General features: G+C 38.2%; 14 protein-coding genes and 1 long non-coding RNA gene across 20 annotated transcripts; 7 read left to right on the top strand and 8 right to left on the bottom strand.

Moving 5' to 3' along the window:
• LOC18779275 (GDSL esterase/lipase At5g55050) lies at positions 8,311 to 16,202 on the bottom strand. The gene is made up of 5 exons (XM_007211739.2): positions 15,879 to 16,202; positions 9,918 to 10,054; positions 9,611 to 9,841; positions 9,296 to 9,545; positions 8,311 to 8,725 (listed from the first exon to the last, which is right to left on the bottom strand). Exons 1-5 carry the CDS (start codon positions 16,141 to 16,143, stop codon positions 8,505 to 8,507), a joined length of 1,104 nt encoding a protein of 367 aa, XP_007211801.2. The 5' UTR covers positions 16,144 to 16,202; the 3' UTR covers positions 8,311 to 8,504.
• On the bottom strand, positions 20,261 to 22,827 carry LOC18779258 (5'-adenylylsulfate reductase 3, chloroplastic). The gene is made up of 4 exons (XM_007211357.2): positions 22,693 to 22,827; positions 22,002 to 22,281; positions 20,981 to 21,794; positions 20,261 to 20,865 (listed from the first exon to the last, which is right to left on the bottom strand). Exons 1-4 carry the CDS (start codon positions 22,763 to 22,765, stop codon positions 20,635 to 20,637), a joined length of 1,398 nt encoding a protein of 465 aa, XP_007211419.1. The 5' UTR covers positions 22,766 to 22,827; the 3' UTR covers positions 20,261 to 20,634.
• On the top strand, positions 26,650 to 31,004 carry LOC18780721 (lactoylglutathione lyase). Its single transcript, XM_020561188.1, has 9 exons — positions 26,650 to 26,731; positions 27,304 to 27,382; positions 27,516 to 27,643; positions 29,132 to 29,196; positions 29,300 to 29,515; positions 29,611 to 29,661; positions 30,234 to 30,344; positions 30,445 to 30,597; positions 30,755 to 31,004. The coding sequence occupies exons 2-9, from the start codon at positions 27,339 to 27,341 to the stop codon at positions 30,800 to 30,802; spliced, it is 816 nt and encodes a 271-aa protein (XP_020416777.1). The 5' UTR covers positions 26,650 to 26,731; positions 27,304 to 27,338; the 3' UTR covers positions 30,803 to 31,004.
• Positions 30,804 to 34,205, bottom strand: LOC18780417 (probable tetraacyldisaccharide 4'-kinase, mitochondrial). 2 transcript variants are annotated; one of them, XM_007213928.2, is made up of 8 exons: positions 33,895 to 34,205; positions 33,400 to 33,523; positions 33,056 to 33,292; positions 32,475 to 32,624; positions 32,132 to 32,341; positions 31,767 to 31,826; positions 31,292 to 31,372; positions 30,804 to 31,097 (listed from the first exon to the last, which is right to left on the bottom strand). In XM_007213928.2, the coding sequence occupies exons 1-8, from the start codon at positions 34,065 to 34,067 to the stop codon at positions 30,930 to 30,932; spliced, it is 1,203 nt and encodes a 400-aa protein (XP_007213990.1). In that variant the 5' UTR covers positions 34,068 to 34,205; the 3' UTR covers positions 30,804 to 30,929. The 2 variants fall into 2 exon arrangements, with proteins under 2 accessions (XP_007213990.1, XP_020416776.1); XM_020561187.1 differs by lacking the exon at positions 33,400 to 33,523 and having other exon boundaries at positions 33,895 to 33,976.
• On the top strand, positions 42,044 to 47,630 carry LOC18779531. The gene is made up of 9 exons (XM_020561784.1): positions 42,044 to 42,619; positions 43,062 to 43,107; positions 43,216 to 43,294; positions 43,387 to 43,432; positions 43,542 to 43,640; positions 44,601 to 44,669; positions 44,759 to 45,092; positions 45,366 to 45,511; positions 45,601 to 47,630. The coding sequence occupies exons 1-9, from the start codon at positions 42,182 to 42,184 to the stop codon at positions 47,029 to 47,031; spliced, it is 2,688 nt and encodes an 895-aa protein (XP_020417373.1). The 5' UTR covers positions 42,044 to 42,181; the 3' UTR covers positions 47,032 to 47,630.
• Positions 53,643 to 58,251, top strand: LOC18779726 (transcription factor MYB28). The gene is made up of 3 exons (XM_020562300.1): positions 53,643 to 54,002; positions 54,144 to 55,385; positions 58,018 to 58,251. Exons 1-3 carry the CDS (start codon positions 53,643 to 53,645, stop codon positions 58,249 to 58,251), a joined length of 1,836 nt encoding a protein of 611 aa, XP_020417889.1.
• Positions 74,635 to 77,893, top strand: LOC18780105 (transcription factor MYB28). Its single transcript, XM_020561442.1, has 3 exons — positions 74,635 to 75,187; positions 75,457 to 76,408; positions 77,440 to 77,893. Exons 1-3 carry the CDS (start codon positions 74,810 to 74,812, stop codon positions 77,700 to 77,702), a joined length of 1,593 nt encoding a protein of 530 aa, XP_020417031.1. The 5' UTR covers positions 74,635 to 74,809; the 3' UTR covers positions 77,703 to 77,893.
• LOC18780712 lies at positions 78,084 to 81,113 on the top strand. Its single transcript, XR_002271332.1, has 3 exons — positions 78,084 to 78,462; positions 78,610 to 78,702; positions 80,109 to 81,113. It is a non-coding gene; the product is annotated as an uncharacterized LOC18780712 (long non-coding RNA).
• LOC18778878 (autophagy-related protein 8C) lies at positions 80,912 to 83,408 on the bottom strand. Of its 3 annotated transcripts, none has more exons than XM_020562656.1 (6): positions 83,271 to 83,408; positions 83,081 to 83,160; positions 82,552 to 82,607; positions 82,125 to 82,177; positions 81,297 to 81,415; positions 80,912 to 81,200 (listed from the first exon to the last, which is right to left on the bottom strand). In XM_020562656.1, the coding sequence occupies exons 2-6, from the start codon at positions 83,115 to 83,117 to the stop codon at positions 81,112 to 81,114; spliced, it is 354 nt and encodes a 117-aa protein (XP_020418245.1). In that variant the 5' UTR covers positions 83,118 to 83,160; positions 83,271 to 83,408; the 3' UTR covers positions 80,912 to 81,111. The 3 variants fall into 3 exon arrangements, with proteins under 3 accessions (XP_020418245.1, XP_020418246.1, XP_020418244.1); XM_020562657.1 differs by having other exon boundaries at positions 83,081 to 83,144; XM_020562655.1 differs by having other exon boundaries at positions 83,081 to 83,150; positions 83,271 to 83,407.
• On the bottom strand, positions 84,847 to 86,356 carry LOC18778744 (CASP-like protein 2D1). Its single transcript, XM_007212052.2, has 3 exons — positions 85,997 to 86,356; positions 85,785 to 85,896; positions 84,847 to 85,415 (listed from the first exon to the last, which is right to left on the bottom strand). Exons 1-3 carry the CDS (start codon positions 86,188 to 86,190, stop codon positions 85,152 to 85,154), a joined length of 570 nt encoding a protein of 189 aa, XP_007212114.1. The 5' UTR covers positions 86,191 to 86,356; the 3' UTR covers positions 84,847 to 85,151.
• Positions 87,618 to 93,197, bottom strand: LOC18781258 (probable beta-1,3-galactosyltransferase 2). 2 transcript variants are annotated; one of them, XM_020562825.1, is made up of 11 exons: positions 92,650 to 93,197; positions 91,667 to 91,760; positions 91,522 to 91,583; positions 91,234 to 91,445; positions 91,073 to 91,136; positions 90,406 to 90,478; positions 90,143 to 90,263; positions 89,596 to 89,683; positions 89,388 to 89,513; positions 89,196 to 89,305; positions 87,618 to 88,169 (listed from the first exon to the last, which is right to left on the bottom strand). In XM_020562825.1, exons 1-11 carry the CDS (start codon positions 92,760 to 92,762, stop codon positions 88,021 to 88,023), a joined length of 1,212 nt encoding a protein of 403 aa, XP_020418414.1. In that variant the 5' UTR covers positions 92,763 to 93,197; the 3' UTR covers positions 87,618 to 88,020. The 2 variants fall into 2 exon arrangements, with proteins under 2 accessions (XP_020418414.1, XP_020418412.1); XM_020562823.1 differs by having other exon boundaries at positions 91,522 to 91,586; positions 92,650 to 93,196.
• On the top strand, positions 99,776 to 101,161 carry LOC18781155 (heterodimeric geranylgeranyl pyrophosphate synthase small subunit, chloroplastic). Its single transcript, XM_007214466.2, has one exon. It carries the CDS (start codon positions 100,184 to 100,186, stop codon positions 101,072 to 101,074), a length of 891 nt encoding a protein of 296 aa, XP_007214528.1. The 5' UTR covers positions 99,776 to 100,183; the 3' UTR covers positions 101,075 to 101,161.
• LOC18781129 lies at positions 104,731 to 106,315 on the bottom strand. 2 transcript variants are annotated; one of them, XM_020563268.1, is made up of 3 exons: positions 105,784 to 106,312; positions 105,588 to 105,645; positions 104,731 to 105,394 (listed from the first exon to the last, which is right to left on the bottom strand). In XM_020563268.1, exon 3 carries the CDS (start codon positions 105,378 to 105,380, stop codon positions 104,775 to 104,777), a length of 606 nt encoding a protein of 201 aa, XP_020418857.1. In that variant the 5' UTR covers positions 105,381 to 105,394; positions 105,588 to 105,645; positions 105,784 to 106,312; the 3' UTR covers positions 104,731 to 104,774. The 2 variants fall into 2 exon arrangements, with proteins under 2 accessions (XP_020418857.1, XP_007214425.2); XM_007214363.2 differs by having other exon boundaries at positions 105,588 to 106,315.
• On the bottom strand, positions 107,888 to 109,580 carry LOC18778891 (ATP synthase gamma chain, chloroplastic). Its single transcript, XM_007214337.2, has one exon. The coding sequence runs from the start codon at positions 109,214 to 109,216 to the stop codon at positions 108,095 to 108,097; it is 1,122 nt and encodes a 373-aa protein (XP_007214399.1). The 5' UTR covers positions 109,217 to 109,580; the 3' UTR covers positions 107,888 to 108,094.
• Positions 110,672 to 116,620, top strand: LOC18778704 (mimitin, mitochondrial). Its single transcript, XM_007212065.2, has 9 exons — positions 110,672 to 111,115; positions 113,390 to 113,446; positions 113,671 to 113,723; positions 114,007 to 114,058; positions 114,927 to 114,992; positions 115,076 to 115,135; positions 115,499 to 115,541; positions 115,844 to 115,888; positions 116,134 to 116,620. The coding sequence occupies exons 1-9, from the start codon at positions 111,004 to 111,006 to the stop codon at positions 116,195 to 116,197; spliced, it is 552 nt and encodes a 183-aa protein (XP_007212127.1). The 5' UTR covers positions 110,672 to 111,003; the 3' UTR covers positions 116,198 to 116,620.

Genomic DNA, 120,374 nt, shown 5'->3' with positions numbered 1-120,374 from the left:
TTATTGAAAATCATAAAAACAAAATCCTAAGGAGACTAACCCTGGATTGTAAGGCATCATGAAAATCTGTTCACCGTCTGTCTTCTGAAGTCGAGCTGCTACGAGTCGTGATCTTTCAGTTATTGTGCCAGAGTTGGCACTAACTGTAGCAGGGTCGATAAAGCCAACCATACTGCACATATTGGCTTTTTTCAAAACATCGTGTAAGTACCTAAACAAATAAAATAATATAAACAAGTCAGCACACAAAACACGACGGTTATGTATAAAAAAACGACGTATTATAATATTTCACACGACGTACTGAAATAGATGAGGACGTTATAATATATTTATCACGACGGTTGTTAGTTAAGACGACGTGGTTAGTTAGTTAAGACGACGCAATATATAAACCAACGAGTTATTATTTTAGAAGTACAAACCTCATATATACAGCCAATACAGTAGCTCCAATTTCTTCCATGCCTGCAAATTGTGTAATATCTTCAGGCAGGAGGAAGGTATCGCGCTCACCACCAAACACCTCCTTATCAATTGTAAATTGGACTGTCTTATCCTCAGGCAGGAGTGTCGTTTCCACAAAACGACAAAGGGTTTTTAAAGAAGATGGCGCCTCCATTTTTGAATAAGCACCAACTTCAATAACCTGTTTAAAGAAATAAAAAAAATGACGTGGTAATTCAATAAAGACGACGGTTTAAGTAATAAAACGTCGTCTTAAAAGTATTTAAACGACGGTGAAAAAACTGTCGTGGTAATTCAATAAAGACGACGGTTTTATGAATAAAGCGTCGTCTGAAACCATTTAAACGACGGTGCAAAAACCGTCGTTTAAATATTTTATTACATCTTAAAAAAATTCCGCCGTCTAAGTTTTAAACAAACGACGGATTAAATAAAAATATCGACGTCTGAAATTTTGAAAAACAAATAAAAAAGGCAAAGTTATGTGAACATACCTTGTCGTCATGCTTTTCTTCATCTTCTTTCTCCTTTTCTTCTTCCTTCTCTTCATCTCTTTTTTCTTCTTCCTTCTCTTCATCTGGCTGATGTTTCCCCATTTTGGCAGTATCATCCTCCAAATGTAGGGATCTCACATCACCTCCAGAGCAGCTAGCTTTGTCAAACATTGGATTTTTGGGGCTTTGGCTAATTCTTGGTTTAAGCATGCTTGGATCAAAATTGGGAATTAATTGGGAAAGCTGACTCAGGAAATGCTCCCTCTCAGCCTCTACCAATTGTTTTGTCCTAGCCTCCATCCTTAAGGCCTCTTCCCTTGCCTTAGCCTCCATCTTTTTAGTCTCTTCTTGAAGGAGAACTCTTAAACTCTCCTTCAAACGGTCGTCAAAGCTCACCCTCTGTGGTTTGGGCAAATTGAAATATTGCCTTGGGGAAACACCAGCACCAACTCCCCTCAGTCTGCCTGGATGCTCGGGGCCCAAAGCCATGGTCAGCACATCATTGCTGCCATCTACTCTGACTTTGCCTTCCGAGACTTGTTTCTGCAATTCATCCTAAAAAAAGATAAACAAAAAAACACACGACGGTTATTTATGTACAAACGACGTATTATATAATTTCACACGACGCAATAACGTATAAACCGACGTTATTATAACTTATCACGACGGTAGTTATACCGACGTGGTTATTTATTTAAAACGACTAAATGAATAAACAACCGACGTCTTATGCTATAATTAAAGATAACAGAGTAGTGATTCCTATTTAGACCGTTAACGACGTTTTTAAAAAATTTTCGACGTGGTAATATCCTTCACACGACGCGAAAATGAACCACCGACGTCTTATGCTGTAATTACAGAAAACATAGTAGTGATTCCTATTTAGACCTTTAACGACGTTTTTAAAAACTTTTCGACGTGGTAATATCATTCACACGACGAAAAATATAACATACGACGTAATAAGAATAATTCACAGTTTAATAAAAATTTAAAACAGAGTGATAGTAGGCTTACAATTAATTTTGCTTTCTCTGCCACCTTTGGATCAGGGATGTTACCATGTTTGTCCTGTCTAGCTCTCTTCCATAAGGTAGATCGATCAATTTCTACCCCAGGCATGGTTTCCTCCAATTGATCCTCCAATCCAGCATATCCTTTTCGAGACAATCGATGATTGTACTCGAGTTTCTCCCTAATCTGTGCATGTTGAGAATGCACAGACTCAAAATCTTTGGATAGCCTTGAAGCTACAAAGGCATCCCATTGTGCTTTCTCTATGAATTTATATGTTTCAGGGGGTTGGCTTAATTTCTCCCTGTCATTGGTGTATGGAAGGATATAATGCCTCGTTAGTGTAGACTTGAAATCCTTCCATTTCTTGGAAGCAGAAGCTAAAACAGAGGTCTTGCCCCCTTGGCCTACGACAAAAGCCATGTCAACTGCTTCCCAAATCTGCTCCTTTATATCCTTGGGGATTTGGGACCATTTCTTGTCCACAAGTGGGATCCTGGAGCGTGCCAACACACCAATATACGACTGCATCTCAATATGTGCTTGGCCAACACCTTTCCCCCTTTTATTGTACTCAACAATTGGCCTCAGTTTCTGAAGCTTTCTCTTCACAACACGAGGCATTGTGCTCATACCTCGACCAGTCTTTGAATCATCTGAGATTGTTGTCTGGCTGGTTTGTTCTGTCTCAGCAGATGATGAAGCAAACTTCATCTTCTTCGAAGACTTCATCTCCTTCGAAGACTTATCTTGAGGAGCTACCATTCCAAGCTTCTTGGAGCCAGAATCCTTAGTTTGTTGTTGAGAAACCATTTTAACAGACAAAACTGCAAGTGAAAATATTTCAGGAAAACATTAAGAACACAAACGACGGTATTAAAAAAATACGACGTATGATATGATTTTAGACGACGCAATGAAATAATCTCAGACGTAATAAATGTTTAAAACCATTATTTATATAACGTCGTGGTATATATGTTCACACGACGTCAATAGTAATACACCGTCGTGGTAAACTATTATTTATATTTTATCGTCTATATTAGATACCAACCCTAGTTTCTTTTTCTTTATATTTTATCAAATAAGGGAAAAACAAAAACCATTGTTCAGCGAAATCAAACCTGCAATTAAACAAGCATATAAAAAAAGACTATTATTTTAAAAACAACTTTGTCAATTTTCAGACGACGCTAGAACAACTGACGAACCGTCGTGGTCTACCGTCGTCTTATTTAGTTGATGTAGTTGTCTTCAAAGTTGGAAACTTTCTCTCTTTGTCTGTATATTTTATCAAACTTGGAAAGAAGTAAAATGATTTTGGCCAGAAAAAAGGTAAAAAGATTTTTCAAACAAAAAACGTATGAGCATGCAAAACAGTAACCAAAATAGTGAAAATGAAAGCTTACCTTTTGCGTGCAATGAAAGCAAGAGGAAGATGATCGATGTTTAAGTTCAGAGACGACGAAGAAGACGAGAGGAAGACGATGAGAAACTCTGACAATGCTCTGACAAGGAAAAAAGACGAAAAGGTTTCTCTGGGAGATTGAAATTTTTAATCGGGTTTGGAAACAGTGCATGTGTAAGTCGAAAAGTTGCTTACATATAAAACCATTTCAAAAAAATAATACGGCGGTTACATTTAACTACGTCGTTTTTAACTAAAACGACGCAATATTTTTCATTCGACGTGGAATCATTTCATTTAACGTCGTTAGGTTTAATATAACCGACGTGGATTTTAATTTTTAAATTATGAATAGAATTTTTTTTCCCGTGACCTTTCAGTTTATTTTTCAATTACAGTGCGTTATAAATAGAGTTTTTTTTCCGGAGGAAATTTAAAACGAAGGAAATTAATATTCTGCAATATGTAAAGTTTCTTTTTTGGATGACAGATTTAAATAAAATAAGAATATAAAAACAACAAATGTGTAAGTCAAGTAGACGAAAAGTTGCTTACATATAAAACCATTTCAAAAAAATAATATGGCGGTTACATATAACTACGACGTATAAATTACAAAATACGACGGTACATTTAACTTCGGACGTGGTAAATAAATACGACAGTAGTTTGTAGGTACCGTCGTAGTAAACTCAAAAATTAAAGTACATAAGTAATAACTCGCGTCATGGTATATTATTTAACACGTCGTTTTTATTAATTTACCGACGTGGATTTCTGTAATATACGTCGATCATACCGACGTTGATTTTACAATTTAAACGGCGGTTTGTTTGTAAGGACCGCCGTTGGTTTTAAAAATTTATTCTATAAATTTGTCGCTTTCATTCATTTTCGGTTTACATTTAAGGTTCCAAGTTCTTCCTCTCTCAGTCTCTCATGTCTCAAAGATAATAATTTGGATGTTTTCTCAAAGAGAAATTGAGCTTACTCGCTTCAAATATATGTCCACAAGAAGAAGCTTGTCAACTAGCCTTCTCACTTCCTTGATCAAGCCTGATAGGACACTTAGTGCTTCTGAATACTCCTTGCTTTCCATCAAAAGAGATGCAAGCCTGGCCTCCACTCGCTGTCGAAGGAAAGTTCGCTTCTCAGGGAAATCTGAAGATCAGATGTGCCTGATCCTCTGCTTGATTTTCTTGCCTAAGAAGATCCGTCGGATTTATTGTGATAGCCTCTTCCTTTATCCGTAGAGCTTCAGAAGAAGAAGATGGGTTTCAAGAATGCGATAAAGAATAGAAATGGCTTCAGATGGCCTCTAAAGCATGAGCAATTGAATCAGTAGTTTCTGGGAGATATGATGAAGACATTGTCAATGCTTTGAACTACACAAGTCCTGCAGAAAGATATGTTAAAGAAAATGAAACAACGGCGGTTTTCTGTTCTACCGTCGTCTTTTCTCGTCGTCTATATTAAGTTACGATGGCGGTAGATTTATAATTACCGACGTAGATTATTTTGTTAAACGTCGTTAAGTGTACTACAACCGACGTGGATTTTAATTTTAAATTATAAATGGAGTTTTTTTTCCCGTATTCTTTCAGTTTTAGTTTTCAATTCCAAAGCGTGATAAATAGATTTTTCTTTCCCGAGGAAATTTAAAATGAGGGAAATTAATGTTCTAGAATTTGTAAACTAACACGACGCAATATTTGCAAATCTGTGTCATCTGTTAAGATTATGATGTGGAACAGAGTTCCATCTGGTAAGATTTCGTAACCCTTGGGATCTCAGACAAAACTGATTATGTCGGCGGTGTTCTATATAAACCGTCGTGGTTATTTCAATTCTTGTCATTAAGTAGATCTACCGACGTAGGATAAGAAAATCAAAGAAAAAAATTGTTAACAAAAATTCTTATTAAGACGACCGTTAAAATTAAAGGTACGACGTATAAAATGAATAAATACGACGATAAATTTTATTGTACGATTTAAAGATAACGTAGTAGAACTATACGAGAATGACGTCGATATATTTATATTTTCCGTCGTTGTAAATTAATTTAATACGGCGATATTTTGTATTTTAAAGCCGTGGATTTGTTTGTAATTATACGGCGTCTTATACGAAAACCTCGTCGTGTTATTTTATGAGTAAAAACGGCAGTTTTTATTGAAATCGTCGTCTTTACTTTCTACGTCGGTCGATTCATAACTTCTGCCGTTCTTTGTTGGCATTGATTTTACACTGAGGAAATCTGTTTCAAATAGACGTCGGTTGTTTAATTATGTACGTCGTTGTTTTTGAACAGCCATTTGAAACTCCATTTTTTAGTTGTCTAAGGTTGTATTACACGACGGTGTTTTTAGAACCGTCGTCTTTTTATAAACCACGACGGTTTTCACTTAGACCGTCGTTGTTTTCTGGTCGTCTTTTTCACTTTTTGTAGTAGTGGGTTGACTATGAATAAAAGCTCATTTTGGCCTGAAAGAGTGCTACAATAAGTTGCTTATTTTCTGCAGTTATTTTTTAGACAGTCAAAAGTGAGTTCATTGGCACCAGAATATGCTCACATGCTTGAAAGCATGTCGCATGCACTGTTGTTGTAAGCTAATTGAATTGACTTTAATGGAAGCAAAAGATGTCCATCTAAATCACATTTTGTACTCCACTACAAGTCTAAATTTGAAAACTTGAATCAACACACCTGTAGCCAAACTAAATATATCGGATTGAAGTCATTGTGTTTGTGCAAATATCCACACGGAGAATATTCGCGAATTAATTCCTCGTCGTTTGATCTTTTTTATCTCTCTTCCTCGATTCCTGTGAAATAAATGAGAGTAAATAGACCACACTTGGGGGGGTGTAGGCCAAAAGCCCTCTGATGCCTAAGTTAGTTCAGTTGGATCTTTGAGAAAAGATATTACAATAGCTAAAATAGATGGAGTTTTCTCTCACGAGGAGAGCGGGGTGACCGGAGCCGTGTGTGGTGGCGCTTAGCCGTGTAAGGAGAGAGAGAGAGAGAGAGAGAGAGAGAGAGAGAGAGAGAGAGAGAGAGAGAGAGGGATTCGGCTATGGTTTTTGTAATTGAGTTCCGAATTACCTTGAATGTTTTGTGTGGCTATGTATTTTAGCCTCCTTGTGTGCTAGGGTTTTGGGATAATAATCCTGTTTTGGTTATGATTATTCTTCCCCAAAAAGATGATAGGAATTACTCCAAGAGATTTGGTGGAGATTGGTTCCTTGATTTAGGGAGATATTCCTATCTTAAATCAAAGATAACTTACCTAATTTAATAGAATTTAATTAGAATAATTAGTTTGACCTAAAGAATATTCCTTTTCCACGTGTCGTCTCCTTATTGACCGATGAAATATATATTCCCACATGTATTGTAAAGGACCATATAGAATATGATCCACAAAGATGCAATGAGCTGCCTCAGTAGGATGAGTTCTATCTCAGAAGAGATGGTCGCTTCTGTTGGAGAAATAAGTTGCAAATGGCAGGCAAGAAGCATCCTCATTAAGCTTCCTAAGGCCACATCAAGCAGCTTTAACCTCATCAAATCCTGAATTATAATATTATTGATTGCAATAGAGTAATTTCTTTTTTGAAAAAAGAAGTAATTGTTAAAGGAAAAGGAAAGTAAATAATTTCTTAGATTTGAAGTGAGTTAATATCAAGGTAGAAGAATTTGTGGTTACACTTCAGCAAATTCACTCAATAACAAAGCAGCGGCTTGAGGATGCGAATGCGATATACAAGCAAGTGGCTGATGTGAAGCACCGACATGTCGAATTTGAGGTAGGTGACTTTGTTTGGGCTATCTTGACTAAAGATCGTTTTCTGACTGGGGAATACAACAAGTTGGCTGCAAGAAAGATTGGTCCAGTGAAGATTGTGGCTAAGATTAATCCAAATGCTTAACGCTTCAAGCTTCTTAGTCATATATGTGCTGCCGATGTGTTCAATGTCAAACATCTCTTTCCTTACTATGGTGATAGTTCTAACGAGGAAGATTTGAATTCAGGGACGAATTCTTCTCAACTCGGGGAGGATGATGCAGCACACATCGCTCATAATTTTATGTTTCAGTTTGATAGGCGTAAGATGCGTAATTAACGTTCTAGGAAATATGTTTTAGGCAAATATTTTTGTTTTCCTATTTCAATTAGACTTCGGAGTTTGGTTTAGGAAGTAAGTTTGTTTTCCTATTTCAGCAAGGGCTTGGAGTTTGGTTTGTTTTCCCCAAGTATAAAAGCTATCTTATAGCTAATTGGAAGAGAGTTTTTTATCTTGAATATTAAACTTAGAGAATTCTCTCTATTTTCCTATCAACTTGGTAGTTCACTAGAATCAACAAGGAATAGAACCCCTTTGTTCTTGGTTATCTAGAGAATCAACAAGAATTGAAGATTTATTATTTTCTTTTGTAATTTTCATTATTCTTGCTATCACGCGTTGCGTCAGAAACAATATCAAAACAAGTATAGAATTTAACTTTCACCAGCTATGATCAATTGTTGGTCTAATTTGAGTTAAACGACCCTTTTAATCAAGTCGGCATTCTCTCATCTACCTTTTTTTTTATTTTTTTTAAGAACACCAGAGAGGATCCAAACTTGCATGGTACCTCTTCCAACATTAAGAAAAAAAGAAGTTAGAATATCTAAATTTGTTGATGACGACGTTCAACCAGTAAGAGGTAGGTCACATCATCGAGACGAATTACGGAGTCCTTTCAACTATGATGTTCGTAAAAGCCACAATGGCTCCTATCTATAGATATTCTAGACTCAACTCGTACTAAGTTTAGCACTCAAGTTGAGAACTTAGTATATCAACTGCATATAAGAACAATGGAAGTCTTTAACATAAGTCCTGATCCATTTGAAACTTCTAGCTAGATGGTGAAATGCATATATGTTTCTTTAAGTTCTGACTGCTATTTAGTTGATAAAGTAACTACATCCATCCATCCATCCCTTAACCAAATAAATAACGAGAGAGATCGACACATATTTGTAATATACATACGTACAACGAGTGATACGAAATAATTACTTCGCATGTATAATCATGCTTAATACATGTCAATGAGATTAAACGGCAACTAGCTTTTGCACGTTTATTGGGAAGGTGTATTGTAAAGGACCATAAAGAATACGATCCACAAAGATGCGATGAGCTGCCTCAGTAGGATGAGTTCTATCCCAGAAAAGATGGTCGCTTCTGTTGGAGCAATAAGTTGCAAATGGCAGGCAAGGAGCATCCGCATTAAGCTTCCCGAGGCCACAGCAAGCAGCTTTAACCTCAGCAAATCCTGAATTATAATATTAGTGATTGCATTAAGATAATTTCTTTTTGAAAAGAGAAGTAATTGTTAAAGGAAAAGGAAACTAAAGAAAGGGAGATTCTATGTGGAAAGCATAAAGAACTTGCAAAATCCAAAAAAGAAAAAAAGATGAGAAAAACCCACTTAGCAATATACATTACTATAGACAGCGCAATTCTACTAGGTGCATTTTCAAAAGTTCCAATCAAGTTGCATCAATATGTCCAAAAGAAAAAATGTACATTACTAAATTGATTCCAAGAAAGTTGAGAAGATAGACAAACTTATGCAAGTGCATGACACGTGACAATATCTTACTAGTTAGAAATAAATTAAGTTCTGAATTGACCTAAACAAATTTATGATACCTGAAATTGGGATCCAAAAACTTTGGGATTGTTTTGGATTTCGTAGCATTACTATTACTCATATTTTATACGAAATTGTCAAAGTTTCAATTTGAATCATTAATCTTATGATGAATTCTTATTTGACTATATAAAGGAAAGAAAAGAAAAAGATACTACATGTCTAGCAAGAAGTTGTGCATGGTATTACCATAAGCTGCTGGTTTCTGTATGAAGTTGTGCATGACGCTGTAGCCATCAAAGTAGGAGTAGTTTATGCCTTTGAGCTCTGATTTCAAATTCTTCAACATTGACACAAGAACTCCATTGTACTTAGCAGCCATTTGATTCACATCTGCATTGCATTCTTGATTTGTTTGCTCATTCCTTTCATATGGGGTGCATCCCACAAGCGCAACCCCAACAATCACAAATTTTCGACCCCCATAATCATATAAGCGCTGCCGAAACATAATTAATTTTCAGAAATATGATTATAAAAATTATTAATACTTTGATTTGTTACCTTCACTTGCTGTTTTAGTGCGGCAGCCATGGAGTTGACATACTGCTGGGGTGAGGTCCTGTTATTAATGGAGGAGCCAAAGTAAGTGTAGATGTCATTGCTTCCAATGACAATGGGGAAGAGAGATTTTGACAGATGAGTTTGTGCTTTTGAGGCTCCTAGCTTTTGCACAAGCTCTTTCTGCACTGCCAAATAGTAGTCTACTTGTTCTCCAAAAGATATTGACTGGGGCTGAGACAAAGAAATAACCAGAGAAAAAATCAACATTAATGTAGCTAGTGGTGTGGATATGAAGGTTTTCACTTACATGTTGTTGATTTGTGTCCTTGAAGATTTTGGCAGCTCCAGAGGCAAAGTTAACACCGTTTAGGAAAAGGGTAAGATTGTTGGATTTAGATGCCATGGAGAGATATGGTGGTATGGTTGGTAAGCCCATTTTCTCAGCTGCCAAAAACTCAAAAAGAAAAAGAAAAAGAAAAAATGAGTTATATTATGATAATCATGTTGGTGTATAGGTGTAGCTGCTGTGATGGAATTAGAATATGAAGGTTCTATTCTTGTTAGGAAGGCTGCCTTGGATCATAGTCCAAGTGTACAGCTGAGAATGTAATAGCATTTTGCCACCTGTCATTATCTTATAGGGTAATGATTGAATGGCTAGATTTAGTGATGTAATAGGGAATATCTCCTCCCTAACGGTTTTTGTCAGTGTCATGATATATACATGTTTTGGTGCTGGGCTGATACAGCTAGCATTCTTCTCCAAGCTCTCTCTCTCACACACACAGAAATCTGACCTCTCTTTACTCAAAAGCTCTCTGCATTTTCATTGAGATTTATTACATGTTTTGATTGAATCTATAGCATGATAATGTTCTGAATATGCTAACATGGCCTCAGAGCCAGGTTTGATCTTGTAATACTGGGCGTTTTTCTGTGCTAAGCTATTGAAGCTGCAGCTGAGCTTGAGTTCTGCAGATCTAAGTCTAACATGGCTGGATCAAGTGGTGGTGAGTTGAGAGCACCAATTTTCAATGGTGAGAACTACGATTTCTGGAGCATTAGGATGAAGACCATCTTCAAATCTCATGGACTGTGGGATTTTGTGATCAAAGGACTTGATGGTATGGATCTGAAAAAGTCAGATGAATCTGGTGATCAGAAAAAGGAGACAGAAGAATCAAGTGGGAAAGGCATGGTTGCTGAGGTACTCATGAAGGATGCCAAGGCCCTTGGATTGATTCAAGGAGCAGTTTCAGAGGAGATATTCCCACGAATATCTCATGAAGAGACATCAAAAGGTGCCTGGAGTATTCTGCAGCAAGAATTCCATGGAGATAAGCAGGTAAGGAGTGTTAAATTGCAAGGCCTTAGAAGGGAATTTGAATATACAAGAATGAAGGATGATGAATCCTTAACTGTCTATGTTACTAAACTATTTGATTTAATTAATCAAATGAGAAGTTATGGGGAGGAATTGCCTAGGGAGAGAATTGTTCAAAAACTGCTTATTAGTCTGCCATCTACCTATGACTCTATCTGTTCAGTCATTGAACATTCTAGAGATCTAAATGAGATTGAGGTGCAGGAGGTTGTAGCCTCACTAAAGAGCTTTGAGTTGCGTTTAGATAGGCATTCTGAAAACAGAACAGAGAAGGCATTTGCTAGCCTTAGTGTAGATGCCAAACAGACCAAGACTGGAGAACAGAACAGCAAACAGAATAAAAATTGGAAATCCAAAGGCAAGAAGTGGGATAACAAGGCAAGTGAAGGCACTAAAACTCCCTGCAAGCACTGTGGTAAGCTACATTTTGGTGAATGTCGATTCAAGGGCAAGCCAAAGTGTTATAACTGTGATAAGCTTGGCCACATTGCAAAAGACTGCTACAGCAAGAAAACACCACAGCAGGTCAACTATGCTACTCAAGTGGAAGCTGCACCAACAATGTTCTATGCTAGCAATGCAAGTGGTGCTGGTGTAACAAGGGATGAAGAGATCTGGTATTTGGACAGTGGGTGTAGTAATCACATGACAGGAAAAGAGGATTTGTTGGTGGATATTGACAGAAAGGTGACTGCCAAGGTTGAAATGGGAACTGGACAGCTTGTAGAGGTAACTGGAAAAGGCACTATTGTGGTTGAAACCAAAGCAGGCAAGAGACATATCAAAGAAATAATGCTTGTACCTGGACTGAAAGAGAACTTACTCAGTGTAGGACAGATGATAGAACATGGCTATTATTTGGTATTTGGTGATCACAAGGTGGAAATCTACAATGACAGCTCTCATACAAATCTGGTGGCAAAGGTTCAGATGAAAGGAAACAGAAGCTTTCCTTTGAAGTTGCAGGCTGAAATGCACTTTGCTTATAGAGCAGGTGTAGACCATTCCACTGACCTCTGGCATAGAAGATTTGGACATCTCAATATGAGTAGTCTGAAACTATTGAAAGAGCAAGATATGGTAGTAGGGCTGCCAGAAATTAAAGAAGTTAAAGAGGTGTGTGAGGGTTGTGTTCTAGGCAAGCATAGTAGAGAAGCATTTCCAAGAGAAGCTATCTCTAGAGCATCAACTCCACTAGAACTTTTTCACAGTGACATCTGTGGTCCTATGCAGACAGTTACCAAAGCTGGAAATAGGTTCTTTCTCACTTTCATAGACGATTGCACAAGGATATGTTGGGTCTATTTCTTAAGGCACAAGTCAGAAGCTCTATGTGTGTTTAAGAAGTTCAAAGCCACTGTGGAATTGCAAAGTGGTTACAAACTTAAACAATTGAGAAGTGACAGAGGAGGAGAGTACACTTCAGTGGAGTTTGAGAGGTTCTGTGACAATGCAGGCATTGAAAGGTAGCTCACAACCCCATACACACCACAGCAAAATGGTGTGGCAGAGAGGAAGAATAGAACTATAGTAGAAATGGCCAAGTGTTTGCTGTTGGAAAAGAAAATTCCTTTTGATTTCTGGGTAGAGGCAGTCAACATATCTGTGTACATTTTGAATAGATGTCCAACTAAAGCCTTGAGCAAAAAGACACCATTTGAGGCTTATGGTGGGAGGAAACCAGGAGTTAAGCATCTAAAGGTATTTAGTTCATTGTGTTATGCTCATGTACTAAAACAGCAAAGACAGAAGCTAGATTTGGCAAGCAAGAGGTGTATTTTTCTGGGGTATGGCAGCTGTGAAAAGGGATACAGGCTGTACAATATTGAAACTGAAAAGGTTATCATTTCAAGAGATGTGATATTTAGTGAGAATGAGTGTTGGGATTGGAATACAAAGAAGGAGACTAGTGTGAATATTCAGCTCACTGAAATCAGAGAAGAAGAACAAGGAGCAGAAGGGAGTTCTTATGAATTTGAAGAACAATTGGAAGTGAATGAGATGCCTAGCTTAAACACTGAAACCAGTGACCAAGAAAGGGAAGCAGGATCACAGGATGTTGATCATACTCCTCTCAAGTACAAGAGCATTGCAGAAATTTATGAAAAATGCAACATGTGCATTATAGAACCAGAAAGTTTTGAAGAGGCAGCAAAGGATGACTCTTGGAAGAAAGCAATGGAAGCTGAAATCACCATGATTGAGAAGAACAATACATGGGAGCTTGTGAATAGACCATTTGATAAACCAATCATTGGAGTCAAATGGATCTATAAGACTAAACTGAACCTAGATGGATCTGTGCAGAAGAATAAGGCTCGGCTGGTGGCAAAGGGATATTCTCAAAAGCCTGGAATTGACTTCAATGAGACCTTTGCACCAGTGGCTCGACTTGATACTGTGAGAACCTTGGTGGCTGTTGCTGCACAGAGAAACTGGAATCTGTTTCAACTAGATGTAAAGTCTGCATTTCTTAATGGAGTGCTAAATGAAGAAGTTTATGTAGATCAACCATCTGGTTTTGTGATGCAAGGAAGTGAAGATAAAGTGTATAAGCTGAAAAAGGCTTTATATGGTTTGAAACAAGCTCCAAGAGCTTGGTATGATGAGATAAATTCCTATTTCATCAAGACTGGTTTTTATAGAAGTCCAAGTGAAGCTACTTTGTACACAAAGATGTCTACAAGTGGTATTCTCATTGTGTCTCTATATGTAGATGATATTATCTACACAGGAAGCTCAAAAGAAATGATGGCTGCATTCAAGGATGATATGATGAGACAATATGAGATGACTGACCTAGGACTGCTTCATCATTTCCTTGGTCTTGGGGTCCTACAAACTGATTCTTGCATCTTCCTTCACCAGAAGAAGTATGCAAAGACTTTACTTGACAAATTTGGACTTAAGGATTGCAAGTCTGTTGCAACACCTTTGGCAGTGAATGAAAAGTTGTCAAAAGTGGATGGAAGTGAACTAGCAGATGAGACATTGTATAGGCAAATGGTGGGGAGCTTGCTCTATCTGACTGCAACCAGACCAGATATCATGTTTGCAGCAAGCCTCTTGGCTAGATTCATGCATAATCCAACTAAGAAGCACATGGGAACAGCAAAGAGAGTGCTGAGATATGTTCAAGGCACCATAAACTATGGAATTGCCTATGATAAGGGAAAAGGAGCAGTGTTAATAGGCTATTGTGATAGTGATTGGAGTGGAAGTGAAGATGACATGAGGAGCACATCAGGCTATGCTTTCAACTTGGGGTCAGGTGCATTTTCTTGGGCTTCAATCAAGCAAAGTAGTGTTGCTCTGTCAACAGCAGAGGCTGAGTACATGAGTGCAGCAGAAGCTACTGCACAAGCTATGTGGCTGAGGTTTGTGTTATCTGATTTTGGAGAGGAACAGGTAGAACCAACTCAGTTGTTGTGTGACAACACTTCAGCTATTGCTACATCAAAGAATCCTGTTCATCATCACAAAACCAAACACATCAACCGCAGGTTTCACTTCATAAGAGATGCTCTACAAAATGGTGAGATTGATTTGCTATATTGCAAAACAGAAGTGCAGCTTGCTGACATTTTCACCAAGCCATTAGCAAGAGACAGATTTGAGTATTTGAGGAAGGCTCTAGGTGTTATTTCAGCACAACACCTAGAAGGGAGTGTTGGTGTATAGGTGTAGCTGCTGTGATGGAATTAGAATATGAAGGTTCTATTCTTGTTAGGAAGGCTGCCTTGGATCATAGTCCAAGTGTACAGCAGAGAATGTAATAGCATTTTGCCACCTGTCATTATCTTATAGGGTAATGATTGAATGGCTAGATTTAGTGATGTAATAGGGAATATCTCCTCCCTAACGGTTTTTGTCAGTGTCATGATATATACATGTTTTGGTGCTGGGCTGATACAGCTAGCATTCTTCTCCAAGCTCTCTCTCTCACACACACAGAAATCTGACCTCTCTTTACTCAAAAGCTCTCTGCATTTTCATTGAGATTTATTACATGTTTTGATTGAATCTATAGCATGATAATGTTCTGAATATGCTAACAAATCAAGCATACTTAATAATTTATTACTAACTAGATTATCATAATTTATAAGCCAAATCCTGCAAATGTTTAATATCTTGTTATGACTCATAACAAGGTTTTATAGAACTAATTAGGATGCTAATTAGTTCTGCACCAACTTCTGTACCTTAATTAGCAATCAATTACTAATTGTTTTTACTGCACCTAAGCAGGCAGAGAGTGCACAGAAGCATTTATTTATGACCCAACTGCCAATTTGAAGGGCCTCCTGGACTTTTGGATGCCATTTTATTAGTCAGTGATCTGGTCTTAAAGTGTCCACTCAATCAGGAACAGGAGGAGGAACTGTGATTAAAATTTGATTGGGATATTGGGCCCCAGTATTCATTGGATCTGATGGTTAACTAAGTAGTTGGACCACATTATGTTTGTGGCACTTGATTCTTCTATTGAAAAGAAAAAAAAAGACAAAAAAGAAGAAGAAAAAGGTTAAATTGAACTTCCTATGGTCTCAAATTGCCAGAGGTTAAAACTTGGGGTATGTCTTTGTAACCCAACTCACAACAACATCAATAATTAAGGAAGATATGTAGAACTATGTAGCATGCTCTCTGAATCTAAGTCATTCATCAAATGAAACATATATGATGCAAATTTATAGTATGATAACACATAACCATTAGGTATAAAAAGGGTTGGTTAAGTTGGAATATTTGGGATTTGGCAAGGTAAAAAGGCAATAAAAACTTATATTTTCCTACTACAAACTTACCAAAATTTACTTAGGGCAGATAGACCTAGTCAAATGTCACAAGTCACAAGTCACAACAAAGATGGTTTCTTACCAAGAAGATCTGCAGCATTCTTGCCGTTACAAAATCTCCCAGTTGGTGTTTTGGTAGGAAAGTCGATCCCATTGTGAGGAAAATTTGCTTTGGCAAATGAAAACTGGAGGTAGTTGTTGTTGCCCACATCTACTAAGGAGTCTCCAAAAACATACATGGCTGGAACCACCCGAGCCTCTGCAACTCTCAGTGTGAAGCCTCTGAATGTGGAGAAAAAGAAGAAGGAGAACAAACGCAGAAGAAGAAACAGGAAATTGCTAGCCATTGTAGCCACAACTTGAAGGAGCTATCTGCTCCCACTCCCATGTAGTTTACAGACTTAAATGTGTGAGGCGATGAGGAGTTTGGTTTACACAATTAAAGACCACAAGTTAGTGAGGTGTAAATGTTTGTGTACGGAAAGTCATTGTTATTGATGATAGACTTGTCATTTGGGGTCCACTCTCAGATAATATAGGCACTCCATCATACTAGCTTGCATATGAAGTTTGTCGGGATTTTGTAGTCTCTTTCAATTAGAGTCTAAACAACTCATCAAATGGCATCCCATATTTCCATTTGTGATGTTATTGCTTTGATTTAGAGTTTGCTTTTGCATTGTTTGAGCAGTTGCTAACTCGAAATCAAATTCTGAAAGATTTCGTTGAAATGTTGAATCCACCAGTATCACCTCATCATATGCGATAGAGCCTTTCGGGCCAAGACCCGAGCATAGATTCTTAGCTAGGGAGGCAAGTTTGCCAGGGACAACAATGCCAAAGCTCATGGGGGTGTATTTGTATTTGGCGGAGTAGGTGAACGTACTCGTGAAGTAAACTATATTGTGTTTTAAAACTAAAGCTCTCATGAGTTTATTAGGTTAAAACCATTTTTAAGTTGTTTTTTTAATAATAATAAAAAATACAAGTGATTTAGTATAAACTACAAGGAAAAAGGGGTTTCTCACATCCACAATACCGACGTCCCATGATAATTCAAACATGAGACCACTACTAAGTATCTACTAGACAATTGTAATTTAATTCCTATGGTATTAGTATTCTTGATGGTACCTTCTTTATTGGTAAAGCATTTGATTTATGATAAGCTATTTAATGGGTATTCGATCTCAACTTTCTCCTATATGGAGATTGAAGGAGATTATATAAGCTACTTATCCAAATGATTGAGAGGAAAAACAGTATTCCTTGGAAGATGATTTCTATCATACATACGAGATATTTGACATTTTCTTTTTCAATTATCTTGTTACACTTTATATTATATTTATCGAGAAGCTAATATGATATCAGATAATTTAGTACATAACTTATGACCATTCTTGTATTTGGTTTTGTAATCCTTCCCTTTTTGTTTTTGAAGTTTATAGTTAAAAATAGGATCTACAGTGGAACGTCATTTTAATTGTACTTTGTTATTTTAAAAAATGCATTTACTTTTTTCTTCTCTTTGGAGGCAAGAGAGTGTATTCTTTTTGTTAGGAAAAGTAGCATTTCAGTGATAGAGATTTGTGATATGACACTTTGTTATAGCACTTCAATCAGGCCTCGACATGATCCGATCTCAGATAATGATAGATGTATTAGCAATCAACACTTAATTACTTCCATTATCAATCCCAACTGCATAATTGGAGCTAACCATAATTATCCAAACTAAACGGACAATGCATTGCCATCTGGACGGTGGCAGGTTAGGGCAACCCAAAGCACATTTGTTTGACTATTATTTTCAGCAGGACATATTTGACTGAAAACTCCCAGAAAAAATATCCACAAATAATTTTTGATTTTGTAATTAAACCTGAAGCAGGTTCTTCACATTGATTGGAAATGTGTATTGTGAAGAACCATGAACCATGTAATCCACAATGATGCCATGAACTTCCTCTGAAGGATGTACTCTATCCCAGAAGATGTGGTAGTAACTTCTGTTCTCACAATAGGTTGAAATTGGCACACAAGGAGCATCTGCGTACGTTCAGACGCCCAAGCCCACAACAAGCTTCTTTAACCTCATTAAATACTGAAAATATATATATATATATATGTATATATATATAGTAAACTTTGTTTAATCATATCATTGAACTATAACTAAGTAGAAGAAGAAGAAGAAAAATTAATGGTACTTTCTTGGGATTATGTTAAAGGGAAAAGACTTGGAAAATGAAACCAAAAAAAAAAAAAAAGATTTTTTGAACTACTTAATTAAGGATAGTATGCACTTGTCTATAAAGGTAAGGAAATATACTAGAGAGAGATCAAATTTACGTATTATATTGTGTACTACCTCCTCTCTAATACATATCGGTTCTATCTTTATTAAAGAGGTGGTGCAATAATGTGATCTTCCTAATAGTTTTTGTAAACTTTCGTATAAAATGAGCCTCTAAAGTAAAATAATTCTAAATTATGCAAATTTGCGAACCAAACCGAAGCCTTTTGATGTATAGCACTAGAGCTCATTTGGTTGGCTTGGAAATCGGGTTTGGTTTTTGACATAATTCTTTGATTTCTAAACCATATAGCATATTTGGTCTGCAAATTTGCAAAACTTTGGTTTTGTTTTGTTTTGGTAATCAATCGTGAGAGAAAAATAAAAAGGAGAGAATACCATTAAACTAAAAGTTAGTTATATGTATCGTAGTTAATGATTTCTAAGAATTCTAAGAAGGGGTTAAAGATTATTATGGTGTACCATAATTGGCCGGTTTCGAAACGAGGCTCTGCATGACACTGTGGCCCTCAAACTTCAAAGTAGGAGTATTGTATGTCTTTGAACTCTGATTTGATATTCTTGAGCACTGATCCAAGAGCTGCGTTAATACTTAGCCAACAAGTGATTCATTTCTATATTGCATTCTTCATGTTTGTCATCTACCCTCACAAATGGGATGCATCCAATTGGCCCAACCCCAACAACACCAACTTACGAGCATTATAACTGTACAAACGCTGTAACAATTTTCATAGAAAATAAAGAACATAAGACTAATTTATATGAAGTTTAACGAGGCTAATGTAAACTTGTAACTAAGCAACAATCCAAATTGGCTTTATTTTGGCAAACAGAGTCTAGTCCAGTAGAAAAAAGTCATAACTTGCAGACTAATAGTTTTAGGTTCGAACCCTCATGGGCATGTAGTAGTGATTCGAACTAATATATGCCTTGTACTAAAAAAGAAAAGGCTTTGTTTTTTATTAATTGGATTCTACTACAAATTTAATTTGTTACCTTGATTTGTCCTTGTAGTGTCTTGGCCATCAAGTTGGCATACTCCGTTGAGGGGATTTTATGAGTTTTATTAAGAGCAAAGTAATTAAAGAGGTCATTGCTTCCAATCACAAAGGCGAAGATGGATTTTGAGAGGAGCTTATGGACTGCAGATGAGGATCCTAGCTTTTTCTTCAGTTCTTGATGCACTTCTGCGAAGTTGTCTACTTGATTTGTCAAACGAAAGGGGTCGATCTTTTAATATTTTCTTATTCTCTCCCATGATTTTTATTTTTGATTTATTTATTAATTACCAAAAACAGATTTTGATTAATCGAACATTTATTCATTACCAAAAAAAAAAGATTTGTTTAATAGGAAAAGGTAAAAAGTGAACATACTTATTAATGGGAGAATAAGACAAGTTGAATATTAGCGAGAGAATAGAAAATTGTTATTGACATTCCAAGATAGTCATCATGCATTCCTCCTTAACAAAAATATAAAAGTGCATAAAGAGTGGAAGATAACTATTTTAAGATGGTTATGAGCATTTATCCTTGCGCCTGAAGTCTAGGTTCGATTCTCCTCCTCCCACACCCATGTTTAAAAACTTAAATAAATAAATAAAAAGGCTCAAGAAGTGGAAGATAACTATTTTAAAGTGTTAATAACAATTCCAACAAGAAAAAAGAATTTATAATATATAATATAAAGCATTGTCACTATCCGATCGCCAAAATAATATTTCAAAATATGTATAGACAGTTGTAAATTATGAATTCTTTCAAGTTTTGATACTTTTTTATTTGATATGTATATCAGATGGAAGGTATTTCATAAGGAAATACGCCTTTGAAGTCGCTGAGGAACACTTGAACTGTAAAGCATCAACAATTACTTATTTATTTGTTTATTTGTTTAGTTCTTCGGTTTGAGAAAAGTATTAACACTATTGCGATGATTTGTTTACCACCCAAAAAAAAAAAAAAGAGTGGTAGTTAAAAGTGATAAGAGCAGTCTTATTGAGGATGCTTTCAAAGTTATGTGATTTCACTTTGAAGACTTCCAGAAATTTTGCCACTAGCTTTCACAAACTAATAAGTTACTTCTTTCTCTAGGTATAAACAAAGTAAGTTATGTACGACATAAACACGCACGATAAGTTAGCGGGTCAAATTTGAGTTCAGGATAATTTCATAAAACGCGGCAAATTGCCATTTCTACCCATCTCCCCTACAACTTACAAAGGCTTTTGATAAAGTACATTGGCCGCAACTTCATTGAACAGATTGATGTATGGGTAGAAGGTCTACTTCTAATGAAAACGACCATCGTTTTTATTCAGCAAACCATGCAGCAGAGATCGACGTGATGATTGATCTCACACCATATTAACATTACAGGGTTATATTACACAGACACCATAAACACCATAACCTCAAGATAACTGCCTAACTCTGCCTAAGACTTAACACCAACAGTTCCTTGCACTGGTGCTTTCCGGTAATAGGGTATCAGGTGCGGATGCATCAAGTTCTCAGCGGAGGGCATTCACAAAGGCCAATAATGTCGCAACATCCCTCTTCTCTGATGGATACTTGATGGGATTTGATGCGTGCTTAGGGTAAAACAATATTGTTGGAAAGCTCCCTAACTGCAGCTCTTGTTGTGCATATGCTTTATGTTTCCCATCAGCCCTGAACTTACCCACCTTCACTCCTGTCCCTGCTAGAGTCTCTGCTAACTCAATATATGATCCTTCCATTGCCTGCAAATATTTCCGGGGAAAAAGAAAAATTCAAGTGAGACACAGTTGAAAACTCAGCATATTTTGTGCAATCCACACACTATATATGCATGGCAATATCACAAGTAGTATTTACCTGGCAGAATCGGCACCAGGGTGCATAAAGCACAACAAGCCAAGGTTCACTTCGGTTTTCCAATCTAGTCAGGTTCTCTATCCCAGTCCTGCTCAAGGAAACCAAGTTCTTGCTGTTAAAGATATCTGGGACATTTGCACTCCCATTTGTTGCTGAAATCTCATTTCCATTGCCATTGAGGTGTAGCGCCTCATCTTTCTTTATGTTTCCTTTATGGAGGCCGCACTCCTTTGCCTCAGCATCCTCCCACCACCATCTTCCTTCCCTTTCATGCTGCCCTGGTAGAACTGGCCTCGTGCATGGCTCACATCCAATTGAAATGTAACCTTGTGAGTGCAAAGGATTGACAGGAACATTCATGACTTGGAGGAAGTTCCATATGTCAGGGCCTTCTACGTTGGCAACAGGATTCCATTTTACCAAGCTGCCAATTCCACCATCGATTCCTTCAAACGATGGGTCCACCTGGACAATCGGAATCTCAGCCCTTGTGCCAGGAGACTGATCTTTTCTCTGCCCAGTGATCCAGGCACGGAGACCTTTAAGGGCCCGCCTTAAAGGCCTAACCTTCCTTACTCTGCAGCACTCCTGGTGGCCGTCTTCATAGAATGAGAATAATCCTTTGCTTCGCACCAGTCCTTGAACTTCAACAGCATCAGGGAACATGTATTCAATGTGAATACCATAGTGCTTCTCAACAGTTTCAAAAAACTGGTACGTCTCTGGATTTAACCTCCCAGTATCCAGGCTAAATACCCTGAAGGGCCGACCAGTTAGTTTGGCATACTCGATCAAGGCGATGTCCTCAGCTCCACTGCACAAATGAACATTAACTAAATTTAAGTTTTGCTCTTCATTTCTTAGTTACAAACATTTGAAGAGGAAGGATTTGAAACATGGATCTCCTAGGAGAATGTGGCTACCAACTAGACTATGTCTTAGCCACGTGTGCTGATGTTCCATATAAACTCTTTAGACCGGAATAAGAAAACAAATTAGTACTATAAAATGGTGATTATACCTGAAGGCAATTGCAATATCATTTCCAAATTTGACAAGAGCCTTCTCCATAATTTCAAGAGGGGAAGCGTTTTCCATCTCTTTGGCCAAATTTTCATAATCTTCTGCTACGTTGTTCTTGTCAACCTCTGCAGCAGCCTTTGCAGCAAGTGGAACAACTGATTTGCCCCTGTGCGTTTCTGCAGAAATGGGTTTTAGCAACGATGGTATCTGGCAAGAGGGCCCGGCTGTCGATGTGAAGGAGAATTGATCCGATTGACTCACAGAAGATGTCCATGGAGCTAATGGGATTCAAACAATAAGCAAAGAACACATGAGATCCCATTCAATGAAACAAATTAAAGAACAGAGAATGAAAATACCCAAAATCTTAATTCAAATTTTAATTCCAAGTATCTAAGAAACGAATTACTAGCGTTTTTGTTACATCATCGTCATGGGCTGCAGGAAATGGGTCATATATCAAAATCAAAATTTTAACATAAATAATCATCATTTCGTATCACATTTTATATTTACACCCAAGAAATACTACGGTTATTTATTAATAAACACCAACTAAATTAACTTAATTCCACTCAACAATAAATACATGAATTCCTTATCAAATAAATAAATAAATACATTAATAATAAAAAATTCGACAAGAAAAATTGCGAAATTGAGAACAGGGTGAGAGGGTTAGAGTGTACCTTTGGGCTCGTGCGAAGAGAACGAAGCGCGAAGCAGAGAAGAGGGAGAAGGAGACGAAGCTGTGAAAGCCATAAGAGAGAGAAGGAGAGAGAGAGAGAGAGAGAGAGAGAGAGAGAGAGGCTGTGGAGAGCGATGGCGTGGAGAGCAGAAAGAAAATCAATAAAATGGGTTCTGTCGACGAACGTTGGTTCATTGAATCTGGACGCTATTTCGTTCAACACCTCTCTACTTTGTTATTCCACGTGGCTTGTTTATTGGATGGTGTTGTTCGAGTCATCAAAGTGGGATCCTCAAATTATGGTGCCACTTCAAGATGTCAAAAGGTAAAGGGGGTTGTGTTAAAAGTGAGGGGTAATTAAGAGGGCCCTGCAAGGAATACAGAGAGAGATTATCAAAAGGGAAAGGGGGTTGCGAGCAATACAGAGAGAGAGAGACAGAGAGAGAGAAATGGTGAATAGTGGATGTTACGTCTGTTTGGTGTGGGGTGGCTTTGGGATGGTGCAAGTGGCGCCATCACACAGGGCTCTCGATTCTTAAGGTTTCTTGAAAAAAAAAAATTCTTTATATTATATACAGTCATGATCTCTTGGACTACAGAGGTCCAAGAGATTTGTGGTCACTCACCGTTGGATGTAAATTCAACGGTTCACTCACTCTTGCACTCCTTTTAAGAAACTTTTTTGAACCATTGGATTAATATCCAACAGTGAGTGACCACAATCTCTTGGACTCCTGTGGGAGATCGGGACTGATATTATATATATATATATATATTAATATTATATGAATCGTATATATAGTATAGTGTCTAGATATTTGCACAACAGTGTGTTCAAGGGAGTTGATTGGAGCGCTTTTTAAAAACAGGTAACGTGGAAGCTTAACCACACCAAAGGAGGAGTATATATATCCCCCAAATGTTCTTAAAAATAAAATAAAAAAGGTTTTCTTCTCCAAAAAAAGTACTTTCTTCATTCAAAACTAAACTACAAAAACTTCATGGCTTTTTCTTTCTCTTAAACTCTGATTTTCTAGTAAGTACTCATTATTGTTCATCAATTTCTCTTTGGTTCTTTTTTCAATCCTTTGACACTTTATATTATTCTTTCAATTTTAGGAATTTGAACACCAAAAAGAGAAAACCCTAATTCCTGAATTCATAAAGACCACTCAAAATCAAATAGTCAGATTCAAATCTCAATTCAAATTCAGGTATGTATCTAAATTTCAATCTATTATACTCTACAAAGCGGTGGAAGATATTGAAAGATAATGTTAAACACTTAACTCTGAAATCATTGTCAGTTACACGTTGGGAAAGTCGTATTGAAAGTGTAAGAGCAATAAGATTCCAAGCTGCAGATTTAAGAGAAGCTTTACTTCAGCTAGCAGAAAGTGACAGTGACTCCAAAATAACAAGTGAAGCTAATTCTTTGGCAACATATGAACTTGGAAATTTGAGTTCTTATTGGGGATCGTTATTTGGTGTGATATATTAGGTGCTGTCAATGTAGTTAGCAAAAACTTACAATCTGAAGACATGCTTATTGATGTTTCTATTGATAAAGTGAAAGGGTTGATTACTTTTTTTGAAAAGTATAGAGAAAATGGGTTTACAAAAGCTCTGTGTACTGCTAAAGAAATTGCTACTGACATGGGAATTGACCCGGTGTTTCCTGAGAAGCGAAAATTTTGTAGAAAAAAACATTTTGATGAGAATACTTGTGAGTCATCCCAATCAGTTCCTAAATCAGCTGAAGAAAAGTTTAGAATTGATTATTTCTTGTATTTAGTGGATTAAGCTATTGGTTCTTTACGAAGAAGGTTTCAACAATATCAAGAGTATGAGAATATTTTTGGGTTTTTGTTTACTTCAGAGAAGTTAAATTCATTGGATGATTGCGATTTGAAGAATAGTTGCAGTCATCTGGAAAGCATTTTGAAAAATGACAAGTTTTCTGATCTCGATGGGGAGGATTTATTTGTTGAGTTGAAAGTTTTACGGGAGCTTTTACCATAAGAAAATACCACAGCTACTGCAATATTAAATTTCTTGAAAAAATTAAATTGTTTTCCAAATGCATTCATTGCATATAGAATCCTATTGACTATTCCTGTTACTGTTGCATCTGCGGAAAGAAGTTTTTCAAAATTAAAATTGTTAAAATCATACTTGCGATCAACTATGTCGCAAGAAAGATTAAACGGACTAGCTTTGATTTCAATTGAAAAGTGAACTTCTTGAAAAACTTGATTATGAACATTTGATTGATGATTTCTCTTCTAAAAATTCAAGAAGGTCAATTTTCGGACATTAGTATTGTACTGGCTGTGTTTTTTTTCTTTTGGGGTAAAAGCCTCTCGTAATAGTTTTAATTCTTCAAATTAAACAGCAAATACAATGTGAATGATTTTTGGATAATCAAGTATGTTTTTGTTGTTGCTTTTGTGTTTAATGCAATATAATATAATTTGTTAATGACATTTGTGTGCAACTACTCTTTAATTTGTGATTGCCAATTTTTTTTCCCTATTAAACACAGTTTGCTTATTGGAGGCAACAAGGGACTTTATAGGGGCACAAGGAGCTTATTTTTGTACCAAACATTTAACTTTATCAAATGAAAACATTTAAATTTTTATGAATTTGATTTCTGATTGTCATTACATATTTATTGATGGTGAATTTTAGTTATAAAAAAATTGTTTATGACATTAAGTTATAGCAAAATTTTATAGTATTTTTGAATTAGATTATGTGAGGCCCCAATTTAAGTTTCGCACAGGGCCCTCAAAATCTCAGAGACGACCCTGTGTTGGGGTTGGTAGGGGCGGCGGGTTGCATCTCTAGTTTTTTAATTTTTAGATTATGTGATTTTTTAATCTTTTTTTTTTTTAAGTTTTAAATTAAAGTTTTTATTATTATTTTTTTTTTTTAAGTTTGATGATGTGTCTTGTTTTAAACGATTAGATTATTAGGATGGTCAAGATTTTTCGAAATGCAGGTAAATGCATAAACTTTAAATGTAGAGGCTCGGGATCCTCTTTGCTACACATACGAAATAAAAAACTTATGTGAGTTTTTCATATAAAAATATGTAATTCAATAACCTCAAAACCATTTTTGTTTTTGGTGAACTAGAGGAGGGGGGGTTGAACCCCAAACCCCCAAACAAACAAAACAACCTAACCAAAGTTGTTGTATTGAATAGCTCACAATCGAGAGAAAATTCAACCACAGATTTATCGATGTCCTTTTTAAATTACGTTATTGAATAGAAGCAAAGAATCCCAATCTTTGATAATTTTGTCATCATACATTTGTTTTCAAATGAGTCCATTCAACAATGTAAAATATTACAACGCGTTTTGGCCTTATTTTCCTTTTGTTCCAAATCAAAGTAGTTGTATTGAATAGCTCGCAATCAAGGAAAAATTGAAACACAAATGAATTATCCATGGTTCCTATATTGTTATTGGAATGGCTCTCGTTACAATATATGTCATTTATACTCTTTATTCTTATTGATTTAATAAAATTCTATCGCCTTATTATAAATAAATAAAAAGTTGTGTTCCTGATCTTTTTTTTCAATCCTTTCTTGTGTACGGAAAATAATTGATATTTTGTCTGATACCTAAATTTTTTATATATAACGCTATATACACATGCAAATACAAATTAACTAATTTTTGTTGAGTAGAGGTATAAATACAGTTGCGCCTTCAAAATTTCAGAATCAGCCCTAGTTAAAGTCGACAATACGGCCAGGAATATGCATCATCATGCATGACTCAAATTAAACGGTCTCCACAAAACTTTTCAAAGAAAAGTCGGAAAGACCTTTCAACAAAAAGAAAAAGGACAGATGTTATAAATAAATAAATAAATAAATAAATAAAGGACAGAGAGACCAAAGAGATATAAAATTTATAAATAGGTGACAAACACATATGTCCAAGTAACATATACAAAATTGTAATCATACAATTATATTCCAAGCTTTCCTCAGCATCGCCAAATAAAAGAAATCTTTGGTAAGCTCTCGTGTTTTCAATTTTGCCAAGTGTTGTTACATAGCAACTTAATTATGAAGACTCATCCATCTTCTAATTAGAATTGTTAATCATGTGGACTTAATTACTTTTGTTACATAGCAACAACAAGAAAATGTTTGCATTCATAAAAATGCGGTTTTTTTTTTTATCTTTGAGAAGTGTACGAAAAACGAAATTTTTTTTCAAAAATACGTCAATATGCGTATAATATTCGAATGAACCAACTAGGAGTTGTGGTATTATATTTTCAGCTCTATAGTGCACTTACTAGATGAATGAATGACTAATTATTTTTCATAGTAAATTTAGGTTTTACCCATAAAAAAACTTTCACTTTTGGAAAAAGCCAAAGCTTTTTGAAAAAAGACAGAATAACCTCTCAACTTTCAAACCAAAGACATGCAAATGTAAAGGATTTCTTAGGAAATCAAAAAATAAATAAGGGCAATTTTGTCCATTTTTGCTTGTTTTAAAAATTTTCTCTCTCCTTTGGGCTTTTCCAAAGTCTCCCTATAATTGCTAATCACATATATGAATGTTATGTTAATCAGATTGGATCCAAGTATGGAAGCTCGCACAGCACTTCATGCGTGTCAATATCAAAGTTGATGATCTTGATTACACCATTAAGTATGCCTTGAACCTAGCTATATATGTGATTTGGCTAAATCTAATCGCATGCAAATTTTATTTTAGGCCTTATCTTATTGTTTAATTTATGTATATTAATACAACATTTTATTTGTTCTTATAATATTGACAGGTTTTACACAGAATTTTTGGGGATGAAAGTGTTGAGTAGAAAACATTTCCCGGAAGAAAAATACTCAAATGCAGTTATTGGGTTTGGACCTCAAGAGACTCATTTTGTGATAGGCCTCACATCCCACCGTATGTTATAATTTTTTCACTCCAAAACTTAATTATCTTAATGAAATCCTAAAAGTTAACCTTAAGAAACCCTAAAACTCTGCTTGTAAATCTTCTTTGGGCTTGTTTGCTATACCATATTAGACTATAGATATGAGTAAATAGCTCATGTTAGTTGTTTGATGTCAACTTGTGCTATTTAATTACCTGACTATTTTAAACAGTTTGGGTTTTTAATACTCTCCTTATCTGACTAACTAAGAGCATCTCCAATCGATGTGTTAAATTGCCACATGGACATGAAATGGCAAAAATTGAAGGTTAAAGTTGCTCCAACCGAGTAGTCAAATCCTAGATGAATTTAAAGGCTGGAAGAGATATGTCAAAAATAACATATCAAAATGCTTGATGTCAAATATTATTTTAATATTTTTTTTTAGTCATGGACCTTACAATCATTTACTTTCTTTTAAAACTTTATGCATCATATGGCCCCATTTTCTTTTAAAAATATAATAAAATAATATGATATTTGGCATTTTGGATTGAGATAAATTTTTTCAAAAGTGTCAAATTGTCACATAAGCCATCAAATTCAAATTTAACATTTTGCATTTATGCTCTAATACAACCCACACACCCCGGTTTAGATAATAGACACTTAATTATAAGGCTAGGAAAAAAAAACACAGGTTCAATATCAAACACTATATTTTCATTCTTCTTCTCCCTAGGTTATTATTCTCTTCATTCTTCTCCAACTATCTCTCTCTCTCTCTCTCTCTCTCTCTCTCTCTCTCTCTCTCTCTCTCTCTCTCTCTCTCTATTTTTTTGTTTGAATTTCTAACACCCAAGTTTGCAACTCTGCTTAGTGTTGAAACTCTTTCTTGCCCATTTATGTTGTTTCGATTCAACGCTCAGCCAAACAAGTTTGGTTCTCAATCCTATTTTATTTTTTTAAATTGGTGGGTCAGTATAATTGGCTCTCGATTCAAAGCTCAGCCAGATTCTTGATTTTTTATATATTAATTTTTTGGTCAAAATCCCATATTCCAATTTTAACTTGAGGGGTTTTGCATCAATGATATGATGGGCCGGCGAAGAAGACAATGAAGGAAGCAGATAGAGGGAAGAGATAATCGGGAGAGAGGTTTCTTGTTATAGTATTAAGCAGCCGTTGGATGTATTTAATGGCTAAAATGATTTGGCAAAAACAAATGAAAAACAATTTTGTCATATGAATCTTATCAAAAAAATTCGCGTCATTTGAATTTCAATTTCCACTTAAATTATCAAAGAATTAAAAATAAATAAATAGTCTAATCTGATGTTATCCAACAGAGCACCAAACACAGTACAACTTAGTCTGACTATTTATCTGGAACAACACCAAAATCCTTATAATATTATGGATAAATAATCAGTACTCTTCAAAACAGATTAATATTATCCGACAAAAATTAATCAATGACGTACCAAACAAACCCTTCTTGTTATCTTAATCCACAGACAATGAAGCGGACAAGTTAGAGGTTGGAACAACCTTCAATCATTTTGGAATCGCAACCCAAGATGTGAGTATCACTCTATTTATAATTTTGTGCCCCTGACATTTTTAAACTTTTAGAAATAGTGACCGTTAATTGGGTAACACTTTTGTTCTTGGTTTATCTTTAGATTTATAATATAGTTGAAAAAATTCGAGCCAAGGGAGGAGTGATCACTCGCGAACCAGGGCCAATCGCAACTGGCGGGACTAGCATATTCGCCTTCGTGAAGGATCCCAACGGCTACACTTTCGAGCTCCTCCGGAGGCCACCAACTCCAGAACCACTTTGCCAAATATGCCTTAATGTGTTTGATATGGATCGCTCTATTGAGTTCTACAGTAAGGTATGCCTACTTTCTTAATAGAAATATTAGCTTTTATTCATAACAGATTATAATAACTTTTCTTAATTAATCTCATATTTGATCTACCCATGCAGTCCTTGGGCATGAACCTACTACTACCAAAGTTTAACGCTACTGAAGAGCAGGTAAGCTTTTTTATTATTATTATTTTTTATTTTTAATATACAGTATAAGAATAGGGGATTCAAACTTAATTCATTTTCCAACAAAGTAAGGAGAAACGTCAAAATATTGTATGTAATGTCCAACCTTAACCCTTTATTTGGATGAAGGAATTGAAAATTACATAGAATTCTAAAATGACAGAAATTAGATTTCCATCATTTTAATTTCTGGCAATTAAAGATTTCAGTGTTTGGATTTATGTATGTCGAATTTTGTAAATGATAGAATATAGTAAATGACATTATAGAAATTGTGAAATGACTCTTATTTTTGTAGAAATTAAACTCGGGAATTTGATGCCTCAATTTCCATGATTTTTTCAGCGTGTCATTTAATAAATTCCGCCCTTAAGTTGCCAAACAAAGAAATTGTCAATTTCTCCTCTTAAATTCCCAACTTTTAGCCAAATTCCGAGTTATTTTCCCTCATCCAAACGGAACGTGATAGTTATTAAAAAATACACCTGTTCCTAATTAACCTGAAACAAATCTTATATTTAATCACTTTTTTTTTTCTGCTTCATGTGGTGTAGTATACTCTAGCTATGTTGGGTTATGGATCCAATTTTACTGAGACAACTATTATCGAGTTGAAATACAATTATAACGTGACCCGGTATACCAGAGGAAACGGATATGCACAGGTGAGCAAAAATAAAATAAAAATTCTCTATCTTTTTGTTTGTGCCTTGTTCATTGATTTATATTTTCTAATCTTTTTAAATAAATAAATTGTATTTCAAGGTTGCTATTGGCACTAATGACGTGTACAAGAGCGCAGCAGCTTTTGAACTGGTTACCAAGGAATTTGGAGGGAAAATAATTCGTCCACCGGGTCCAATCCCAAAAATCAAAACCAAAATCACTGCATTCCTTGACACAGATGGCTTTCAAACGGTAAAACCTCCTTTGATTGCATAGTTCATATAGATATACAGAAATTTTCTTATGCGGACGTCCGGACGTTATTATCGTGCAGATGCCATGTATGGTCCGGACGTCATATTTATTTTTAACACAAGCTTACAGAACCATTCTATGTTAACCTCTGTAGGTGTTGGTGGACAATCAAGACTATCTTAAAGAATTGAAGAAACAGTAACTTACAACTATAAGATCGGATTAAATTTAACCAATTATGTTTCATGGCATGCTTATTAGGTTATCCTTTCTACAGATGTATTTTTTTAATAAATGTTTGTCAGTTTTGCCATGTAACTGAGCAAACCTTAATTTCTGTCTGTACCTTGTAATTCATCTTTCAAATCTCCTTTCAATAACTTTTTGAAGCCATATTCAGTGCATTCTCTGTGAGGTATGATCTTCAATTCCGAACAGAGTGCCAAAACTTCATAAGGATCCAAGTGCTTAAAAATCTCTGGGTCTCGATCATAATCCTGACAGCATGAAATTTATATCAAAGAAAGAAATAATGAAATGAGGAAGTCGGGACGCTCTACATCAATTCAATTCATAGGGCAGGCATCCCTCCCACAGATCTGGCCAGCGTCCCAATAACCTAAACTAACCAAGAAAACTATTTAAGAAAATGTCTTAAGAAAGAAAAGAAAAGGACTGATTTGCTACTCACCTTTTCTGTGACTATAACAACTGGCTTGTGCCCAAACGTGTCCTCCAGCTCTCTTAGTCTCCTCCTGATCATCTCAGTATCCTACATTTGCCACAAAATCACAAAGCTTGAGATATTACCATCTAAATCAACATTTAGCTAACCCAGGGGTTATATTCCGTTTTAATGTAGCTTTGCACGCCATATACTTGTGTTTGATCAGCAGATTGAAATTAGCTTAAATTGACGAGATTATACTAATGGCAGAGAAAAACAAGTTTTAGATCTTTTTTCTCATTTGGGGAAGGGAAAGGGTCGTGAATGTAAAGGGATAAGGGCTCTACCACGTAAGCTAGAAGCCCCACATATATTTTACATTTTACTTATGCAGTAAGCATATTAAAATATAAAGGTGTCTGCCCCATCATTTGGTTCAAAAAAAGACATTGCACATGACAAGAATCTCATGTCAAAGAAGCGGAAGATTAAGCAGTACCTTGGCCTGAAATATGTGATGATCGCTGAATTCAAGGCGATCAACATAGAATGCTCCTATCTGCAGCAAGTTCTATTCAATTTAGAGATGGAAGCACAGATAGGAGAAACAAGCTAAGTAGTAAAGAAACATGTGGTGCCCACAGAATTTGTCGCGGGACCAGAAAATGACATGTATAAAGTTTCTTAGCATCTCCAAGAAGCAAATTTGAAAATTAATTACACAGCAGATACACACAAATATGTTTACGTATGTATCTGCTTTGCATATATTTGAAAATTAATTGCACAACAGATGCGCACACACAAATATATTTATATATGTATCTGCTTTCAACAAAGGAGAGGTGGCCAACAGTATAATACCTTCTCAACTCCCTTCACAAATGCATTTGATGAACCAATGGCAGAAACACATAATACAATGCTGTTAGACAAATCCCTCAGAGGTTTTCTGGAGTTGACATTTCCCACGTCAAAGAAATAACAGGGATCCATTTTAGTGAAGAAAATAGGAAGAGATTTATTAACTTGTTGTAGCATCAAGTCAATATCTTTGAGATTTTGTTCTGAAACCTGTGAGATTCACAAGCATAAACTTTTGTGTCAATTACAGACTTCCACTGGCTAACATACACAAGGGCTGAGGCAAAATCTTTAACCCACTTTTTTAACCAAAATAAAAAAAAGTAAAGATCAGTTTATATACCAAATCTGCATGATGGAGTACAACAACATCTGCCCGTCTAAGCGCATTCAAAGGCTCCCTTAACGGTCCACGTGGGATTAAGTGACAGTTGCCCCATAGTGTTAATCCGTTAACCATTACAATCTCTAGATCACGCTGCAAGCTCCAGTGCTGTCTTCCACATATTTATAAAATAAAGTAAAAGAATAGCACCTCAATGAGCATGAACGAGTGGGATCACAGATCCTCTAGGTCACCAATTGATGGAGTGGCAGACTAGCACCCAAAACACATATACAAAATTAAGAAAAAGGGAAAAAGATTGGCAGACAACAAGAAGCTCTACATTTTAAAACATCTCAACAACATGTTAAATTTTGATTCAGGCCAATTTGCCATGTCCCCTAAACTACTCTACTAATAACCACAAAATCACTCTTTCCTTTGCTATCCCACATTAAGGATATAGAACATTGTCTAAGTTACACTCAAAGATCACATACCACTACTTGGTAAAGACTTAAATGATAGAAAGTGCATCCTAAGTCCCCAAAATGGAGGAAAAAGAGGAAAGAAATACAGGATAAAGTATACAATTATACCTGCATTCCATCGTCAAGAATTACAGCACCAATTTTTTCTGAACTAAGATGACCCCCCACTTTCGGTTCAATGCACAGTCCATCAGAGCGTTTACTCGTAGAGCTAGGATCAACATAACCATATCTTTCAAAAAATCGAGCAGCAACAGCTGCCCGTTTTGCACCCACACCAATCTTTACAGGCCTTCCAAGTAAATGCCTATGAAGCATTCTGGCTTCATCCCCACCAGCATAACCCTGGCAACGGAAATATCACTTGAAATTTCATGGACACTTCAAATCAAACATGAAGATCGATAAACATTAAACAATATACAAAAGAAAATTAAATAAAGTAAAAGTACCCTAGTAAGAATGAGAGGTGAAATTCCTGAATCAGCTAAAAAGCGAGCAATGAACTCCGCCATCGGAGTTTTCCCATTGCCTCCCCATGTCAAATTCCCAACACTGATCACTGGCACCGGCAACCTTCCAATTCAATAATTTCTTCTTAATTAAAGCTAAAATAAGAAAATAACTATACAGAATCATTTCAAGCAAGAGCTCTGCATCGATTCCATCTAAATTGGCATGATTTGGGCTTGAACCAGTTGAGCTAAAACTTCTAAACAATACCTACAGACAACGCTTTACGTACCGTTTGGTTTCTCGGAAAATGTGAGAAATGCACTACAATTCAAGAGGTCGCGTTAAAATTGATAAAGCACAACTGAATTCGACTCATAGCCTCTAGCGGCAACGGTCTCAATTCAGCCAAGGTCCAAAATTGTTTTGTTTTATTTTCCGAGCAGCCAAACAGAAGAGAAAGAATGAAGTGGAGATCGGAGGAGAGATATTACCGGTGCTTTCTGAAGAGGCCGGAATGGTAGAGAGAGCGGCGGAGAAAGAGAGCGAGCTTGTAGAGAGAGGAGGCGAAGCAGAGGACAGGGATCAGAGAGAGTTGAAGATGAGTGAGCTTAGCGTGGTTCTGAGCGTAGGCGATCTCGCTCACTGCTTTTCTCAGTTTCTCCATTGAAGACGGCGAAAGAGCCAAGGAGAAGAGGAAAACCCCGGAAAAGAGAGGGAAGAGCGAGGGTTTCGGTTCCAGTTTAATTTGCTGTTTACTTTGTTGTAGGCTCGTGTCGTGCAACTCAACGACAGTTTTTATTTTATTTTTTATAAATAAAATAAAATAAAAATCTTTCTAGTAAAAAATTACAAAAACTTTTCTCAAACTTTTACTCTAGTTCTCAAAATTTAAATTTGAGTAACATGAAAAAAATCTTAGCCGCGCCGCCTTATGGGGTTTGGCAGCCTCCTTCCTTACCTCTTTTCTCCTCTTTTTTTTCTCTTTTTTTTAAGATTGTTAATTTATTTTGTGATGTGGAAGTAGTCGTCATGAAGTGATGTTGTCTCCATGATATAGTCACTGTATTTTGGCCCACATACACAAGGACTTGGCTCCGTTCTACATAGTTTGGAGCTCTAAAGAAGGAAAGATGTCTGGTTGCGTTGGGTTCGGATTTAGCCAATGCGGGACTATGGGTTTAGTCGATATGACGCTATGATTTTCTACAAGATGACCGGAAGACGTGGAGTGGTGGTCATGTTTCTTAGTTTTGTTTTAAACTAATAATTTTCAGAAACTCTTTTGGAGTTTGTGCGATTTGTTTTCTATTTATGATTTTTTTTTTTTTTAAATGTTGGCTTTCGATACGTATTTGCCGTTTCTGTCATTACGCTACAGATTTGTATTGTAAGTCTAAGTACATGTGCTTCTGGTTGCTGAATCGGGGATTTAGTCATTGTTTGGGTTGTGCGTGATTCTCTCCAGATCAATTCAACATATTGATGTGTTTGGTCACAGAAGAAGATTTATCTATATTCGGCACGTAGTTGCTTTGTTCATCAATAAAATACTATCACTTATTTTCAACCAAAAAAAAAAAGTAATATCATCCTTAAATTTAGAACTAGTCAAAATACACGCGTGAAAAATTATCAAACTTTTCTTTTCTCATTTTGACTTTAATATTGGTGATTTCACCTCATTAAAGTACATCCAATTAACAAAAAAAAAATATTTTTGCTGACCACTCTTAATTGACGGTGATAAAAAATATTCTTAAACAAAAATAGATATTTACGAAGAAAAAAAAGCAACACAAAAAAGTAATACTTTTATTGTTCTTTTTATGTGGTAGAGAAGATATTTACAAAGAAAAAAAAAAGAACACACCAGCTCCTAGTCAAAAATTGGACCTGCTGAAAATATTAAAGAACTTGAAATGCTAGGATCCTCTAAGAAAGCGTCTTGAATTAGATCAAAGGCTATCAAACCACAAACTATCATTGACACAAATGATGTATGATGATCACCTTACATTTAAGACAATAAATTGGCCGTCATAAAAATTTGCCAAAACATAGAACTTTAAAGCTAATTAAACAAAACTTGAGCATATATTGGCCGTCATGTGTTGTCCAGATATGTTATTAATTGCATCCACGATATGACAGCATTGAGAAGTCACTTTCAACAACAATTATATTAGGACCGCTCAAGTGCTCGATCGGTAAATTAACCACTCGTTTGGATTCATTCTAATATGTCATATCATGATCTAAACTGTTTATTTTTTAGGTAATCATTCAATGAACATTCGCTACCCAAAAAAAATTAGCCAAATCAAACATTGTTAGTAAATGTCTATTTATTTAATAACATTTAGATGACCATATGTTGTCAATCTTGGATAATTTTTCGCATTGTTAGTCTTTGAATGAATACCTAACAAATGAATAGTTCAAATCATGAGATGACATTGTGGAATGAGTTCAAAAGAGTGGTTAGCTTAGCCTAGTATAATAGTAGTTTATTGCTTCAGAAATTCTGGGATTGCATTCGTAATTCAGCTAAAAAAGTCAATAGTCACAAGTGCCATTACAATAACAAAACGATCAGACATCAAAATTGAGACAATCTAGGGCTCATCCACTAACAATCACGTAGGATAAGAGAAATTCTAGCATAGGCATCCCAACTAAGAGTGCACACTCAGAACAACCAAAAATAGATTAAGCTTGAAAAAACCAAGCTATAATAATACAAATAAAACTCTCACAGAAGATAGGTGGAAAACTCTCACAAATGAGAGGTGAAAAACTCTCACAAAATGAGAGGTGAAAACTACACAGAAAACCCAAAGAGTCTCTGCGACTTATTCCAAACATAAAGAAACCGCAAAAAGTATGGTGGTAGAGATCCGATACCGAAATGCAGGTAAAGATCTAACACTGAGACACATTCGCCTATGATGAGAAAAGGAAAATCATAACAAAATGAAGACAAATAGGGGAAACATTTTGTCTTTGAAAATTGGGGAAGAAAGGGGAAGGGAGGAAGAGAGGAGGGGAGAGAGGAGGAAGATTAGTGGATTCATCCCCTTCAAAGTAAAAATGGCTATAGAGTGTTTTTTTGGGAGAGAGGGGGCTAAGATTTTTAGTGTCACTTTTTTATAAGGCTTTACTGGTGATTTGCCCCTGAACTTGTATCTAGCTTTCTATTTACTCCATATCATTTTTTTTATTTATAAAAAATTAAGAATATGAACTTCTTTTTTTCGCCAATTTCCCTCATGCTGTTTAAATTCTCAACATTTTATCCAATTTGCCGTTAAATATGAAAGCAAATTGGTTGTTTTCATGTTAAAATAAAATAAAAATAATTTCACATTTGAAATAATAATTATAACAATAAAGTAAAATATCTCTCTCTCCAAGCTCTTCTTCCCCAAACCCCAACCTCCCTTGTCCTCTTCATAAATCACACCACCACCCATTCTCTCTCCCTTGACTTCACTCTATGCCCTCACTGCACCCAAAGATCGAACACATCCCATACAACAATACCAAAACCACCACCATATATTTGAACTAAAAAAAAGCCAGATGCACATATTTGAACACACACAAAAAAAAAAACATATCTATTTGGACAAAAACCGCACCAGGTGCGGGCAAGTTGTGGTGAGGTGGGTAACTTCGTGGATGTCGGGGCTGAGCTTGGGGTTTGGGGGAAGAGAGAGAGAGAGAGAGTGAGTGATGGTTGTGAGGTGGTGGCTGTGGGAGGGTGGGCTGCTAAGAGGGGAGGGCGTGATGGGTAAAGGAGTGGTTATGGGTCTGAGGGTGCATTGCGAAAGGGGAGGCAGTGACAGTGGGGAAGGGGGATGGGTTACGAAAGGAGCGCAAGGGGATAAGTTTTTTTTTTTTTTTTTTTTTCTCTTTTTCTTTAATTTTTTTTTTAATAAAATAAATATATTTTAATAATTTAACAAAAAATTAGATGAAATGTTGATGATTTAGAAGACAATGGGTAAATTGGCAAAAAAAAAGAAGTTCATATCTTTAATTTTCTTTATTAAAAAAAAAGGAATAAATTAAAAATTAAGTACAAATTTAAAGGACAAATCATCAATTAACCTTTTTTTTATATAAATATATTCTTATCGTGTGGGAAAAATAAGCTAAAATAGCAAGTTTGTGAACTTTCTTAAGTACTTGGGCCAATTAAAACACTTTCAAATTTCTCCCCTAGTACTATTGAAAAAGAATAAAATTTCTCCCCCAGCTTCCCTATTGAAGTCCATGAATGATCTTCAATTTGTGGGGCCCACTTAGGAAAATTTAGCTTCATGATTTCATATTATGTGGGACCGTATTACATGTGTCCGATCATGGCGGATTCATATAATAATAATAATATGGATATAAAATCATCTACAACCGTTGATCAAATCAAGTGGAAAAAGTAAAAATTGAAAAAGGTAAACTTAGTGAAATGACAAACGAATCCATGAATCCATTAGAGCATTTCCAGCAGGGCTGGAAACACTCGGGCTGGGGGGGGTTTGGGCAAAAAATCGATTCCAGCAGCAAAAGTCCAGCCCGGGCGAGCGTGGGCCCCAGCAAAACGGGCAGGCCCGAAGGCGAAATCGGCCCGAAGTCGCGCCCGAAGTCCAGGACAAAATAGCTGACGCCAGCATGGCGTCAGCCCTGAAATTTCGAATTTTTTTTTACCGTTGGCGCGTGCATTGCACGCGCCAACGTTAAAAAAAATTTCACATCAGCGCTACAGTGCCGCCAACGGCTCCTTGACACGTGGCGGCCTCTGGTCGCTCCGATTGGAATTTTTTCTTCAATCCAACGGCAGCCAATTTTTCTGCCAAAAAAAATTGAAAAAAAATCGAATTTTTTTAAAAAAAATACACAAAAATTACAGAATTTTTTGTGTATAAATACCAACCAATACTCTTCACTTTTAACACCAAATCCTCATATATTTTCTTCTCCTTCTACTATTGTTAACTTTCTCCTCAAAATTTATTCACTTTCTATTCAATATTTTTTCACTTTCAAGTTGTAATTTTTTTCTAGCATATTATGGGTTCTTCTAATGAAAATGGAGGGGCATGGAGCATGATGGAAGATATCTGAAATTTGAATTCCGAAATGTATCTGAAATTTGACATTTTGAATTTATCTGAAATTTGAATTTTGAAATGTATCTGAAATTTGAAATTTATCTAAAATTTGAAACCGAAAATCTTATCCGATATGAATAGTATTGACACGTAGGAACCCAAAAATCTTATCCGAAAATATTATCCAAATTAATTGTTTAAGTAAACAAAATTGTGAAAAAAACAAAAAAATGAATAGTAATTGCCATGGCAAGCCCCAACTACTGGAAACACATTTTACTGGAGGGGGCTAGGGCAGCCACTATTCACGTGAATAGTGCCTGCCCTAGGGCTAATCTTGCCATGGCAAGAGTCAACTGGTGGAAGTGCTCTTACAAGCGGGAAAAGAAAACTTGTAGTGGCAATGCACATTAGGTTACGGCAAATCTCTTTCAATCACAACGAGGACTAAAAATTTGCTCTACTTGCTTAAAAGTGCGTGCTGCCACTCTACACACTTTGTTCATGGTGCTTCATATTGGTTGGAGGAGTAGTTCTTGTCAAATTTTGACATTGTATTCCTTCCAATTTGAAATTGTGCCATTGCTTATAGTTTAGCAGCTTAAACCTTTCCACTAATACGAACTAACATTTGGTATGGTAATATTTGTCTTTATTCTACTTAATTGGAAGAGGTCTCAAGTTCGGCTTACATGGATAGTTAAGATCATATATATTTGTGATGAGTCTGATACTTAGTTAGTTGCGGTTAGCGAGAATAATATATTATATTTTGGTGATGAGTCTGATACCTCGTTAGTTGTGTCTTTATTGGATTGGTGTTAGCCTTGTTGCGAGTGTAGAGATCCGTTATAAAAGTATTTTGTAAATATTCTTTTTTTTTAATAGAAAAAGAAAAATCTTTCACCAATAAGCCTTATGATTTTTATCATGAGTAGTTACTGTTATGTCAATTACATTATTTTCGTGTAAAAACTTTCAATTCGATCCAAGTCATCACCATTCTTTTTTGCAGCATAAGAAGACTGTGATGACATTACTCGACTTGACATAATAAAGATGAAAATGATGTGTTTGAAATACTACAATGGCTACTCGTGGTAAAAAGTCTAGCCTTTATCGTATTGTAGAACTCCCTAAAATCCTTTGCAATTATATGAAACATTTTTAACAAGTTTGAACTTTATTATCATATAATAGATTAAAGGGTACACAACATAAGAAAAAGGATAGGGTTGATGAGCTTGTGGATCAAGAAATCTTAAAATTTACATCTTCCATTGGAGTTACTCTAAAATTGGGAAAAGTTTTTAAAGGGAACTTGCTCGTCCGTTTCTAACATAAATACTTTTGTAGGATTTTTCGGGAGTGTGCCTTAGGATTTGCCATCACATTTGAGTACACTCAAAAATTAGAAATAATGCACCCCAAAAAAAAAAAAAAGTTACTAAGGGAAACTTTAGTAAAATCCTATCATTCGGTCATGTTTCACTTTGCCTTATGAATATTCAATTTGATTTTGAGCCCCGTTAGGGTGCGAACAAACATACAATTCTGTCACAATTATGTACCAAAGATTTTTGGTAAACTCAAAGTCACAAGGTTAGGGTGCGAACAATATAGCTATGTATATATGAAAATGCTGACGAGGTGACCAATAAAATGCTACATTGACAAGGAAAATTAATAAAGACTCGAAATTCTCCCTTCAAAAAAAAAAAAAGACTTGAAATTTTGAAAATTAAGTTATGAGAGAAAGTTAAGAGGAAATTTTTTTTTTCTTTTAATAATAAAAAATAAACTTCATTAGATTAACTTATTTACTAACCCAAAAGAAAAAGGTGAGGAGAAAGGAAGGGCAATGACGCTTCTTTCTCCACCCTCTTCTTTGGAGTTTTTTTTTTAGACTCACAAAAGGAGAGAGCGTCTAGAAGTTAAGAGGAATTGAATTCAGATATACAACAAATTCAAAGACTCTACTTTGCATCATTTGGGTAGCTTGAGCAAGGTAGCATTTTCCTTGCTACAAAAGATGTGGAAATTTTTATTGTAGGGGACTACGGTCAATGGTAAAAGCGTGTTAAAACAAGTCCCAACTTAAATGGACAAATTAACCCCCAAATTGATGGCATAATTGACAAACTAACGTATAATTCTGGGAACTGCTAAAATTAATTTCCAATCGTGGAAGATTTTGGGTGCAAACTTTATTTTTATTGGAACCACATTCCACTTGTACAACAATTGTAATTATTGTCTACTATATGAAACTAAGTCTCTTATTATTTAACTAGCACTTTATTACAAGGGTACCACTTTTTCCATATAACCTCCATGCAACCAAAAACGACGTGTGATGTTGTGAGAAAGCTTTTAATGGAATAAGCAGTAAATGATGCTTTAAAAGTGAAATTAGGTAGTGGTATCATCACTTCATCAACTCACACTAATAAATCCAAATTTTAAGAGCACACAGTTCATTTTAGCAACATCTGATTATGTTTTCTAGACTTATAATATTGTTTTTATTAACTATTCATTTTTTTTGATAAATACTACAAGAGGTCCCCACATTCGAAGGTTGAAATTAATTTCTGTTCGGGATTCGATTAGTCTATAAATCACAAAGTACTCCCAATTGAATTCGAACCCTGTTGGAGGTAGCAGTTTGCCAACCGAACCAATGTGATTACCTATCCATTTTTCCAATCAACAAAAAAGAATATACATTTTTTCTCATAATGATTTATTTTTTAAGTAAATTTAGGTTTTAACCACACAAAAACTTTCACTTTTGAAAAAAGTTAAAGTTTTTAAAAAAAAGACAAAAACCTCTCAACTTTCAAACCAAAGACATGCAAATGTAAAGGATTTCTTAAAAAATTCAAAAATAAATAAGAGCAATTTTATTATTTTTAACTTTTTTTAAAAAATTTCTCTCTCCTTTAACATTTTCCAAACCCTCCATCTTATTTGTTTTGTAATTATATATTTCGACATTTTATTTGGGGAAGAAAATTTCGCGGGGCGTGGAAGGACGCGCCAAAGACCGTTCCTATCCGACAAGAAAAGGCATAGGTGGCAATTGACAAAAAGCATCGCGGGCAGCACGCAAGCCCCATCCGGGAAGCGGGCAGCACTAAACGCCGTCTTCCTCAAGCCTTTTTTTAAAAAATTTCTCTCTCCTTTAACATTTTCCAAACCCTCCATCTTATTTGTTTTGTAATTATATATTTCGACATTTTATTTGGGGAAGAAAATTTCGCGGGGCGTGGAAGGACGCGCCAAAGACCGTTCCTATCCGACAAGAAAAGGCATAGGTGGCAATTGACAAAAAGCATCGCGGGCAGCACGCAAGCCCCATCCGGGAAGCGGGCAGCACTAAACGCCGTCTTCCTCAAGCACTGACGCCGTTTTTGGCCAAGCACAGCCAAAATTTTTAAAAAAATCAATGATTTATTGACCTACTCGCACCCGCACCGGAGGCTCGGAGGCAGGCTCGGACCTCACAATTAGGGCCCCCCTTTCGAAAAAGGCCAAGCCACGGGCATCGAAAATAATGGAGCCAAACCAAAAGATAGAGAGAGAAACAGAGCGTGGTTTTAGAGAGAGAAAGTAGAGTAAGAGAGAGTGAGGGTTTTAGAGAGAGAAAAAGGCAGGGCGGATGGGTCAGATCGTGAGGAGGAAGAAGAAGGGGAGGCCATCCAAGGCAGATCTGGCTCGCCGGTCTGGCGAGTTGCCGGCGAAGTCGGTGAAGAAAGACACGGACGTGCGGAGGAGCCTCCGGCGCCGAAATGTGAAGTACAACATCGACTACGACGACTACTTGGACGAGGAATACGAGGACGAGGAGGAAGAAGAGGAGGAGAGGAGGAGAGAGAAGAAGGTGAAGCTGGTGGTCAAGCTCGACGAGGGCAGAAATGGCTCGGCGCGTGACTCCCACGCGCATGAGACTGGCGAAGAAGAGGAGGAAGAAGAGGAAGAGGAGGAGGAGGAGGATGGTGAGAGTGAGAGGAAGCCGTTGAAGAAGCGCCGGATTAACGGTGGCGATGATTCCGATAAAGATGATGATGAAAATGATGATGATGACGATGATTGTGAGGTATGTATGTGTAAGCTAGCATAACATTAATGTACGGATCTGATGCAGAAGAAGAAGCGGGTTTTTGAAGTGGGAGACATAGAAGTGTAGTGAGAGTGCAGCTCAGAATAGTTTTCTCATTGGTCCAGTTTTCTAAATTACTCTCTCTCTAGCTTCTCTCTCACTCCTCACACTCTCTCACACTCTCTGTTTGAGTGTTGTGATATTAACAGTTGGAGTCAACTGTCAAAAACCAACACAGGATTCTGATCACGCTCTCCCCACCTCTCTCTCTCTCTCTCTCTCTCTCTCTCTCTCTCTCTCTAGATACAATTGTCTGCTGCCTTACCTGTCTCTGTCTCTGTCTCATTAAAACGCAGTCTTTCTTGCCTTTTACATTTTATTTGCCTTGGTACTTTTTATTAGTTTTGTGGGTTTTCATGGGGCCTATGGATTTTGACAGGAACGGGGTCGAAAAGCTGACTCTAAGCGCCAAGGTCTCCTTCCAGGTTTGTTTTTGTGTGAGTTGGATATGTGGGTCTTGGTTGCTTTGTGTTGTGAACTTGAGATGTGTGAAGATGGTAGGGGTTGTTGAATTTTTCTTGTCTTTGATTCAGAAACACCGTCTGATCCTCAGCCTGGGATTCCATTGCCTGATAAGAAAACATTGGAGTTGATCCTTGACAAGCTACAAAAGTATGGGGTCTCATTTATTTTCCCTCTGTTTCATGTTGCTAATTTCAAAGCTAAAAGCTTCGTTTTCTGATGTTCACATCTCATTGTGGCAGGAAAGACACTTATGGCGTGTATGCAGAACCAGTTGATCCTGAGGAGGTGCGTGAATTTTTCCATGGAATATGGCTTTACGTTTGCTCAAAACTCTCCATCTCTTTCTGGGGTTAAGAGTTTGATTTAGAGGTTGATATGATGTTTGATATTGTAGCTTCCCGACTATCATGATGTCATCAAGCATCCCATGGACTTTGCCACGGTGAGAAAGCAGTTGGAAAACGGATCATATTCTACATTGGAACAATTTGAGGTGGGTGCTCATATGTTACCAAATACTACCCATGTACTCTTACTAATATCGAGGGGCTTAGATATGTCTTGTTGTAAAAGCACTGCAAAACTTCCCTCTGATGTTTTACAGTGTTATATGATCTTCTTAAGTTATGGGTGGGGGGCTTGAGGGAGCAGACTAACTTATTCTTTGTTCTTTCTCCTTTTTTGGATTTTTGATTCTGTGAACACTTTTTTATGTTTCATCTTGTTGTTCGTTAATTAGTTTGGGGAATTTTGATGCTAAGTGAAAGAGGGAAGAGGCTCTTTATGTTTTGAGTGTGATAGTCTTTGGAATTTCATTCACACTAATATTTATAATACTATGCATATGCAAGAGAATCAGAGTTGGATTGTTAATTTTCAAGCTCTGAAGTTTTCAGTTTATTCGAGATTAAGTTATGATCTGTATATATGGTCAGTTACCATAGCTCTCCTAGACAAAATAAGGGTGCAGGATGTGGATTCTCTGCAAATTGTTAGTGATAAAACTTCAGAAGTTACTGGGGTATGTGAGGTCAGACTAGAGTTGATTGGTAAAGAATTTGGCTATGAGTTCTCTCTCGCTCCCTGCCCGTGCCTCTCCTCCTATTTTCTTTTCATTCTTTTGCTAGATGGTTACTTTTATCATCAAAACATATTGAAACTGAGACCTTTAATGTATATTTATTGAAAGACGTTTATCTATCATTCTAGAGTCCAAGCAGCTTGATATTCTACCAGGGGCTGAGGGAATGTATGTTAAATCTTTGAAGATATTCTGGCTATTAGCTTAATTAAAAGGGGGTGAAGGAGAGAAAAGTGCATAAGTTCACCTTCAAATTGGCTGTTCTCTCTTGTTGTTTAATAATCTTCTTACTCTAATTCCTTCCCTTGAAATTATGTTAAAAGAGGAAAGAAGTGTCTTCTTATCTTGGTAATCTGGTCCTCTTGGTTGCAGGGTGATGTCTTTTTAATATGTTCAAACGCAATGCAATACAATTCATCCGATACAATATACTATAAACAGGTATTTAGCTTTTGCCATCTTATTGTTCAAATTTCTTCTTTTCCCATCTTGTTTGTTTCTTACCATTGTATTTTTGATATTTGTGAAAGGCATGTTCTATACAAGAGCTGGCAAGGAAAAAATTTGAGAGGTTAAGGATTGACTATGAACGCTCAGAAAAGGAGCTCAAATTAGTTCAGAAAACAAATTCCAATTCCTTGGTCAAGAAACAGACAAAGAAGCCTCAGTGCCGAACACTACAGGAACCTGTTGGCTCTGATTTCTCCTCAGGTGCAACTCTTGCGACTGCTGGAGATGTCCAGAACAGTTCCCGTCCAACACAAGGCAGTGTTTGTGAGAGACCTAGCAACATTGATGGACCAGTAGAGGGTAATTCCTCCTTGAATGAAGCTAATATGGAGAAGGCAGAGGATATGTCATCAGGTGCACTGAAGTGTTTGTTTTCCTTTTTCATCATGTAGATCTACAATGATAGAAGAAAAAAAGAACATGTGGATCTCAATATTCTTGTTACTGTAGTGGATTAGATTAGCAAAGTTGGTTTCGTTTTCCTCTCCTAATATTTTTCTGTTGGAGGTAATAGTTGATAAACACACATTAGTTAGCTCAGAAAGATCTGAAGTAGCTTGTTCGTCATAATGTTTTATCATAGGAGAGGATTCTCCTCTAATTTCTTGTTTGTTGCACTTTTTCTAGGCAAGGGTCACCTATCTAAAGTTGGGAGGAAGCCATCTGTGGTTGATGAGAACCGTCGTGCAACGTATAACATATCTACTCAGCCAGTGATCAGATCAGAATCAATATTTACTACTTTTGACGGTGAAATCAAGCAGTTTGTTGCAGTATGTAACAAAGAATCTGTTTTTCTTTTCCCCCAGTAGTTGGCTTTTGTATTACTAGTTTTTGAATGATATTATCAATTTCGAATCAGGTTGGGCTTCATGCAGAATATTCATATGCTAGGAGCCTTGCTCGTTTTTCTGGAAGTCTTGGACCTGTTGCTTGGAAAGTTGCGTCAAAGAGGATTGAACAGGCACTACCTGATGGGTGTAAATTTGGCCGTGGTTGGGTTGGAGAATATGAGCCGCTTCCAACCCCAGTACTTATGATCGAAAATTGTACCCAAAATCAATCTGTTTCGGCTTCAAAGTTTTATTCACACCCGAACTTGAGAAAGGATGACAGAACTCTTAGGACTTCAGTTTCTGCTAAGGTGCACCCTGTTACTGGGCCTGTTACAGAAGAGAGACAGCACTCTGTTAGTGTGCCTACTTCAGGAGGGAGACCATCTTTCTTTGGTTCTCCTAGGGGGCATTACACAGAAGGGAAACCGTCTGTGATTGGTCCTGTTGGAGCGAAACCTGGTACTGCAGTTAATGCTGTTCATCCACAGAAGAATCCGCAATCCCGGTTTATAGGGCCTGAGAACAAGGTTCAAAGGGAAGTCGAGTTGAACTCTGCACCTTCAGTCAACCAAAATAATGCCAATCTTGTTGCAGAAAAGCAATTATCAAGAAATTTGGAGACGACATCTTCCAGGTCCAGAGATACTGTATCAAGGAACATGAATCTTTCACAACCTGTACCTTTTAAGATGCCGGATTCTAATGGTATTGTTACCCGAGGGTTGCCTAATGGGAAAGCTGCAAGTGCTTCTCTGGACAATAGGATGATTAGTCCATCTGATAGTGCTCCTAGTCAAAGTGAAAGAACATCGGCTTTCTTTCCTCATGGACAGGAGCAGGGTCTTAGTGACCCAGTGCAGTTGATGAAAAAATTGGCCGAAAAGACTCACAAACAACAGAAATCATCAAATCAATCATCAGTTGATACTCAACCCGTTGTACCATCAGTTCCATCAGTAAGAAGAGATGATTCAAACAATGCTGCAGCAGCTGCTGCCCGGGCTTGGATGTCTATAGGGGCTGGAGCATTTAAACAACCCACCGAGAATCTCACTAAAACGAAAAGTCAGATATCTGCAGATTCCTTATACAACCCAGCCCGGGAGTTTCAATCACAACTTTCGCGAGTTCGGGGGGAGTTTCCCTTGCAATTTCAGACTCAGAACAATTTTTCATTTCCAACCTTTTTACCACAACCTGTCCGTATCGGGAATGAGCCACAGTTCCAAAGCAGACCTACGGTTGTTCCTCAGTTGGCGGCAGCTGACTTGTCTAGATTTCAGGTGCAGTCACCTTGGCAGGGTCTCAGTCCGCATGCCCAGCCAAGACCAAGACAGAAACAGGAAAGTCTTCCTCCAGACTTGAATATTGGTTTTCAGTCCCCAGGGTCTCCGGTGAAACAGTCCTCAGGTCTTCTGGTTGACTCTCAGCAGCCAGACCTGGCTTTGCAACTCTGAGTTTGGATGGGGTATTCAGCGGAATTAAACAAATAGTGTACAGAGCTCAGATGCTGCTGGCTTCTGTCTCCGGAATTCACCTTTATCTCCTGTGCTATAGTTGCATCAAGTGTGAGAATGTCTTCAATCTTGTTATGACAGAATGATTTTGGCGGCGGTAGTTATCCATTTTTGACTTGGACTGGGAATTGCCCAAATGAAAATGAAGGATTATCTTTGGTCAGATCAGCTTGCTCGACTAGTTATGATCCGCTCAGAGCTTAAGATACGATCACTTTAACAGAACTCCAAGTTCTGGATGTCCCAGATAAGTATTAGTGACTTGCAGTAGCACTTTTTGTGTCATATTGTCGAGCTAAATCCGGCAGAAGGATGATTCATTTGATGATTACATCAAATTCCTTTGGAGTTCTTAAAATGATATAAATGCATCACTCTAGTTGAGGCCTTGTACATTGTTACAGGTTGAAGAGAATTAGTTGTCTAGATTTTACTCATATTTTATGTAATTGCCTAAAAATTCCACTTTATACTGCTCGACTGTTATAATGTACATGTGGACTAGTCTCTCAAATTGAATGTTCCTACCATTTGCCTTTCCTCTATCTTAGAATGCTCTTAATTTATCTGCTGTTGAGTTTCTCTTACCCGAGATAAAAGTGTGGCTTTGGATTAAGCTGGGCTTAACCTGTTATGAACATTGTTTCTCAAAAAGAAGTTTACTTTTACTGGTAGTAATAGAGGTCTTTTGAACCTTTTGATGGACAATGCAAAATGTATGACAGTGTGACTATGCAAATGTAGACGCAGCTTGATCCCCAGCGAGGGATTCGTTTGGCAATGGCAGCTGTTTCTGAATTTGAGAGTGTTCAGAGATTGATGGTTACCCCTACATTGGAGCCATTGAGAAGCTTAAATGTGGCAAACGTTTGGTGCCCCCTTAGGATTGAAAAAGATCCAAAGGAGGAGGTTAGAGACAAAGTTGCTAGCATTCCTCTTGTGAAGATCAACACTCATGCTGCTTGGAAAAAAGAAAGTAGCATGGCTGCTACTATTGGTGTCGTAATCCGTAACTTGGAAGGGATTTTTTTAATGTGCTGTGCTGACCGAGTTACTTGTAGTTCTGCTTTGATAGCTGAAGGTAGGGCTGCCTTGAGAGGCTTAAAGATGGCGATACAAAATGGTTTTAAGAAGGTTGTAATTGAATCTGATTCTAAAGGCTTGGTAGATGGAGTTGGAGGTAAACAGGGGACGATTTTCCCTCTGTTGATGGAGATCAGAAAGCTCTCGTCGAGATTCGAGTCTCTTGAATGGAGATGGGTCCCCCGTTCGTGAAATGGAGCTGCCACTGTGTGGCTGGGCTGGGTAGTAGAGCTGTGGCGCTGGAAAGCTGGGTCAATCGGCCACCAGTCTCTTGTTCATGTTTTGGTCGCGGATAGATTGTCTTTCCCACCCTCGATATAGGTTTGGTGTTTGGGTGTTTAGCTTGTTTCCACCGACTCTAGTCTAGTCTGTGATAGGAACCCCAATTTTGCTTGTAATCTGTTTTCTTTGAGTCCTTTTTGGGACTTGCTTTGTACGTCCTTTTTCCCTCTTTATGGTTATTGGTTCATTGGTTCTTTATAATTTAGGGTAACTTCAATTTACCATCCGATAGTTTACCGAATTTCAGAATTTATTATAGGCTTACTTATTGTAGTCTCCTTTGAAATTACGGTCAAATTTTATATTGTCTCCCAAAACTTAAATGACCCGTTTATTCTGTTTGACCGTTGTTTGGTGACCCACTTTGCCTCCTGTCGTTAACTCCATCTAAAACTCTGTTAAAATTGATAATGTGGCAGAAGTATTTTTGTAGTTTCATACACATAAATCATTATCACTAATTGAAGAGTGACATGAAAAGTGGAGCCCACCTCCACACACATAAAAATATAATTAGATGTTCTAATTATTAAAACTAATTAAAATAAAAAACATAAAATAAAATTAGATCCCAGCCGCCCAACCGCCATCCCCACGCCCTTCGTCTCCTGCAAATACCTTGGATGAAAGAAACTCATCCCGCCCCTATCTCAGCCTCCCAAGCTCTCATCCCCATCTCAACCTCAACACCCAATTTCAAATCTGGGTTATTTGAAACCCAGCCCCCTTTCCCCAGCTCTCTCTCTCTCTCTCTCTCTCTCTCTCGCACAGATTAGCAGCTTCAACCATCCCCCATCATCATTACCCGCGTACCCATCTCCTACCCATCGGAAACTGGAGCCCTGCTTTGTGGGACCTCGTTACAAATTTGGAGGCCTTTGGTTTCCCCTGCCTCCCTTCGTCAAACCATCTTCTGGGTATTCATGGATTTTGATCCATTTTTGTTGTATGGCGGATTGGTTGGTTGGGGTATGGGCTGTGGATGATTGGATCTAGTGAGGGAAAAGGGAAATTATGGCTCTAGGGAGAGAAAGTTGGGGCTGTGGGGTGGGAAGCAAAAGGAGATGCGATGCTTTTGTTTTCTTACTAATAATTTAATTTTTAATTTCTTTTTCTTTTTTCTTTTGGCTTTTTGAATTTTTATTGTTCTTATTTTTTTGAATTTGTTTGATTTGTTTATTGTTTATGTAGAGTTCACATCAGCATAAAAATAACTCATGTGTACAAAATTACTTAAACACCCCTGCCACATCATCAATTTTAACAGAATTTTGGATGGAGTTAATGTCGGAGGGTAAAGCGGTACTATGGTCAAGCGGGGTAAATGGACCACTTTAAGTTTTAAGAAACAATGTGAGATTTGACCGAAGTTTCAAGGGACACTCTACAATAAATAAGCCTTTATTATATGAAGTTCATTTTTTGATATTATCGTACACAAACTTTCGTTTTGGTATCATTTTCATACATCCGGTAGTCTATTGGTTAAGGAATTCATTAACTTATGACATGGCATAAATGGGACAGCCATTTTTGCATGACTTGCTGAGAGCTTGCTACATGGCCTGACGAATTGTTTAATTCTAAAGCAAGCAAATTCATAGCTGGCCTTTGATTATCCAGCCCTTTCGGCAAAGCGAGTTTCTATTAAGAAACAAATGACATGAAATTATTTGGTTACAACTTTGGACACCTCTATACGAATGAAAGTGAGTTTTTATCTCAAACCCTTTTTCCATTAAAGGCTCTGCAATACAATTCAATGTTTACATAACTTCATATGAATCTAGTGGCTTGCATATATAATTGTTCATCAACTGAACTGAGGCCATTATCGATCACTGAAAGATAGGCTTCGTGATAGCTTATAGCTTGTGTTGTTGTGCCTAAAAACTCTGAGACCTTTTCATCGAAAGACGGGCGAACGAAATCCTCATGAGGCTGTGCCTGCGCTTGTTCTTCGTTGATTTTGTCCCACGCAACTGCTTCTGATTTCTGAGAACACAAACATCACCATCGCATATGTAACGTTTGCTTTGCGTTTGAGAGGCTTCTGAAAAGCAGCTCAAGATGTTTGAGAGCAAAGGCAAAGCCATTGATAGAGACGATTCGAAGCGTTTAACCCTAAGATTTTTCTCTCTATTTGCCAAATCCAAATACTTATATATACACCGAGGACAGAACACAGATAGATTAGCTCTTGGTCCCTTTGTGCAGATATTATATGCAGACTTGCATGTGCTAATATAATATAATTAAATCAAGGTCAAAGTTGGGTGGCTCTTTTTAAAATTTTGATAATGACTGGGTTTATTTCCATCCTCTCAAATCCAAACCAATGTGCTACAGCAAACGTGTTGCTCTCAACTCCCAGGTATGTGGTCTATGAGTTGACTGCGGCACAAGAAATGCCGTGTTGGCTGGGTGGCTCGCTCTAAATCCAACCTGTTACGTATGTTTGTCATCATGCTGCCATCACTTTTGGATCATCAATTAAATTTTGAATTATTATTACTTCCTTTAATCATTTAAGACATTTGTTAATGAGTTTAATTATTGTCATTAATGAGTTTCTTAATTCTCTTTAAGTTGAAAGTGTTAATTGCTTAATCACAGTGCTCTCTCTTTGACTTCCAAGTTTCATATATCAACAGACCCTTTCAGAATAGGCAACTAATTTTGAGCCTTGTCATCAAATTATGGTCAAATTAGAGTATCATTGTGTTCAGATCCAAAAAACACGCTTTTATTTTTGTGGGAAACACTTTCTCGTTCTGGTATCGTTAAATATCCTATCTTTTCTCAAAAGGAAAAAAAAAACTTACAACTTATCACTTTCCCGATAAACTCTATTCTAATATTTAAGAGAAGGCTCATTGCCAACTATTTTTGCAAAGCTATAATTATGTTCCTATTCCTACTTACATTAAACGAAAAAAATATTAATATATTACAATAAAAATAACAATTAATTTGAACAAAAAAAAAAAGAAAAAAGAAATATCATTTTTCTTTTTCTCTTATTTCTTGGGCAATAAACACCTCATCATGTGTAGAAAGTAGCGGAGCTAGTAACTTGTTTTTTTTTAAGGGAATACTGTAATTTCAAGGTTTTATAGTCTTATATTTCAACTGATATTGTAGCAGGTGTTTAAAAGTTATTGACTTCTTTATAAAATTTGGAGGTCATGGCCACTGAAGACCTGTATGTGACTCCGCTAGCAACAATGATGTGTGGTCTTGGAAAGCCCTCTTATTTTTCCTATTAATAGTTACATACATCGAATCGAGAAAAAGTTCCTATTAATGAAAAAAAAAACGCATATATATAAAAAAATATAAAAAATCCATGTATACAAATAAGAAAAAGTACGTCACTCTTTATAATGAAAATTTATTGGGTGTATTTGGTACATCATGTGGACTAGATCTTGGAACTACTTATTAGAGTTAGATAAGATTGAACAATATTAATTCTCTTTTTTACAAAAGAATCAATATTAATTTATATAACAATAACGCTACGGGCATCAACTTGTTTACCAACTTTTGGATACCAACACATGCGGCACATGACATGGCAACCTATGTTATCTATTTTAATTACATAATTTGTTATATAAATAAAAGAATTTCTCACTAAAAAAGATATAATTTTAAATAAAAAAACCCATTTAATATTTAGGTCCCTTCCGTCTTCCTCCTTGCCCTTCCCCCCTTCTTGAAAAACTCTAGAAATTCAACAGTCCTCCATTTGATACTGCCAGAACAGATTGGTTTTCCAATACCTAGGCTTCAAATTGACTGTCCAAACTGACATTAGCAATTTCTTTAGACTGCTCATTAATGAAAGATGGCCCATATATAGGCTTGGTGCCTTGAATTTGAGAAGTTTCAACTGGTGACGGTTGAAAGGAAGGAGCTGAATGCTTTGATTGGAATTGTTCACCCAACTATAGTTACAATATGAAAAACCCACATCCACGACACTTGCACCTAGATTATCTTGCAAATATATATTTTGACTTTGATTCCCATACTGATACCCACCTTAGAAATATTGGCTATCATGAAGGACTGTTGAATTTCTAGGGTTTTTCAAGAAGGGGGGGAGGGGTAAGGAGGAAGACGGAAGGGACCTAAATATTAAATGGGGGTTATTTATTTATTTATTTAAAATTATATCTTTTTTCAATGAGAAATTCTTTTATTTATATAATAAATTATGTAATTAAAATAGATGAGATGACAGATGACATTGGTTGCCATGTTATGTGCCACATATGTTGGTATTTAAAAGTTGGTAAACAAATTGGTGCCCGTAACGTTATAATTACTCAAAAATGATTTCAAATTGTGGACTCATCCGATTCATTTAACAGCGGCGCTGGGGCAGACAGATGGTAACTTTCACTCGCGCGCTGTCTATATATGTATAAACCGTGTGACACATTAAGCGTGAGACCCAAGACACCGAGAAGCGTTGTTGAAAGTCTGGCACAGGTGTCGTCTTAGTTAACTCTACAATCTGGACGGCATGTAAATCTTCAACTTCCACTTCATCCACTCTCCCCAAATTAACCCAAACCCATCTGTTTTTACTCCTTTTACCAGCTCAGATTGGTGCCATGTAATAAAAAAGTTTCAGAAAAAAAAGAAAAAAAAACTTGTGAAAACCAAGTTTGCCAAAAAAGAGGAGCCTAAGAATTTGGTACAGATTGGAGTCTCACAAGTTACATGTAGCAGAACACCTCACCACCTTTCCCAGTTTATACATATGTCTTCTTTAGGTTTGCCACTGCCCCTCATCAACCACAACACCCAACACCCAACAACAACAACAATTTTTTTTTTCCTTTTCTGATTTCTAATTTCTGTTATTGTTTGTGGATCCTGAGAAAGCTTAGCTCCCTCCCCCTCATCACCACCACCACCTCCTCCCTTGCCCCTCTCTTTGCTCCTCATACTCCAAACCCACAAAAAGAGGTTTCCGGTAGTACAAAAACAGAGTTTTTATTCAAAAGGAGGAGAGAGGGGTCTTTTTTCCCCAACCCCAATAACACTATCCAACCCAATACCCAGGAAAAAAAAGGGGTAAAATTTACTTAATGTAAATTAAAAAAATAAAGAATTTCAACAAGAAGGCTAGAGGCAGAGGGGTAGCCACTAAAAACTGCGTTGTGACAATGACAACCAACAACGGCAGCATTTGGGAGCTACACAGAGAGGGAATGTTGCCGCCCGAATCGAGCGACGGAGGAGGAGGTGGGCACGTGGTGGAGGGCAGCGACGGTCTGAAGAAGGGTCCGTGGACGGCGGCTGAGGACCAGATTTTAATGGAGTATGTGAGGAAACGCGGCGAGGGCAATTGGAATGCGGTGCAGAGGAACTCTGGCCTCAACCGGTGCGGCAAGAGCTGTAGGCTCCGTTGGGCCAATCATCTCCGTCCCAACTTGAAGAAAGGTGTCTTCTCTCCTGAGGAAGAGAGGCGCATTCTTGAGCTGCATTCGAAGTACGGCAACAAATGGGCTCGCATGGCTTCTCAGGTAACTATAATCTATTTTTGTTTTTCATTATAATAATTTCCTCATTTCATTTCTGGGTTTTGGATTTTTTCTGCTGCCCATGTTTTTGGATTTTTAGTTTTGGTTTGGTTTGGTTGTAATTTTAGTTTTCTTTTTTGTTAGTTACCTGGGCGAACAGACAACGAAATCAAGAATTACTGGAACACAAGGATCAAGAGGAGGCAACGCCAATGCCTACCGCTATATCCCCAAGACATTAAACAATCCCATTCCCAAGCCACCTCGCTAACAATCCCAAGTCTCACGCCACTCACAACCACAATCCAAAACCTTTTCCAACCCATCACCAATGGCTCAACCCCAACTTTTTCTTTCCAAACCCAAAGCCCAACCCAATCCCATCATCTGCCCCCACTCTCCCCCCCTCCACTATCTCTCTCTCCTCTCTCCTCCCCACACCAGACCCAGCCCACGAGTCTCACTTCCTTCCCTGCTTTTGATCCCATCAACACCATCACCTCTTCCTTCTCGTCATCCTCCACACCCTCCTTCACCTTCCACCGCCCCGCCCCCATCCTTGGAGCCCCGTTGTGCCACAAACGGTATCGGGACTCCATAGTATTCTCCCAACCACGCTCCCCAAACCTGAAAAGAAAAATGTTCCGTACCAGGTCAATGCCTGACATTGCCTCTTTTCAGTTGACAGGCTCCAACTCAATGCCTGCCATTGCATCCTTGACCCGCACCTACTCGATGTCTGACAACCCCTCCTTTGAGTTCCCCATGACTTTCGACCATTCTTTCCCGCCACTGCCTCGTTCTCATTTCGATTTCTCCGACAATTTTCTGTCATCTGCAGGCTCAGTTTATTCAGTCCAGTCGGAGCTCCCTTCAAACCAAGTATCCCAAACACAGCTTGAGATTTCCATTGATAACAATCTAAGCTCGGCGGCTGGGGCAACACTAGCAGCCGCCGCCGACGAGACTCATAGCAGGAGTGGTTTGTTGGACGACTTACTACGAGAAGCTGATGCATTAGAAGCTTGTGGTGGTGGAAATAATTCAAGGACAACAAATGGGATATTGGGTTCATTTGAAGAGAAGTATGTGTTGGATGGTTATGACCAATGGCTACAGTCTACAAGCTCCGTTCATGGTCACCTTAATTCCATGCATAAGGATTTCTCAAAGCTGTTCAGTTCCATCCCTTCATCGGAGTCGGTCTCAGATTGGTATAGTGACAGTGGAGAAGTCTCCAATGCTCACTCTTCTGGCATAACAGATGTTAGTTTGGATATGCAGCAAATGGCTTCGATGTTCCCTACTGATGCCACAGCGGAGCATGCTAGGGCCTCTAGCTTTCGGGAAGAAGAGCAACTTTCTTACCACAGGGACATGAACAAGGTCTTAATGACCCAGTACAGTTAAAAATTAATCATCAAAACAATCGGCAATGGATTCTAAGAAAAGATGATTCACACAATGCTATGGCAGCTGCTGCCCAAAAACTAACTAAACCTTTCTGCAGATTCGTACTCCCATCATCATTATTGTTCCTTTGACCAAAATAATATGTTCAAGTGCATATACCAGTAATAAGAGAAATCTCCGTCTTTTGAACATTTATTCTTCTATTTTACAATAAATTTATTTGAGAGATCTTTCAACTGAAGCTTTTTATATAATTTCGATTGCTAGATAAATATTTTGTAGAGTTCCCCTCTACTTGTACTGTACTTTCAATTTGTCCCTCGATTTGTTTTTTAAATATTTGACCGTTAATGTCCTTACACATTCCATTCAATTTGTTGTCTTAACCTATAATAAATAAATAAACATCACTAACAAAGAATACCTGGCTAAACGGTGTGCCATGCCATTTGCCTCACGACGAACATGCCTACATTGGTTCCCTGGATTCCTAGCCAAACGACGACAATCTGCTCTTGATACTTATTAATGGCCTGAACCTGAAGCACACCCCACCAATCCCCCTCACATATCAATTTGCTGTATTTCTATTTCTAGTAAGTAGAAGAGGAACTTTTTTCCATAATCTCTCTTGATTTGGTAATAAATATTCATTCATTTAGGTTGAAAGTACTCCAGCTTTGTCCTGCTTTTGTTATTGAGCATAAGTGGAATCGTGAGGGGCCTAGCAAATAACCATTTTCAATTTCTATGATCATTAAACAAATTAACCACTAAAGTCTAAACTCAGCATGCAATTCTTTACCACAAATAATGCGTGCAGTAACAAAATTTAATTGCACTCGAGAGAACGAGGTATACCAAAAAACAAACATTCCCACAAACAAACAAAAAAAAAACTCTCAAATTGATTTATTGTGAAATTTCTCTCTTCAATATCTGCTTTGGAGATGTCAAAAATGGCAAATTAATATATGTAAAGTATAAACTAATGCAACTAGAAGGGTCATTTTTTTTTAATAAATAGCCGGGCGGCTATACTCCTTTTAAATGTAAAGCGTATAGCCGCACGGCTATACTAAGGTTTTTATTAAAAAATAGTACAGCCGCGCGGCTATACTTTGTTTGACACATGTTCCGTCGCTAGGCGGGCTAGTCGGCTCCTCTTTTTTTTTTTTCTATTATTTTTTTAATATATAAATACTAGTATAGCCGCGCGGCTATACTGGGATTTTTTTATATATAAAAAAGGCTTATTTATGTACATGCCCCATGTGCTTTCAAACTTGTCTCAAATTACCACCTGTGTTGTAAACGTCTTAAAGTACCCCCCCAACCTTTTAAAAACCGTCTCACGTTACCTGTTCCGTCAGTTTTTTAGCCGTTCCGTTATGAGTGATGGGCCCCACTTCGTTTTAACCTTTAACCTCTTCGAACAAGGGTTTCTTAGTTCTAAAAAAGGGGGAAATTAGAGAACAGGGCTTAGGGTTTGTGAAAATCTGAGGTTGGCCTCCAGATTCTCTAAGCATCTCTGAGAGCATTGCATTCAGGCGCATTCCTTTGCTGGGTGCACTTGTTCTTCTCTCTGGATTTTGGTTTTCCAAACCCTCACTTTCATTTCATCTCTCTGTCCATTTCTAGAGGCCTACTCTGTGCTTGAATTCCTTGGGCAGCCAGAGACCTTTTTACCTTTTCTGGTTAGTGCTTGGGGTTTTCTGGAATTGTATGAGCTTTGATTGTGAAGTCGGTGGTGTGTACTGTTTTTTAGCTCTTTGTTTACTTCTTCATGAAGCTCCAGCTGCCTTCAATGGCTTCTAATGATAAATTAGCCGTGAATTGAGCCTAGGCTCTGTGAATTTCATACTTGAATTTTGATTAAAATCCTGAGAGAAGAATGGGTAACGTGAATTGCTGAGAGTATCATGACTCTGTGAATTGCTGAGAAACCCTTATTCGAAGAGATTAAAGGCTAAAACGAAGTGGGGCCCAACGCTGGTAACGAAACGGCTAAAAAACTGACGGAACGGGTAACGTGAGATGGTTTTTAAAAGGTTGAGGGGTACTTTGAGACATTTGCAAACACATGTGGTAATCTGAGACAAGTTTGAAAGCACAGAGGGTATGTACATAAATAAGCCTATAAAAAATGAATATATCCGATCGGCTTTACTAGGGTCCTTTTTTGGGATTATTTATTTATTTTTTATTATAAAGAGTATAGCCACGCGGCTATACCGTTTTCGACACGTAGCGCCAAATCACTAGGCACTAGCTGGGTCAATTTTTTTTTAATAGTATAGCCGGTCGGCTATAAGCGGGATTTTTTATATACAAAAAATAAGTATAGCCGCTCGGCTTTACTGGGGTCATTTTGTTTTTTTTATTATATATTTTTAATAAATAGTATAGCTGTATGTCTATACTTTGTTTGACACCTGGCGTCGAATTGCCAGGCACTAGTTGGGTCCCTTTTATTTATTTTTTAATAAATAGTATAGTCGCACGGCCATACTTGAGAATATTTGAAAAAAAACCCAGGCTCCAAAACACCCCGAAAGGGTTGAAATCTTAAGGAGTGCTTTGGTCGTTTTCAATGTCTCCTCAGTACATTGTAAGTTTTGATGAGAAGGATACATCAGCTGCTGTAAAGACATTGCTTGATGATAAACTTGAGCAAGTGCTGAAGGGGCTTTGCTTGAAACACAGTGGACCAGGTGTTCCGGCAGCTGCTGCTTGTTTGGATGGGCTTCCTTGCGACTTTGAAATAGTTGGAAATGGTGCATTGATATTGTACATGCTTGGCATGAGAGCTTGCTTTGGTAAATCAAGATACGGCTAGGCTTGGCATAAGAGACTTGTGGCGTGGGGGCTAAGAGCCCATAAGTTTAAAAAGAGAGAAATTTGGAAAGGAAAAAGCTTAGAATTGTAGATAGACTATATATCTTCCTGAAACTCTGGAATACTTCCAGCAACTTGAATGGATTTCTTGGAACATAGATAGGATGGTTGATGAACAAAAAATTATATCTCGCAAGTGCACGAATCGATGTGATAGTATTGCAAGCAAATACGAGAGTCGTTCCCACAGAGATTTGTAAAGTTTATCAATTAAAATCCAAATATGACAACCTTAAGAAAAAGAGATAATAAAAATGAAATATTAAAAGTACTAAAACAACCAAAAATAAGATTACTCAATTTTAATCTAAGTATTGAAATCAAGAAAATAAAATAACAAAGGTTGGAAATTGGTTTTGAAAATCAATGGATGAAAACTAGGATTCCGACTTCACCATAACAATTCTATTCTATGTATTGAAGTAATTTTGAGAATAAAGTTCCAATTCAATTCCAAGAGTTCGTTCTTTCTTTAATATAATGATTTAAACCCAACGAATGAACCCTATAGCCAAATTTAATCGAGAACCCATTAAGTCCAAGAAAAACAATCAAGAACCAAGAAGTGTCTTAGCTTGAACCCCGGCTTTAACAACAACTCATTCATTCACAGTGCATATAAGATTAGGGATGAACCCCTTGCCCAACCTTATCTTAGACAATCCAAAATACCTATAACGGCCCATTACAAGTATTAAGATCACAATTATAATAATGAATGAAACAAGGAATATAAATTGATTAAAAAAAAAAGAAAAGAAGAAGAGGATATTAACTATATAACATAGAACCATCATGTTAGGTTACATCGGATCTCTAGCAAAGAATTTAGTTATCCATAGTTGTCTTAGAAACAAACAATATACTTATGAACATAAAATACAAAGTTTGAATTAAGATAGAAAAACCCTTAGATGAATCCATTGTAGTTGAACTCCTCCTGCCAAATCTTGAAAGCTAAACGGCTAAGGAAGTGAGTATGTGAATTAGGTGATTTGAGATATTGAACATAACGCTAGGGTTCTCCCCAAAAATCTAGTCTAAAAGATGTATTTATAAGCCCTAGGGCTTTTCTCCAATCATATAAGGATTAGGAAACTTAAAACTCCCAAAAATCCTAGGAAAAAACTAGCTAAAAATGCAAAATATTCCGTGCTAAATTTGCTCCGTCCTCTTGAGCACCAGAAACTGGGCCAAAAATCAACTCTCTGCCACTCGAGCGCTTGCAACATCCACTCGAGCATCAGAACGTAGTCACACAGTTCGCAGCCTAAACTACTCGTACGAAAATTGATGTAACTTCCTCTAGAAAATTCGAAATGACGAATAGTAAAATTCTCTAGAAACTAGACTTCCAAAGCTTTCCAATGATATATGGCAGGTTATCTAATTCTTCCTGAGCATGTACAGATAAATCCCATAAATTTGACCTATGTGCACATGCAGTTTCTTAACTTGCAAGTTGCTAATTCCAAATTTCTATCTTCTTTACTCATTTTCACCATCGTTTTCTCCTTTTAGTGCCAACTCACGGCTAGGGACGATTTCCTACAAAACGCACACTAAACACATGAAAACAACCAATTTCACAGAAGAAACTAATGCATATCACTAGAATAGGGCATAGAAAATAAGCACAAATATGGAGTTATCAATGGTGGCTTGTAGACATGTTTGGGTACTATTTAGGGCTTAGCATGTGAGAAGTCCATAAATTTACACATTTATGTACTCTTTATACTTAGTTTTTATAAGCGAATTTGATTTTAAAAGGACTTATTACTTTATTTTCTCAATTTTCAGCATTCCAGAGCAAGTAATTTGTTTTCAACAGAATTATGACTTTTTTGGTGGAGTTTTAGTACAAGACCAGTTGAAGATGAAACTAATATCTTGAAGATGATTGTGAAATGTTTCTAAAATTTTTGGAGCAGCCAATGAGAGCAGTCTTTGAAGTTAAGTCAGCATAAGGTGCAATCACATCAAAAATGTGCTATTGTGGAAGACTGATTATTTGAAGATTTTCCTGATTATTTTCTCAAGGTATGCGATATATGGCTGGAAAGATAAGACAAAAACCTACAATTTACATATTTTTTCCAAATTTTCTTGGAGGAGGAACAACCCTAAACGTGCGTGCAAAGTAACTGACGTGTTATCCCAGTCAAAGTAGAAAAAAGAGTCAATTACTTACCCATTTTGGATTTATGTTTTAATTAGGTTTTTATTTTATTTTTGGGCTGCTGTATAAGCCTAGCTAGGGTAGGAATAGACTTGTTGTGTTTTATTTAGGCATGAGAAATAACTCCTTTCGGGGACACGCCCAAGACTAGGAGAAATTGGAGACGCCGGAAGAGTACCACAATTGGCTAAGTTTTATTGTTTCTTCCTTATGTTTTTGTTTTTGTCAAATTCTATGATTACGTGTAACTAATTTTCTGTTGCTAGGTCATGATGTAGCCCTAGTATGATAATCTAATTTTCTTATTTTACCTATCTATTGATTGCCGTTTGATGTTGGATTCTTAATCACTATGCTCAATAACTTAGTTGATTATCTTGATGCTTGATCGCCATCTAGACTTTTAATTTAGTTAATTGGATGCAAATTAGAGTAAATACCATACTTAATTTGAGGCTTGCTTCTTGTGATTAAGATTTATAATTCATCTAGGGTAAATACCATACTCCTAGGGTTTACATGCTTGTTGGAGGTTTTCACGGATCTTAATGAGTTTCTATGTATTGATATTTGACCTAAATACCATAGGCAAATTGCACGTAGGAATATACAAGTTAGCCTAAATACCATAAGTAATTCATGAAAAAGGAAAACTAAGTGGCGACATAAAATGGTTAGTTAATAGATAGGTGAATAAGAGGCCAGATTGGATTACTAGTGGTGAATTCATTGTCCTAGTGCTTTTGTCAATTTGAATTTCTCATTTTGTGTTTCGTGACTTTCTACTTGTTTTGTCTTTTAATTTCGTTCTTAATTAAATCATTCTTTCAAAAACCCCTTTTGTGTTTACGTGAGTATGCTACATGTTTAATTTCTTGTTTATATAGTTCGAGTAGTTAAAGTATTTTGTGAAGTAAATTAGGTTAGACTAATTGGAAGTTGAACTTAATCCTCGTGGGAATGACCTCGTATTTGCCATACTATATTACGATTAACCTTGTGCACTTACGAGTATAATTTGTGCTTAGACTAATCTTTATAATCTCCATTTTTCAGGTTGTCTAAAATTCACAACAGCATAGTGTTCTAAGAAAAAAGGAGCAAAAATAAAGGATTAAGACTTGAGATACTGGCTGTTTTCGACAGCTAGAGGGTGGGCTTGTGATGTCTGTGTTTTCTCACCAAGAAGGTGATAACCAATATTTCAGTTTGACTTTTCAAATCTAGAATAGGCCTTTTTGAGAGAGAGAATAAGAAGATGGAAGGACCAAAATTTGGTGCTTCCAGCAATGGGAGAATATGGTTGCTCCTACTTGCGTTGGTTTTGCTAGGTAACATATGCCTATTTTTGTAAGCGTTGGAAGCCCTTTATTCACCAAAAACCTTAGATGGTTCCTCCATATTTGGTCAACTCTTCCCTTCATTTTCTTCTCACTTTCTCCTACTCAGCCTTTTTTAGTGAAAACCTTTGAAATCAACTGAGTCCAAATGCATTGGGACAAATCCTTTTTGTGCCCTAAAGTTTTCCTACAGGTGGATCTTACAGCAATTTCCATTCCTGGCAAAGCTCCATCTTGTTTTGTCTCCTCATTTCTTACGAGAGCTTATGAGGTAAATAGGGTGAAGGTGCTGGTCAGACATAAGACACATTAGAGACTTTATCCATTCCAGCAACTCATGCATCTAAGCAAACTGGGTTTTAAAGGTCCTAGTTGGGTTTTGGTCAAGGATGGTTGATCTCAAGTGAATAAGGTGATGAGATTCTCTCTTTGCTTACCCATGTAGTTGGGCTTAAGAAAGTGGGCTTCGGTTTTGGTGCCCCCAAGCAGCCCAAAACCTCCACCTTTTGAACCCTCAATGGGCTTTTTGGACCATTATACCCATTTACACCACAACTTGCTCAGCAAGTCCCAAGCATGTATGTGGCTTTAGACCACTTCAGCGTGTCGGGTGGTTGGGCACTAAAGGGAGTCATTTGGCATTACATGTTATTTGCGTGCTTATGCTCAGGCTACGTTGTATTGCAGTGGCTTGGTGCTGTGTTAGATAATGCTTGACAATGCAGTGGGCTGAGCGAGCTTGGGCATGTGAAATTGTTAAACCTTATAGGTTTTGTTGATGCGAAAAAGTGGTTTGATACGTAATTCGTCAACTTAGTCAAAATGTCCCTTCGGTAGGTCCCTGTCCTTGGTAAGTGGTCCACTCCAGAGGGTCAAGTACCTGCAAAAGGACGCGTTCGGTAAATCCTTGGGGTACCGGTGCGGTACCGGCCGAAGGCTCTCCGATGCCTAAATGAGTACGGATTTAGTAAGGTTAACTGACAGATCACACGATAGCGTACCGTTAGTTCTCATTCTTCCCTTTTGGGGATATGGGTCTCCTTATATAGACCTTGGGAGGTGTGCGTTGTGCTCATTTTTCCGATGTGGGACTCCAGGCATGGATTGTGAACATGACACGTGTCTGTTGGTAAAAAGGGCCAAGATATATAGCTTCGGTAGGGAGTATGCCGTAGGGGCCCTGTGATCAGAGTGGATTCTGTCCACGTGTCCGGTGGTAATAGGCCGTTTAATTAGGTATAAACAGTAGTCCCTCAAGTTCTCTTTCGAAGGTTCTTCGGAAGGGAATTTGGTTTTCCTTGGTAGTTCGGAGGTTCTCCTACCGTTCGGCATGCTCATTTGGGGGGAGGAAAGGCGCTTGAGTTGTTCCTTTCGGAAAGTAGTGTTCTGGGAAAATCGGTCGGGGACTTGAAGGGTCGCCAATGTTGAGAGGCGAGAGGGCAGAGAGACGCTTCGTCTTCCGTGCCTGGCGCGCAGATAGAGGCGCCATTTGCCGGGTGACGCGTGGCCAGCAATAACACGCCTGTTGGTGCATTAATGAGCCGTTTCGTCTCCCGAGGCGCACCGTTACAGTTCTCCCTCTATAAATAGAGGTTGCTCTGTATGAAAAAATTCACTTTGCAATTGTGAGTTTGCGCGAGAGCTCTTGAGTAGGCGATTTTTGAAGTGTGCGAACGGCAAGCAAGGCGATTTTCGAAGCGTGCGAACGGCAAGCTAGGCGATTTTCGAAGCGTGCGAACGGCAAGCTAGGCGATTTTCGAAGCGTGCGAACGGCAAGCTAGGCGATTTTCATAGCACTCAAGGTAAGATACCGTTCGGTACCCCTGAATTTTGTTATACTTCTGTATATGGCATAGGCTCGCCGATCGTTAAGTAGGATCTTCCTTCGGTAGTCTAGTGGCCATAGGTAGAGAAGTAGGTATCTGTAGGATAGCGCAGCACGCACCTTAGTTTTTCCCTTTTTCTTTGTTTTGTAGATGTCCGATAGCGAGTCACCGTTCGGCGATGAGCCCAACGCTTTCGACGGGGAGCTATCCTCCGGCTGGGATACGTCCAGCGAGGCCGTGAGCCTCGGCGCCGAGGGCGGGGAAGACTCCGATGCCGAGCTATTCGGTGAGGAGGCGGATTCCATTCCCACCCACGGCATCGGTAAGGGGTTCATGACGGGGCACCCGTTACCCCTGGTCGCGGTGTACAGGGACGGTACCCGTGTTGTGCCGTCTGAGCACCAGCCAGAGGCTTCCACCTCCGGCAATGATGAGTGTGTTGCCGGTCCCTCTCGGCCGAGAGTTACGATCGTCCACCGAGAGCGGTATAGGATACCGGTGGGCATACCGCAGAAGACCCTGTTCGGGGTTGATTATTTGGGGCCGAACAAGCTTACCGAACGGGAGCTTCAAAAGATTAGGGCCGAATACCTCATTCCTGACTCGGTGAAGATGAGGGTCCCGAGCCCGGTCGAGTCCCTCAGCGACCCTGGGGATGGTGAAGTCGTCTTCTTCACCGATATGCTGGTGCAGGGGGTCAGGTTGCCGTTGCAGCCTGCCGTTCAGAAGTTACTTGCCCAGATTGGGTATGCCCCGGGCCAATATAACCCCAACTTTTGGGTGGCCCTGATGGGGGTGATAACGGCCTTTGGGATTGCCGGGGAGGGGGAGCCTTCCTACGAGCAATTCTCCTACCTCTACAGCGTCACTAAGTCGAAGAGTGCCGACCATGGTGGCTGGGTTCAGGCGAACTGCCTGAAGGCTTCCGAGCGAGGTCACTTCGTCAGCTCGGTGCCGACTTCCCAGAAGTCGTGGAGGAATCGGCGGGTGCTACTCTCTGGCCAATGGGAATCGCCATCAGGAGTACGCCCGCAGTCCCCAGTACCAACGACTTTCCAAACCGCCGGTAGGTCCCTAGTTACCGATCGGCAGGTCCCTAGTTGCCTTTCTGTTTTCTTTTTATATTTGCTCACTCATTCTTTATTCGGACAGGCAAACTCAAGCAGCCGACTCCTACACAAGACGAGATTCGGCAGATCGACAGGGTGAGGCTGAAGGTCCCTGCCGCCGAGCGAGTGTACCCGCGCTTCCTTTTCACCAATAATCTCATCAGAGCCGGGCTCGTCGACCCTGCCGAGAGTAAGTGTACTTGTTGCGCTTTTCTTCCTCCTCTCTTTTTTTGTGTGCTTGCCGATTGACTGATTGTTTTTGGCCAGTGACGGACGCAAAGAGGGCTGCCGAGGCCAAGAAGATGAACGAATCTTCCAGGAGGCGCCTCATGATGGGCCTCGAGGGCAAGAAGAAAAAGAAGCAGCTCGAGGCCCCTGCCGTTCGGTCGTCGACGGACCCCGAGGAGGTGACCCTCGCTGAGTGTATGCGGCAGTTGGTCGCTGAGCCTGTCGCAAGGCCGGCTGTCGATCCCCATGCGCCGAGGCATGCCGTCGCTGATGCCGTCGCCTCAAGGGCTGCCGGGAAGCGGCCGATAACGGTGGACTTGGAAGCTTCTCCGGCGTCCAAGCGAAGCCGTCCGTCAGACGCTTCCAGGGCCGTCTTTGCGGCGGAGGACGAGGATGGGCCTACCGAGGCCGTCACTCTCACCTGCCCCTCGAAGACGGTGCAATTCGTCAACCATATGATCCTCGGTTCTCAGATGGAGCTGCCGGAGGTTGACGAGTTGCCGAAGAAGGTTCTTCGGGAGCAGGCTGGATGCGCCTTCCGACTGCAAGCAGCGGTAAGAATTTATCTCCCGGTGTTGTCCTTTCATTATTTTTTTCGGTGCCAAGTGGGGCTTCAAACTATCTTCCTCGTGTGCAGGCGTCCATGGAGATGTGGATGTGTGTCAAGCGGGCCATCTCTGCTGCCGAACGGGCAAAAAAGGCCTATGACGACGGCAGAGCTAAGGTTGCCGAGGCTGGAAAGGCTATCCAGGACCACGCCCAGCTGCTAAAGGAGAAAGAGGCTGCCGAACGGCGGGCTCTCACTTCGGAGGCGATGGTGGGCGGGATGCGGGCCGATCTGGAGGCAGCGCGGGCGGCTCTGGAGGCAGCGCGGATGGCAGCGCGTGATGCCGAGGCCGTCTCGGAGGCGGTTCAGGACGCTCTGCAGGAGTCCGAGCGGACCAAGGCTGCGGAGGTTGAGGCTGCCGTTCAAACGGCAATCCAGGGATATCGTTCTTCCGAGGAGTTCACTGTCCTCCTGGACAGGGAAGTTGGCTCCGAGATGGCGGGTATGTTGTACCGATTCAAGCGGTACAACCCTGGTCAGAAGCTGAACCTCAACTTCGCTGCCGATCCCCCTCCCCTTCCCGAGGGAATAACTGAGGAGATGATCGAAGACTACGAGGGGGAGGATGCTGCTGCTGACGAAGCCTGAGGGCCTCTGTAATAGTATTAGCCTGTCTTATTTTTATTGTTATTTTGTATCTGTACCGAACGCCTTGATGCCGAGGGCATCTTTAAATTAGATGTGCATAATTTGTCTATTTTTGTCTTTTCGATTTGATTTTGTTTAATCGCCGATAGGATTTATAACGTTATAGAAGTAGCTTTCGAAATTGTCAAGTTCCGATGGAATCTGTAGGGTGACAATTTCGAAAATACCTCCTGCCGTAGGTTAGTAGAGATGCCCCAGAACGTTATCTTGCTTATATTGGCAGCCGTAGGCTAGTAGAAACTGTAACAAGAGTTTCTGAAGCAATAGTGCCGAAGGCTTTCTATTTATCTTTGCCGGAAGGCATTTACAATTTTGTCCTACCGTAGGCTAGGTTACAACTCTGTCCTGCCGTAGGCTAGGTTACTTGAAATAGTACTTGAGATGTTCCACGTTCCAAGGATGACCGAGGGTCTTGCCGTTGGAGTCTCTTAGGCGGTAGGTTCCCGATCGAAGGATACCGATGATCTCGTAAGGTCCTTCCCAGGAAGGTCCGAGGGTTCCTTCCGTGGCATCCTTAGTTGCTAGGGACACCTTCCTCATGACCCAATCACCGGCTCGGAATGAACGGTGTCTGATTCTGGAGTCGTAATACCGAGAGACGCGTTGCTTGTAGGCTTCGTTCTGAAGGTTGGCATGTGCTCGGTGCTCTTCCAGGAGGTCGAGGCTTAGAGAAAGTGCTTCTTCATTTGGCTCTGGTGCGAAGGTTTCCGTTCGGTAGGAAGGTTCGCCAATTTCTACCGGCACAACGGCTTCCGAACCGAAAGCCAAAGAGAAAGGGGTCTCTCCTGTGGACGTTCGGTAAGAGGTCCGAATGGCCCAGAGCGCTTCGGGAAGCTTTTCTGGCCAGGCTCCTTTGGCTTTGTCCAGCTGCCGTTTTAGTAGTTTCTTGATGATTTTGTTTATCGCTTCTACCTGACCGTTCGACTGGGGATGGGCCGGTGATGCGAAAAACAAGTTGATCTTCAGGCGGGTGCAAAAGTGCCTGAAGAGTTCCGAATCGAACTGCCTGCCGTTGTCGGTGATGATTGCGTACGGGATACCGAAACGGCAACAAATGTGAGTCCAGACGAAGTCTTCTACTCTTGCTGCCGTTATGGTTGCAAGAGGTTCGGCCTCCACCCATTTGGTGAAGTAGTCGACGGCAACCACAGCGTATTTCACCTGGCCTTTACCTTGTGGCATCGGACCGATCAGGTCTAGCCCCCACTGTGCGAAAGGCCAAGGACTCACGATCGGTGTCAAGGGTTCGGCGGGGATATGCTGTATGTTGCCGAAACGCTGACATTTATCGCATTTCTTCACAAGTGAATTGGCGTCCTGGTGCATGGTCGGCCAGAAGTATCCCTGCCGAAAGGCCTTGTGTGCGAGTGACCGGGACCCAGAGTGATCGCCGCAAACACCATTGTGGATTTCCCGGAGAACGTAGCTCCCCTGTTCTGCCGTAAGGCACTTGAGATACGGAGTCGTGTAGCCACGTTTGTAAAGGACGTCGTTGATGATGGTGTACCTTGCCGATCGGTATCTAAGCTTTCGGGCCTGGGCCTTGTCCTCTGGAAGGGTGCCGTTGGTTAGGTATGAGTAGATAGGGGACATCCACGTATCCTCGTACCGTACGGTACATATTTCGGAGGCTGCCGTGCTTGGTTGGGCAAGAATTTCCACCGGCACCTTTCTTCCGATTTTGTCATTGATTGCCGAGGCTAGTCGCGCCAAAGCATCGGCATGACTATTTTCGCTCCTGGGGATCTGCTTGATCTCATAGGCTCGGAAGCTCTGGAGCAGCTGGTGGGTGGACGAAAGGTAGGCGTTCATGGAGGCGTCTCTGGCGGCGAAGTCTGCCGTTACCTGGTTCACAATGAGTTGGGAGTCACTGTGTATCTTGATCTGTTTTGCGTTCATGCTCTTGGCTAAACGAAGGCCGGCCAAGAGAGCCTCATATTCTGCTTCATTGTTGGAGGTTCGGAAGTTGAATCGGAGGGCGTACTCGATCTTGAGTCCCTCCGGTGTTGTCAGAACCAACCCTGCTCCACACCCCTGTTGGTTTGCCGAGCCGTCGACATGCAGAGTCCATACAGGATTTGAGGCGTCGAGCCGTTCGGCGTCTACCTCCATCGGTGTTGTGGTTTCGGTAACTGGCTCGGGTATTTCCTGTGTCGTTGGTGGGGTGAGCTCGGAGATGAAATCGGCAATGGCCTGACCCTTTTCGGCTGGCCTTGGCACGAATTGTATATCGAATTCTCCGAGTTCAATCGCCCACTTGATCAATCGGCCGGAAGTCTCTGGTTTTTGGAGTACTTGCCGAAGCGGTTGGTTTGTCAGGACTTTGATCCCGTGTGCTTGGAAGTATGGCCGAAGTTTTCGTGCCGAGATCACCAGGGCTAGTGCAAGCTGCTCTAATGGGGGATATCGAAGTTCAGCGCTCTGGAGTGCCTTACTGACATAGAAGATCGGTAGCTCTGCCCTCTCCGGTTTTCGGATTAACACCGAACTGACGGCAGTGTTAGATACCGAGAGGTATAGGTAAAGAATCTCCCCAGGCAGTGGTTTTGACAGGAGAGGTGCTCTGCCCATGTAGTCTTTTAAGTCTTGAAATGCTTTATCACATTCGGCAGTCCATATGATATTCCGTTTGCCCCCTTTCAAGGCTTTAAAGAACGGTACACATTTGTCGGTAGCCTTGGATATAAAGCGAGTCAGGGCAGCCACTCGTCCGGTAAGGCTTTGAATGTCCTTTGTTGTTTTTGGCCTCTCCATGTCGATGATGGCCTTTATTTTTTCGGGGTTCGCTTCGATACCCCTGTGACTAATCATGAATCCGAGGAATTTCCCGGAAGACACACCGAAGGCGCATTTCATCGGGTTTAACCTCATTCGGTAGCCCTTCAGGATACCGAACATGATAGACAGATTGTGCAGGTGTTCTTCGGCTGTTCTGCTTTTCACCAACATGTCGTCAACGTAAACCTCCATGATGTTGCCGATGTGTTCGGCGAAGATTCTGTTGACAAGCCTCTGATATGTTGCCCCCGCGTTCTTCAAGCCGAACGGCATGACGTTGTAGCAGTACAACCCTCTGTCAGTGATGAAGGCGGTGTGCTCGCTGTCGGGGGGGTGCATAAAAATCTGGTTGTACCCTGAATAGGCGTCCATGAAGCTGAGCAGCTCGTGTCCTGCCGTGGCGTCCACGAGCTGGTCTATTCGGGGTAACGAAAAGCTGTCCTTCGGGCAGGCCTTGTTCAGATCGGTGTAGTCTTGGCACATTCTCCAGCCGCCTGTACCCTTTCGAACCATGACTGAGTTCGCCAGCCATACCGGGTACGTAACTTCCCTGATGAAGCCGATGGTTTGAAGTTTGTCAACTTCCGTCCGCATGGCTTCGTACCGTTCGGCATCATACGAACGGCGCTTTTGCCTTACAGGTTTGTAGGTTGGGGAAATGCTGAGTTTATGGCTGATGATTTCAGGGTCTATGCCGGGCATGTCTTCGTAGGACCATGCGAACACTTCCGAATGGTGCCGTAAGAAGTCTATAAACTGCGCTCGGAGGGCGGGGGTCAGTCTGGTACCGATTTTAACCCAACGATCGGGCTGTTCATCGCTCAGGGTTATCGTCTCCAGTTCTTCGGCGGGTTGTGTATGAGGAGTTGGTGACTCATCTCTTGGGTCGTCAACTGGTCCGTTGCCGTTCGGCATCCCCTGCACAGACATGGTCTCGTCTGGGATTTTGAGAGAGGTTGATTTGATCGCCGTGGCGTAGCAAGTCCGTGCGCTCAGCTGATTTCCCCTGACAGATCCTACGCCATTTGGGGTCGGGAATTTCATCAACAGCATGTGTGGGGAAAGATGCGCCTTTACCCTGGTCAGTGCCGTTCGCCCAACAATGACGTTGTACGCCGTCGGGCAGTCAACGATGAGGAACTGGTCGTATACCGTCGTTCTCTTTGGCGCGGTGCCGAAGGTAATTGGGAGCGTTACGCTACCGAACGGTTGGACCATGTCCCCGGAGAAACTTAGCAAAGGCGTCAACTGCCGGTTGACCTGGCTGTCCTGTATTCCCATTTCTCGGAAAGCTTCGGCGAAGATTACGTTTACCGAGCTCCCTGTATCAATCAGTACTCTCCCTACATCGTAATCGGCAATTTCTGCTCGGACGATCATTGGGTCGTCGTGGGGATAGAGAATGCCCTGTTCCTCTTCTTTGCAAAACGTGATCGGCTCCCAATGATCTTTCGGTGTTTCATGGTGGCGATTCACCTCTATGCCGAACACCTGGGGAAACTGTGCGGCACGCACGTACTGCTTCATCGAGCGATTGCTCAATCCTGCGATGGTTGGGCCGCCGCTGATAGTGCTTATCATGTTTATCTGCCGATTTGCGTTCGGCACCGGCGCCGTTGGCTGCCGGGCGATATACTGGTCTAGCTTCCCCTCTCGGATCAAGCGTTCGACGATCTTCCTCAGGCTTATGCAGTCTTCTGTATTATGGCTGTTGTGCTGATGGTATCGGCAGAATTTACCGGTATCCCGGTTGTCTTGCCGATTGGGCCTTCGTTGATTCGGCTTGGGTATTTTTTCCTGTTCGTTCATCAGGACGGCCTCGTAGGTAGTATTCAACAGGGTGAAGACCTCATTGCCATGATCCCGATTCGGCAGGGGGGCTCGGTTGTCGTTGCGACTGTACCTCCCTTTTCCTTTCTTTGGGTGCTCCCTTCGATCTGCACGATCATCCTTCCTCTTATGACCTGCCGAGTAGGTGTCGACTCGCTCATAAGGCGTTGCCCTTGCCGGATAGGCACTTGGTTCCGCATTTCCTTGCGGTGCCGAAACCGTGGGTTTCGAGTTGAAGTATTCGGCCTTGGCGTGGATTGCTGCCTGCTTCATCAGTTCATCGTACGTGCGCCAGTTGCTACTGTGCACCAGGTATCGGAAATGAGAGGACCGAAGGCCACTCTTGAAGGCGCCGTAGGCTGCCCTATCATCCGTTTCCGGACACCTTGAGTACTCGTGACTGAAACGCGCCGCGTATTCTCTCAACGGTTCATCCTCCCTTTGCCGAATCGTGTACAGATCATCGGCGGAGTAGAGACGGTCCGTTTGGATCATGAAGTGATTGAGGAAGATCTGCTTCAGCTCATCAAAGGATGCTACCGTTTCCGGCTCTAAACGGTAGAACCAGTTCAAGGCTGCCCCGGTAAGGGAAGACGGGAATAGCAGGCACTGCCCCTCATCGCTCAAGCCCTTGCATCCAATAGCGGACTGGAATGAATGGAGGTGTGTCAAAGGGTCCTCCGTTCCTGTGTAGAACGGTATACGCAGTTGCTGCACTTCCCTGTCTTGCCGAGAATCCCGGATGCGCCTTGTGAACGGTCCGGGCCGAAGCTTTCCCCATTCCGGTTCTTGGGAGCGCGCATTGTCGTTTTCCATTTTCTGGACCTTCTGAAAAAGGAGTCGGATCATGGGGTCTCGGCTAGGGACTTCTTCGGAACCGTAATCTTCCGATTGTCTTTGTAGGTTTAGTGAATTATCCCCCGCATACCGCGATGGTGTTTCCGAACGGTAGTCGGGGGGAAGTGTCTTGGAAGGGATGTACTCGGACTCCGAAGACTCGGCGGGGCCCAATCCCCTGACCTTCCGAATAGGCGACTTATCCCCTAGGTTATTCATCCGTGATTCCCTTATTCGAGCGCCAATCCTGATCGGTGACCCCTCTCTCTCTGGCTCCCGATCGTTAGTGCGATGCTCCCGGTCGTTAATCCGATGTCGGCAATCGGTGTAGACCTTCCTTGGGATGTGCGGCTGATCCCGGGGTGCCGGAACCACTAACTCTCTGGAAGGTGCGGGTGTTGCCTTTGCTACCTTCGCGCGTTTGTTCTTTCCGCGGGGGTTCTGCAAGCTCTTGGAAGAGCGAGTTGTCTGTATGTTCTGCGGTTGCTGCAGGTGAAGCAACTGCTGGGTTTCGTCCACTTTGGAAGAAAGGAAGTTGTTGTGTTCTTGAAGCCTCGCCATGTCCTTCCGTAAGGATGCGATTTGGGCTGCCATCTCGGCTTCGGCAACCGTTTGGGTAGCGGGGGCTTTTCCGAAGGGAGTGTTTGGAGGTAGCGCTGGGCTAGCTCCGCTCTGCCTTCCGAACGGTACCCCCTCTTCCGCTAGGAACGTTTGTTTTGAAGTGGTCCCCATGTGCTTAGGGGATTGTGGGTTGATGATTTTTTGGTTTCCCACAGACGGCGCCAAACTGTTGATGCGAAAAAGTGGTTTGATACGTAATTCGTCAACTTAGTCAAAATGTCCCTTCGGTAGGTCCCTGTCCTTGGTAAGTGGTCCACTCCAGAGGGTCAAGTACCTGCAAAAGGACGCGTTCGGTAAATCCTTGGGGTACCGGTGCGGTACCGGCCGAAGGCTCTCCGATGCCTAAATGAGTACGAATTTAGTAAGGTTAACTGACAGATCACACGATAGCGTACCGTTAGTTCTCATTCTTCCCTTTTGGGGATATGGGTCTCCTTATATAGACCTTGGGAGGTGTGCGTTGTGCTCATTTTTCCGATGTGGGACTCCAGGCATGGATTGTGAACATGACACGTGTCTGTTGGTAAAAAGGGCCAAGATATATAGCTTCGGTAGGGAGCATGCCGTAGGGGCCCTGTGATCAGAGTGGATCCTGTCCACGTGTCCGGTGGTAATAGGCCGTTTAATTAGGTATAAACAGGTTTGTTGTGAAATTGGTAAACAAGTACCATGACCTCCCCACGTGCCGAATTCTAGTATCGCTTGACATGACGCAGATATCAAAACTTGTGTAGGCACTTCACAACCATATTTGATGGGCCTCCGTGTATCCTAGCTAGGCTTATTCTATAGCACAATTATGCATTAGGCCTAAAATATACATGGACCTTCCTTGAGATTTTTTAGCCCTCAACACCATCAAAATCCTATTTTGTCAGTATTGTTGAGTGCAAAAGGGACTGAAATTTACGTTTGTGTTTTATGTGGCCTTCTGGTTGATAAGGACGAAAGCCTATTCATCTATAAGGTAGCAATTGAGGAACCAAGGGTTGGATGCCCTTCTTTTGTTGGTCATATATCAGTAATATTGGGGTGGAGTTGCGTTGTGTGGGAGAGAGAGAGAGAGAGAGAGAGAGAGAGAGAGAGATGAGCGGTGATGTGGTTGGGTTTGGAGGTGATGGGAGGAAGGGGTAAGGATCAGCGGACATGGTGATTGGGAGTTGGGTAAGTCGGGTTGGGAGGTGAGAAAGGGAGATAGTTTTTTTTATAAAAAAAAAAATTGCTAATTTTTTATATTATTGTACTTTATTTTTTTGTTTAAAATTCTTTTAATGATTTAAAAGTAAAGATTGAAGTATAGTTATAGCAATTGACACATGACAAGTTTTGAGAATGATTTTTGGAAGTCATTTTACAAATAGGTAAATTTGTCTTTAAAATTTTAAAAATAAGGTGGATAAAGAAATAAGATAGATGATTATGTAAATAACAACACTCTAAGTAAAATATTTTTAATTCCTAATCATATTCCAAGTACAGATCACATTTTGGACATTGTAAACACTTCATTAATACGGCTAAGACCTGCTTCTAAAAGTGAATCTTTATCTTCTTCTTCTTTTTATTAGTTTCGTTTTATCCAAATAAATGAGTAGGAAACATATAAGTTTTTACTTTTATAGCAATATTACAGAGGACATGAGGGCTGCGCATCCAGGCCGTAGGTGACAGAAAGAGCCAAGGGGCTGTAGTTTGTACTGAAACTCTGAAAAACGGCGCCGTCTTAGCTAACTCCCCAATCTGAACGAAATGGCAATCTTGAACTGCCACTTTACCCACTTCCCCAAAAATAACCAAAACCCATCTGTCTTTACCTTTTTTACCACAGTAATGAACTGACAAATGCCAAGACACCCCAAGGTACCAGCTAAGCCTAAAAGAAGATTTTGTGTCATGTGATGAAAGGCTTTGAAAAAACCAATTGCCCAAAAATATGAGCAGCCTCTGAAAAATTATGTTACAGCTTGGTGTCTCACAAGTAGTCTTCTAAACAAATACATTTTACATTTCCTCCACTACACAAACAACTACAACCCATCTCTCGTCTCTCACCGCTCATCTGATTTCCGGGTGCTAGAGGCTAAAGGAAGGCTTCTTCTACCACCACCACCACCTCCTCCTCCTCCTCCTCCTCCTCCGCCCCTCTCTTTCTCCTCATACTCCAAGCCCAACAAGCTCTAAAATGTTGAAGTAGTGCTACAATAAAGTTTCTTTATCAAAAAGGAGTAGAGAGGGGTCTCTGTCAAACCCAATACCGCTATCGAAAAAACGAAAAAAACCCACAGAAACTCATCAACATACCCAATAGAAAGGGCAGCATAATTAATATGTAAATTTCAAAGAAAAACTAAGCAACTGGGGGCCACAAAAAAGTGCAGCTCAAATAGTTTTCTTTGCAATTATATACAATTTCTGCCCGGGTTGTGTCTGATATTGACTTGCTGGGCCAACCAGAATCTGTCTGTCTTTGATATTGGTCTCTCTATTTCATTGATGATGACACCCAGCAGCAGCAGCAACAACAACAGCGGTTTGCTACAGCAGAACGAGGGAAGGTCACCGCAGGAATTGAGCGGCGGAGGAGGAGGTGGTGGTGATGTGGTGGAGGGCAGCAAGGGTCTGAAGAAAGGTCCATGGACCGCGGTGGAGGACCAGATTTTGATGGAGTATGTGAGGAAACACGGCGAGGGCAATTGGAACGCGGTGCAGAGGAACTCTGGGCTCAATCGCTGCGGCAAGAGCTGCAGGCTCCGCTGGGCCAATCATCTCCGTCCCAACTTGAAGAAAGGTGCCTTCTCTCATGATGAAGAGAGGCTCATTCTTGAGCTGCACGCCAAGTATGGCAACAAATGGGCTCGCATGGCTTCTCAGGTAACGACAAATGAGTTTTCATTTTTCTTGATAATTTCCTCATTTCACTTCTGTGTTTTTTATTTCTTGTGCCCATGTTTTTGTTTTGGAAAACAAAATGCTGCTGGGTTTGGCCTTTTTTGCTCTGGAAACAGATTTCATTTGGTTTCTTCCCTTGCTTTTGAAGGGAAAAAAAATACTGCTATGGCTTTTGCTTTAATTTTCTGTTGTGAAACAGAAATTTCTCCAGAGAGCATCTAATCTGATTGTTTCTGTTCTTTTTTGTATAGTTACCTGGGCGAACAGACAACGAAATAAAGAACTACTGGAACACAAGGGTGAAGAGGAGGCAACGCCAAGGCCTACCGCTATATCCCAATGACATTAAACAACCGCAACAATCCCATTCCCATTCCCGATCCTTACCCACAACCACAATCCAAAACCCTTTCCAATCCACCAACAATTGCACAACCCCAACTTTTTCCTTCCAAATCCAAAGCCCAATCCAAGCCCATCATATGCACTCACTCTCTCCCACTCCACCATCTCTCTCTCCTCTCTCCTCCCCACACCATCCCAAGTCCACTACTCTCACTTCCCTCCCTCTCTTTGATCCCAGCAACCCCCCCACCACCTCTTCCTTCTCCTCCTTCACCTTCCACCGTCCCGCCCCCATCCTCGGAGCCCCGGTACGCTACAAACGGTACCGTGACTCTGTCGGATTCTCCCCCCCAGTCTCCCCAACCCCGCAAAGAAGTGCTTCCATTCTACGCGCCAATTCAATGCCTGACATTGCCTCTTCTCACTTAACAATCACCAATTCAATTCCTGAGATTGCCTCCTTTCAGTTCCCGCGGACTTTGAACCCATCTTTACCGCCATTGCCATCGTCGCGAACCCAGTTCGAGTACTCTGAGAGTTTCTTGTCATCTACTGGCTCAGTTTACTCAGTCAAGTCGGAGCTCCCTTCAAGCCAAGTATCCCAAACGCAGTCTGAGGTTACCATTGATACCAAGGTAAGCTCGACAGCGGCAGCAGCAGCAGTATCCGCCAGCCAGTCCCATAGCAGTAATGGGTTGTTGGAGGACTTATTACAAGAAGCTGAGGTATTAGCTTGTGGTGGTGGAAATCCTTCAAAGAGAGCAAATGGGCTATTCAGTTCATTTGAGGAGAAGCATGTGTTGGATAATTATACCCGATGGCTGCAGTCTACAAGCTCCCTCGAGGGCTCGTTATTAGGTGAAGTATTGGTTTTTTGTTAATTTGTTATTCTTGTTTGTTTGTGATTGAATTTCGGTTTTCATCATAAATGCTCTGTTTCTGCTTGTTTGTGCTTAAATGCTCTGTTTCATTGTGTGCATGCAATTTCTTGTGTCAGACACATCAAATGCTGTTTAAGCTGGGCTTTTGATGCTTTCTAAGCATTAACTTCCTTTTGATCTGCTTTGATTTTGGTTCTTTTTAATGCGTTTCAACTGCTACCTTTACTACCATATAATTGAGCGGAGAAACACTTGTGTGGAACGGGAATTAGCATTGTTTTGCCATCCTGACCAATCATGCTAAGTGGAAAAGTTATCACGCGTAACATACCATGATTGGTCAGGATAGCAAAAAAATGATATTCCATTTCACAGAAGTTTTTCTGAATTGAGTGAGTCGTGAAAGAAAAAAATTTATGTTTCAATTATGGTTTATGACACTAAAAACAGCTCAGACGCATTAACATATCAATTGTCAAAGTTCTTATCCTCTGATTCCCCCAAAATGAATTATGATTTGATTTTCTAATATTAGTGATAATGAACAAGTAAAATCATCTTCTGAAGTGGAAAACTTTGTGTGTCATTAGCATCTTTAGGTAAAGCCTTGATGTCCACACATTTCCATATTTCGAATATGGAGACTTTGTGTGTGAAGCGTGTGCATATGTCTTTTCTGTTCTATTCTTTTTCGCCCCTTTTTGAGTAAGTGATGGTTTAGATGGTGTGCAGATTAACTGACCCTGCCTCTAGAGTGGACTTCTCTATCTTTTAGATTTATTCCCAACTTCTTTTATCCTTTTAAGTTTTTGCGCATTTGAGGGTTGGAACCGAGGATGTCTGAGTTTACAGCTCGTCGCATACTCATCTTTCATCGTATTTGCAAAACCTAGTTAAAGGCCATGCTTTCTCTTTCTCTCTCTGCTAGGAGCCATTTTCTCTTTCTTAATTTGTTTGTTAATTAATCTGACTTTCATAATAATGACCTTTTCTCTCAATACATGCCAGAAGCAAAGCCAATCCAGGATGATCACATTAGCTCCCTGCCTGAAGATTTGTCAAAGCTGTTCAGTTTCATCCCTTCCACCGAGCCTATCTCCGATTGGTATAGTGACAGTGGAGAGCTCTCCAACGGTCACTCTTCCGGATTAACGGATGCTTGTTTGGATTTTGACATGCAGCAGCATATGGCCGCATTGTTCCCTGTTACTGCCACAGCAGAGCATGGCAAAGCCTCTAGCTCTTGGGACAACTTGCCTGGAATTTGCTGAGGATGATATTCAACTATGCAAAAATATTATTATAAATTATTACAGAGCATATAATAAAAGCTTTGATGGCTTAAAAGAGACTCTTGTTCTTTCATCTTCCTTGATGGTGTTTGTTTTCATCATGGTATTGTAATATTAACTTATATATCTTTTTTTGGATCAATTATGGATGCCACATTATTAATTATAGATCTAATTTATCACTTATGGTAATTGATGCTTTGTGTTGATTGCCTAATCCTTGTTGAAGAGCCAAGATCACCTGCCTAAAATGGCAGAATATTAATTAGTCAAAATTATGAATGTGGCCACGGGCAATCCGATTCCGAACGGGGATTAATCCCATCTTCGGGTGTGGAGACACATCGTAGTATTTACCCAAAAAAAAAATTATGAATGTGGCAGGTGAAGATTATAATTAATAACTTATTTTGGAGGCCAGAAATGACATGCGAAGATTAATAATTTTAACTTAATTTGCAGGCTAATTATGGTATCCCCAAATTAGCTGGAAAAAAAAAAACTGTTGTAACTTGTTGCATGCGTGAGAGTCAGTTGTTTCTTAGGACTTCGCTTCTTTAAAAAAAAAAAAAAGAAAAAAAAAGGGAAGTACAAATATCAGGCTTTTGTTTTGCTCATAAATATTTACTGTTTAGGTTTTCACTTTTGGGAAACAGTCAAGTCACAAACCCTAGAAGCTGACCCTAATCGATCATGGATCCTCAGCCTCAGCCAGAGCAAGTCAAGTACATCTGCGGAGGTACCTACTTTTCCTTTTGTTTCCCGAGAAAATTCACCCACTTTTCCTTTTGTTTCCAGCGAAAATCCGCTAGAAAAATTGGAAGAAAATAATTTTTTGGAAACATGAAAAAGCAAGCCTTTTTGATTTTGTGATGTTAACTTGTAGGTTGTGGGGAGGAAGTCACTTTGAAGCCAAACGAAAAGGTTCAGTGCCGTCACTGCGATTACTCTATCTTGTTCAAGAAGCGTACTCGTCGTAGTAAGTTTTACTTTTTCTATTTAATTTTTTATTTAATCAATTATTAATATGTATATTTAAACAATTCAACCACTGCAATAATTCTCGTGAATTTTTTGTTTTAGTGATAGAGTATTTATTTTCACACGAATTCGATTTTTATTCTCTTTTTCTTTAAAGTTTTGAAGGAAAAAAAAACTTTTGTAATAATGCAGTTTAAAATATTAAAGTTGATCAACTTTGTGTGCACTAATAAATGCACAAGTGAGTGTTAAAAGTGTCTCATATCTACGTAAAGTACCTTGAAACATGCCCTTTATAAATAGTTTTTTTTTAATTGTATTTCATTAGTGTAGTTCTCCTTACAACTCTTCATGTTAGTAAGAGACATTTAAAGAATCAAACCAGGGAGAAAAAAGTCCTCACCTATCAAATGTAATAACAATTGAGTTTAAAAATTATTTTCTTCAAAATAGTGCTTCAAGCGATTTATACTATAATCAGAGCCGGTCCTAGGTTTTCTAAGGCCCAGGGCAAATTTCTAGAGAGTACCCTTTTAGACAAATTAAAAACTAAAATTACAATTTTTTTTATCAACAAATTAATTTTATTAGGTAACAATTTTTAATTTTTATAAAAACACGAACAATAACAATAAAACTAATGAACAAAGAATAATAAAATTTGGATTTTGAGCATTTTTTTTCTTCAACTAAAAACTTCAAATTTCCAATTGTGAAGTACAAGAATCTCTGTTGAGTTTTTTGCTAAATCAAATAAAAAGAAAAATAAATTAACAAAGATGTCTCTTACGAAATTCCTATTATACATCTATTTATAAAAAAGAATGACACAAAGAAAAGACCTTCAAATAGCTAAAGCTTTCCAATGTGGGTTGTTGCCACTGCCAGGTCTTTTTTTTTGTCTAAGATAAGAACGTTTGTTTGGTTTGTTTTTGTTTTTTTTTTTAGAACTCTTTGTTTCCATATGTTTAGTTTCATTAATTTTTGTTCTTTAGAATCTCAAAGTGGTTTGGTGCTGCCATGATTAATGATTACATCTACTTCCTTCTAGGACACTAACGGTTTTGGGTTTTTTTAATAAAAAAAATGTAAATACATAGGCTAAAAAATCATATTTTTGTACCCCCCACAGTTTTGGGCCCTAAGCTGTGGCCCTGGTAGCCCTAGGTCAGGGCCGGCTCTGACTATAATATGGAATTTTGAGAGCCTTATTTGTGAATATATATTTTTACTCAAGAGTCCAAAGTACCTGTCGCAACTGTAATCGTTACGCACATTTTTGTGTGTATGTCATCCATTAATGCATTGTGTGATTCACTTGCGTGGTTTACTGTTTGCAGTATGATACTGACTCTTGCGTGGTCTACCGTTTGTTGTATGATATATGATTTTTGGTTTTTGCAGTCGTGGAGTTTCTGGCACGCTAGGGATGAATGAGGATGGAATAATTATATATACAACTGTGGCATGTGATGTCCTACGTGTTCTGATTTGCTCATGTGGGTTTGGGATTTATCAGCAATTAGTATATAGAAAAGAATGTTAGTAGGGCAATGTGACCAGTTTACGGCTTGGTCTTTAAAATAATATCATATTTTAATTGATGTCTGTTTTTTTATATTTTTAAATTTGTATTTGGTGATTAAAATAGTGTCTTCGCTGTTGATGAGCTTACAAGTCCATAAGCAACTGGTATTGTTCAGCGTAACTGTAAGAACATATTTTAGAAGAGCATAAGAAACTTGGGGAATAGAATGATTATGATGCTGCAAGTCATTCTACAACTAAACTTTCCAAAGTTCTACATAATGGTCATCGCCTCTTGCGAAAGCATGAGACATGACAGTTAGTCCATTTTCATTGGTGGCGGTCATGTCTGGCCCTAGCCGCCAAACAGGTATCAGACTTCGACCTTGTTGATCAGGACCGGCTGGTGGCATTTCGTTGTCCTTCAAAGAATGAGAAGTTGAGTCATATTTTACCAACCTTAAATGAGAATGGAAGGAATGGTGGAGTAGAGTCTGGTTCAAGCACTAATGGTGGAGTAAAGTGTGGTTCAAGCACTTTAAGAAGAGATTGAATCTGCAGTAGGGTTTGAGCACCAAGCACATTCAATAGATATCAGGGCACTCTAGGTAGGGAATCATCAAACACAAACGCAAAACATGAAAAATTGGAAAGAAAAATAAACATCACGCATTCGACAATTTACTCACTGAACTCATAAAAGGATTAACCATATGATATTTCCAGCATAAGGTCATAGATCCAACTTTTAACGGTAGGCATTATACGAAGAGCAACCTCAAATTTGGGACTGCAATAGCAGAAGTTGAAATCCGAGAATTTACAAATATTTCGTACTTCTTAAAAGTCTTATTTACATAATAACTTGACTGCACTGGGATTAACCAAATGTGTTTTCGCCACTGTAGGTCATGTAAAGGAAACCATCCTCATCTTTGTTTTCCTCATAGATTGCAGACATCATGGCAGCTGCAATAGCACAAAACCAAACATATGTTGAGAAATAGGTCATCAGATGATGGTATTTATAGTATATATGAAACATCTTTGGAGCATTATTCTTACCAGTGGGTGGCAAAATGTTCTTGACAAATATAAAAATAGCCTTCTCAGCACTGAGTTTTATCCTCTTACGAACCACATAAACAAACTGCCCAACAGTCAAATCAGCAGGAACCAGATATCTGTTTCGATCATTGATCATTACACAAAATCCATTGAATTAGATCGTGCACTGTGAAAAGAATGTTTTACAGAGAGTGTAACAATCAAAAGTCCATTTGTTAGAAACTAACATTTCAGCTTCAATGCAAACACTAGCTCTTCCTAATTTCTTCTGGTAATATTATGAAGTGAGAACTCGTGATGGCTAGTGATACATGTGAAGTTAAATTTCTAGATCAAAGACACATAACTTGTTTGTGCTCCACGGTAAACACTTAATCATACACATGAAACACCCTATGTAGGAAATAATCTATAATGTAACCATAGTTTGGCAATGTCTAACTTAATCCCATGCAAGACATATATAGCCAACAACACCACACACATTCTTTCAAAATGGCTTGGAAAATTGTAAAGTGCCAGCAAGCAAGCCCATGCAGAACTCGTCAAAGCAGGGAAAAAAAAATCTATAACATAGAAGCATGTATCAAGTCTTGACCTTACCAAAGAAGTGTCATACACGTGCACATTCTTTAAAAGGAAAACCTTTTAGAAAATTGCAGAGTACCAGGAAGCAAGCATCATGGCATAACTCATCCAAGCAGGAAAAATAAATAAATTATATCACGTACAAGCCAGTATGAAGTCTTGATTACTAAGAAAATTGGGAACCACCAAAATAGAAATATATAAAGCACATGTGAAACAAATAAAGACAAGACTGACTTCTTCTTATCAATGTCTGGTATGTCACTTCTTTCAGCCTTCTCCACAATAACCTATATAGAGAAAAAAGAAGATGAACACATAATTAAAGAACAATTATGTATAATACAGCATACGGACAAGGGTCTTGAAAGTGTTATAAAAATGCACCACACTTCAAGCCCCAAGTTAAACGAGTATTGCTTGAAGAATTTTCAACCTTCACGAAGTCCCTTTAGAGAGGCACAACTCAAACACAAGAGCACGTGTTTTTTTGCAAAGCTCAAGGCTCAAACAAGCTTTTCTTGGTCCAAGTTTTGTATTAATTAACATTTTGAGAAGTTAAACTTTATAATTGCATTGTGCTTAGGCTCTAAAAGGCCTTAGTTTTTAACTGCCCCATGAGCCTTTTTATCAGATGGCTCTTGATGGTAAATGATATTCATACCGGAATTCTGTCAGGATACTTCTCCCTGATCCGAGCAGCTTCTGCCTGCCTCCTTTCTGGTGAAAGAACCAACAATTAAAAAAATTAAAATAAAACAAGGAAAAATAAATAAGCTTGTAGGATCTGATCTACTGGAAGATATCAGAACTATAGTGATGCTAACTCTATAGAAGGCAAACACAGAGAAAATCAAAATAGAAAGGCCTAGAACAATTCAAATTAAAAGTAAAATTCATATACTGAGGTTGACAATTCATCTCTCAATTAAATCTCAGAAAATCAGCAACACAGATCATACAACTCATAAATATAAACAAAAAGGAAAAGGAAAATAATAAGGGAAAAGAAGAGATAACCCAAATCAAGAAAGATAAAGGTTGAAGCTTAATTCAGTATAAAAATAACAAAATTTCAATACTATGTTCATAAATTAAGGAAATTGCAAGAGACCAATTTTCAATCAACAAAACCCATATGTAACTCGAGATCAATCACATCAGAGAGGGAGAGAGAGGGAGGGAGAGAGAACCTAGTGGGTGTTCCAGCTTGAAGGAGCTTTTAGCCATGGAGGATTACAAGTCTTGACGGTTTCGCTAGCACTTCCGAGTTCCGATCACAGCATAGAAAAAAGAACCGAATTAGGGTTTCCGATTGAAAAAAAATGGTTAATCGAAAGATACAAAAAGCAAAAAAGTCTTCTCTTTTCTGCAACTTCTTACCACAGAATATCTGAAGAACAAGCAAAGGAAAAATATTTTGAAAAGAATCTGCGAGCGAGAGAGGAGAGAAACTGAAGAAATACGAAAGCGAAAAACTTTGATCGGGAAACTGATATTGCTCAAAAGAAAGAATGTGACTACTTTTACTACTTATCCCGAAAGCAAATTTCTTCACTCATCACTCATTCACCTTCTCCACTAAACGACGGTCGTTGTTGTCGTTTCGTTTGCTGATCAGAGGGCCACAAACAACAATTGGTTGAGTTCTCCTTGGACTAATCTGGACTGCGATCCTTTCTGATCCTGCTCCATATTGGGCCGAGTTTCGATGGACCACAAATAGAACTGGGTAGTCTGACTAAAAAACGAATATAATGCTAAGCTCAACAAGTTTGCTTTAATTTGTACTTGTTAGGCCATCTCCAACCTAGACGATTCCAACTCAAAATTTCACCTTTCAAAATACAATTATTTATTTTTCCTCCAATTTTGTGGACTCATACAAAATTTCACCTTTTAAAATGCAATTATTTATGTATTTTTATGACTTTAACTGTTTTTTCCTTCAAAATTGAGGACTCATAATTTGAGTCCGTAATTTTATTAAATTGTTAAAGAATGATATAATCTCTTTTTTTAATAACAAATTGATGAGTATTTATAGAGTTTAGGATGTGTTTTGAGATCGTATCGAACTTAGATAATATATTTACTTATTTTTCCTTTTGAATTTAAATTTCAACTATTGAATTACTTTTTTGTTGTTGATCCAGCCAAGTTTTAATATCAGCCATTGATTTCTAGCCTTTAAATATGAAAAAAAAAAAAACAAAAAACAAAGCAAAAGAAAGCAGCCCATTTGAAATGCAGCCATTGAAGTGCAATGTTAATTCCGCCTGGACTGGAATCTCAGGCCAAATACTGCCCTATTTTTCAGTCAACCCAAATTTTCAAATACATAAATTAGAGAAGATTTTGGGCTAAAAATTCCAAATTTTGGATTTTGTCTCCCTGGTTGGAGAAGGACTTATGTCCAAAACTGGAGTCAACTTACAGATTTGTCTTTGGTCTTTGGCGTTCTTCTGCGAATCGTACTGAAATCTGTAAAAAAAGACAACCTAAGATCTTCACTATATAATTGGAGAATTCATGCACATGTTAAGATCTTCTTGTCTGTTGGAAATGAAGTTTAAATTTGGTCCTGATTTGAGTAAATGATGTAGTGCCAAATAAATAAATTTGGAGTTTAGTAGTACTAACAATCAAATGGACCTTCTGCAAATGTTAGGATCTTTTTCAGGTACTGCGGTTTCAATGTATTCGATTTTACCTTTGTGGTTTTGATCGAATATTTAATTACATCAATTTGCAACCAAATTCTTTGGGTTTACTTGGACTGTAAGTGCATTATTTTAACTGATTCAATGAGCGTGGACAAGAAAGATTATAATGCCTTTACATGTGACCTACTAAATTGATAGTAAAAAAATTGTTACTTTTGATTTTTTTCGTTTTTGTGATCGATGAAGAAGAAGAAAATCGAACTTAAAATCTCTTTCAATGCTGGCACGAAATGCATTTTAAACGAGAGTCACACTACTTTCCGACAAATTTTTGGAGCTTCATCTTCACTCTAGTAAGTTGGTGGAAAGTTCAGCTTTGGGTGTGGTAGGTGAGAATATGGACTTTTAGTGCACTAAAGGGCTCCACTTGTCAAACAAGATGATTTGTGTTAGAAGCCTAGACCTTTATTTTAATCTGGAAAGACAGATATTCCAACTACTTGGAAACACTTCAAAACTAATCATTTCATAGATATACATATAAATATATATATCATATTTCTTTTTATGTTCTTCAGATTTATGGAAGAAAACCCATCTAAGTCCTCTCTTCATCCACCTCTTTATGAGAAGCAGCAGGTGGCTCAAACATGCTAAAGACCCTATAAGCTGAAATCACAGCTAAGACAATGAAGCTGCAAAGGGCCAGGGCATGGAGAACCAAGGCCACCTTCATTCTACTGCAGAATCTTCCATAAGAACTACAAGCTTCACTCCATGAGACTGTCCTGTCACCATTGGAGGCCAAAGACAGTATCTCCATAACTGCAGCACCAGATGTGAGCATTAAGTAAGCCACAATCTGCACCCAAAATTCAGACAAAAGAAGAGGACACAAAATCAGCAAAGGCCACCCTCTTACATATATATGTGCCAAATTTGGGACCTTAATTAGTGGTTTTCAACATTACAATTAAGCCTTCAACACAAATCAGGATAAAAACCAAAATGGGTAATCACACATTTTATCAAAATGTTGACAACCTTTGAGGACATATGTGAAAAAAATAATAAGAACAGAATTATTTATGAGGGTAGGTATTTCTTTTTTTTCCCCAAAATTCCAAACATCCACCTCCTATATATTAGTATTATTATTATGTCTGAAAGTGAAAAAGAGAGAGAAAATAAAATAAATTGAAGGGGACAAAGAAGGGCAAAGAAGATGAACCTGGTCAGAGACAAAGAAAAGCCAAGCTTTAGTCACCAAGCATCTGATCCATGAGGCCATAGTTGCAAGAAAAGCATATGCAGCAGAAATGGTGCTGATGCAAACCATGTACCTGCAGAAAGACAGCTCAAATATTAAATTTAAAAACAGAAGAATTAGGCAGACAAATTAATGTCCAAGAAAATGAAAAAGAAGATGAATGGGGTTCTTGCTTGAGGCCCGTGAAATTGCTGAACTCTAGCTTCCCATAGCTGATGTTGTCTTGTTTGTTTGTCACAGTGAGCCATATGGTTGCAATGCTAAGAGGAATCACTGAAACCCTAAGGGAGCAATCTAGGAGCTTCAGGGCAGGAACAGGAAGGTTGGAAGTGAAGTTAGGAGCATTTTCATCCAAGTTTTCTCTCATTTTTGGGCAATGCAGATAAGACCAACTTTCACTTTAACAAGAACCTCTAGTCTTATTATATGAGAATGAGAGTGCTGCAGACGGCACAGAAAGATGAAAATTTCTTTTCTTTTCTATTTTTTTTATGCACAAGAGAGATGAAAATGTTGCTAAGACTAAATGGAAATGTGGGTAATAAATATAAAACAGTTTAGGGAAGATGGTAGATATACTTGTGTACTTGTACCTTTTTTTTTTTTTGGGTGGAAAAATAATCAATATGGGTTTATTTTTCTTTTTATTTTTATTTTATTTTACTTAGCTAAGGTTTTATTTTATTTTTATATATAAAACAAAATGCTTGAAAGAATGTGTGGAGATATATTACATGAAGTCTTGTTAGTGGGAGGGGAAAAGATATGATAGTGGGGCTGTTGCTTTTCAAGGGCAAGAAATCATGACATGGTGTTGTGATTATCTAGAACAAATGCCATGATTGATGGTGATTCTACATGACATCAGGCTTCCCTGATACTTTAAACTACTTTATTATGAGAAAGGGAATTCATAAGCTCACCATCTTTTAACTTTAGTATAAAACCCTTTCAATTATATTGAGAACAATTGAACATATGCATTCAAAAGCATAGTTCCTTACTTTCATCTATTTCAAGTTCCTTAGGTGCACACTTTTATAATATATACAACCACACATATTAGCTGTAGTTAATTAATTTTTTTTAGTACCAGCGATAGTTTAAACTATAAAACAGGGAGATTTTTCACACACACGCAACTATGATGTCGTAATTAAACTCCATTGGCAGCTATGGTTAATTATAATATAACAGTTGGCAAACATTGAGTGAAATGATGATGCTCCACCACTTAAAAGTAAAGATAATGAGCAAAATTATTTATCCAATTCCCAATCAAGTCCTTGTGTGAAAACTTCATCAAGTGAACTAGAAATCCACCTTAGAGAGGATTGTTGATCGTAAGTCTACATGACCTCATAGTGACATATTTAAGCTCTTCTTATTTTTTGTGTTGGGAAACATAATTTCCTAAAAGAGCCACCCAGAATGCTATAAGTACAAGAGCTAGATAATCTCTTAGGTTGCCTCTGATGGTGATAACTTATTTGTCTTCACCTATAATTTTTTATTTTATTTTCTTGGTAAATTTTCTCCCATCAATTTGGTTGAGCTGTCTACTTAATGGATGACCTTTGTTTGGTCACTTGATGCTTTTATAGTTCACCTACTCAAATTCATTAGTCTGAGCCAGGTAGATGGGAGTATAAATAAATATTGTGAGTTACATTTAATGCAGTATCTATGATCAACAAGTTGTTAACTCAGTAAATTCAAGTGAATTGAGTCTACTGGCCTGTGGTCACATATGCTTTGCACAGTGAAGCTTCATCATCAAGAAAGAGCACCAAAAAATATCTATCCTCATTTCTTCTACTATCATGGAAAAGGTATAAAACCCACAAAAAGTTCAATTGCAATGCACTAATTTATAAAGTAAAAGGCAGCAGGACATTGGCATTTATTGTGGAGCTCCATTAGCCATGGAAGACTTACAAATGGCCCCGGAAGCACTCAAAGAATGAATTAACTACAATCTCTTGCCTCTTTTAAGTTTGTTATTGGGGTTCTCTCCTCTTCTAAAATGGAGTAGAATCCCAGAAATAGGAAAGCAACTTCCCCAGCAGGGTGCCAACCCATCTCGCTATGCATCTCATTTTACATATTGTGTTACAAACATTTTTCTGTGCGGAACTTTATGATACAAGCTCAAGCCATTTACATGTTCCTCCTGAGTTAGGAAGAAAGTTGCCGGTTAGAAAACTGCATTCCACAAAGCATTCTCACCTTCTCCACAGCGCCGATGGACCTCCTTGATCCTCTCGGAAGACTTGCAGATTCCACTGCAACTCCAATCGAACGAAGCAACACAGACATTGCCTGCCTGAGCCTTCCATTCACAATCTGTGGTAACAATTAACACCATTAAACTTCTATTTGTAAATTTCATTATGATAATATCTGTTCCTAGCTTGAACCATGCACCGTTAAGTTTCACCCCCATTTTGTTTTATTTGTAATTTTAACATGTAAACTTATCATGAATGAATGGGCAAATCCACACAAAACTCACCCACCAATAACATGGAAAGAGCATCACAGGGAAAGACAGGTGTCTTTCAACCATGTTATTCCGCACATGATCAAACCTGACCTTGAAGTCTTAAACAGAAGTCACATGAGAATGTATGTCATAAACAGAAAGAAGTGAACTTCTGGTAAGAAATGGTCAATAGATCGGAGGATCCAAGCTAAGATCTCATGACGAGTTTTAGATGTGCCGCTGGTCACCATGATCAAGCGTCACCAGCTAAACAGAAGTGTGGCAATCAATGGGCTATAATCAACCCATAACACAATCCTAGATAGGAAAGCCACTGCACAGACTTGTGTGTAGTAACAAAGGTCATAGCTAAAGGGCAGGCGTGCTTTAAAGTGGTAGTAGTTGTCTCTTCTAATTATTATTATTTTTCAGAAAAGTAAACACAATGGGTAATTGTGTCTTTCCCACTTTTTTTACACTAAATACATCCTCTGGCATTTCAATTCTATGGGTCTGTAATGAGTGAAAAACTCAAACCTCAGCTGCCTGTGGAACTAGGCCTTGTATAACATGTAAGCCAATGCTTTTTGTCACAATCACCAAACTATCCCCATTCCCAGTGTGCCACATCGTGAAAATTGTGCTACCCAAATAAATAAGTCAACTTGTTTGCTAAAAGAGTCGGAATAATAAACAATGTCTTGGTGATCCATTGGCACTCTAAATAACTGAAACACAACGTTGAAGATATGGTATGTGCAACAACCCAGGTTAATCAGATGCTTAGTGACCAAAATTTCTTTTCCCAAAACTAATGCCATAGCAATCCTCATTAATACCCAGATAGTTAAAAGGAAATGGGATAAAATAGATGCATATGAAATTACCAGGTGGTGTTCCACAACATAATCTTCGGTCATCAATCTGCTCCACATCCAATCCAATGAACCACGACCCCAGAGAAACATCCTCATTGGCATACTTGTGTAGCACATGCCTACATGATTAGCATAATGTAAGAAATAAGTAAACGTACTTTGGGCAGAAAGATTGCCACCATACAGAATATGGAAACATACTGGTTGATTGATATGTAAGTAGCCAAGTCTTTTGAGATAGCATAGAGCTGTCCTGTGGCATGACGGAAATATTTGTTCCCTTCCTCGCCAAATTTCCAATACTCAGGCTCATGATATCTCACTCCCCTGTTGATAAACAAATAAGGTAAGGGAAAGAATGGCAAAAATGACTAGCTGAAAGAAATAGTTTGAAGAGTGTACAGCTCACTTTCGAGCAAGGACTGGACCAGATTTCATGCATCCAATATACACCCTGGGGTTTGATCTATGTCTAGCTAAAGTTGCTCCAAGTGTTCCTGCAAAAACATGATGAATGAATTCGACACTAAGGAAAATGGAGAAAGATATAGGCAAAAGTTATTACACACTGGCTGCAGCAAAAATGCCAACATTAATGACTACTTAAACAAGACTCTAATTTCAGCTGTATTCAAGAAAAGCCAATTTCCAGTTTTAAAACCTTGAAAACACAAATTTTCAACATTTTTGGCCACAGTACTACCCACTTTGTTGCAAAACATAGTCATATGAAGACAATGCTTTACATCACTCAGTATTCATCATGAAAACATTTAGAGGTTATGTAAAGCATGAATACTTAGGAAACTTTATGAATACCAAGTGGACAAGTAATTTTGAGCTTGAATAATGAATGCTTCAAACTCAATAAAACAAAAACAAAAAAAATTCCTGAGTAAAAGATTTCTTATGCTTTTATACATGCAAAAGAAACAGAACACATGATAAATATATACCTATATTTACATGTACATCATCATCAACTTTGACGTAGAAATCTGCATCCCATGAAGCAACAGCAGTGGCAAAAAAGATCTTCGTCTTTGCTGACAATTCAAGATAGCCCTCAACATGATCCTGCTTTCACAAAATTTATGAAGACAAATTTCAATCAGCTTTTTCCTCAGATCAACACATTATGAAATGTCCCGACATTGTATTTCTGTTCTGCAGTCAGATAAAAGACTAACTGAACTAGTTGAAAAGATAAGGGCTTTACCAGCCGCAAAATGTCACCATGTTTTTTATCCTCTGCTTCAACAGCTCTATCAAGGATACCACCTGATGTAGCACTAGCAATGGAACAGGTGATAGAGGAAAGACAAATCAGTTTGTGATCATTAAAGTTTATATTTTTTTATCTTTAAAGAAGTGCAAAATATTTCAAAGTTGAGGTGACTATATCGTAGATAATCGGGGCGTAAATCATGTGATAAAAAAATTAACTTTGAGATAAAACATAAAAATAAATAAGAAATAAGAAATGCAGTAGTGAAAACAGAATGCATACATACACATATAGACAATGGAGCCTGAAAGCTGTCTTGCATGCACACTTGTAGTGTTTCTTTACATGATGGAGAATAAATTATGATGGGGATAGTAAAAGGGAGGGGGAAAAGAAATTAGAATTTTAAGACACAACCAAAGGGGAAAAGAGTATTTGATTCTATCACGTTGTATGATTCCCAGAATGTTTTTAATAAATAAAAACTCTCTACATAGATTGAATCTATGGCAGGATAAAGATCTCAATAGCAAAGAACCAAATTACATGATTTTCTTGTGAAAGACTGAGACCTTCATGAAATCTATTGACGGAATACCTAAACGAGAAATCAAAAGAAAATTGGTATCAACAAATAGCTTTGAACTCAAATGCCCACCTGTGACCTATTACAAAGCGAATTACAATGCCCTTTTCTTCCTCAAGCTTCTTTCTTTTATCGCCTAATCATATAGTAAAGAAAAAGTGGAAAGGAAATGTCAGACGCTTTCAAATCTAATTAGAAAATTATACAAGAAAGCAGATTGTCAATCAACAAACCTTGAGGCATCCAAGTAGCACGAACTGAATCTCTGCGCTTTCGACTGCTAAAAGCAGTATTTATTCCTACGACCATTAGATATTTTCTTTTCTTTCTTGTCTCCGGAATTTTTAAATTTTCTGCAATAGGTGAACCATTAAGTATAGATTCCTGTGCAGCCCTTGCAGCAGCTAATTCCATCTCCAAATTTGAAATTTTTTTATCCAGTGTGCTGCATTTTGTAAGAGTCATGAGATATAACAGTGGCAACTTCAACAAAATTTAGATAAGCTCCGGCATTGGCTTACTGTATAGCATGATGAGTCTTTGAAACTTCCCCATAAACATCCTTCTGTTCATGTTCTACATCCTTCTAAACAAAAAGAAAGGTAGAGATAAATAAACAAATAAAGAAAAGAAAAAGACATGGTTATTTGGATAAAAGATACTCACAATTGTTGGATCACAGCCAGAAACTAATTGCAGTGTTTCTTCTTCATGCCTTGCCGTCCTCGCTATGCCTTTAATTTCAGGCACTGACCACATTCTGTTGGCAGAGTTTATTTATTATTTTTGTAAGTATAGAACATGCCTGGAATTAAACTCTACCACAGAACACACTACTTTATCGCTTCTGATAATGTTCCAAGTAATAACATGTTTTGATGTGTATGCATGCACATTTCGCAGAGAAATAGCACGTAGCAACCGGAATGTGACGTGTAAGCAGATAAGCGATGCTAGAGGATGTTATCAAAAACCGATATCCTAATCTGGAAATCATGCAGGAGAAACCCATCAAAAGGTTTTCCGTCAATGAGAAGCAAAGAGAGGGAAAGGAAAGGTCAAGGGAGGGAGGGGCCGCACAGAAGACGGTGCAGGACCACTTAATGAAGAAGGGACACCAGAGTCCTCTCTTGAACTAAATGATTAGGACAGCAACTGATGTCCAAGCATGATGTCTGAATTCAAGCAGTACGATGAATAATATTCATATAAACTTTCAAAAGTTGGATCTATTACATGAAATTCAGATCTATCACAATCTCATAATTGTAATACAGAAAAAAGAGAATTCCAGGACACATAAGCTTCATTGTCTGATTAGTAAAACTGCATTTAAAAACCACGGCCATCATCATTAATCTCCACTTTAAGATTCCCAGAAAACAATTAACAAATACACCAAAGATGCTTTAATTACCAAACCCAGAAGACCGTTCAAAATCCATCATCACTCACCAATATTCTTTAAGAACTATTGGCTGACACAATTGATGCCAATATACACAAACCCACCAAAATTCCAAATCTTTTACTAAAATTAAGGGGAAAAGGAAGCTACAAACTTCACCAAATTAGAGTTACATGCTAAATACTTAAACAAATGGATCGAATCCAAAGAAAAATGGAAGCTTTATGTGAGTAGAAATTACCTATCAGAGAAGAGCATCCCAGCACAAAAGCAACCAATACAAAACAAAATGGTCCATTTCCGAGACACTGCACTCTTTGAAGCTGACTCGGCTCCTCTGCTCTTCCAAGACATTGTACTTCTCTTCACTCTAACCAAACCCAATAGCTAAATCAATACATGACTCATTACCAATCCCAAGTCAATGAAGTCAACTCAGTTGTTTGACCCAAATTCAGATCCAAAAATTCCACACTCCTTAGGAAAAGTCGAACACCCAAATGTTTTCACAGAAACCTCTGCATGCTCAAAGCATGGAGGTCTGGTCTCTTGGGTTTCTGGGCCGGTGTCGTTGTGTGTTTCTGAATTGGTGTTAAAGAGAAGGTGGAGGTGAGGAAGACCCAACAACCATTGGTGTTGAAACTTGAAATACTGTACAAAAATTACATAATTGACCTCAACAAAACTTTTTATATTCAATTTTCTGTTCCAAGTTGTACTTCTGAAGTTTTGCCATACGTGAGAGACATCTTAACCACCTTATGATTTGTGAAGAAGCCTGTGCGCCTCAAAAATACTATACCACTTGAGATCTTGAGTAAATTTCTGACCCAAAATAGAAGGCCTATGAAAGGCTTTGAGTATGAGAAGTAACAAATCCATAAGGAGAAACTTTACGTGACAAATGACGTGACAAGAGATATAGAAAAAAAATTATATGTGCAATCGTGAACCTAAAAAGGCATCATTTTTCTTTTTTAAAATTTAATGAAAACTTATGAAACTACATGTAACTAGTAAGAAAATAATGAAAGTTTTGAGTTATTGGCCTCCTCAAATATGGAAAGGTTAGCTCCGCCTATGTACCTATGATAGTTAAGTTTTTCTAGACACAAGAAGGAATTGGTAAGTGAAAGGGGAAACATCTGCATAGGTATTTGGCAATGAAACAAAATTGGAATTGGATGGTTTAAAACTTGTTCGGAATGTTACTCAGAGGATTATGGATTTTAGACAAACATTACAAAAGAACTTCACCCGACCATAGATCAAAGTTTTTTCTTTTGGTTTTTTTTATTGGAGCAAATCAAAATGTACAGGCAAAAATTAAGTGTATATCGAGCATTACCCCTCTAGGAAGATGTTAGGCTTACCACATTTTTATATCATATTGTGTACAACCTCTCTAATAGAATAGAGGTGAGCCCTATTATATTAGTGTGCTTCACCTCTGTTAGAAAGGTGGTACAAAATATGGTAAACCTAGCATTACCCTTATCGCTAAATGTTTATGAACTAAATTGTATGATTTAATTTGAAACGTACTATTACAAAATTAATACAATATTGCATTGTAAGTGAAGAAAATAAATGTTTGTTGAACAACCAGTATCACATGTCGGCATAAGGTGCAGAATAATTTAATTTATTTAGAGAATCAAACGGTGGACTCTTTCCTTCTAAATTTATTTGTCTTCACAAATGCTCAACTCAACTACCCTTAACATACCAGAAGACGGCATGCACACATGGAGCACGTGCAAAGAACATGACTCAAATAATGGATTTTACAGGTCCAGAGGCCCCATCAAATGAAATGAATGATCAAATACCTGCAAAGCAATGACCCATTATACATACCTTTTGTTTAGGGTTATAATTCCCAAACCCTATCTAAGATTTGATTGGGTTCAAATGGGTATGAAGCTCGGGTTGAACTTGCGATAGATAATTTCTCGGATCTCATCAAAATCAAATTGAGCTTGATTAGCCAAAATTTAAATATTAAGCAATAACAATAATTAAAATAGAAATAAAAAGCAAATTCATTGGTGGCATAAATGTAATTCAGCACATTTTTTCTCGTGCCACTATTAACAAAAAAAACTTGCATGTTCTAAACTAGGGTCCAACCGGAACATGTTGAACCGTGTTAAGTCTTTGGCAATCTTGACATCTTTTGGAATAGTCGATGCAATCTTTTTTTTACGATATTAGTGGTTTAAAAACACGGAAATATTAATGGAAATATCGAGAAATTATCAATATTGGTAAAAATTGAATAAAAACCACGGAAATTGGAAAAACTTGAAAATTTTAATTGAAACTTTAGAGAATGTTTATTTAGTCAATTATCTATTATTATATCACAAAACAATGACAAAGAATGAGTATTAGCGTGTCAACTGTTAGGAAATGAGTTTGTATAATATCGATTAATATCAATATTGTTGTAATTAGGATTTGCTTTTCTAGTAGGTTTCCTAGATTAGAGGACTTGTTTCCTTGTACACTAAGACACTCTTATATAAACCAATTGTACCTATCAATTAAAATTATTCTCTTCCAATATCAAATTCACATGGTATCAGAGCATGACATTAAACCCTAGCTCTTCATATTTCTTTTCCTGTTGCACCTTATCTTCTCATGCTGCAGATCTTTCACCGTTGGAAGCCCTGGGTGATTCCTCTGGCACATTCAAGCTTGAACCTTCAACCCCTTACTACATCAATAATTCAGATCATCCAAATTGGTAATTGTACCAAAGCCCTTGAATGGAGATAATTATGCGACGTGGCGCAAATTCATGACTGTTTCATTAAACGCAAAGAATAAATTGAGTTTCGTTGATGGAACTCTCCAAAAGCCGTCATCGGAATCCAATCTTGATGAACACGCGGTATGGATGCGCTGTAATGACATGGTTTTCTACTGTATTATCAACACGCTTGATCCCAAAATCAATGATAGTGTCATTTATTGCACCACAGCCTGCGAAATTTGGGAGGATCTTCGTGAACGATTCTCTCAAAGCAATGCTCCTTGTATCTTCCAGCTTCAACAGGAGACTTCATATTTGACACAAAATCAATTGTCAGTTGCTGCCTATTACACCAAGTTGAAAGGTCTTTGGGATGAACTTGCTTCCTACACAGATTCTTCTACCTACACTTGTGCATCCCACGACGATCGCAACAAACTCATGCAATTACTTATGGGATTGAATGAGTCTTATAGTGCTGTTTGTGGCCAAATTCTCTTGACGAATCCCTTGCCGTATGTTCACCAAGCATACTCTTTCATCAGCCAAGAAGAAAAGCAATGCACGCTTGAAGCCTCACGAGCCCTACTGGAACCTCTGATACTGTTGCCATGGTTATTACAACTGGACGCATCAGAATCGATCCACCAATAGCGAGGATCGTCACACTGACCGGTCAGACCCAAACCTTTCCCAGACCTCCAAACATGATGACCACCGCACTGGATCTTCAAGGAACCGACCCCATTGCACTCATTACACCCATTGTGAATGGTCATCACATCGATACCTGCTGAAGCTTCATGGGTATCCAGAAGGTCATCCACACCACAAACCTAAGAAAAATCGTGGTGGTCCATCTTCCAATCATGTTTCGGAAGGCCCAACCAATGATGAGATGCAGTCCATTATGTCTGGCCTTTCAGACCTTCAATTTCAGAAAATGTTGGCTATCATAAATAACAAACCGGCGCCTAACAAGAAATCCCAGGTCAATGTCGTTGCCACCAATAAAGGTTTGTCAAAATTAAAATTTCAGCGATAGATTATCGACAGTGGCGCGACTGACCACATTGCTTCTTCTCCAAAATTGTTAGTTCATTCAAATATTGATCATTCTATGCAACCGGTTCGCATGCCTAGTAGGGAGAAGGCCTCAATTACTGCCACACGATCATTCCCTCTCAATTCTACTTATACTTTGCGTGATGTGCTATGTGTACCTACTTTCATAGTAGATTTGATGTCTATGAGTAGTGTTACAAACAATTTGAATTGTTCAGTGACTTTTTTCCCATGTTGGTGTATTTTGTAGGACCTTGCTATGAGGAAGACAATTGGTTCGGGTAAGCAACATGGCCGGCTTTATTATTTTGTGGCACTATCGGCGAAGAAACCCCCCAACATAACCCACCAACATTCATCTCACCGTCCATCCTACGATCACATTGTCACCACCACAGACCTTTGACATCGTTGTCTTGGCCATGTTTCTTCCTCTAGATTAAATTTTATGTCTAAGCATTTAATAGATTTCCCTTTTGTCTCTAATAACGCTTGCCATGTTTTTCCATTAGCAAAGCAGAATCGTCTCCCTTTTGAAACAAGTTCAATTTCCTATGTCAAATCGTTTGATTTAATTCATTGTGATATTTAGGGCCCTTATAAGCATTCATCAATTTATGGTGCTCATTATTTTCTTACAATAGTTGATGATTATTCTCACTTTACTTGGGTATTTTTAATGCGCCATAAACATAAGACTCAACATCTTCTAAAAATATTTTTTTTCTTTAATTTGATTCCCAAATTAAACAACTTCGTGTCGGCAATGGAGGGAAATTTCTTTCCCTTCAAAATTTCTTTCATGAACAGGGCGTCATTTTTCAACACTTTTGCATTTATACGCCTAAACAAAATGGGGTTGTAGAACATAAGCATCACCACATCCTTGAAACGGCTCGCCACATCCTTGAACGTAAGCATCACCACATCCTTGCCCATCCATGATCACTCGTCTTCTTTACTGTTGGGTCCTACTAAAGGTACACGTTTTCCGCTTTACAACTATATCTCTTATCATCGTTATTCCCTGACTCACCTTTCTTTCATTCCACAAGTCAGTAACATTGTTGAACCCAGTTCTTATGAGGAAGCTGCTCCCCACTCTCACTGGCAAGAGGTCATGCAATCTAAATTGCAGGCCTTGTCTGATAACCACACTTGGAGTCTTACTTAGTTACCTGTTGGAAATAAGCCCATTAGTTGTCGGTGGGTGTATAAAATAAAGCTTAAATTTGATGGCTCCGTTGAGCGATATGAAACCCGATTGGTTGCTAAAGGTTTTACTCATATTGAAGGTGTTGATTATTATGATACTTTTTCTCCTACTGCCAAAATGTCCATTTTCTGCTGCCTCCTTGCTCTTACCGCGGCCCGTAATTGGCCTATTCATCAGCTTGACATCAACAATGCTTTTCTTTATGATGATCTCCATACATGCTCCCTCCTCCTGGTCTTTAGCGACAAGGGGAGAACTTGGTATGTCACCTTCATAAATCTCTTTATGGTTTAAAGCAAGCTTCTCGTCAATGGTTTGCTAAGTTTTCTCAGGCCATTTGTTGTACTAGTTACATTCAGTCTAAAGTTGACTATTCATTATTTACACGCCATAAGGGGCACTCTTTCACAGCATTATTGATTTATGTTGATGACATTGTTATCACGGGCAATGACCCTATAGTTATCTCGACACTCAAGGATTTTTTGCACAGTCATTTTTGTATTAAAGATCTTGGAGATTTGAAATACTTTTTGGGGATTGAGGTATCAAGATCAAAATAGGGCTTTTTCTTATCTCAACGCAAGTATGCATTGGAAATTTTGAAGGATGCAAAACTCCTAAGTGTCGCACCTGTTGATTTTCCTATGGAAAAAGGTCTTAAGCTCTTTGATAAGGGTGAATTACTTAAAGATCCAGCTCATTATAGAAGAATCGTTGGTAGTTTAATTTATTTGACCATCACAAGGCAAAACATTACTTACTCTGTTCATATCTTAAGCAGGTTTATGCATGCCCCACATAAACCTCACATGGAGGCCGCACTCCGCATTCTTCGTTATTTGAAAAACTCTCCAGGTCAAGGCATATTATTGTCTTCTCATAATAACTTGACTTTGCGTGCCTTCTGTGATTCTGATTGGGCAAGTTGTCCTAATACTAGAAGGTCTATTACAGGCTATTGTGTATTTTATTTTGGCAAAATTGTAGCAATGGTCCTTCGAATAAGGCCCTACTTTACTTTTCGTTCCTCAACCTCAAAAATTGTTATGGTCGTCTTTCAATTAGATATCGTGTTGCATCATTGGTCACTCCGTCAATTCTGTTAGATTTTCTGTCAAAATTAAGGGCAATTTGGGAAATTCTTGTCAAATATTTATTAGATAAATAAACTATTTAAAGAAAAAACTACTGACACTACCCAAAAAAACAGCCACCTTATCCTCATCCCCACTTACCCAAATTTATCACCGCAACAACCTATCTCAACTCAACAACTTCCACCTTTACACTTTTCCTTGCATCACCAAGCTCAAGTTCAGCACCACCAAGCTCAAACCCATCAAAATGAGCAAACCTTCTTCCACCCAACCCATAGTCCACCCCAATCTCTTGGCCATGATACTCCTCAAATAAATAAATAAATATATATATATATATATCTCTCACAGTTCAGTTACCGCATCTCCTGTTGGTACAATTCTATATAAAATTGAATTTATGTTTTTATTTATTGAACTTCCCTTTTTCATTCTTGAATTGTTGTTGATTGGCATCGTTCTATTTGGACATTAGTGTTTAGTTCTCAGATTAAGAGGCTGGGTTGTTGAAGTAAAGGGAGGGTCGTGCGACTGGGCTGAGAAGTGGTGAGGGTAGGAACTGGGTGAAAGTCTTATTTGCCCTTCGAAAAAAAATCACGTTCATCACATGTGATCCATTTTGACGGAAAAACTAACAGAATTGACGAAAATGACAAGCGATGCAACGCGATATTTAATTAAAGGACCACCATAACAATTTTTGAGGTTGCGGGACAAAAAGTAAAGTAAGGCCTTATTTGAGGAACCATTGCTACAATTTAGCCTTTTATTTTTGTTTTTTGTCAAGCTCATATATCTTATCATATATAATATATTGTAGTAAATTATTATAACTAAACAATTATGGTGTGTTTAATTTCTTTCACTAATTACTATATATTTTCTAAAGACACAGTGTTTATCAGGTCATTACATAATCAGCTTAAATCACTCAAACCCACCATGCCATGTATTTTATTCTAATTTTTTGTGATAAGATAATAGACAATTGACTGAAAAAACATCCTCTAAAGTTTCAATAAAAATTTTCAAATTTTTCTCACAATTTTTGTAATTTTTATTCAATTTTTATCAATTATTAATATTGATATTTTTTCAATATTAATTTTTCTCACAATTTTTGTAATTTTATTTAATTTTTATCAATTATTAATATTAATATTTTTTCAATATTTTTATTGATATATCCATATTTTTTTATCAATATTTCCAAAATTCTCGATATTTTATACATTGGATGGGAGTAATCACACAACTTAGTTCACTAAACGTGATACATGTGATGTGGTACAGCTATATAAAGCTCCAAACAAAAAGTATTGATTCACTGGTGACAGCAACACACAAGTCACAAGTCACACGTCACACAGCCATTCATTTGATTAGATGTTTTGTCTTTTCGTTTTCAGAAATGTAAGTAGGCATACGACATGTAGCTCAGGTAATTATTGAAACAAAGGGGGCCACACGACGTCACGCACTGGCAAATTAGGCATAAAAAAGATGCCATGTGCGAAGCAGACGGCAATAAACGAGAACAAACCTACCTCTGAGACTCTCCCATATAATCGTATCTAACCTCTTTACCTTGCGCTCTCTCAATAAGCCTCTCTCACGCTTCCTCCTAGCTATGGCAGCTGTCCTTCGAATTAGCATCAACCCAAACCCTTTGGCAAATAAAATGTCAAGATCAAATCCTAGCCGTCCATCTAGGACCACGATGGCCATAATGTCGCAAGATCATCCTTATTGGGCCTCCGTGCATGCCGAGATAGAAGTCCATCTCAAGCAGCACATCCTTGTCAGGCCTCCACTCTCAGTGTTTGAGCCCATGCACCATTTAGTGTTTTCCGCCCCGCCAAGCCCCGGGCCGGCCTTGTGCGTGGCCGCGTGTGAGCTCGTGGGCGGCCACCGCGACCAAGCCATTGCTGCGGCAGCTGCCTTGCACCTCATGCATGCCGCAGCTGTCATTCATGAGCAACTTTTATCAACCGATAGGCTCAAGACCAAGCCCAAACCCAGGCCCATGGTTCACAGTCCAGGGATAGAGCTTCTCACTGGAGATGGAATGTTTGCATTTGGGTATGAGTTATTGGCTAAGTCAATGGATCCGGCCCAAAACAATTCGGACCGGATTTTACGGGTTATTGTTGAAATGACACGTGCCATGGGGTCACAGGGCATGGTGGATGGGCAATACCATGAGATACTGATGCTGTGCAAACAATCAAGGCACTACAAATACGTGTGTGAAAAAAAGGAAGGTGGGCTCCATGCATGTGGGGCCGCCTGTGGGGCCATATTAGGAGGTGCAAGTGAGGAGGAAATAGAGAGATTGAGAAGATATGGTCTGTGTGTGGGAGTGATGATAGCGTTTTCAAACAGAGTTGAAGAAGGAAATGAGATGGAAACAACGGAAGTGGTGAAGGAGCTCAGAAGTTTGGCACTCAAGGAACTAGAATTTTTCCATGAAGGAAAGGCTGAGGCAATTTCTTGCTTCCATCATCTCTTTAACCTTTGACGTTGCGAATCGATATATAAAAATACGAGATTATACGTATATACGATTGATTGATTGATGTAGAATTTACAATAAGTTTGTAGTGCATTTATGCGTGGAGTGGCGGAGAAAATATAAGGTAATTTAACCCTAATCATTTTGAATTTTTCTTTAAAAGAAAAAGATGGCAAGGTGTCTTCATAGGCGACTATTTTTAGCAAAATTACGAGCAAATAATTGAACTAAGAAGAGAATTATGATTGTCCTATTTTAGAATGTATGCCGACAAATCAGTGCTGTAAAGTTTAGGCGAAAAAATAACAGATAAGGGATTTAAAAGGTAAGAGCACTGAGCCACCTTGTGGTTTGAACTGGAACCTATATTATTATTATAGGTACAAAATAATGCATAAGTTTTGTCGTTGAGTCCTGAGTGAGACTGTAGCGCACTTGTTAGATCACAATATTGGCTAATGAGTTAGTTTTGTTTTTCTTGGCAATTATTTATTTGTTTGTTTGTTTATTATCCCAAAACTTTTAAGGCGTATCACATTTGGGCTTCAGTAGTCCAAAATGGCTATTTCAATATAGGTGGATTATGATAATGTTTTGTTATTCTTAATTAATTACGATATGTTAAGTGAAAAAATTATTACGTATGATATATTGTAATTGACTGAAAATAACAAAATAATACTATTTTCGTTTCACACACCGCTCTTCTAGATATCTATAGTGCTGCTGCTATTTAAAATAAGCAATGTCAATGATCATCCTTTCCTTCTGCTCTATAAATTAAAAACTATAAAATACCAAGACCACCAATGAAAAGTCAGTCAATTTTTTGAAATTTCTGATAAAATACCCTGAACTGAAAACAATTTTATGAAAGCCAAAATTTGCCATCTCAGTATAGAGTGGAGAAAGGCAATATATTTTAAATAAATAAAGTGCAATTACCATAAATAAAAAAACAAAGAAGGGACTAGTTGGGATGCTTATAAGAGTATTTTTAGCAGTTTGCTCCTTGTCATGGTAAGGAGAGCTCTATAGTAGTTACTATTTACGTGAATAGTGGCTGCCCTAGCCCCCCAGCAAAGTGTGTTTCCAGCAGTTGCCCTTTGCCATAGCAAATACTATTCATTTTTTTATTTTTTTCACAACTTTTTTACTAAAACAATTAATATAGATAATATTTTCGGATAAGATTTTTGGGTTCCTACGTGTCAATATTATTCATATCGAATAATATTTTCAGATAAGATTTTATTTTATTAGTTGTATTGGTTGGTATTTATAGAAAAAAAAAAGTATGAGGATTTGGTGTTAAAAGTGAAGAGTATTGGTTGGTATTTATAGACACGGGCGAACCCAGAATTTTTTTAACGGATGTGCAATATTGACTAAGTATGAAAAATGGTTTTTCAGAATAATCATTTTCTCAAAATAATTTTTGGCGGCTTTTATTCCTTACACATCAAATAAGAAAACTAGATTTTATGGGATTTTAATATGAAGTATATATTGACTTAATGAAACATCATTCTTAGCCTAAATCGTATTTTGCACTAAAACCGATTTTTCATATTTTGATTTGGTGGAAATTTGATTTTCTAGTATTTTTATTTGAATCCAAATAGGGGGTACTTCCTTATTTGCATTGTAAACTTAAGTAAATGGAGTAATATAAAAATAAATGAAAGTAAAAGGACAAAGACATTTATTTAAATGTTGAAAATGGAAATAAGGTATAAAGAAAAAAAAAAGTAATTTTTTGGGTATTTTTTTTAAAAAATTCGATTTTTTTCATTTTTTTATTGCAGAAAAATTGTCTGCCGTTGGATTGAAGAAAAAATCAAATCGGAGAGCCCAAACGCCGACACGTGGACAAAAAATCAAATCTAAAGGGCTGACGCCAGGTTGGCGTCGGCGATGACATCACCAACCCTCGGGCCGAACTCCACCGAGGCTAGCCCAGTCTGGTGGCCTCCACCTCCTGCCCGAGCTGCCTTTTGTTGCTGAAAACTATTTTTTAGCCCAAAACACCCCCCTCCAGCCCGAGTCCAGCCTTAACTGCTGGACTTGCTCTAAGGGTGGGGGGTGGGTGTTAAATTTAGGAAAGAAAGAGACAACACTTTGTCATAGCCCAAAGGTCAAAAGAGGTAAACTGATTAAACAGTTAAAAGCATGATTAAAAGGGGAGAGTAAAAAAATTAAGAAAAGCTCAAGGAAAGCTTGTTTTCTAGCTGAGGAACACTCTGAATTGAAAGAGATTGCAGCATTTTTATTTATTTGAGGAAGAAAAAACAAAATGAAAAAGAAAGAGATTAATTAATTCATTGCAGTTGGTCACAGGTCTTTTTCAAATTCTCAGATTTATCTGTGTGGTGGTGAGGTCCTTCTTCCATATCGTTTGGGAGGCTGGGCATGCAGTAACAATAATGGGGTTCATTCAAAGGGCAAAATGCCTTTTTCCCCATGTGGGACGTGGCCCAATAAAGGTAACTTGCTTAGACAGCATAGGTAGATCTTTTATGTATTTTGGCGTAGTGCAATTATGGATTAAAAGAAGGAAAATGCTAGGGAGACCAACTTTAGATACCAACTTGTGTACCAACTCTCTAATAGAGGTGGAGAGAAACGTTTTTGTTGCTCAGAGTGGTTAAAGGCATTTATTACTGCACTCCGAAGTTCTAGATTCGATTCTTTCTCTTCTAAATATCGATTGTATTAAAAATAAAAATAAAAGTTCTTCGTGTGGCCGACGCATGGAATTTTATAATATTTCCTTCCCACCTTTTTTTTTTTTTGTGTGTGGTCAATTTCCTTCCCACCTAACCATACTTGAATAGAGATCATTCTGGCCAGGCCAACCCAAGAAAATGAATGTATATTGTGAGTCAATTTTGGCCACATTCATAAGGGGACAATGAGATAGCAGTATGATATGATCCTGGTTCTCATCATTATAGTTCTGACATTACTGATTTTGTGGCAAATGAATGAAACTTCATGTTTTCACCCAAAAAAAAAAACAAAATAAATTTAGGTTTTAGTTACAAAAAAACTTTTACTTTTGAAAAAAACTAAATTTTTTTTGAAAAAGACAAAAAAACCTCTTAACTTTCAAATAAAAAACATGCAAATGTAAAGGATTCCTTAGGAAATCCAAAAATAAATAAGGGCAATTTTGTCCATTTTGGCTTCTCTTAAAAAATTTCTCTCTCCTTTGGGGTTTTCTAAAGTCTCCCAAAAAACAATGGCAGCAGCTTCTTGATGTACCTGCAGTTAGTTATGATTTGGGCCATAAATATTCACATATTAGGACAGTAAAAACCTATACATGGAAAATGGAAATGTGCAATTAAAACCCATGAGGAAAGGGGAGATGAATTTCATGGCAATTCTACAAACTAAAATTGGATTTCTTACACCCTAAAACATTAGGAAAATGCTAGGGAGACCAACTTTAGATACCAACTTGTGTACCAACTCTCTAATAGAGTGTATGACCCATTGTATTGGTGGGCTCCACCTCTATTAGAGAGTTGGAACACAAGTTGGTATCTAAAGTTGGTCTCCCTAGCATGACCCAAAACATTAACTACACAAGACATTCTCTGACCCAAAAAAAAAAAAAAAAACCATCACAGAAACCCCTATACATGACATGACAATTATAGCAAGACCTTCATGATTGATTGCATTGGATGAGACCTGATCACAATGATTCAAGGAAACCAGTTTTTGTTAAAACAGCATTTCTCACTTTGCTGAGGTCCCTCCCTTTGAGGGTCCTTCCAGCACCTTCAACAACAGAAAAAGAAGAAATCTGGCTCCTTGCAAGCCTCCTAGCAATAAATTCATGAGGGGGTACCTTTGAGTCATAGTCTTCCTCCTCCTCATCATCATCATCACTGTCCCCATCATCATCCCCAACTTCTTCTTCATCATCAGCATCATCATTCTGCCATGAAACATTCTTGGGGGCCTTCTTTGATTTCTGACCATATACTTCTGACCAATCAGGAATGTTGACAGGTGCTGATTGTTGCACAATTTTGGCTTCATGAGTGATGGTGTTGCTGCTGCTACAGCTACTGCCACTTCCATAATTGTGACTGCTAGCTTTTGGGATCATTCTTGAAGCAGTTGGGAGGTGTCTTGGAACAGAAACAGAGGATTCCTTGGATCTACCAACCATTTTGTTACTAGAACTGTTCCTATCTTTTAGAACCTCCCAAACATCCTCTTCCTCAAAGTCTCCATCTCTCAAGGCCCTCCAAACTCCACTGCCCTGCGTTGTTAGACCATACCTATTCTCCATTGGTGATTGCCTACCTGTCCAAAGATGACAAAAACATTTCATAGAGGTCAGAATTTTAGATGCGGATCATCTCCAGTCCAAAGAAACTGTTATACCAAAAATGAATACAAGTTGGAGAGAGAGAGAGAGAGAGAGAGAATTCTTAAGATTACTTCAGAGGGTTGCCACCCTTAAAAGGTGTCTCAGTTGAGGGAAATAAGAATCTACCTTTCTCTGATTGAGAACTGCCAGGCACCACAACTTTCCCAAGATTCCAAAGGGGTATCTGTAACATGGGAAAGCAAGATTATGTTAAAGAGAAAGTTTTGAGTAGATGGTTTTCTTTTCTTTTTCCCAGAACTTAAAAGCAGAGGGAAGACAATGGTTCTGACAAGAATCTTATTTCTTCTATACAAGGTCTTACCTGAGGATGATCGAAAGAATTCGACTAGGGGTAGATTTTATGGAGAACCCAAGCTGCCACAAGTACAAAAGGGCAGTGAAAAATGACATGAATAAGACAGACCTGCCTTTTGTAGATCTCCAAGTTGATGGTTTCCCATGTATTTACTTTTGGTCCCCAAGAAGTCTGACTTCAAAAGAAGAAAGGTAAAACAAAACCAGTTAATAAGATCTTTCTCTTTGTAAATTTCAAGCAAACCTAAAAAAAAAAAAAAAAAAAAAACCATAAAAGAAAATAAAGAATATGTCTTTGTAAATTTATTTGGCCAGTAGGGATCTTCTCAGATGATGCTAGGTCTGGTCTAGAGAGAGAGAGTCCCTTAAGAAAGAAGAAAAAGGTGCAAGCAACAAATGAAAAACAGGGAATCAGGGATGCTGAATTGATTAGTTTAAAGTAGTGGATGCTTTCCTTTCGAGTCCACTTGGATTTGAGGTTGTTATCATTACATTTTAAAGTTTTATTGCAAATGTGGGGGGTGTTATACAACAATAATATACGGCACAATTAAAGTTTTCTCTGCCTTCTGTCTCTTCCTCAGATTTGATTCACATTTTTCTTAAAGCAGCAGCTATGCACATGTTCAATTCGGAAAATATAGCTCCGCAATGCAGGAGAGTCAATACTTGTGACTAAAGCAGCTGAAGCAAAGACAGAAAAATTATGGGACTGTGACAAATAATATTTTAGCTAAGATCCCTACTGTCTTCCTTTGTCTGTTGTTTCTCTTTTTTATTTCGATCTCTTTGGGCTGGCTTGCCCTAGAGGCTTTGCTTTGTAATTCTCTGTTTCGCATAAAAAAAGGAAAGAAAAATTCCTTAGCAAAAAAAGAGAGGATAATATTAAAAGAAAAAGCAGCAGAAATGGTAGCCCAACCTTGACTTCACAGCGCACAATTTAGTTACTATCATGAAACAGAGACCAAAAGTAAGAAAATAAACATGAAAGATTGAAAGAGAAAAGTGAATTGTATACATCAAATGGAAAAGATTAAAAAAGCATCCGAATCATATAATAAACACAAAAAAAGTTTAACCTAAGAGAGAGAGAGAGCCGTCTAGGAAAGTTCTGGGACGACAAAACAAGAGTGATGCATGCATTGTGCATATGTAATAAAGAAAGAATCACAACCAAGACAAAATTGTACATTGAAAGGGAAATCTAAGTTTGGAAGGTCCTGTTATAAACAGCAATATGACCCACAAACAATGCCGAGAAGCCGTCATTCATCGTATCTGGGCTACCGAGTTGCATGCCAAAGAAAAAAACAGATCATTTTGCCATATGCACGACAAGCCAACAAAATTTTCCAATGCTTTTCACCAATTCAACCACCTCCAAGATTACTTTAAAAAAAAAACAAAGGAGAATCTTAGCAAAGCAATCTTAGCAGATTCAAGTTGCTGATAATCATGCAATGGATTGGAGGGCTGTGGCCATAAGTGGGGTCATAAAGTGTAACCATAAACTTGTGGAAATCTTATTATTCTAGGCTGTTTTCTTCTGTTGTCGGTCAACAGTGAGACTGAGGAAGGAACAAATTTTAACTTTCCCCTGTGGTAAATTTTAGCTTTTTTACCAGCAGCAAAGCAAGACAAGTAAAAACAGACAGATAACAAGAGTTATGCGTTTATATGACTCACTAATGTATTCTAATCCTGAGGAGGAGATCTTGAGATTTGAGAAGTCTCTGTATTCTAGAAAGCTGCATGTTAATTAAATTATTGCCCCAAAAAGATACCTTCTTCTCTTCAAAATATATGGCAGTCACTATCAACACTCAACGGTGTGATGAATTTTTAAGCACCTAGAAGTTTCTCCTCCATTTTCACCCCCTTTTTTTCAAGGAAATGAGACTGACTAGTTTCCGTATGACAACTTCTTGATTGATTTCTTCATCAAGCTCCTAAATTTCTATCAGAGTTTCCCAATCAATGTATGGAAACAATCTTTCTACTAGGATTTTACAATCTTTGAAGAACTAGAATTCATTAATGCAACATTTCAAGAGTAGATGATTTTGTAATTCTGCTAGTTGATATCATCATCTGCATCTCCACACTGCAAATTAATGAACAAGAATGATATTTTTTTTCTTTCTCCATTTCATAATATGGTTCTCAATATGAGAGCTCAGACTATCATTACAATTAAGAAACTCTCTAGCTAATGATGCTTTGCACTAACTTATTGACTATGAATAAGTCACAAAACTTCCACCATGAACAATATGGCAAAAAAATGAACGAACTACAAGAAGAAGAAGATCGTGAGATTACTCAAAATCTTTTAGTGCCTCAGCTCCAGCAACAATCTCCAATATCTCCCCTGTAATCTTTGCCTGACGTTCACGATTGTAAGAATTTGAAAGAGTCTTCTTCAAGTCATCTGCATTGTCGGTCGCATTACTCATAGCATTCATTCTCGCTGCGAGCTCACTGGCTGTTGATTCCTGCAATGCCCTCAAAATCTGACTGTTCAAGTAGAGAGGCATCATGGCATCAATAATCTGAACAGGGTCTTGTTCAAATTCCATAACCGGCGAAAGCCCTTCCCTCTTTTTCTTCACGCTATCCCTCTCCACACTCAGTTTGCCTCCCTTTGTTGTCAGCCTAAAGAACTCATCCTCCATTGCATCAACGCAATTCCCATTCCCATCAACAACCTCGCCCCTCGGTGACAATGGAAGCAAGGTTTGAATAACCGGTTGGGATTTCACCAATGACACAAATTTAGAGTACATAAGTTCAACTTTATCAACCTCCTCGCTAATAAAAAGTGAAAAAACATCATCCGCAATGGCCTGAGCCTCTTTTGTTGTTGCAAATAGGCCACCTTCTATAAACCTATCAACGCTAATTTCAGGCCTACGCTTAAAATAGAAGTTACCCTTTTTGCCGACACTGATCACAGTGACATCCAATCCAAGTTTCTTCAATTCGGCGATCCGGGTCTGGGTCTTTTTTATCACTAAGTTGTTGAAACCACCACAGAGACCGCGGTCGCTGGTGATGACCACAAGAGCAACTTTTTTGACGGGTCTAACATTTGTCAGGGGCACATCTATGGCTTCACCTTGAAGCCTCTCATTGATGTCGTAAAGGACCTCCGCGAGGGTCTCGGCAAAGGGTCGGCCATTGATGACTGCTTCTTGGGCTCTTCGAACTCTGGCAGCGGCGACGAGCTTCATGGCTTCGGTGATTTTCTGGGTACTCTTTATGGAATCAATTCGCACTCGGAGCTCACGCAGACCACAGTGGATTGTTGGGGTTAGTGAAGATTGAGAATGGAGACTTGGGCATGAGATTTGGGGCAAAAGGGGTTTAGGGTTTTGGAGAAATGAGCTAGAAAATGAAGGTTTTGCAGAGACCCACATGATTGAATTGGACAAAGTCATTGGCTTTTGTTGGGTTTTGCAGAGATTGAGCAAATTCAAGTCTCTGCAAAATACCTACTTGGTTAATAGAATATTGAAGCTTTATGAAAGCATCAAAATTGAAAATTTCTTTGGGCAATTGAGTCTCTAAGAACCCATTTTGTTGGTGGAAATCTGCTCCCACAAATCGGGAGTTAATTTGATTGAGCTTATCTGGAGATAGACTGTAGAGCTGAGCATAAGTTTTAGAATTCTCCGGCAAAGCCTAAATGCCAATACGAGTAGACTCCGTACGAACACGTATAACACTGTCTGGTTCCCGAGATTATTGACGGAGAAGGGGAAGCCAACACACCAGTAGTCATTTTAATTTGACGAACATTTCATTTTGGTCCTTACTCCTTATTTTATTGTCAAACATGTTGTTACTGAACTTCGCATAGTATGATACTAGTCATTTTAGTTGAGGAATACATTATACATCAATGACTTTTTAACTTAATTGGAATGAGAAAGGGATGAATGGAAGAAGTTAGGAATATGTCAGAAAATGAAATAGTATGAGATTAACTATTTTCTAATTCATATTTTTTTCTTTCTAATTCTTATTATGTGTTTGTAAATAAAAGGGAACTTAAGAATATTAGTAAACGTAAAGGGAAGTCCGAAATGAGAGTAATTTAATCTTGTTCAGGTTTATTGGTTTTGTAATGAAAAGTATAGGGTTTTGTCACCTGTCCAACTATCACCTAATTCAAATACTCATTCTATATAAGTAAACATGCCATAAAGAGTTAATCCAACTCGTATCTCAATTCTTTCACATAATCAGTAATATCACACACATCAAGATTTTTCTCAACTCTTGTGTCAAATTATCTTCCATAGAGTGAACCTTATCTGAATCATACAAAATTTTATAGTATCATGCTCCCTCTATGGGAGAGAATTTGAAGAAGAGTTGGAAAAAATCTTGGTGTGTGATATTACTCTTTTAATTATCACACTTTTATATCTCTCCTAACTATAAAAATATATATTTTCAATATTGTGAACATAGCAAAAGCATCAAAATTCCATGGATATAGTGGTTATGCAAAAATCACATGATCACCTTTCATCAAAATCTTAACATACGTTAAGCTTTCTCTATCAATTAGAATTCAAATAATTGTTCTAGATTAAGATCTAGAGAATTGGGTGACAGAATAAGTAAATCTAAATTTGAAAACTGACCTAATGGTTAGTAGCACTATGAGAATTCTAATTTTGAGTGATTGATTTACTTTTGTGTTTCCGATTGCGTTTGTGTTATTTTGCACTAGTTCTTTCTAAAAGATCAAAGGCCCGATTCCTAACACATCTATCCATCCACCTATTGAATTTGGCATAGTAGAGTTGATTGCAAGCTTAGCCCAATTTTGATTTGGGTCAGAGGTTATTTGACCCAAACCAAACCAACTTGTACACTTCTAACCCGGCCATACAGTTCAAAAATCGGGTTGAACCGTACAAGTTGCACCGCAAACCCCAACAACGACCACGACGAGGCGGCTTAACTGGAATTATTTTGACCGCCGAGGAGGCGCGTGGGTTCAGAGAGATTAAGTTAAACGGAGCCGAGGACGATGCTGTCGTAGATTCAAACTAAAACCCATAATTTGTTTCTTCTATAACCCTGCAGACTGCAAACGACTGTCGTACAACACAGCTAAACATTAGGGACATCAAAGAAGATGCCGGTGATGGCAATGTACTGATAGCGAGGTGAAGCCCATTTGAGATTTCATTGGATTTCGGGAAGAGAAATGTCGAAGCTTTTTCAGAGGGTTGCTGGGTTCTTCACCAACAGGACTATGGTGGGAATGGACAAAGCTGGCAACCGTTACTTCGCCAAAAAAGATGAGGTTGATGGCATCAGTATGTGTCTCTCTTTACTCTCTCTCTCTCTGTTTTTTTATTGGTTGCTATTCTTTTTGCTGCAATTTTGATTCATGGGTCTTGTTCAGATTGTGTTGAATCTTTGTTTTTATCATTATACTCTGTTGTGTTCTATCTGTTGAATTAACCAATTGGGTTGTCATGACTATGCATTGTACTTCAAGTTTTGCTTCATGGGGCTTTAAGGAATTGCATTAATTTTTTGAGGCATGAATGAACACTATTGTGATTTATGATTGCATTAGCTAACTTCGTAATTGCGTTGTTCTTATAATTTTATGTTAGTATTTGGACGAGAAAATGTATGCGAATATAATTAAATGTGTCTTCTCTTATTAATAAGAATTTTTCATACTGATAAACACATTACAAACAGAACTAAAGCTGCACATACTGCATCACAGAAAACAAATCAAAAGAGGAACTAGGCCCTTACAAGTACTGACGGAAAATGTCTGAGGGAACTGCATACTCACACAAAAGTACAGTAGCAGAAGAACCTTTAACATTTCTAAACCCAGCAACTTTAAAACAAAAATCTTCAAAGATCTTTTGCACAATCTGCAGTTCAGTGTGAGTAGGACCCTTACATGGTTGATTGTTTCTTCCAATCCAGAAGTGTTAGATTCCATTCGATGTCAATTTAATAACCAGTAGAAAAACTAGTCACTGGCCTGTTTAGACTACACTCATTCAACAAGTCTATCCCAATCCTTTTGGTGAAGCTGCAAGTGCAAAAGAGGTGGCATTTGCTCTCAAAGAACCGATGACAAAAATATTCACATTTTAAACCACCTGCATTTGCATGAAACTCATTCTCTTTTCAGTAGATAAAATGTCTTGAATTGCTAACCATGTAACAAATGAATGCTTTGGGAAGCAGACACATGGTCTTCAATGGAATGGTTGGGCTGAATTAGAAGATAGCCTCAGGTTGATTGGGCTGAATGATTGGCCGGAGTCGGCCGGACACGAAAAGTCACTGAACTAACTTTAGAATTTATAGAGCTAGCTGCATAATACATAAGTCTTTGTCCTAACAGAATCCAATAAAGGCCTCTTGTGATGCTGGTCAAGCGACAGATGAGTTTTTCTACCTTTTTTTTTTAATTGTACTTACGAAATCTTCTAGGATGAGATCGTTTTGAAAAGAAAAAAAAAAGCTGTAGCAGGAGGTCTTAAATTTAGTATCATCCTCCATCTTGAGGAACATTGACAAGGTTTATTAGAAATCTGGAAATCCTTGCTTTGCCGCACATAACTCCTTACCCAGGCCACCCACAGAGAACCAGCCAGGGCATACATACTCCAACTTCCAAATATGTCTTAAAATTGAGGCCTCTGGTCTTCGAATTTCTAAATCTTCAACCACCTTCTCTTTTGGGGTTTCACACAATTCTCCAGGAAAATTTTTCTCCTTCATATCAGTAGCTTTATCTTCCTGTAGGAAAGCTTCCATTTCTCGCTCAGTTCTTCTCTTTATAAATTCTGGGTACACTTCACTAGTTCGTGAGCAAGAAGTATATTCTCCAAGATTTTCCTCCCTTGAACAAAATCCGCTTGATTCATACTGATAAAATCTGCTAGAAATTTCTTGATTCTGTTGGTCAGCGTCTGAGGGATACTTTTATAAATGAGGTTGCAGCAAGAAATGGGTAGGAATTGACTCATCTGAGAAGGATTCTTCATTTAGGAACTAAGATTATAGAAGTGGCATTCACCTTCCTGGTAACTTGCCTGGATCATAGAATGATTGAAAAGCAGCCACTACCTCTTTCCCACCATGTGCCAAAGTTATCTTGAAGAAAAGAGCAGTGTAACCATTTGGGATTGGAGCTTTGCATTTTTCACTAAAAAAATAGTAATTTTTTCATCTTCAATGACTTTATTGCTGGAAGAGATTTTTTCACCCTGAGATAGATACTGCAACACAATTACAATATTCTGAATTCTGATTAATTCCTTTATATGAAAACCAAAAAAGCCAATATCTCATGTTTACCACTTCTATTTTCATAATACAGGTGCTCTGGTTAGTTGAGCTGAGTATTTCTTCTCTTTGAAAACCAAATACTAAACTTTTGTATTGAGTTGTGGTATGATAGAGTTCATGTGATATAGCTTGAAGAACATGAAGCTGTTATGTAAATTGTGCGGGATTTAATATTATGTTGTCAATTCACTTCAATTAAAGTACAACTAATACTCGTGTTTTGTTATTTTTCCTTTTCTCCCTTCTCTTTGACGCACTAGTGAAAGAGAAAAGATGGGTGGTATTCAAGGGGGAGGAGGACCCAACCTCTATTCCAGGTAATTCTTTTGAGTTAGTACAGTTTTGTTCAGTTTCACCTGCTTCGGAAATATTTTGTTTGTTTTAACTTTTGTCAGATTAGCAAAAACAGTACTCTGTTTTGGGCTGTTGAAATATGCATAGCTTACCTATCTATAAATATTTTTGGTATCTTAGAGATACTATACACTTTGCATTCATTGTTTCTTCTACTCCCTTTATGTTCACCCTTTGATCATATTAGTTGAGTGGATATGTTGGCTCAACGGACAGCGGAAAAGGGCTCCAACACCGGAGGTAATCTAGACATCTGCTTCTCTTTAATTCCTTGGTGTATTAATTTCCCTTCTTCCATTAATTTGAAAAAAGAAGAGAAATTTGTGCAAAATATTTTGGTAAAGAAGGTGGATTATTTGTCTGCCATCGTCTAATATAAAATCACCATTGACTAATCTTCCCAGATGCTCATGCTATCATGGACACTATTTTTTTTTCCTCATAATGATATCTTGCTTAAGATACATTTTGGATTTCCGCTTCATTTCTACTGTCTGACATTTTTGTTCTTCTATGCCTCCAGGAACTGATGGATTTGGAAGCAAGACGTGAACGTGTCCGGCAGAATGTTGCTTGTATGTGTCATTTCTACCATTAGCTAACAATTTTGTCTGGTTTCTTCTGCTACTTTCCGGCTCTTTTTGAACCATTGAGTTGTAGGTTTACTAAAAGAAATCTTTATTACAAAATCAATAGTCAACTTGTGACTTTTATAGGAGCATTGTTTAAAATGTAAGGCAAGTGAATGAAGTCATGCATTAATTGCATATTAAGGTAGTATGCGTGTGTTATAATATCCCAAGATAAGAAAAGAGATATAGAGTATGAGAGAGAGAGAGTCGGAAATCCGAAGATAGTGGCTAGTAGTACAAGATTGCCCCTCATCAGTAGCACATAACTATCCCAACTGCCTTAAAATATGCCTCTTAGTGGTAAATACCTGAATGCTGCCAATAGCGCCAAAAACAGAAGTTATCTTACTTTCATATCTTATGTGTGATAATTGTTTTGTTTTATTCTTAATCAAGATATTACTCTAAATGGACTGTTTTCCATCTTTGGATTGATTGTTATGTTTCAACCTCAATCACCCTGCAAATAACATGGAGACTCACAATGGTATCGGCCATAAATTTTTTTTAAAATTAATTGGATCCAGAATGGGATTTTATTCAAAGACTGAATTCTGTTGTTGATGCATTTTTTCTCTAAGGAATGAAAAAGTGATCCACAAAGTCCCTCCACCTCCTCACCATGTTTATCTCCTTAAAATGGCATGTCTGTTATCTATATAACTTCTTTTTCCCTCTAAAGGCTGGTATCTTTTAAGATTCAGTGGAAACTGGTGTCACTAACTTATAAGTTGGATTGCTCTACCGCACTTTTCAGTTTAATACAGATACTTTAAAAAAACATTTATTTATTTATTTTTATTTTGCAAAGTTCTAAAGAAAGAAGAAGAGGAAAGGAAAGAAAGAGAAGGCAGTACACGTAAAGTCATCAGCACTGGTCAGCTTCTTACTGGAACCTTTGATGGTGGTATCTATACCATTATGCTCATGCAATTATTCATGATTATACTCTGTGTATAGATAAAGTTGGAGGTCCAGATTTGAAAAGTTTCATTCGGCAGTTTGGTGTTCCTTCTGAAGGTAACTTGTCTTTTATCCTCTCCCACCTTCACATACACGTTGCTTAGGTGTTAGGATGAAGATTTTTATTTGAAGTATATCCTTCCGATTGCATAATCATTCAGTATTTATCTTGCATTACTAACTGTTGGGTTAATTACTGTTCTTTCGAGGTAGATTATGCCAGAGTAATGTACTTTTCCACAGAAAGGTTTCTTAGAATGAGGATTTTTATTTTAGGGCCATCTTTCAGATTGCAGAATCTTTATTTGCTATTGATTCTGTGGCGCATTACAATTTTGTCGCATTAATTTGTTGCTTTTTAGCTAGATTATGCTAAGTTAATTTGGTTTTTATGTTTGTCTTCCTTGTTTGTTCACAAAGGTGATGAAAATCAGAAAGAATCTGTTTCGATGGAAGGAGTGAGGTAGGTCTGCTAAGATTTACACACACACACACACACACACACACACACACACTATTCATGTAGTTGCTTTGTATTTACTTTTTAAAAAGAGTACAAGCATTTTATTTTTCTTATATATACTCGCCCAGTTTCTTCTTGACCTGTGATTACCAAAGAAAAATAAAACAGAGGAACAAAACTCCCTGACCTGTAGTCCTGCTCATGTTTGTTTTTTCACCAGTATTTCATGTTTCTTTATGTTGGGTGGGAGTGGGAATGCTCATGTCTTCATGCTTACATTGTTGTGCTTGTTAATATGGCAGGAACTCCAAAGAGAAAGAAGCTAAAAAAGCAAAACAAGATCCTGAGTATGTTCGATATATTCTTCATCTGCGTGATTGTGCAACCATCACTACTTACACCTTGAAATCATAAGCAATATGCTAATGAGGGGAATTGTAGATCTCCTTGCTCTGAAATCTTCAAACAAAGAGACCCAAAACCTATAAGTTTAAAGTGACCTGATACATTACAATGAATTCAGTTTTCCTAGTTCTTCCCTAAAAAATGCAAGCTGTGTTGATTTCTACATTGTTGAACTTTTGTTTTCCAGGTCTACAGAGCCAACAGGATCTGGTCAAACATTCAGGCCAGGAACATGGCAGCCACCAACATGAAGTCACCCCTTGTGTCTAAGCATAAAACATTGATGTGTTCTGCCAATGCCGACGGCCATGGCCCATAGCTGAGTTGTGAGTGAAACTGTAAGGTTTTAGGGAGAGCTTTTTTGGCGGCACCATACAATACATTTATGCTTTGTTTTCCCTTTCGGGCCAGAAAAATGAAAAACCCAGACACAATACATCCTTGACCACGCATTGATTGAGTTTTGTTGCCCCTTTAACTTTCAAAAGTGTATACAAAGTTGTACGCCAAATTTATTATATTGATGTACATGAAGTTCCTTTTCTTTTTCTATCCTCTAGGTGGTGGTGTCTAGGATAATGCCTTTTTCTCCTAATGATCTGGCAAAAGTAATCATTTACTTATTGACAATAAAATCTTTTAGAGGAATTACATGAATTTTAGTTTCTGAGTCAGCTTTTTGTGCGTTGATTGTTATTTTTGATCCGTGTGTTTTAAGCATTATTGTCAACATCATAATTCATATATGTATACTTTCCTCATACCACAATGATAGCACTTCAGAGAGAGACGTGGGAAAGGACTGATACAAAAAAATAAGAGGCCTTTGCCGGAAGTGATTGTCTTGCTTGTATCCGATCACGGCTGCATGTGGTTGGGTGCCCGTAATGTTGAAAGTTATTCTGAATATAGGAGGTGATTATAGATCTAAAACAAAAAACAAAAAGGAATTTTATGGTAGGACTAACTGCTATGGTGAAGGACCATGAAATTCCCTGCATACTGTTGGTTAAGGCTATAGAATTACGTTAGTGAGGCTTTTGCCACCTTATAGGTGGAATGTTTTTGGATAAAAAGCTTGTTCAGTCATATTAGGGTATTACATTAGTCCCCTGGTGGGTTGGCTGAGGAGGAAGCCTTAGTTGTATGTGTTTGTTAGACTGCTACAATCTATGAATTCAGGGTAGCTGCTTGGATTTTCGATCGTTATTTTTGGCGATACAAGGGGTTTTAGGCTCTGATTCTTTAGGGGAATGGTAAAGGAGGAAGAGCAGAAGAAGTTTCGTGCAGAAATCACGGCCAACAATGGCTGTACTGTGAGGATTCGGTGGCTGGAAGTTGTGTGACTGTTCGAGAGAGCACGTGAGAGGGGAGATAGAGGAAAGATAAAGTGGGGAGAATCTGATCTGATTTTTAAGAAATTTGAATTCTCGAAAATTATGGTTATGCCACTACACTTTCTTTGATCATAATTTTCTCGTTAAAATTCCGATTTGAACCTACTACATGTCTACGAACTCGTGAGAGCAAGCTCTACACTATGGAGCGAGATTTTTTTTTTTTTTTTCCAAAACTAGTCCCGAATAAAAAGTTAACCTTAAACCACTGAAAAACCCCAAGGGCAAAATCGTTAATTTTTTTTTCAAAATTCTGAAAATAAAATTAAAATTCGGAACCCGAGAAAATGAAGAGTCCAAGGAAATGATAAAAGAAGGGCTACAAACAAAAGAATTCATTTGAGTCCTTAGAAGTCATTTTATAAAGAGGTAAATTTGTCTTTAAAATTGTGAAGATAAGATGGGTAAGGAAATATAATAGGGGGGGTTTGTAAATAGCAGCACTCTTTATATTTTAGTACGCTATGAGGCTGTTTGTTACATATGCTTGGCTTGGACTGGTGTAGACTAAATTTAGTCCCATGTTTGTTTCATATAATCCTAGTATTAAATGAGATTGCTAATACCGGGCCCACCAAGAACACCTCCTTAGGAGGGAACAAATAAACCTATGTGGAAGGGGAGGATTACTAGTTTCATGCTCACCAATGTATAAGATGCATATATTATATTGTAATAATAATACCATATATTATTATTATAATATACCTATATATATTATTATTAATATATTATATTATAATATACATATACGTATATACTATAATACACATATATACATGTATAAACTTATATACATATATATTATAAACACGTATATTATTATTATAATACACCCATATATATATATATATATATAGAGGACGGATCCGTGACACTATATTTTTTACACAAATTTTGACACAAATTTTCAACCATTAGATTGAAATGGATTGAATGACTACGATTAACTGAACTAATATTTTTTAAGAAAAATATATATTAAAAATAATTATTAATTAACTTTCTCTTTCTTATTTCTCTATCCTCAATCAATGTTTGATCAAATCTTCCTATTTCGTCGTTCTCTATCCTCTAGAATTCTTCAATTAATGACTTTCCCATCCTCCTCCTCTTTCTTCTAAAGTTTTACAGGTTTCTCATTCTTTTTCTTCTCCATCCCTAACTTTGTTTTTTGCTATTTTTCACTGCTTATTTTTTGGGTTGTTATAGTTATACATGGATTTATGACTCTCGAAGAAAAGTCTTGGGGATAACACCCCACCCACACACACACAATGAACTGCAAGCAAACTGTCTTTTGTCGTATATTTTTTAATGTTATTATTAATCATAATGAATAAAAGGCTAAATCTTGTAAACCATTAAGATGTGTGTGTGTGTGAGAGAGAGAGAGAGAGAGAGAGAGAGAGAGAGCAACACAGAGTTACACCAACCAAACCGTAGAGAAGAAATATTGCAACAAATTTGGCCTTTTTCTTTTTTGGTTAAATATTGGTGTAGATGACAATGGAAATGGGAAGGAAATGGTGAGGTTTCGCAGGATATTAATTGAGAAGAGAGAAAATGATAAGAAAGAAAAGGGGGAAAGATAATTGAGTGATTTTCGGGATTATCATAACGAATAAATAAAAAAGAATTTACTTGGCATTAAAGATTTAATTTAATTTAAGTAATTAATGAAACATAATCTCAACAATTCAATCCATTTCAATTTAATGGTTGAAAATTTGTGTCAAAACTTATGTCAAAAATATGGTGCCACGGATCTGCCCCTATATATTATAATATATATGTATATGTATTAATTATACCAATTTATATTATATAATATATGTATATACAGTTCCGATCTCTGGGACCACAGAAGTCCAAGATATTGTGGTCACCCACCGTTGGATATTAATCCAATGGTTCAAAAAAGTTTCTTAAAAGGAGTGCAAGAGTGGGTGAACCGTTAAATTTACATCCAACGGTGAGTGACCACAAATCTCTTGGACCCCTGTAGTAGGGGTGGGCACGGTTCGGTTTGGACCGGTTTTTGTCTCAAATTAGAACCGATCCGATACTATTCATCCGGTTTGGTTCGGTTCGGTTTTAATAAAAAAAATTTCAAAAACTGTCCGGTTCGGTTTGAACCGGTTTCGGTTCGGTTTCGGTTCCGGTTCGGTTTTGAACCGGATTATAAAAATTATTTTTTTAAATTATTTTTTAATACAATTCTCAACTAAAATATTATTTTTTTACTTGAAAATTAACAAATTATTCAATTTCATATAAAAAATAAATATTATTGAGAAAAGAGAGATATTTTGACATTGAACTTGGATAAATATTAAGTTTTTTTTTTAGTGAAATTAAAAATATAGCATTCAATATAAATATATATTGAAATTATATATTTTTTTAGTTTCACCGGTTCGGTTCGGCCCGGTTCGGTTTTTGAAGACATGGAACCGGATCCAGAACCGTTCCAAACCGGTCCGGTTCGGTTTTTGACTTTTTGGTCAACTCGGTTTTTTTCCGGTTTGGTTCGGTGCGGTTCGGCTCGGATTTTCGGTTCGCCGGTTTGAGTGCCCACCCCTACCCTGTAGTTCAAGAGATCGGGACTGTATGTATATATGTATATATGTTATATACATATACGTGTGTGTATATATATATACAGTCCCCTTCTATTGAGGGATCCCTCAAATAATTTTATTTGAGGGACGCCCTTTATGGTACCCTACAATTTTTTTTTTTCCAATGATCCAAACCATCTATTTTTTAGGTCTTCATTCATAAATCATCCTTACAAAAAATTAGACAAATCGGAAACCGTTTCGACATCCAATTGTGTCCTACAAAATCAATGAACACGATGCTTCAAGAAAGTACTAAAATTTCAATAACTCAATTGAATGGTCAAATGATATCGAATTCAAGTGATTTTTTGTAGAGATGATCTTTGAATGCGTATCTACAAAGTAGACGGTTTGGATTAGTGGAATACAATCCAGAGTGGGCCCTATCAAAGATCATCTCTACA

This window comes from Prunus persica, chromosome G4, assembly GCF_000346465.2.
Source record: "Prunus persica cultivar Lovell chromosome G4, Prunus_persica_NCBIv2, whole genome shotgun sequence".
Classification (NCBI taxonomy): Eukaryota; Viridiplantae; Streptophyta; class Magnoliopsida; order Rosales; family Rosaceae; genus Prunus; species Prunus persica.
The sequence above is the reverse complement of the archived record's forward strand: the minus strand, read 5'-3'. Positions and strand labels throughout refer to the sequence as shown.

Excerpts from the sequence above, each read along its gene's own strand:
- LOC18778744 (XM_007212052.2), bottom strand. The coding sequence starts at position 86,190 with ATGAGAGAAAACTTGGATGAAAATGCTCCTAACTTCACTTCCAACCTT. Across the intron at positions 85,897-85,996 it reads AGCAATTTCACGGGCCTCAA|GTACATGGTTTGCATCAGCA; the intron begins GCAAGAACCCCA and ends GTCTTTCTGCAG. Across the intron at positions 85,416-85,784 it reads TTTTCTTTGTCTCTGACCAG|ATTGTGGCTTACTTAATGCT; the intron begins GTTCATCTTCTT and ends TTTTGGGTGCAG.
- LOC18778878 (XM_020562656.1), bottom strand. The coding sequence starts at position 83,117 with ATGGCTAAAAGCTCCTTCAAGCTGGAACACCCACTAG. Across the intron at positions 82,608-83,080 it reads CAAGCTGGAACACCCACTAG|AAAGGAGGCAGGCAGAAGCT; the intron begins GTTCTCTCTCCC and ends TTCTTTCACCAG. Across the intron at positions 81,416-82,124 it reads CCAGACATTGATAAGAAGAA|ATATCTGGTTCCTGCTGATT; the intron begins GTCAGTCTTGTC and ends TGATCGAAACAG.
- LOC18778704 (XM_007212065.2), top strand. The coding sequence starts at position 111,004 with ATGTCGAAGCTTTTTCAGAGGGTTGCTGGGTTCTTCACCAACAGGACT. Across the intron at positions 111,116-113,389 it reads AGATGAGGTTGATGGCATCA|TGAAAGAGAAAAGATGGGTG; the intron begins GTATGTGTCTCT and ends TTGACGCACTAG. Across the intron at positions 114,059-114,926 it reads TGTCCGGCAGAATGTTGCTT|TTCTAAAGAAAGAAGAAGAG; the intron begins GTATGTGTCATT and ends TATTTTGCAAAG.
- LOC18780721 (XM_020561188.1), top strand. The coding sequence starts at position 27,339 with ATGCGTGTCAATATCAAAGTTGATGATCTTGATTACACCATTAA. Across the intron at positions 27,644-29,131 it reads GATAGGCCTCACATCCCACC|ACAATGAAGCGGACAAGTTA; the intron begins GTATGTTATAAT and ends CTTAATCCACAG. Across the intron at positions 30,598-30,754 it reads ACACAGATGGCTTTCAAACG|GTGTTGGTGGACAATCAAGA; the intron begins GTAAAACCTCCT and ends TAACCTCTGTAG.
- LOC18781258 (XM_020562823.1), bottom strand. The coding sequence starts at position 92,762 with ATGTCTTGGAAGAGCAGAGGAGCCGAGTCAGCTTCAAAGAGTGCAGTG. Across the intron at positions 90,264-90,405 it reads ATGGTGACATTTTGCGGCTG|GATCATGTTGAGGGCTATCT; the intron begins GTAAAGCCCTTA and ends TTGTGAAAGCAG. Across the intron at positions 89,306-89,387 it reads ACTTACATATCAATCAACCA|GCATGTGCTACACAAGTATG; the intron begins GTATGTTTCCAT and ends CTAATCATGTAG.
- LOC18779531 (XM_020561784.1), top strand. The coding sequence starts at position 42,182 with ATGGGTCAGATCGTGAGGAGGAAGAAGAAGGGGAGGCCATCCAAGGCA. Across the intron at positions 43,108-43,215 it reads GCGCCAAGGTCTCCTTCCAG|AAACACCGTCTGATCCTCAG; the intron begins GTTTGTTTTTGT and ends TCTTTGATTCAG. Across the intron at positions 43,641-44,600 it reads CTACATTGGAACAATTTGAG|GGTGATGTCTTTTTAATATG; the intron begins GTGGGTGCTCAT and ends TCTTGGTTGCAG.
- LOC18780417 (XM_007213928.2), bottom strand. The coding sequence starts at position 34,067 with ATGGAGAAACTGAGAAAAGCAGTGAGCGAGATCGCCTACGCTCAGAAC. Across the intron at positions 33,524-33,894 it reads GGCCTCTTCAGAAAGCACCG|GTTGCCGGTGCCAGTGATCA; the intron begins GTAATATCTCTC and ends TTGAATTGGAAG. Across the intron at positions 31,373-31,766 it reads ATCACATATTTCAGGCCAAG|GATACTGAGATGATCAGGAG; the intron begins GTACTGCTTAAT and ends TGGCAAATGTAG.
- LOC18781129 (XM_007214363.2), bottom strand. The coding sequence starts at position 105,654 with ATGTTACAGATACCCCTTTGGAATCTTGGGAAAGTTGTGGTGCCTGGC. Across the intron at positions 105,395-105,587 it reads CAGTTCTCAATCAGAGAAAG|GTAGGCAATCACCAATGGAG; the intron begins GTAGATTCTTAT and ends ATCTTTGGACAG.
- LOC18778891 (XM_007214337.2), bottom strand. The coding sequence starts at position 109,216 with ATGACTTTGTCCAATTCAATCATGTGGGTCTCTGCAAAACCTTCATTT.
- LOC18780105 (XM_020561442.1), top strand. The coding sequence starts at position 74,810 with ATGATGACACCCAGCAGCAGCAGCAACAACAACAGCGGTTTGCTACAG. Across the intron at positions 75,188-75,456 it reads GGGCTCGCATGGCTTCTCAG|TTACCTGGGCGAACAGACAA; the intron begins GTAACGACAAAT and ends TTTTTTGTATAG. Across the intron at positions 76,409-77,439 it reads CCTCGAGGGCTCGTTATTAG|AAGCAAAGCCAATCCAGGAT; the intron begins GTGAAGTATTGG and ends AATACATGCCAG.
- LOC18779275 (XM_007211739.2), bottom strand. The coding sequence starts at position 16,143 with ATGGCTAGCAATTTCCTGTTTCTTCTTCTGCGTTTGTTCTCCTTCTTC. Across the intron at positions 9,842-9,917 it reads AGGACACAAATCAACAACAT|CCCCAGTCAATATCTTTTGG; the intron begins GTAAGTGAAAAC and ends TCTTTGTCTCAG. Across the intron at positions 8,726-9,295 it reads ACAGAAACCAGCAGCTTATG|GATTTGCTGAGGTTAAAGCT; the intron begins GTAATACCATGC and ends ATTATAATTCAG.
- LOC18781155 (XM_007214466.2), top strand. The coding sequence starts at position 100,184 with ATGGCAGCTGTCCTTCGAATTAGCATCAACCCAAACCCTTTGGCAAAT.
- LOC18779726 (XM_020562300.1), top strand. The coding sequence starts at position 53,643 with ATGACAACCAACAACGGCAGCATTTGGGAGCTACACAGAGAGGGAATG. Across the intron at positions 54,003-54,143 it reads GGGCTCGCATGGCTTCTCAG|TTACCTGGGCGAACAGACAA; the intron begins GTAACTATAATC and ends CTTTTTTGTTAG. Across the intron at positions 55,386-58,017 it reads ACCACAGGGACATGAACAAG|TACATTGTAAGTTTTGATGA; the intron begins GTCTTAATGACC and ends ATGTCTCCTCAG.
- LOC18779258 (XM_007211357.2), bottom strand. The coding sequence starts at position 22,765 with ATGGCTTTCACAGCTTCGTCTCCTTCTCCCTCTTCTCTGCTTCGCGCT. Across the intron at positions 21,795-22,001 it reads GATATTGCAATTGCCTTCAG|TGGAGCTGAGGACATCGCCT; the intron begins GTATAATCACCA and ends TCATTTGTGCAG. Across the intron at positions 20,866-20,980 it reads CCTGGTGCCGATTCTGCCAG|GCAATGGAAGGATCATATAT; the intron begins GTAAATACTACT and ends AAATATTTGCAG.